The sequence below is a fragment of the Apus apus genome, chromosome 2 (genome assembly GCF_020740795.1).
Source record: "Apus apus isolate bApuApu2 chromosome 2, bApuApu2.pri.cur, whole genome shotgun sequence".
Taxonomy (NCBI): Eukaryota; Metazoa; Chordata; class Aves; order Apodiformes; family Apodidae; genus Apus; species Apus apus.
Window position 1 is genome coordinate 66475904 of NC_067283.1, and position 144179 is coordinate 66620082.

Sequence of the window (144179 nt, forward strand, 5' to 3'; positions counted from 1 at the left end):
ACATATCTGCTGTCTTGTCATTCTTATTTTTCAAGATACTGCTTCTGTCTCTTGACCTTGATGTCTTCAAAACACCTAGAAAAGAGACACATGTGGATAGCCTGATTTATCAGGTTGGATTTTCTGTTAAATTAGTGTATTTAGAATTAATCCTTAGAACATAAGCACATCATAAATTGCTAGTCAAGTAAATACTGAAAATGGGTATGAAGTAAATCCGTGGCATCCCTAAATGGTTAGTAAAATCAGGACTTCAGGGCATGTGGAACAGCAATTTCTTACCTACTGCTTCCTTCTAAAACTCAGAGAAATGATAATACATGTGATAGCATTAAAACTTTTGGAGACAGTTTTACTTTGCTGCAAACCTGTTTGATCCAGTCATCTTCTTCTTGTGCTGGACTAATATGCTCCAATTAGCATCATTCTAGTTTACTGGTAAGTGTGTCTACTTTAAAGAAGGTAAAACTGATGCAAAGTTTTGAGTCTATTAACTACAAACCTTCACCTGATTCTACTAGCAAAAGTTTCAGGCTCTCAAAGCATATGTAATGCAGCAATGGTTTTGATTTTGTTTTTTTTTTTAACTCTGGCTGGTTCAGGCAATTTCATGTTTGTTATAAATGAAATTATGTTCACATCACTACATGTTTATAAAAAGAACATACAAATGCACAGTGAGATTTTACACAGTGGTTGCACGTAAGACAGGCACAAATTTGAAGTCCAAGGCTGTGGAGTGCCAAGTACCCTGAACTCAGTCATTAAGTTCAGTGTGAGTTGAGAGTGCTTTGTGGTTGTGGGGCTCAGGCCCACAGTGAGGTTCTGCACAGTAAGGAATTAAGCCAACACGTCTGAGCCCAGAGTAATTTCTACTTTCTAGTACATACACTCCTGGTTGCTGAATTAGTACAATTGGCTGATAATCACAGTAATAGAAATGATTTTCTGGTACTGAAGTGCTCCTTCTGAAAGCTAATAAAGCTCACTCAACATCGCCTACAGTTTTATAACACACTGTAATGGGATAATGTAATAAGTACAATATAAGTATAGTACAAAAGCCAATGCAAAGTTAAAAATGGATCTAGGGTAGTGCTGTTCTTCGAGTATGAGCAGTACAAAGTATGAATTACTTCTTTGAGTTGGGTACAGGAGTCAATCTGTGAACAACATGCCATTCAGGTTCACTCCTGATTTTTTTTTCCAGTTTTGCTTCTCCCCTTTTTCTTCCATTTGTTTTATATGTGCTCATCCTTGTTATTTCCATAAAGGCGATCATGCTTTTAATTTACATCTTCCAGTTCTGTACTGGAATTTGGTTGTTGAAATGGTTTTATAAACTTATAAAACAATGTGATAGAAGGACACAGCCAACTCTAATTAAAAATCAGCATGAATCGCTGGTCAGTTTGAACTTTCAGGAATGTGTAGCCCTGTACCATTTGAGACTTGTCTCCTGCAGTAGTTGAACACCTTAAAAGGTATTGGTAACTTTAAATTCTTTTAACTATGTGCAAACAGAATTTTATTAAATTTCATTGTTCTGGGATCCATGCATGTCTTGTATGCCCATAATGACGTGTTTGTTGATTTAAGGGCACATCCATTGTATGCTAAGACCTCTGCTCCCTTCTTTTCCTCCTGGATGAATTAGGCAAAGCCATATTTAGGGAGAAACTGGCTTTGTCTACCTGTAAATGAAGATCACCTGAAATGCAGTCTCATAAGAAGTTGATGGTAATTGGTAATGCAAAGTCCTCATTTGCAGCAGTGGCATTTTTACCAACTGTATGGTGGATTTTGCAATTAAGAAGACACAAAGAATTATTCCTTTCTTGCGTAACAACATTTTAATGTCAATAAAAAGTGGTTTTATAGTTCCAAGATTACAAATAAAAAAATATTTCATCTTGACCCTTTTGCTACTTTCCCTCCAGGAAGTCTTCAAATGTTAGTTAGGAAGTGTTAAAAACACAAGGTGGATGGATGCTCGCTCTACAAAAAAAAAGCTGAAGGACTCCCTCCCCACTTTGCCACCAGTGGATGTTTTGAAATGAAAGGTTTTGCTACATGTGAGCCTGAAGAGCAACTCTTCTCACTCGTGGCTGGTGAAACTAAAGGGGGCATACACCACCACCACCGGATCCTTTCAAGCTGAACGCAGCCGAAGGGTACTAAAAAGAACGAGTCAAGCGCCTCTCCAGCTACCAGGGCTGCATCAAGAAGGCACAACATAAGCAATGGTAAAGTCAGTAAACAAAATTTTACTGTAATATTTCATAACACAGATACTGTATTTCTCTTTTAAGTGTAAAGCTACCGTCTTACACAAGAAAGATGGACAGACCCTTTTCCAAGACTAATATGGATACAATAAATATGGAGTTTTACATACTAGATCTGTACACAGAAACTTTGTCCCACAGCCATAAAAATTTACATTTAACAGTGCAACATATAATTTAATCCTTTATTTATCTGACATAGGATGTTTACTTACTAAACACAAGCAACTACCTGGTTTTAATATACATATTTTATATATATATATATATTTTATATATATATATTCAACAATCTGTACAGGTTTCTAAACATAAAACTCCAAAAAGGCACAATCGTCTATACAACATGTACAAAAATGGCTGGAGCTGACAAGAAACAACAATTATTGGTCAAGAGTTCATGATTGCACGAAGATTAGTAATGGGTTTGTGTCAGAAAAATGTGCTTTAAGGAAAGGAAGGTTTGCAAAGAAACCTGTAAGTGTTGTAAAAACAAAACAAAACAAAAAACAACCCCAAAAAAAGAAAACAACCCCCAAAATAAAAACACAATGAAAAAAACCCAAAAACTAGGTTGCTATGACAAGTCTGTCCTCATCGTCACTGCTGCCATCGCTAAACTGCACCGTGTTTTGCCGCCGGGGCAAGGCGGCTGGCCTGTGTACCTGTCTGTCCAGGGAGACAGTCTGGTGGAGCGGGGACTTGGCTAAGGCGTCGGGACTCGCCCCGGAGCGGGGCTCTGCCGGGGCAGCCCTCTTCACCTGCAGGGAAGGGATGTCGCGCTTTGGCTTGGCGGGGTTGGCGGGGCCAGTGGTTTCGGGCTCTGCTTTCAGACCTGGACCGTTGGGTCGCTCATAGTCGCTCAGCGGGGAGAGGTCAGGTTGGCTCTTCCCGCCGTACCGCTGGCCACCAGAAGCTGCTGGAGGAGATGAGACCTTGCTGGCCTGGCCAGCCTCGGCTGCGGGGAAGCCAGCAGGAGCTGGCTCCGGCGGGGCTTCGCAGGCTTTGCTGCCTGAGGTGGCCAAAGCCTCCGAGGAGGCTCCTTGCCCCTCGGTGCTGGCGGGGCTGACAGAGGGGATGAGGGTCGGCAGGGCGATGTTCAGTATCTGCAGGCCGGGAATGTGAGCCTGAGGGCTGGGATTGCCCGGCGGGGCTGCGCCAGCGGTCAAAACCTGGAGGCCCACGGCGTTGAGGGTAATTCCCGACGGGCGCATCTGTGGTGTGATGTTGGTGTTTGCCAGGCCCAAGATGTTCACGGTCTCCATGCCCAGCGGCGGCAGAGGCTGCAGGCTGGGCGTGCCGAACCCTTGGATGCCCGGCACGCTCACCTGGCCGATGGGAATGCAGGGCATGACACTGTTCACCTCAGCGACTCCCATGGGATTCGTGGCACCGGTGGCCACGCTGCCCGTCTCACCCAGGGCGCTGGTAGTTCTGTGAATCACACCAACGGCAGGGATAGTGAGCTGCACTGGCCCCGCCTGGATGGGTACGAAGGTGGAGTAGGTGGCCAAGCCAGCAGGGACCACCTGAATCCCCCCGACGGGCACTGTGCCGTAGGGTGCCTTGGCTTGCCGCTGTGAGTGCAGGGGGAGGTGGCTGAAGAGGTGAGTCTGGGGGGCCCTCAGCTCAGCAGCGTGCTGCAGGGACAGCTTCTCCTCCGGGATTTCGGCGTAGGGTGCTGGTGCTGTTGTCTGCATGCTGTGGTCCACCGGCGAGGAGGGAGAGCTGGTGGAAGGCGTGCTCTGGAAGGGAACAACACAGGCATGTTCATCTGGCAGACACTGCTACCCATCCTCAAATGAAATGAAAATGCAAGGGAGCTGGGAGTGCTTCCCACACTCCCTTTTAAGAAAAAACAAACAGTACCTATTGACCAGCCTGAAGAGTGAACCTAATTTCCTTCCTTTCTTTTTCCAGCTCCTTCATTGCCCACTAATTTAATTTTTCTCTCCTAATTACCCTGGCTAATTTCTTTTGAATACTAGTACTTGAAAACATTGCTCACTATTCTTTGTACAGATTTTTCAAGGAGGGAGAAGGATTTGGAGAACTGGTTTCTGTGGAAATCGCCTGAGGCAAGAATGTTAAATAAGCACAAGCTGACATTTTTTATGCCCCAGGTTCCTCTCCTGGAGGCACTGCAGCCTCCAGCAGGCAGAAGCAGCATCATGGCACATCTGTCTATAGGTGCCTGTAATCTCGAAGATGGGTGATAAGCAGTGTCAAGAGATGGATGACAACTACAACGCCTGCAGAGGCGGAGGTGATGAGCAGATCCTGGAGTGAGATGTGGAACCCACATCCCACTGCTGCCTCAGCTTGCGGTGATTTGGTGCTTAAATCTGGACTGATAATCATACTTATATACTCCTTCTTATATAGCCTGTGCTACCAATCAAGGCTGGCAACTCCTTTCCTAAAAAGACCCAAAACAAGAAGTCTTAAGCTGCAATTGCAATCTTAAAGTATTTTTTCGTTGTAGGCATATTGATTGATAACACATGTGCAGCCTTATTTAGTTTATATAGTCCTAAACTTTAATTCTGTGGCTTTGACCAAACTCTTAAGAAATCTTACTTTTGGAAGCTGCTGGTAGGAATTGTATTGATTAAAAGAGAACATGATTTACTGACTATGCAATACCAACCAGTCTAAATGGGAAGATGAAGGAAGCCAGGATCTTTCTCAGAAATAAGTCCTGTCTGACACCTCACAAGAAATCCTGATAAACCGGCACAGATGCTTTCGAAGGAACATACAACAGCCTTTCTGAGATGTCTCAAACCCTTGTCCTGATTGCAAGAACCATTCACAATAGGACCAGGCTGTATATTAACCATCAGACACATAGCTGCCACTTCTTTTGGTCTGGGAAAGGATGAAGTAGTCTGGAAAGGAATTACTGCCTTGTATTACATAGATGCCTTTTAAAAAAAAATAAGAATATATATATACTAACATAGCTAATTATTAGAGCTATATTAATGAAGACCTTTAACATTTTTAACTGTGTGCATATTTTCTTGAGGCTTCAATGGTTGTGTTCAATGGGGGAGTAAACTCAGTCAAATGTCCTTCTGGTATCTATTGGCAACAGCTGAAAAGCAAAATCCAGATATTAAGAGCCCACCCCATTTTGTGGCACGTATAAACAGTCATCGGAGACCACTAGCTTTTATTCTCTGTCATTCTACAAAATCGCTCCAATTTACATTGGCCACATGGACTCACAGCTCACACAAGCAGGAATGAATCTGTGTCAAAGGATGAAATGCAGAAGTAGTTTTTACTGTTTCTCCTTGTCAGCAGTTCACTATCTTAACATGTGTAAAAAATACATCCAGTAGTACAGATTTTCAAAGAAAAAAAACAAGCCAGTAAGTACTTAAATTAGAATGACGTTTTTACTTACTGTTTATGCTTTTCAAAATTTCCTGCTGCTTATTCTTCTATAACTTCATTCCTGTACTACTTGTAAATTTTGCATTAGTAGCAGAGAAGGCAGTACTTACTCCATTATTTAAACTTTTTGCATCACATCTTTCTGTGCAGTGTCCTGGAAAGCTCTAATGCCTTCAAGGTCTGCAGCAAGAATTGAAGACTTTCCAGAGATATCCTTAGGGTCAGTCATGTATGTGACTTGTACCATCGTCCCCATTGCAATCTGTTAAGATACTGCTGAATTGTAAAATGCTTAACACATGCCGGTTCCCCTCTGTGACTTCCTCTGCAGAGTTTTAAAGACAACAGTTACCCAAATTACAGGATGCTCCTTGCAGCCTTGCACACACAGACTGACCTCATCTTTCTGCATGCTCTGTACATGTTCCGTGCATCTTGAGGAGGCATAGACAAAACCAATCCTTTTCCTATTAAAATGTTTTAACAGCTTGAAGAAAAACTGAGAGCACTGGGAACTCAGGTCTCAGTCTGTGCTTGTCTCCTGTTGCTGTGCAAGGGCAATCTCCTACTTTCCTTGAACATCTGGTGCTCTTTCTGATTCTACTACTGAGTGTATTTGAAGGAAAGATAAGCAATTGCACAATTTTTTTATAGCGATAAGGCAAAAACCTTTGGGACTAGATTGATTTCCCTTGGGGATTACCAACGATTCCATATTGCATTTCAGAGTGAAATGACTTATGAATCCTATAACTTTCCTCTGAAAACTTCATCACCACCACCATATGTTCACTCTACGTATCTTTTACATCCCTTCTTACTTGAAGTACAATCTACCAGCTCCAAACTTCAGCTGAAATGACCATATTATAATCATTTCTAGGAGAATACAATCAAAGCTGAGAATTTGAAAAGCAGTCCTCCTACAACATCATTGTTTCTGGAGTCACTGTCAGCTCTCTTAGAAGACTCACCAGCCAAAAACTCTAAGAATGAAGAGAAGGGCAAACATTTTGGTCTTGGAAATCTCTCCAAAAAGATCTTTAAAAGGAGGATTCAAAATCCCATACTCTCCCCTGGAATCAGACACTCCTACCTTTGTAAGAGATGCAGTTGATATTAAGGAGTGGTCCAATGCTGCTTCTGGATCGGGGTAATCCACAGACATCTGGCGACCTGGAGATGCAGGAGCGACGTCCACCAGTGCTGCACTAGCACTGTGGTGACCCGCTCTTCTGTCCTGGGCTTTATCCTCATGTGCTTCCTGATGGGTGAAATCTACTGGTGACCTGGAGGTCCTGCTAACTGACTGTGCTGCACTGAGGACGGTCATCTTTGTCAGCAGTGCTTTTGGCAGACCATCCATAGAGTCCGTGTGAACGCCAGGAAAACAGTCTGGAAGTCTGATGTCTTCATCAGTGCTGGCTGTGTCCTGCAGGCCGTGCCGAGAGGGGTGGTGCTGGGGGCTGGCTGTCACTGAAGGGGTTGTGGATAGGACTGACTCAGCCTGGCTGTCTTCATCATCATCTTCGTTGTCGTTTTCATCTTCATCTGCACCATCAGACTCCTCCACATCATATCCTGACCGGTCGTAGCCGAATCTTTGCTTCTCACCTGCAAAAGTGGGAATTAGAAGGTAAGCCAGTTGAAGGTCCTAGGCTGATTGGGAAGAAGATGGAAGGGAGTAATTAGAAACACCAAAAAAATCACATGGCATGTGCATTTTTCAGTCACATCCCATTGCATCAAAGGAATGGGGAAGATTTTTGTTTTTGTTTTTATTTTCTAGGGTACATATTTAATTATACAGCTATACATAATTTTTCAACTTCTGCTTCTATGTAGTTTTTAACCTTCTAGATTTGGCTGCTTTCAGGCATTTATAACCATGTGCTCTAAGTCACCCTTCACTCTTTAGTTTGGGGAGACGTGAGCAGATTCCTGGTTCATTAAATTCCAAGTGATCATGTGAAGCTGGTCTGCCAACCTCAGTGGTGGGATATTCTCTAGCGGGTTCTGACTCACAGGTGGGTGTCCTTGTACCTAATATGAATCACTACAGCAAAGGTTTTTGAGGGATGGAAACAGAAAGACTGGAGGCTGTTAGTCAGGTATCTGTCTCGTTAACAGGCAAAAGAGACCAAAATTAGACCTTACCAGATTTTTTTTCCTTTGTTAATGTTTATTAACAAATCCCCCAAGATATCCTGGAGGCAAGAAAGTCCAAATCCTGTCAAAACTTACCTAGGCAAGAAACTTGGCTCACATGAAGAAGCCCTCCTGACTTCAAGTCTTAAAGCCAAACTGCTGTCTAGTGTTAAATTTCTATGCAAAATACAGCTCTACTGCAGCTTTTCACCTTTTATATTGTAAATTGGAAGGAAACGATCATCTTCAGTAAAGAGATAGAAAACCTCCTCTGCTGTGTCTGATTCCAAGCCAGACTGTCAAGGATCATATTTTATAAAAAACACTCAATTCAATATTCAATTAAAGGTCTCTCTGCCGAGCTCTCAAAAAAAACAACCAAAAAAAAAAAAAAAAAAAAAAAGCATAAAAATAATTTGGTTTTGCAAATCCAATGATGGCTGGTGAGTTAAAATCTCAGAGATCGTGTTCCAAGGAAATCTACACAGCAACTTACCATTGAAGTAAATGAGTCTGAACAAAAAAACAGACCCTTAAAATAATTTGAATGTACTATCAGTGCTTTAGGCTGTTGTATTACCAAAGCCAAAATAAGCATTTTGAACTCCAGGTAAAAAGAAATGGGTTTAATTGAGCTACCACTCAATGACTTACTCACTTACGGGGGTGAAGTTATGGTTTCAAATGAGCAGTGCAATTAGGAACAAGACTAACAGCTTCTTTGAAAAAATCCCTCTGTAATGACTTTGCCCCTCTTAGCCAGCACAGTAATTTGTACAATAACTAAATATGGAAATGATAGATTTTCTAAATTTACTACAGCAGGCATGAAAATGAAATGTTATTAGAAACAACCCAAATCCTCCAGGTCACTGGAATGATGCTACAAAAATAATTTTTAGAATTTTAAATGGTATTCATTTCTACAGACAAAGACGTTCCAAAAAGAAAATACATTTGAGTGGAAAAATTAATTCGGTAAGGTCCATTAAAATTATGGCAAGTAGGATTATTAAAAATATTATTAACAAAATCACATGGACTTAAGCAACTTTTTTTTATATATATACTTCTGTCATTTCTTCACACAGTGTTTCTTCATCACTGCTAGAATGTTAGAACCTCTACATAGGTTTGATTTCTGAATGGAAAGAACTTCTCTCAGTGGCTCTGTAACAGATCTCAAAGACTTCTTCATGCGTAACAACTAAAGGGGGACCAGTGCATTTCCTGCAACTCTTTATATAATGCACGGGACATTGCAAAACCTTGGGTTTCGGCCTAGACTCTTACTTAATTTTAGTGTACTTACCAACATCATATAACTATTCTCTGTGAAATCCTACTGTGTTGTGTTTTTTTTTCTCCCTCTCTCCACATGAATCACATTTGGTATGAAAGCTGATGTCAGTCATGAAGTACTGTCTCCACTGGCAAGAGAAACTACCTGAAGTGATTAGACTGACTTGTCACATTTGTAAAGCAAGGAAAACATATGCTCAAACAATGCCCTGATTTATAATAAGAAACTGTCTTTTTTTTTCAAATCAACATTTAAAAATGCTACACGATTTACTAACAACTGCTGCTTATGTAGAAATTTTCTGCGTAGGTCTCACCTTTCTAGAATAAAACCATGGAAAGGGAAAGGGGAACCGTGTGGGGGACACAGATTCCTTACATGCAGGACTGTGTGGGATATCATTTCCCTCTATTGTTTCCCTGTTTACCTCCACCCTTTGTGAGTTTGCCAGCTTCTATTTAAGTGTGGTTACCTGGAGCCAGAGCCTGCAGTGTAGGCGAAGTGACAGCAATGAATGCGGTTCCCTTACTCCCACACCACTTTGAAACGTCAGGTGGAAAAAAAAAACAAACAACCAACACATTCCTGACTTGCTTGCTCTGGCAATGCACAGAGGAACTCTCTGCTCGGGCATTTATACCTGTGTGCATGTTTGCTGAAACAGGAGGTACCCGAGCTTTCGTAATTAGGGCTCCCATTAGGCATCGTCATAAATCAGCAGAGTTGCGAGAGGACCAGATGCTGGAGTTTTAAGCAGTGGAAGACCCAGGCAAGTTATGGGTCTTCTCCAAATGAGGCATCAAGTTGAGGCTGTGACCACTCCTTGTGGTGAAAGACTCATTTCCAAGCACTGTCTTGTTAACCAAGCAGTGTTGGCCCCGATCCACTTTAGTAATGGTACGCTGCCTACTGAAGTTCCCTTGCAGCTTTAATTGGGGAAAAAATAATTCTTCACTTCCTATCTTGAACTGTGCACAATTACAACCATATGCTTATATAGCTTATATATATAACTGGAACTGACTCAATTACCAAGGGGAACTAAATGACTTCTGTGTTTAACTTTGTATGAGGTTGTAAAGCAGTATGGGATATTTTAGAATGAAGGATGTGTCATGAATTTAAAGGCCACTGCATATGGGGAAATGGCTTTTGGCATGAAAGTTCACAGGTTTTTTGTTTTTGTTTTTGGTTGTGTTTTTTTTTTAAATAACACAGGAAAAAAGTTTCACACTATTAAGTGAAGGCAGTTCTGCTTTATGAAAGCTACTTCTCTTTCCAATTTGTAACTCTCCCCATTTTAACAGAAAGGCTGCTCAAGACTGCCTCAATGTTTGGTAAAGAGTGTTTTTGGAAGTGGAGGGCATGTGTCTCATCCTCTGTCAACTGCTGCAATCATTTTTAAACCCTTAGCAAGACTCTGTCTTCTTCCTGGACTTCACAGGAGAACATGGAACTTTTGGCTACAGACATGAACTCTGCAAAAAGCAGAAACAGCCTCCAAGTGTGAGGTGCTGCACCTTGGTAGGGGCAGTTCTCATTATCAGTCCAGCCTGGGGGATGATGTGATAGAGAACAGCCCTGTGGAAAGGGATGAGGGGGTACTAGTGGACCAAAAAATTGGACATGAACACACAATGTGCACCCATAGCCCAGAGGGCCAATAACATCCTGGGCTGCATCAAAAGAAGATCAAGAGAGGTGATTCTCCACCTCTACTCTGCTTGGGTGAGACCTCACTGGGAGTACTGTGTGCAGCTCTGGAGCCCAAGGAGGGGATGGAGAAGGACATGGAGCTGTTGGAGCAGGCCTAGAAGAGGGCCACAAAAAACATCAGAGGGCTGGAGCACCTCTCCTACGAAGAGAGAGCACCTCTCTTATGAAGACAGACTGGGAGAGCTGGGGTTTTTCAGCCTTGAAAAGACTCTGGGAGACCTCATAGTGGCCTTCCAATATCTGAAGGGGACCTACAGGAAAGCTGGGGAGGGACTTTTTAAAAGGGCATGTAGCAATAGGATGAGAGGCAATGGTTTTAAACTAGAGCAGGGTAGATTCAGATTGCATATTAGGAGGAATTTCTTTACTATGAGGGTGGTGAAACACTGGAACAGGTTACTTGGAGAAGTAGTGGAGGCCCCATCCCTGGAGACATTCAAGTTTAGGCTTGAAGGGGCACTGAGCAACCTGATCTAGTTAAAAAGGTCCCTATGCACACAAGGGGGGCTGGACTAGATGACCTTTAAGGTCTCTACCAATCCCACACATTCTATGATTCTACAAAACAAAGGTATAATAGAAACTTGGACACAACTTTTGATAGGGGATTTTGCTTGCATGCCAGCTATAATTGTATTTAATAAAATTAAGGTTTTCATCTTGTGTATTGAAGTTTATATGAATCATACACTAAATCTTAGTCCTTCATTTATTTTGTTGTCAATCCTCAGCTAGTTAGTCAGCTCTGTTGTGTTGGAGGTATTGATGAGCATGTTGGCTAAGGCTCTGTTATACTGACATTTTACCCCAAAGCAGGGAAAGAAAAAGCTTCAAGTCCTTTAGCACAATAGCTGGACTTAACAGCATCCTAATATGTCCATTAGTGAAGTGCCTGGGGCTGGTAAGTCCATGAACTGCTTTTTCCACTTCTGATGTTATGAATTAAGTAACTGAAATAGGTCTGCCTGTGTACTTTAAAGTTCTTTGTCCTAAAAGGTTTTTTTCCTACAGGAATCCTTATTGAAGGTGGTTTTAACAATGGTTATCTACTTCTTGTCATACTACAAAGTAGCAAAAGAAAGGTTCTTCACAATCTCAATTTACAGCTTTTAATTGTGATATTATCACCAATTAGTCCAGCACATGACCTGATTTATCAGGGTCCTTCTACAGACCTAGCAATTTCTCCACCACATCCAGTGATCAAGTTCAGCAGCTTGTAACTTCATCATATTTGCTTACAACTGAATCATATTTAGGTAGGTTTTAACATAAAAAGCAAAATGTTAATTTTCATTCTTTTACTGGCAGGAAGACAAAGACCTGAAAATAGAAGCCCAGACTGCTGAAGTTTTACATGTTCCTAAGGAAACAGATAGGTAAGTATGGGTATCACTATTAGCTCTATTTCTACAGACTGAAGACATATCTTACCAAGTATCTGTTAGTCTGTTCACTATTCCCATCTAAATTTAAGTTTACCTAATTTATTTAGCACCTGAGTGCTAAATTCAAATTCAAAGCAGTGCTTATCACCTGAAGTTGTGGAAGCATCTTCAGTTATTTTTTAGTATGTCATCATATTATCATAAACTTGAAACTAATCAAGTCACAAACGCACTCCCTGTTGCTTCTCTAAGCATGTTCGTAGGCTTCACTTGACTGCTTTTAGTCTTGCTTCAGCTACTGTCCACTGCTCGTCATCATCAAACAGGACTCACAGTGACATCTACTGGGTTAAATTCAGACTGGTATAGCCAGTGCTCCTCGGAATAGAGAAGAAAAAAATGTGGGCTTTTGACTTTCATTCCTAAGTGTATGAAACATAACAATATAAAACTAACCAAAGAACCAAGAGTAACCTCTGTTTATCTTTAGAGATATTATTTACACCTAAGCCTTCCTGGGTAATCAGTACGTTGTAAATCACCCCAAGTGTCAGCTACTATATTCCTAGGCTGTAAGTGAAGGACTCCAGCACACTTACTGTACATCTAGTTGAAGATAAGACACTGATATAAAAAACCATCATATTTCACTTAGGTGATACAGAACCAGCCTTCCATTCTATTTACAAAAGGAAGATATTGCAAGGATTTTAATTTATTTTTAATCCTTAAACACAGGTGCAGTGAAAACACAGACTGAGACAGGATTAAGCTAATGAGGAGCTATGGAAACTCAATATCTACTATAAGTAATATAAAGCTATTCATCTTAGAACCATTGTATCTTTAGAAAGGTTTATTTCATACTGCAGAAAATGAAAGGTTTTTTATATGTATGTGTATGTATATATATATATATATAAAATACATATCTGAAACTTACAAGTTGAAGTAATTAATATTTTGGGATAAAATTTCTCCTCAGAGACCAATTAAATAAGTTCTGCCCATCTACTGATTTAATTATTAAACAACTTTCTCATGCAAGTTTACTCAAGCACACCATACCATTCACACATTAGCTTACATATGAAGTATTATGGGTTTAAAGTTTGTAACTGTTTTAATTTTAAGACAAATTATTGTGGTTTGTAAGACAATGTTGGGTCAACATGGCCGAAGAGGCTATCCCCAGTTGCAGTCTGTCACACTAAACAGTTCACCTCGTCTGACAATTTAATTCAGATACTAACATTCCTTACATTGTAACCCTGTATTTTGGTGACAAGAACATTCCACAGAGCAGAAGATGAAAGATAAATGGGTGAGGGAATAGTTTGAATACAAAAAAGCCAAGCCAGAAAGTATTTACTAATACCCAAACGATGACAAGTCCAAACACAAAGAATGCTATGTTAAAAGCTCTCATCACATACAGTCTCAGACAGCTAGGGAGCATCTCTTTCTTTTTTTCCCTAGATGCTACAGCACAACAAAATTTCAGCTGCTCATATTACTGAAGAAACAGGCTCTGGGTGTCTGCCTGTGTGTGCCTGTGCCTGTGATCAGGATTGTGTAAAATTTTGCACTCCTTATCCAATCTGCATGTACTATTCATCTGTACTGCTATCAGGTCACAGCTGACTTGTCCTATGAATTGAAAAAAAATTTGATATATTTGAATAATTGTGATTGCCTGTGTGCTTAAAAAGACATGAAAATAGAACCAGCAAAATCTTCAGTAAATAAAAAGTTGGTGGGTTTCTTAAAATTTCTGGCTAATTCTCTGACTCAAAGTCTGATGAAAGACATACAGCTTTGTGATTTCAAGCAAAGGTGCAGATGTTTTTCATGCCCTAAGAATAATCAGTATTCCAAGTGTTTGAACAGCAAATTAGACTGAGACAGACAAGACATTTTTTGGGTCAAGAAACAGGCCAATCTCACACAGCCTATGGCAAGAATAAATTATATTTTTTAGTTCAAAATTATTTCTTATCAGATTTTCATCACCTTGCTCTTTATATCTCACATTTCTTTCCAATTGAGGAAAGAGATAGGACTGGGACAGACCACTGGCTCCAAGAGAGATACCATTTTTAACACATCATTTTTAAAGCACCAAAATGATACATGACACAAACCTGCCACCACCACACACCAGAGGGAGGGGTGCAAGGGTCAAAGACATAATGCCGTTTTTAAAGTATACATTTACTCACTGATAATTGTAAATGCACTGTGTTCTGAAGCAACTGGTTTGGCTGGACTGGTTTGGCACTTGCTGTGTTTATCACCAGCTGAATTAGCCCGCTCCTTGGATTGGACTTTTGTGCTGAGCTTTGTGATGCACAGCTAGTTTTTCTATGGGTACCTGAGCCAGATCCTTTAGAGAAAACAGGGATTTTACCACCAAGTTGTTCTTTTGTTTTGGGGTTCTTAGATAAAGGAAGAAGCGTTACCTGCTCTATTTAAAAAAAAGACAACAAACCAAACCCAATCCACAACAAAACAAACATTGCAGTCTTAAAATTAAATTTCTGCAAGGATTTAATGAATTACATGGCAAATCCCACTGAACGTTTTGTCTTGCTTGTTTTCCAAAATAGAATATTTAGTTTGTTAAGTAATTACTGTGCAGAAACAAATTGTGTATTTCAGGCAATATGTAATTGTTTATACAATGGTTATACACACCTGTACAGGATATGGAAAAAGAGAGAGTCTCTATCTCTCAATTAAATAGTCTTAGAGCCAAAAAAAAGCTATCTTTCAACAAACATGTAAAATGGCTTACTTCTACAGGGTGTTACTGATAATTCTGTTAACATGTGAAACATTTCCCATTACATTACATCCACAGATGCAGGTTTTAATGTATGCAATTGGGAATATCCATTTATCAATCAAGCAAATGTTTTCTGTCCCTAGTAAATAGAAATACCTATTCAGCTCTCATTTACAAAACTAAATAAAATGTCGAAAGCTACAGAACGTTGCTTAAAAAAGCTGTGATTTTTCTGTCATGTGAAGGCTGAAAATGTTAATGAAAACTGTCCCTCTGTGAGAAAAGGACATTTTTTTTTTTTTTAATTGCTGCTTATCTTCTTCGTTACTTGTTTGGTACCTCAGTTGCAAAGGGGATATGTTTCTTATTAAAAAAAAAAAAAAAAGGAATGTACCGAAGAATGCCAAGAAAGAGAAAATGCAGGTTTCTTTGTACCTAGTACATTACTGAATCATCCCAGCTGAGTCACATTCCCAATATTATTTAGAATTAGATTCAAGCTGATGCTGCTAGCGGTTGTCATATGGGAGCAAGTGCATTCATCTTTCTTGCCCTTTACTGTTTAAATAAAGATCCCCACTGCTTGCTTTTCTCAAAACCTCATCCGCAATCTAATAAACTATAGCACTGAATGAAGAAAAATACTAGGCAAGGCAACAGGATTCATCTCCCTGCTGAGAAAGGGGGGGGAGGAGAAAATGCCACCACTGCACTGAGAGATGCTGAGACTGGACACATCCTAACCCACAATCCTGTTCTCCATCTCACTGCGGCTGATGCAGCTACATCTTTCTTATGCTGAGCAAACACACACAGTGTGAACCCAGTTTGGCCCTCTTTGACTGTCCTCAACCTCCTCTCCTCTTCAGCAGAGACAGGAAGTGAAAAATTCCAATTATTAGCAAATACATTCATTTTGGTAACACTCATCACTGATGGAGAAGTTGAACAGGTCAAGATGAATAATGTTCGTAATTTCTAAATCATTTCTGTCTGCTGATTTATGCCCAACTCTACACTGGAAGATGATTAGCTTCCTTGCAAAGCACTCAGCAACATATTTGTGATTCAGGTGGCATACATTAGTGATACAATTGTTATGAAATGTGCATCTCAAAACTTCGACAATTTAATGCACTACCTTACCAGAAATACTACCTTTGACTATACTTTTTCTAGGCAAACAGCTGTTTTTCTGGTATTTTCAGTCTTGTCATATTTATCTGTGAAATTGGTAAAGTGCGTAACACTTTGTGAGGAATTCAGTGGTATTTTATCTTTAGTCTAATTGTTGTAATTTCTTTTAGGGGAAGTTTTTCCAGTATTTTTCACTCCCTTGGACTAGCTTCTAAGATTCTTATCTCTGTATCTTTTCCCAGTACAGAGACTTAAAAGCTTTGGAAAAGAAAGGGTAAGAAAATGAGATGACAAAATAAATAGAAAAATGCAGTAAAGGAGTAAGATTTGAATTTCTTACCAAATTCTTCTTCTCCATCCTGGTCATCTATTAAGCCTACTGAGACTCCCAAATCCATGCATTTCTTACTGTGTGCCTTTGACTTCATATGTTTTGTTAGATTTCCTTAAGAAAAAATGAAACAAAATAAGTGTTCTGTGACTATAAAATATACACTCAACATGTTTATATTTTATTCAGCTACATTTATAACCACTTGTATAATCTGACTTCTCACTTGACAGAGCCTTGCTCCCCAGTGCAAGCTGTTAAGGGCTGCAGCAGATTTACCATCCTGAATGCTACTAGCACTCTGGCTACATTTCATGAAGTTCTTTATAGAGATAAAATAAAATAGGATGAAAATCCTAGATGATGATATATTTTGCATTGGTGTAAAAGACCTGTCATGTTTTTATAGCAAAGTATAAAAAAGGTTGATTCAGTCTTCAAAGTCACGTTGACACAAAACTACCGTGTGAAAATACAATTCGTATCTTGCAGCTCTTTTAGTATTTGATGGATTCTATTTTTAGTGTAATCATTTTCACTGCCAACCTAAACAAACAGATTAATTTTATCCAAAATCAGAGTATGAACATATTTGATCTGAATTTCAAAAGTTAATGTCTTAACTGCTGAGAGAGGCCCCACGGGCTGTTCTCCCCTTCTCCTTTGAAAAGAAAAATGGCAACTATCATCAAGAAAAGGTTAAGAGTCTATCAGAGATCTGCAAATGATGCCATTTGTGAAATGTGTATTACTACAAGTAACTGCTCGCTTTAAATTTAAGCTTCCTGTTGTCTCTCAAAAATACAGTTTCTTTGAGGTATATCAGTGAGAGAAATTATGGTGGGTGATATGGTGATTCTTCCCTGGTTATGGAACTTTTTATTCCTGCTTTGAAAGGAAGGTAGTAATTCAGCCTAAATTTTGAAACAGTTGTTATGAAGCTGTGTGACTGTATTGACTCACAAATAGCAAGTTTCCCTGCTTTACATACTGCATGAAGTTACTGGCCACACTGTTCTCTCATGAAGGGTGGTTTACTAAACATCAAGCACCCAACTGCATGACTGACTCTGCCAGTGGTAATGGCAACAGCCCCGCATAGCAACTACAGAAGAGGAAGCAAATACAAGTATCTGCTACAACTGAAACCAGGGGGAATTTTAAATGGGCAGAATTTAATTACTTAAACTTGGCCAGCACGCCTGCTCTGCAAAAACCATCATCAGAATTTACTGGGTTCACACTCTGGCATTTCATCTCAAAGGCAGCAAGATGACCCAGTGTGTCAGGATGCAGTGATAGGTTTTGACACACCTAAAGACTATCCACCCCACTTTCTACAGCACTGCATTATTTCTTGGAAGTCTTCCACCCGACTGCTGAACAGTCTCAAATCCACTAAAAATACAAATGTTTCTGAGGTTACTGCTGGGGAGGATTATTGCTAAATGATGTTCAAAGCCAAGAAAAATTTTACTGCTTAGGATTTTTTTGCTGAAAGTATTTTGGCTGTGAACTTCTCCTGTCTGTTTCACTTATTTTGAATCCTGGATGTAGCACTGTTTAATATACTGCCTGCTTAAACCAAGATGCATTTAAGTATCTAGCGTAAACAGGCTTTAAATGCAGGGGTCCATCTTTGGGTCTTAGGAGGTCCAAGTAGAGAGTGAACCTTGTCCTTCAAGAGTATAAAAACCATTTTATATAGTAATTTAATAAAGGTTGATTTCTTTCCCAGAGCAATGAGTTGAGTAAAAAACATGCTGGGGACTTAAAATTCTGCATTCCCATCCCTACTTTGGATAAGCAGCTAACAAGCTTACTCATCTCTATCTATCTTTCATCATACTCCCCTATGATTTCCTTTTCCACTCCAACATCTCTCTTACTGTGGCATGCCACACAGTTCACTCATATTTATATGTGATGATCTGAGTAAACACACAGAAGACAAAGGAAAAGAAGGAACTCCAAAATGACAAATACTTGAAGTATTAGACAATAAAACTCCACCGATAGAAAACTTCTTCAGCTTATGAATAGACAAATATGAGAAGAATTATACTTTAAAGGAGAAATTTAAAAAAAAAGGGAAAAAATGTACACTGAAAAGTACTCCTACCTTTAGTTTTGAAGGAGAAGTTGCAGTAATTGCAGTGGTAAGGACGGACATCTGTATGTGTGCGAATGTGCTTCTTCAGCATGCTGGGTTTCTTGCAACGTATTCCACATTCTTCACAGATATACTTCCCTCTCCCTCTCCCCCGAACATACACATAGTCTTCATTTGACTTGTACCTAGTAACAGTACCAAAAGAGCGTGGCAATTAGTTGTAATGAGAAAGTTTTTAAAATTTCCCAGCAATGTGCTCTGGACTCAGCCTACTGGGACTGTCTCTAGATGGAAAAAGTAATTCAGATTCAATTACATCCTTCATTTCTCCAGCTTAAGGATGCCGAAGGATGTGCCTAAGTTTTGTGACCTGGTCCCTGCAGTGTTTGGATCTGAGCAGAGACACGTAGCAATGTTTTACCTGGGCAGGTGGTAGTGGCTTAAATGCTGGCCTAGACTGGATTCAAACTGGGAACCAGTAAATGAAAAGCCCTAGAGCCCACTGTCAATTATAAGAATAATAAAATATGCACCATTTGTACTCTAAATTTTTAGAAGTGTCACTGGCACTTTTCTACCACGAAAATCTAGTTTATAAGATGTTGTATATGGCACAGTACTGTGGCTAAAGCAACTGTTATTCGTATCAGACAACTGATTTAAAGTCTTGCAGGGCAAGGACAAAGGCTCTCAGTAAATATTTCCATGGCATTTTTCAAATCAGGAGCTCTCCAGCCTGTGCACGGATTGCCAAACTGTACCGCAGTCTGCTGCTTAGCCCCTGGACGATATCCTCTCCAGCTACAGTTACACAACCTTATTGCAGAGCAGGTATTATTTACCATGTAAGAGAAACAGAAGAAAAGAATTTACATCTATGGCTGTATGTAGCTGCCTTTACTGCTGATTAATGTTTGTCCTTTAGAAAAAAAAAAATATAAAAATGAATCGCACTGCCCACCGTTCTTTATTTCATTATCCCCCTCGTAACTCATGGCTCCATGTTTCTGATGACTTTCCATTTTTATTGGAAACATAAACCAACATCCACAGACCACAGTATGGGAACTGTTATTTAAAATAAATCAAACGGGAGGCAACATCTCTGCAAAGTCTAGAATTCAGGAAAAATTATCTTCGCAATGATATCTGATATACAAAGTACAATACTTGCCCTCCATCGAATATTTTAACTCTTCTGGGTTCAGTTTTGACAAAGGAATTTTCTTTATCGTGCTCAGTGCTTGATTCAGAGTTCTCCTTATTGCTGAATTCAGTTGCAGCCATTTTTTTTCTATTTAATGCTCGCTGAAAGAAAATTAGATATGCATATCATTAAAATTAGGTCTATTTAGTATGCCATTCAAACCTGTAAATTATTAATAAAAGCATCATAAAAGCTGCAGTTATAATAACTGATTTTTTAAAAGAAATGTAAAAGATATATGAAAGAAAAAATGTATTTTGCTAAACTACTGCTCTCTTATGCACTGAGTATTTTTAGAATGTTAAATCTATATAGAGATGATGGTACTGTAGGGAACCAGGAATGTTTTGATTCTGCAGCAGGAGATGCCTCTTTCTTCTTCTGGGAAGGTGAAGGTGATGTTTTTTAGCTCACAGATAGCTTTCTGCAGGGAAAAGATCCTTACACTCAAACCCAATTGCTTCCTGAACAGGTACAACTTCACTTCTCTACCCTCGACATGACAACTAGGACCATACAGATGGGGCTCTGCAGCTGCGTGATCCGCTGCCCCCAACAATTTGACAAAAAGGGGGAAACTTCAGTGTACAATCAGTTGTCTGTGCTTTTTCCCCAGGGCTCCAGTCCCGATGTTTCAGTAGCACGTCCTCAGCTCTCTCTGCCCAGTGTCTACCACAGCAGGGCACAGGCAGGAGGGAAGAGCTTCCCTGAGAGCTCTCCTTCCTGCAGTTGCAGGTCCTGGATATCACCCACTGACCCACCACCCAGCAGCACCTCATGGCTGGCAGGAGCTGCTTTTCCACAGCACAGCAAAGAGGGGAAGGGTGGGAAAGAGGGGAGTACCAAGGGAAGAAACTAACAGGTAACATTTCTGATTGCTAATACTTAAAAAATATACATATATATGGCTGTTTTGGTGTGGAAATTGACTGTTCCAAATTTGGTGAGGTTATTAACAGGGGCTCCGAAACCCTTCCAAAGCAAGACTCCACACTTCATTCCCACTGCTAGACCAAATTACAAGAAAAAGCATGCCAGCTGTCCAGCAGAACAAAATACATTTCTACTTTTCCCTTGTTTATTAATTAAGAAACTTTTTTTTTTTTTTAAAGGAGGACGAGTTCCCCCAACATTTGCCAATTAAAATCTACTCCTTCCAAGTCTAGGATATTTATGAAATGGGCAACAATGAAGGAATGATCCAATTAGCCAGCAATTATTATTGCTGTATTTATAAACTGTTCTACCCACGTAGCTGGCACGCTTAATCACATTGCTCATATTGATAAGTGAATAAAATGATGAGAGAGAAAAAAAAAATAATTCTGGCCTTATGTTTTCTACTCATTATAAAATGTAATGCTGTACACTTGAATTCTTGGCAAGAAGAATGACTTCACTTATTGACTTAAAATGACTGATGAATTACACTAGTCATTACATATATTGAAGGGTGACATCATCCTGGCACCAGGTCCTTGCCCATAGTCCTTCATGAAGTCTCAGCCACCACCTTTACTTCCCACCTGATAAGGAATGTGGCAGATGAGGGATTAACAGAGGTCAACAGAAAAGCAACCTCCTGTTCAATTCAAAGCCCTAGGAATCTGCACAGACTGCAAGTACTACTCCAACCCATATGCCTTGATGCAGCCTTCTGATTGATTTGGGCTGGGTTTTCAAGTATCTGAGCAGTTCTACCAAAGCATACATGACAACTCTGCCTGTGTGTAGGAAGAAAGAAATTTCACCCTGCATGTTTTAACAGCATTCATACAAGGTGAAAGGAGATGATGTTCTAGTTGAGAAATATCAGAAGTGGAGCCTGCTCCAGTAATTGCAACTCAGCCATGTCATAGTTCCTATGCACTGCCTGGCACGTGAATTGCTTTTGTTTCCACTTCAGACAAAAAGTAGCAAGGTGACACCTGTAATTTAACAAGAAAGTACCAGTGGAAAATACAGAACACATGCAATAAAGCAAATAGTACATAAAAACTTCCAGCAGCTGGAACAGTACAATCTTTAAGTGCCTTATCTTTCAGTCCTAAATACTAAGTATTCTTTCCAGATTTAATTTTCAAGAATGAAGACAAAGTGAAAAGAAAGATTCCAGAAGTATATGGCACATGTATTTATCCCAAGTGTGGTGAAATAGCAATGTAATAAATTGTATATTCACAAAAGCACCTACAGTACAAAAAAATTAACAGAAGGCCAAATACCTGTTTCAGTGTCAAATAGCTGTTTCAGTGTCTTGAACATGCAAAATGCTGCTATCACAGAAATGCTCTAACAGAAACAATAGGTTTCTGTCACAGAAATCTACAGAACTGCTCACTGACAACAAAAAAAAGCAGTCTTGAGTTTTTCTGAAAAATTCCAAATTGATGCTGAAGATACACTGGGTCGTCTGTGAATTTTAAAGGGCAGCCAGTCTCCAGGAAGCATGGGTTTGTGTTCCTCACCTAAAATCCCCCCAAATCCCACACATACTGATGGAAAGGCTAGAAAAATGGCATAACTGTAAAATGTTCCTCTCCACGATTACTTATGCCTTCCACTTCTAACAGTCTTCTCTTTCTTCTCCCATAGAGACAAGGACCATGATTCATTTCTACTTTACTCATTTTGCTCCAATTTAACTCCACTGTCTTCAATTACCGGCATAAAACTGGAAACAACCCTGCTCTTAGGGCTGCCTGGAGACCAGGGTTCAACAGATACTTTTGGTACTTTACAACATCCCTTGGAAAAAAACCATGTTCACAGCCTAAATCATCAAAGTTGTAAATTTCCAATTAGAATATTCATTAAACATTTCTCCCACTGGCATAAAGCCACTTGAGGAAAATATTTTTAATATCTTTAAACTTTTACTAGTTTACACATAAAAATATTCTGCATTTAACTACTTTCCAGTGGTGATCTGGACTGTTGTGGCACATCATCCAAGAAAGGAAAGCATTCCAGTTAGGTGAAACTTTCCATTCTTCAGCCTGTTCTTGCCTGAAAATCTTCACCCTGGAATACTGCACACATTACTGATTCTCACACATTACAGCACACAGTACTGATCAGCTTCAGAGCAGGGAGCCAAGATCAATGTGGGGGCTTGAGAAAGGGCTCCTGATACAGCACCAATGACTTCAAGTGAGGAAAACTGGTGAAAAATAATACTAACTAGAACAATGAAATAAAAAGAGCAGGGAGGAAAAAACACGCCTTTTCCATGCAGGTAGCGCTCCTGTTGCATTTTAACGTGCTGTACTTGTTCCAGGAGCTTCTTTCAAAATAACATTTTGTGGTTTGTTCTCTGAGTCACTGGAACGTGGCAACTTCACCTATTGCCTCTGAGCAGTGAATTGTGAAGAGCAAACAAAGTCCTGGGGTTCCTTATTGTTCGCAGTTTGTTCACAAGTCTCTTCATTTCCTGTGGCATCTATTGTTGAAAGAATTGCCTTTTTTGTGACAATGATTAGTAGCAGTTATGCTGCAGGATGAGATCTCTGTAAACACGACTTAGCTCTGGGGGCAAACCCAGGAAGAGTTCAGGAAGTCGCTTTATCTTGGTGAGAAGATGAGCAGTTAAAAGTCCCACGAGCAGAATAAGCCAAATCACTCTGGAAAGGGCTACGACTGTGAGAGAGGAGGTGAGGCGTAACAGTGGTGCATTTTTGTTATTATTTATTAATTTGATTATAGTAGCACTTACAAGCTCTCTGTCAGGTCAGGGTTAAAACATGCAAACCACTTGAGCAAACACAACCCCCAGAGACTTGCAATCTGACCTGTGGTTCCTGAAGGAACTTAGGACACCACCAAGCTTTTAAGCAGGAAATCAATCACATTTTTTTGATAAATATTTGCTAATCTGTTTGTTGGCTTGGTCGTTGTTGCTTTTTCAATGGAATAATAATTTCCAAAAAGACCTCCAATATTCTCCATTCTCAGAACCAGAAAAAAGGGTAGGAGAATTACTGGGTATGAACCGAATGAGGACTTGCAGTTTTTTCTTTCTTTATGCAAGGCTTCTGTGAGAAAGTTTCCGCGTTGATTACCAGGTCTAACTGGAGACTGGTAATACAGAGGTATATTGTAATAGCATCAGCATCGTCCTGGAAAGCAGCTGAAATCCCACTGCCTGAGTCATTAAAAGGAAAAGCAGACCAACTCTGGAGGTATTAGATCCTATCAGGTCTTTGAAATTTGTAATTTCTGCTGTACAATCTGAGATACCAGTTAAACTTTAATTGCTGCTTTCTCGCTGCCCTTTCTTCCCTCATAATGGCTCTGAGTAAAATCTACAAATCAGTCACAGGCAGAGCTTAAGAACTCTTTATTTTCACCATGCTCATGTGCTTCATTCAAAACATCACCAAGAAAGACTGATGGAAGATTATTAACTGTGGTTCTTTTGTGGCAGGAGCACTGTAAATGTACCTGACAGCTGCCTATTAAAGAATTTCAGAACTCCTGGAGTGTTTAAAAGGGTGCTGTCAACATATTTTTTCAAAATACTATTATCCATTATTTATATACTAAACAGAACTTGTTTATTGACAAAATTTGCTCTTCAAGAGGCATGCAGCAGCTTTGTTATCAGAGAATTTCTTCTGATACACTGTTCTTTAAAAAATAAAACAAGCATGACTCAATGACAGAACTGGTGTGAGACTTGCCTTAGAATCACTCAATTATATACAATGAAAAAAGCTAAATCTTCAAATATTTGTTTCTTTTTTTAAATGTAGCACTACTTAAGGTGCAACATCTCATGAAGAGTATGAGGGAGCAGACTGAAAAAGGTCATACAAGTTTAAACAAAGGCTGCTCGCTATTATGGAAGCAAAGATTCAATTCAGTTTCAGCACTAACCCAAAGCTCGCAGCCTGTATGTATTTTCTGCACAAAACATTACAGATTGAGTTTTCACCTCCCAATATAAAAATCAGTCTCCCACTGGTTTTAGTAGGACCAGGTTTAACTTCCCTTTAGGCCTGACGGGTTTCAGCGGATCTTCTTAACTCCCCCTGTAATTCTGAAACTATTTCTTCCTCTTACACAGTTTCTCATCCTCCTGCTTTTTTCCCCACTGACAACTCTGTATCTGAGCAAAACGTTTCACAAACACAGAAACATCCCAGGTGACCTCTGACAGCAACAGTATCTGTCACTCAGCATCCACAGAAATACCCATCTTTTCCCAAGGATATGCTATGCCTCTTCTAGAGCCACTGCTGGCCCTACAGATCCCAATCTAGGCCTGATGCCTGGAAAGACTTGCTGATGGCAGACTGCAGGGTTAAGACAAGTTACGGCTGTGTTTAACCTCCCCAGAAAAATGTTTCTATGTCCTAGACAGCTGAAGTACTCTGGAGAAAGGGAGGCCCATGGCTAACGCCCCATTTTTGCTAGCTCCAAAGAGAAGTTTGGCATCAAACACACAATGTACAAGAGCTAAGAGGAAAGAAGAGCGTGAAACTGTGCTGTACACCAAAGCTGTCTTCAGAAAGCTTTACAACTTCACTACATGGGACAGTAAAACTAATACTGGATCCATTAAATAGGCATGGCTATCTCTTGTCACACTACATAGGGTACTGAGCCACGTTTACCCATTCACAGAGGCGGTTCAGGTCCTAAGGAAAGCCAAAGACAGTGCAAACATGCACAGCTTTGGTCCTGTATGTATCAGAACTGTTAGCAAGTGACACCCTGATCACATGTGTCCCCTGCCACAGCTCAGGAAAGACCAAGTGCCTTCTTGGCTCTGTCACATCTGACTCTGGAACAATGCAGTATTTTACCTGAGTCACAAACACTGCCCTGAGGTTGTTGCCCTGTGCAAGATTCAATGTCATCTTTGGAGCAATATCACTCCAAGAAGTTGTTGGCGTTTTTAGGGCAGCCGTGGTTTTGTTTTAAATTTTGCTATTTTTGTCATTATTACGCAACACCAATTAACCTAGGTGGGAGAAAGGGAAACACCACACTGCTCTTCTCACCGTTAGATGATCAGCAATAGTGAAAAATATTTTCATGGCGTATCCATGGACACCTGTTCCGGCCGAGCCCTCTTTTATAAGAGAAAATACCAGCTGACTTTTAAGGCAAAACATACAATTATGATCTTAAATTAACCTGTTTTAAGTTAAAAGTGTTTAACAAATATTTATGTCAGAAGTATTTTTCTTCTACCCTTTGCATTTATAAAATAGCCAAAAGCATTCCTGCCACATTGAATACAGATCTAAATCCAGGCACTAATTTCCATGAAAAGTGATAAATCCTTATGAATAGGTTTCTTAATGGAATTACTTAAGATCTTTTTAGCAGTTGGATCCAGCATAACTAAAATAAATAAGCACATAGATTCTACATGTCAGGCATATTACCTTCTCTAAAATAAAAAAAACCCAAACATGATTTCCAAAGCAAATCCTCTGTAAATGATTAGTATACATCAAGCATAGCTGAAGTACCTTGGTTAAGCTGTTCTTCCACTTGCTTGAATAGACCAAGACATCAGATCTGGGATGAGTAGTTCTTGCTTGCGTGTACAGAGATTTTTCAACTTTCTGTTTTGAGTTGAGGAGGGAGAGAGCTACCTTTGTCGACAAACCAAGTGGATTGGGATTGTTGGGACTAATGGTCCAGGTAGAATAGGCTGAGATTTTCTGATCATTTTGCAGCAGATGCAATGGTTTTCTCTTCAGGAGGTAACACCAGGTAAAACTTGTTGAGGTCTTGAGGCTTGGAAATGACAACCTCTGTATTTCTCCTGTGTTCATTGCAGCCACAGTAGTTACAGGCTTTGCTTGGCCCTGGCTATTGATTTGCTTGTTCTCGTTACTGCTACTTGGGGACCTTCTTTCTTGACTGCTACTTACAGCCTTGAAGAGAGAACTCTGATTATTCACTGGAGACAATTCAGATGGTTTTCTAACTACAAATGCTGGCGATGCTGAAGACTTACGGTCTTCAGATTCTGGTGACTCCTTCAGGGTTTCTGAAACCCCCGTGTCAGAGGAATGACAGTCAGGCAACAGGAGGTCTGAAGTATCAGCTTTGCTGCTTTTTTCGTGCTGTGCAACACCCTCAGGATCTAAGAGGTGATTTTCAAGAGGCTCTGTGGTGCAAACCTGTCTTACCAAAACTGGTTTCTTCTGCTTACTAGAAGGGTCATTAGATCTAACGTTCAGTGCATGCAGTGGTCTATTATCTGTCATGCAAGCAGCTCCACTCTCATCTTTAACACGTTTTTGCTGTTTCTCCATGGCAATATCTAAACTGTTGGCTGGGGAAAGCATTCTTTTACTTGAAGCTGTAGCTTCTTGCTGAGGGAAGAGTCCGCTAACTGGCACTTTTTGAATAATATTCAAAGAGCTTGATAAAGGTGAATTTCTGGTTCCACTTTCTGGTAGTGAATTTTCAAATTCAAATGAATTTGGCAAAGTCCTCTGCTGATCTTTGTGAGATTTTGGCAGCTGAGTTTTGCCTTCAAGCATTGGCACTGGTGCAACGGTTGTTTTGCAAACAGATTGATTTACCTGATCCTGGGTCACTAAAATGTGAGGCAGGGGTGTAACTGTTGCAAAGCCATAGGAGGGCATACTGCTGTGAATACGGACAGGAACCACGAAGGGAGGAATCTGATGTATTTGACTGCTGCAGTTATTAGGGACAATTTGCTTTAGAGGAGGCACAGAGTATGGATTAGACATGTCAGACAGTTTAGTCTGCATTTCAAAGGAGGATGCATTCTGATCCACCCCAACTTGACTCGGAACCGTCTGAGTTGATAAAGTATTTTTTAGCAATTTAGAAGAGTATGGCTGACCTATATGTAATGTTTTAACTTGAAGCTGATACTTTGGAGCAAAACAATCCTTTTTTTCATCCGGATGACAAGGAAGCGCATATATGCCCACTTGTTCCCCCTGGGCTGATGTTTTAGTAGATGTCTGGGAAGGCTGATGCATTGAGGGTGGCTGCCCCTCATTATTCAACACATGATCTAGAGGCTGCTGCACTGAAGACAGGCTAACAGGGTTACAACTTTGAGTTGCTGGGTGAGGCTTGGAGTGAGCCTGTGAATGCTGAGTACTTGAAGGAAACTCTACTGAAGATTTCGCAGAGGTCTGCAGCTTCTGCAATGGCACTGTGGGCACATCTGCAGCGTGACCTGTCTGAAACGAGGCAGTCGATTTAACTTGAGGCTGATGACTTTCTGGAGCAATATTTAAAGATATCTGTCTTACAAATGGCCCCCTCCTCCTTTCCAGCAGAGGCACATGTCCAGTAATTCCATTTGCAGACGACACTTTTGGAGCAGCTATCTCTACCAGCGAGGCAGGTTTTGATGGAGACATACTTCCACAGTCAAAAGACTTACTCCTGTAGTCCACAACCTCCATTGAAGGCTGCGTGCAGCTGATTTGCTCCGAGGCAGCACGTCTCATTTCCCTGTAATGAGGGCCAGGCACAGCCAGTGCATGTGAGCCAGCAGGAACCATGAGGAATTCTGACGACTTACTGATAGGCTCTGCTTTGGGAGGGTTCTCAGCCTTCAAAGGTTCATCTTTGTCAAGTGAGGCTGAGAAACTGGAGGCATGAGACAAACTACTCTCCCGACTTAGGCTTCTGGAAAGCGTGGAGTCAACGCTCGATTCAGCAGACGAATGCTCCATTTCAGCCAAGCGAATTCTTTTCTTCTTCGGTGGAAGCTTTTCTGTCGGCAATTTTGACAGCGTTTCACTGCGCTGTGGCCAATTAAACCTTTCTGTCTTTTCCTGATCGCTGCATTGGTTTTCTGGGTCCCTGTCTGGTTCTTCTGTGACCAGTATTTCAGGAACCTGGATGTTAGGCTGGCGAACAAGTCTGGACGGCTGAAGCGGTGTGCTTCTCTCATTGGAAACTATTTGGCTTCCCTGAATTTCCCCTCTAGGTGCTTCTGAGGACAGGGGTGGATGATGCTGGGGAGTATTCAGACGGGAGTGTCTATCCTCTTGGATTACAACTGTATTCAAAGAGTGGTGCTTTGCAACCTTGTTGGGCTCTTGAGAAGAAACTGGTGATACTCTTTCAAACGACTCTGATTTCTCAAATGAGCTATTTCTGCTCAGCGAGTTGGTGTGCTGTATTACTGAAATGCCAGTCCCCTGTCTTTTCAACTCTGCCTTTTCTTGCACAGCTGAACTTGCCTGCTTTTCCATGAGTGGAGCCACCTTTGGCTCGGTAGTCTGATCTGTGCCTCGAGCCACAAGCTGAATTTGGGAACTCTGAAGTAGAAGGTTGTTTGGCTGTTGTGATCCTACCACTGTTGTCGCACTATGTTTTGAGAGACTGGAAGAATTTGCTGGCTTGTTTTGACCTTCTGCATTCTTTGATGGTATGCTCGTATCATTTTGCTGTGGGTCATCATCATCGCCAACACTTTTCATTTTCCTTCTTTTCCTTATCTGGGGTGTCTGCTCCCAGACACCAGTTGAAGTAGTTACTCTGTAGTGTAGAATTTGAGGCTGTGTACTATTTGGAACAGTTTTATGCTCAGGCTCTCGAATAGCTGCTTTAGTTTTAGGTCCATGCAACTCTGAACAATAGAATTTCTTGTGGTTTTCAAAATTTTCCAGTTTTCTATACCTGTTTCTGCAGGTTTCACACTCAAACATTGTTCCTCGCACCTGAGGGGACTTCTTTGTTTTTTCTAAAGTTGACCCCTGTGCCAGGGACTTACTCCTTTGCAATAAAGATTCATTTGATAAATTACACCCTAAATAACTTTCTTCTACAGATCGCACCGGTCCAAGAACTTGGCTTTCACCAGTAGAAGAATCTTCTATTGCTGCCTGTCTAACAAGGGGCCGAGGATGTCCGCCTTGGTTCAGTGGAGTAGCAGGTCCTGATACAAAAACATCGTCGTATAAAGAGCCAATTTTATCATCAAATGACTGACTTCCTCGAAGGGGATGAGGGGGAGGTACTACGTTTGGAGGTACTGCTGAGTAACTGGTAGTAGGCATGGAATTACTTCGTGTTATAGGTAAACAGTCAAGGGATGGTACAGAAAGAAGGAAAACTTGCTTTGATTTCTCAGTGGGTGTGAAAGGAGACTTTGGTATATCAGAGCTTGAGCTAGTTCTTCTTCCCATGGGCTTTAAATCAAACTGGAAAGAATCCTTAAATATGTAGGATTTTGGTGAATCTATGCTTCCTCTTCTCGAAAGAGATGTTCTTCTTGGTTTCACGCTATCCAACTGTTTGTCATCCACAACAGCTTCATTATCAGAAATTAACTTTGAGATACGCTCCTCAAGGGTTTTTGTTGCCATGGGGGGTCTCATTTGGCCAGAGAGAATCAGATTTTTTTCAGCACAAACAGTTTGCACCATTGATGCTACCACACCACTTGCTCGAGGCACAGAGGGCAGGTTTTTATTTGGATCTTTCTCAGAGGTCAACAGTCCTCTTACAAAAGGAGCTGGTGGGCTCATTGTTTGATCGGCACTTTCAGAACGAGAGAAGTAACCAGAATCAGTACTACCCAAACTTCTGGGGCTCAAAAGACATTTTCCTTGCTGATCTTGGGAACCATCAGTTGCCTGCTGTCTCTGGAGCTGGGCATGGACTGCTCCTACTGCAGATCCCAGCTGTTCCTCTAGGAGGCCCGTTTCTACTTTCTGATGTTGCTTTATGTCGTTCTCCTTGAATGAGGATGTATGTGTTGAATTTGACTGAAGAGCTGTCACTTTAATATCCCCTTTTCTCTGTGCTGCAGCAAGCTCAGGTGCTGGTTCTGTTACTTTTGGGCTATCGGCCCTTAATGGAGAAACATTTACAGGATGAACTACGACTTTTGGTAAAGCTGCCCTTAATTGAGGTTCTGTATCATGTAACGAAGAGTCACCTGGTACACAGTCTGGGTTGCTTAATGGAATAGGGCTTCCTTTCCGTAACGTTTCTGCACTTGAAATTACTTTCACTATTTGTGCAGGTTCCAGTTCTTGATCATCTTGTCTTTCATCTGCAGTGCCTTCATCTTCACTTTCACCACTTTCTTCCACATCTGAATGAATGCTAAGTGCTTTGTCGGAGTCACTGGATAAGAAGAGGCCACCTGAATCTGGTTGTAGGACAAGTCCAAGTTTGATAGCATGTGCATGAGATTTTTTGTGCTTGTACAGATTGCTTTTGGTTTTAAATGAAAACCCACATGTCACACAAGGATACGGTCGCTCTCCCGTATGGGATCGGATGTGCTTCTGGAGAACGCTGGGCTTGGCACAGGCCCGGTTGCAATACTCACAGACATATTTCCCTAGCTTCTTAGGCTTCTGGTCTTTCAAGAGGTTACAGATTTGTTCCACACCATGATTTACAACTGATGCGATCTGGGCTGAATTGTACATGGGACCTACAGACAAGTGTGTCGAACTTGACGTGCTAATTGACAAAGGTGAAGAGGAACTAGCTACTAACTGGTTTTGAGGAAAAACCTGAGTTACAGTGGAAGATGAGGTGTGAACCACAGACGAAGTTACTGCTATGCTGTAAATCTGCTGGAGCTTGGGGTTTTCTTGACTCTGCTGTGGCACCAGCGATCTAGTGAAACTTGGACACATAACAACCTGATGATTTTGTTGACTGGTTTTAGTAATAAGGTCTTGTGAATGAGAAACTAGTTGGCCTTGTGCTTGTCCAGTCTTGGCTGTTGCTGCTACATGCACATTGTTTGACGTACACGGGTAATAGTGAGGTCCAGCTGCAAACTCATGCTGTGACAAAGCAGACTGGTTTTGGACGCTCACTGTGTTGGATGTGAGACTAGAAGAGGTGCTTACAGTTTTATTTGGTCTCAGTTTCTCTACCTGCATCCCATAAGGGGGGCACTCTTGTGCTAAGGTGTTCAGTTCAGGCTCCATAGCTTTTAATAAGACATCGAATGCAGTACGTGTACATGGGGATGATGTACTGCGATCAACAACATTAATACATTCATTACTGTCAGTCTTTGTTTTGCTTGATGAGGAATTTGAGAGAGACTTCTTCCCTGGTGAGTTCAGTTGGTTTGCATCAGTATCCTCCACAGCCTGTTTACCCAAATCTAAGGACTGATGCACCAACGAAAGCTTTGTACGCACTGATGTCTCAGATTTGGTTGTTTCAACGCTTATCTCACTACTAAGCAATCCCCCGTTTTGTTTGGTACATTGATTTCCATTTTGCACAGGTAGGTGATCCTGTGCTGTGGCATGTTCAGAGGCATCCAGAAGAGCTTTTAGCGGTGAAGGGTCTACATTTTGCTTAATCTTGGCTTCAGCGGGGCTTCTTAAAGGCGATTTTGGTATTTTTTTTAGATGGTTTTCAGTCACAATCTTTTTTCTTTTCACACCCTTAACTGTATCTTGGGTTCCTCTAGTACCAGCATCGGTGATTTCTGTTAAAACACAAAGAGGAAAAAAAAGAATATTAGAACTCAATAAAGCCATATATTTTTATTTATACCATTTTTTCATCTCGAAGTTTCAACAGTAAGCCCTGTGGCAACAGGACTGTCGGTTTCTCCAGCCTTCAATATTGTTTTAAACAGTAAATATATCTTAGCGAAGATCTATTTTGTTTTCATCTACAAAGAGCAATGCTTTCTAACTGATGCTGCAAGACATTACAAAAGTATTTCACTATAGGAAAAGCTTCAAAGGAAATGTAAGAAAAGAAAAGCTACTGAAAGAATATTTTAGCATTTATAGCAACTCTTTTTCAGATAACATAGAAAAGAAACCTCTCTCTTGCACTTGTTTAAAAATTCCAATCATTATAGCAGGAAAATGAAGAACCAAGACACAAATCCGTTTTCATGTCATGTTTGTCACTTTTTCCATCTATATGTTGCAGCAGTCGAAGAATGAAGACAGATCCCTCATGGTTATATTTGTAAGTTGATTTCTCATGGAAATGGCACAAGCACCCACGCCATCTGTCCAATACTGTTTTTCAGAGCTCCAATTACTGAACTTCAATAGCATTTCAGATGAGCAACTACTGTGGATTAATAAAATCAGTCACACTTAAATGATTTTCTATTTGTGCATCATGAAACCAAATAAACTAATGTTTAATTACTTCATTACTAGCTACACTGGTTGCCAACTTTAAGCAGGTATGCACATGGAGTTTCGGAAGTGTGGAGAAGAGCAAATGAATTGGAACACTATTCAGCAGAATAATTCTGTATCATGTACTTCTAGCTGTACAGAGTCCAATTTCCTCAATAACAAAAAAATACTACAGATTGAGTCTCAGTGTTGCTACTTACAATTTTATTTATTTATTTTTAATAGATACCCAATGTTGCACACCTTTGTTTAACTCAACAGTGTGATATTTAATCTGTTAGTTAATTATTTTTTTTTTTTTTTACTTCCTTCCTAACAGCTGCTTAGCTACCATCACTGGTAGGGCAGAAGAAGCCAAATATGAAATGGATGCAAATCCTTTTTTCCTTAAGCTTTTACAACTTATTAATTAGGTCGATTGTCAATATCCATAGCAAAGGAAGAATCTGATGTGACTAGAGGGCTGATGCCTCTGAAAAGGTTCAGCTGCATACACATTTTGGGAAGCAGTACTGTGCAACTCCATGTAGCCTGCTTACCTGCACAGAGTTACTCCTGAACAGAGACTTATGTGCACTTCTGTGTACAGAAACACCTTAGGACAACGTACAAAAGCACCAAATTCTCACAGCGAACTTCACAAAAGGCTAAGAGGAGAAAGCTCAGACTTCCCTGTACCCATCAACCCTACGGCTCTCTCTGAGTGGCATGAGGACTATCCTCTTGCAGGAACACCAGCTGGCCTCCATACAGCAGTGGGAGGAAAGCCAACGCATAGTGTGCATCTGACAAGGGATACTGGAGCTGATGAATCCAGCGTGAAATTCCTGCTCTACGTAAAGGAAACCCAGGCAATGCGTGAAGCTTGTCTAGCAGAACAGAATGCAGAGAGACCAGCAGGAAAAGAAAGGCAAAAAGATGTTATGTTTTCGCCGTGCCAGAGTATAACCCAGCTGGGATGTGTGCTAATGCCAGACACTTGGAAGTTCAAAACCCGTTTCCAACTTGATGCCAACTTAATGTACACACATTCATTTACAGTGACTGGATATTCAGGAGATTTCCTTGCAAATTGAAAGATTAAAGACTACACACCACACATAATGTATTACAATTGTGGAAGTTCTGCAGAACCTGACCTATTCCTCTCACAACCCAACCAGAGGAAATTTAACTGTGAAGACTAAGAGACTGTGTGATCACACGCTGCAGTCCCATAAAAGATAATCCCTCACCAGAACTACTGGCTCTGAATCATGGATATGGGGACTTTGCACTCCTCTTGATCATCCAGAAAGAAATGTCTGCAGTAATAGCTCACTTAAACTTTAAATGAACTTGGCACTTATTGCTTTATCACCAAAACCTATTCGTATTAGACTGAATTTAACATATTCAAAGCTGAGCCATCTTCCATTGCGATGTTTTGTCCTTTCCATTGCTTCACAATCAAACAAGTGGCTTACACTAATAAGTTAGCATCAATATTATTAATGGTGATTTCTTTAAAATTCATAGTCTACTGCAACTGTTTTTTTCTTCAATAACAAGAAGATTGTTTTAGACAATCAAAGAGAAAATAACAAGGCAATTATATAAAAGGGTGCAATTAGTTGTGGTTTGGTGATCTCTCTGAAGCATGGTCACATTAATTGAGTGTAAGTAATAGGGTTTCTTTTATGCAGATGCTGCAGCTTTTATCCAGGCACAATCACACCTCCACACTGATCATACTGCCTGTGTTTGCACCAGAGCACTAGGGGAAGAGCTGGGCAGATGACACATAGCTAGGAAGGTGAAAGTGCCAGGAACTGAGAATATCCAAGCACATGAACATGCACAAAAAAGAATGAGGTGTTTAATACTGCAGTAATTGAACAATCAAACTCTGTGTTTTCTCCTGATGCCTCAGAATATTAAATAACTGTGAATCCTGGCTTGCAACCATCTAGTGCAGAGAAACAAGCATACTCAGCCTGCACCATGCAAGTGAACTGGAAACCAACACAACTGAAAGATGAAATGTGGCTAAAGAAAGCTTTCAAGAAAGTAAAAACGTATCTCTAACCTAGCAATCAAATAATTAAATGTATGAATTAATTACAAATACAAGATCAGAATCTCCCATAATCTAAAAAGTGGTGTTCAGCACATGCCAAACCATAAAAAATGTTTTACAAATTGAAAAGGAAAGACAAAAGAATAAACAAAGGCAAGTTATGCATTACATTCCATACAGAAATAGTAATTTTCTTTAATCTTCACAACCACTAATTGTGCTGCTTCTATACTAATAAAATTCCAGTCTAAAGAAATAATGAGAACTAGTTTCTTACTCATATTTTGGATTCTACACCTTTTGTGATTCGAGAGATAGGGACGAGTGCTTCAGTGTACCTCCCTATAAAAATCCTGTAAAATGTACTTTCACAACAGTGGCTCCACAAGGATTAAGAATAGTTTAAGTCCTGTGCTCTACTTTACTCCTTGATAATTTAGAAATCCTTATTATTAACCGAAATATTCACCTCATTCACCTAACAACCAAATTTCTAGCCTATTAGGGGAAAAAAGGGATCCTCGATAACTTCGTTTCACTTATTTTTAGCTTTTCATTCCATCTGTATATAAGCCTTCTTTTTGTATTCCTGGTTTATGCAGAAGGTATTCCATTCCACATTTGTTAATCTACAGCTACAAGCCTGCACAAAGATCAACTGTGTCAATATTCCCAGAGGCAACAACAAAACTGGCAGAAAGTGCTAAACGCTCCTCTGCCTGTCAGAGCAACAGATTTTCAGGAGCATGATAACTTGCCAGGACCGTGTACCCACATCAACAAGCTGGACTGAACAAAGAAAATGGAAAAACACCTTCATGTGGGGAAGAAAACAAACAAACAAAAAAAAGAAGTTGATCCACTCTTCTTTTCGCTCCTGGCCACTCCACATACTCTGCTCAACTCCCTCTGCAGCCACAAAGCCCTTATCGTTCGGTGATAATTCCCCTTTTTCTCAGGTGGTGAAGTGGCATTGTTGAGAAATGCTGTCACCTCAATCTGATGTCTGAAAAGCATATTTTTCATAAGGCTCAAACAGGATTAAGTTATCCAGCCCAAGAGAAGAGGTAACATTGTGCTCAACGCCTCAGTTTTCACATCCCTGGGACACTGGAGCATCTCTTCCACTCTCTGCCTGCTTGGCTTTGTTCTGCTTTGCTACCAAGACTCTCAGTTTCTTTTCCTTCAGTATGAATTCTGCATTCAAAACATGACAAGGAAATCTGATGTTTCTAAACCTGACTTTGTTCACCTCTGACTTCTCTGCTGCACTTCGCTCTGTGCACAGGAAATAGAGCAAAAGAACACAGGTGTGATGGTGTAGATAGCAATCTGGCAGCATAACTCAGGCAGCAAATAAAGGAAAAGTATAAGCGATCTGATTTGTTCCTCCCAAGCATTCACTGGTGAACTAGACAATGTCTTGACAAAACGATCTCAATGGTTTTGTTTAAATAACTTCCAGAACTGCCTGTCTCAAAGCCTACATGTTATTATAACACCCACTCTCTTTCTCTCCTTTCTAATAGAGTTACGTGCTTGTACTTAAGAAAAAGGAAGAGAAAAAAAAGGGAACCAAAGTGAGGCACCAAACTCTCTTCTCTCTCAGTGCTACCCTGTGGAACAAGGAGCAAAAAACCACTACCTGCCCCTCCAGCAAATGAAAGGCACAATTTTCATCTCATGTGATTAGTTCATGTTGCAAAATTTTAAAAAAGTCATTGTGGGCTTAAATACAGAGACCAGATTTTCAAATCCAAGTGCCTAAACTTCAGCTCCTAAATCTGTGCTTTGGCTCCCAGGGCACTGCAAGTAAGATCAAGCCTCTTCTGAAAGTGATAAAATATTATTTGATGTCTTAAACACACAGCTCAAAGGTTATTCTGACACCTAACAATGGCAGTGATCCAAAGGTGGAAGGCTTTTCAAAAGAGAAAGACCATTACGATGGACCTTACTCTGATTAGAGCCAAGCTTTCCCATGTCTTTAGATATTCAAAATACCCTTATTCTTAACATCTGATACTTATTTTATTTTTATTTAACCAAAACTATCAAAAGCACTCATGAATCACCCCACTGGGTCTGTTTCCATGAATAAGTGAAGATTATGATAATGAGATAGAGAATTAAGTCTTGCTGGCAAATGTAAGGCCACCAGAACTTCAATTAAATGCAGCAGGGATTAATTAAACTTTTGCTTTTTACTGTCTCCTTAGTTTCATACTGCCTTCTTCATGTTAAGTACAGCTGTAAATATTTTTCCTAAATTAATGAGGTTTTTTCTCATTGCAATTTCCACCATCAAACAAATCACATTAGCAAATTCTGTGCACACTTCACCCCACAGATGGCAAAGCTAGCAGGCACCTCAACGAAGGCAATGCAATCTAAAAAGGTTTGGTTTGTTCTACCACATGCTTTAGCATGACTACAGATGTACCTGGCATTGCTTTATATGTAAGTCTATTTGTATGCATTATTTCTAAGTCTATTTATATGCAATATATAGGTTTTCAACTAAATACATTCCTAGAAATAGCCACATTGCTGGCTACCAAAAATAAGCAATAATTAACAACAGCTAAATATTTTTTAATAACGTTTAGTACAAATGGTAAAGTATAGTTTACTATACAATCTACTGTTTACACTAATTCTATATTAACAGGGGTGAATTGTCACTTTGATGGTAAGACTAGGGAAAGGAAGAAGTATTTCTTGCCTTTGAGTAACATGTTCCTGAAAGAACAGGCCTGCCTGTATTTCAGATCAGCCTGAGAGACAAGATACGGTGTGGGAGTGAGCAAGAGGTCCTGAGCCCCAGTCTGAGCACCTCTCTCACCAGTGCTGGAATTGCAAAGACACACTAAGGGAAGAGTAACGGTCTGGACTGACTGAAGCTGGGATAAAGAGACACAGAAATGATCCACTTGTTTAATTCAAAACACAGAAGTTTCTTGCCCGAGAACCTAGTAAGTGAAATAATGCAAATGACAGGTTTAAAGGCAGAGCGACAGAGGAAGGTGCACTCTGGGCTCTCCTCACACCCTAGCTGAAATACCTTTAAAAATTGGGCAATAATGTTTTAGCATAAGGTAAGTGAGACACCTTCGCCCCGAGGCACACAGTCTGGACTTATCAGGAAGCTCCCTGGTGACACAGCTTCATCCCAGAGGTGAGAGCCTGCCAACTCTTGTCTGGCCTTGGGACAGGTAAAGGTAAATGACAAGTTGCAGTCTGGGGCTGGCTTTCTGGCTGGCTGGCTTTTCAAGTCATGGCTACTCACATCAAGACAACCGTGATGGAAAGACTTCTGAGGGGCTGTAAGAACAGCCTACACTAGTGAGGCCAAGAAAGATCTTCTTAGGAAGAGCTTGGCCTCCTTTCGAGCATTTAGCTTCTTGGCTTGAGTGAAGAAAGTAACAAGCAACAGAGCTTTAGCTGTAAGAAGGGTGTGCCTAATGAGGGAGACCATGAAGATCAAACAGCAATAAACATTTGACCACTGAGCCTCAGCTGAGAAATGCCAACATCCAGATGTGAACAGCTATCAAATGCAACATTTCAGCACATCTGAAAATCTCTGGCCAAACTGAAATGGCTAATTTTTTTTCCCCAAAAAGCGCTAATTTCCTGCCCAGTAGGAAACATAAAAAAAGGAAACATGGCACTTGATACTGATAGAGACTTCCCACCATTATGTATTATAAGAAACCAGTAGAGGCTAAACCACTGTAAAGTTTCACAGAACTTGAGCATTTCATTGAAAGATAGGAAAGGCACCACAAGAATGACGAACATGGACCACACCACCTATGGTTAATGGGTAACTAATCACACAAAATGTCAATAAAACAACATTCAGCAAAGTCATACAGTAGTTTTAAAATGTGCTCAAAAATTAAAAAAGTATTTACTACATTAGGTAGCTCTATTGAGTTTAACTACTAGCTCTGCATTACAGCTCTTTAACAATTTTATACACCTAATCTAAACACAAGCCTTAATCCTAAAATAAGAAGAGTAATCACTGCTTAAGTGCTGCTAAAGTAAAGTACATTGACTATGAGCAGGTGGAGAGACAACGTTATGATAGCTATCAACACCAGCAATCCCAGTCTGAGAAGTAGTTCCTCTTCACCAGGCACTCCAAAGACATGAAAAAAGAGAGGATGCCTCCCCAAAGGCAAATTAACAAGCTCCTAAAGCCTCATCAAAAATCAGTTCCATGCAGTTACTCATGTAAGAATGAAGATGTTTAAATATAACCAGTTAGAGAAAATATATTGCCAAAAACTAACTGAAATACATCAGGGACATCTGGAAATCTTAAAACGTTAGGCAAAGTTGTGAACAGTTTCATGATTAAATTATCTGCTTGCAATTTAAGGATTATCAGTTGTTACTGGGAAGTTAGGATTTGGTTAATAAACCATTAGAACAACTGCTACCCCTAACACACAGAAGCAGAAAGGCCATTAAAACAGAATTACAGAATGGCTCATGAAACAGCAACAAGTTCAAGGTTTATCAGCAATGAGCAACTGCTATCTGGTCAGATGAGATATGGAACATAAAATCTCCAAACTGAGTAGAAAAAAAACAGAAATGGAAGGAACGAGATGGGACCTGAACTCTCTTTGCACATAACAATGTTCAAACAGAACAAGCTCCTCTGTTGTATTCTCTGCATTTCTTTAACATATCTTCCGTTTGAAAAGCAGGGATCAAATGGAGCAATTTCCATACTGCCTGTAGCAACTGAAGAGAAAGGGAGAGCAGCAAAGAGCTCAGACCTAACAACCATACTGTTTTAAAGCAGAGACAGGATAAGGAGCTCTGGCAAAGCGACCAGGAAAAGTCACCACAGCAGGTCTTTCCTTTAGGACTAAATGGTGCTGTGAACATGACAAAAGTGGGAGAAGTTGATTTGATGGAAATCTAGACAACTGGAATGTCCTAATCATGGAAGCTTGGTCTGACAGTGCTAGAGGTGTGATGTATGATCTCCCCAGGGCAGGTTTGCTTCGGCATCAATTGAGGGTCCTCAACACCCTCTGAGCTACTCAGAGCTCTCTCCTCTCTCCAGCCTAACCTGTCCTGTTCCACAGACAGCCACAGTCTCTGTTTTCACCCTCTCACACACACACACGTGCACCTTTTTAGGAGATTCCTATAAAACACTCCATCCAGGTCAGCCAGTAGCATGTAACTACCAGAAAGTGGTACACTGCATCTAACCCACCATCCCTTTATATATGACATTTTCCCTTCAGAAGGAAGCCAGAAGAAATTAACAACTCCTTGAGCTAAAGAAGTATGTGGAAAGTACGAAAAAAGCACTCACTACTCATAACCAAGGCAGACTACAAGGGAGCTAGCTTGTGAAAAATCTTGCATTTCCACAACTGGCTTGCTCCCAGCTCACATCAGCTAAAATTAGCAACCTATTGCATTTACTACACACGTGTAGATATGCCTCTTGAATGAGCTAGTTCGTTAGCTCAGCATCCTTCTACCACAAAAATGAGCTTGTTCAGGCCTCAGATTTTAGAAACTTGCAAGAAATCCTTCTATTCACTCAAGCAGGGTAAAGCTCAAAATGTTACTGCATCTGAAAACATAGACACTGATTTAACAATGTACTGTAATTTGAAATAGCCACTTCCCATTTACTATCAGGAAGATGCTTTTTCTGCAGTTGTTTTGTAATGTCAATTTGTATAACGTCCCTTTGAAAATGACACTCCAACACAGGTTGGAATATCTTTTGCTGAACTGTCACTCAGAAAACTTACTATACTTGTCAGGAAATGTCAAAATACTATTGCTTTAACATTCCATTAATGTTTTAACCAAGTTCTCATAATAGCTCCAAAGGATGAAATGTTCAATTTAAAACCGTAAATCTGTTTGTCTGCCTGTCAAAACAATACCAGTTCTTGCTGTGTCTAGCACCAGCAGTGGATTTACTGAGCAGATTTGAGCTGCTAGTAGTCTAAACTAAATGTACTAACCAAAGAAAATGAAAGTAGAAATAACAGATACAGATACTAACTCACAATCCAGCAGGTTTACAGAAGCCAGAAAACTTCCCTGGGTTAAGCACATATTCTAATCTTGCTTCTCAGAGCAAAGAACATGTAAACATTTCCATTTTTATCAGTTTGCCCCAAAATGAGGTTAAACTCTATCAGAAACTATGCCAGCTCCAACAGAAGTCAGCAGTTTTCTCACTGTCCTGTGTAGGCACAAACCCCTGTATTTGAATGTGCCTGAAGACAGAAGGGACCTTTCAAGTCACCTTTGCTGTTCCTAGCAGCATGCAATGCTCCCTCAATGTGAAAACACCAGAGATTTTAAGAGTAGAGGGGACTTCACAAAAATGTGAGATCTTAAATGACATGAGCTACAAACACAAACAGTTCCTGCATTAAGCCAATCATGGCTGTCTGAGCTGCTGTAAATATTTCAGGAGGATAATTCTCTCTTGATTTAAAGCCTTATAGTTTGACATACACAGAACAATTTAAATAAATTACCTCTCAGACACATGCATTGACTTATTTTAATGTAGGTAAAAACACTTTATGAAATCAGACATCAGGAAAATGCACAACTGTTTTGCATGAAATACCATTGCTAGCTTGTAGTTTGCAGAATCTGGAAAGTAAAAGGTAGGTAGATCTGGTGTATGTGAACAGAAAAATAGAAAGGCAAGTTAATCCTCTCACCAGCATTAAACAGCACACAGGACATTACCGTAACTTGCAACTTTTGAAGATTATAGACTTCCATTTACAGCAACTGCATTTCTAGCCCATATGGTTGCTGAAGATAAGCACAGAAAGATGAAAATAATAAAATTAAATTTTGGATCTTAGTTACATGTCTTGCCCAAAAAGTAAGGCGCATTTGTTTACAAATACAAAACAGAAAGAAAATATTTTGGAGTAATGATAGACCATGGGTACCACAGCAGCAAAGAGCCCAGAAAGCTCAGATGCTTGAAAGCCTACAGGAAAAATTCAGGGAAACATCTGTGGAGGATGAGGTCACTCTAAGCCAGTAAATCAAAATGCTTAAATAATTTAGTATTACCTTTCCAGATTTTTGTTTGATCTCTCTCATTCTCATTCAATTTCTTATTACCCTTGAACATAAGAATATAGCATTGACCCGAGCTGATGACCTAGGGAGCAGGGTACATCACCAGGACATAGTGCTCCCATCTGCTTTCTGCCAGGGAGAGGTGCAGTGGTGGGAAGCAAGAGGGGGATGACCTGTAGGGAGGGAAGAGAAGGGAAGGAACACGACTGCTCCTTTGAGGCCAGACAGTGAGCCAATGAGAATCAGCTGTAAGCTGGGACAAAGCAACATAAAAAGGGCATCAGTAAGTAAGGTAAGACACATGCAACGTTTTGTTAATCTAGGGAGAATGCTGGTATATTTATAATAATATATTTGAAACTCCCTCTATGCTTTTGTCAATAATGTGCATTCATTTAACCAGAGGGATGATAAGGTAGGGAGGGTTGGGAAAGACTCCGATGATACAAAGCATGTTTACCATAAATCTGCAGCAGAACTTACATTTCTGAACTAAAGTTTCATGCTTCCATTTATAATGACAAACTTCCTCACCTAAATCTCAGTGCTGTTCAGTTTACTAGAAAAATAATATTCCGGTTAAAAAAAAAAGCAGATGGGCAAACAAGGTAAAGGACATTTAATTTCAGTTGCCTCTCCTCCATGCCAACACACTACTTTGAAAGGACTGCAAGTGTGGGAGGGGAACATATGTGCTTGTAGATTGTGCATCTCAGAGAATATCTGCTGCTGGAATGTAACGTCTCCTTTCTTTACTCTTTTTTTCCCACAATAGCTCAGATGAACATTCATTCAATGGGTGGTTCAACACAGTTACGCCTGGACATGAGACAGTGAACAGAGACTCAGTCCTGCATGCAAATGGTGACTACAGAGCCACTCCTCCAAATGCTGTGTCAAAACTTAAGGCTTCAGAGACAGATTAGCACCCGCTGAAAGTGCAGACCGAGGATTTACGTAGCCCCATGACAGATAATGGAAATCAAGGTGTTTTTCGACAGCACACCAGAAGTTGCCTGGACCTTACTTGAGTCCAAACCAAGGCTTTGAATGGTTTTGTCTTGGTGGTTTCTCAGGAAACACTGACAGATCCTGTTGCTATTTAAGCAACTACTAATCAAGGCTTGGACCTGCCAACAATGTTTCTATATCTACAGATGTAAATGAAGAAGGCACTACTAATATTGAAGCATAAAATTCTGTAAAGCTAATTGAGCTGGGTGAAATGCAGATACTGCCTTAGGGAGAAACTTGTGATACCTCTGGAAGAGAACTCCATCATCAAGATAGATCTGTTACAACAGCTTGGACTTCTGGAAGAGGTGAAATCTACCTTCACAGACCAAGAAGTAAACAGCTATGCTGATGACCTGAAACAGAAGATGCAGGAGAATACGAAGTATAGTCTTCAAATTTCACATGCAGCATCTCCAGCAGTAGGCAATAAACTTAAAATGCTCTTTAAGAAATGTGAAAATGTTGGGAGTGAGAAAATATAGCAACTTGGTTTATGGGCAGATGGTGTACATAATAGGTGCTAAATAGACCTTAACATCATTTAAGGACAGACCTGACCCTTTCAGCTCAAGTGGGTACTCAAAAATGAGTACTCACTATCAGAATTGATGAAATTGAGGGGACCAACATAACACATAACACATAACACTCCTTTCTGCTATTTACAACACTGTCTTTTCTTGCGGTAAGGTCAGGAGAGCCACTGGAACGTGGATCCTAGTCCATGCTACAGAGCATAGATCTTGAAGGAATGGTAGTGTACAACAGGTAAATATTCCCATGCTTTGAGTAAAGTCATCTATAATGGCTGAGGCAGCAGGATAATACAAAGCCTCTGACCCCTAACAAAACAGGTTGAAAAAAGGCTTCTCCTTGAAACCAGACAGAGAGATATCTGCTGGTCCCAGGAAGGGATCAGGAGAGAAGACTGGCAGATGCCTGTGTGCCATTAGGGGGGACTGGAAGTCTGAGTGCAGTATGGATTTCTTATCCTGCATATAGGTTGTAGTAGCAACCAGTAAACTGTTTTAAATTTTACCTATTGAAGAAACAGATACAAAACTATTGAAGAAAACTACCCATTGCTACCTCTCCTGCATGTGCTGGTTTTGGCTGGGTTAGAGTTGATTCTCTTCATAGTAGCTAGTATGCGGTTCTGTTCTGGATTTGTGCTGGAAACAGCATTGATAACACAAGGACATTTTAGTTACTGCTGAGCAGTATTTACATTTGTCAAGGCCTTTTTCTGCTCCTCACACCACCTCAACGGCAACCAGGCTGGGGGGTGCACAAGAAGTTTTGAGGGGACACAGCTGGTTCCCTTGAGGATCTGCCATCCACTTTATGGCAAATCTTGGTGTTGCTGGAGTTTATCACCAACTTTAGTTCCCTGAACAGTTTCAGAAGCTGAGACAGAGATTTAAGCAGCAGTCTTAGCATCACTGGTGCAAAATATGGTGATAACCAAGTTAGTTCCACCAGACCTAAAGAATGCAATGAAAGTGTTGGTGGAGCTGATGTACCTAGGACCCAGGCTGCTCTGACAGGCAGAAAACTGCTGCAAATTACAAAGAAGAAAACAAATGCTTACAGTGCTTCATATTGGCCTTCAGTGGCTGAACTGGTTCTGGGGATGAGCAAATCAGAAGCCTCTGTGGTAATCACAAGGATCTGAGAGGACTTGACTTTACCAGTCTGGAAGGGAGAAGACAGAGAGACTTTCTTGGGATGGCTTTCTTAGAAGGATAGCCAGAGGTAGGTCAAAGACAAAGCAGTCAGATTTGGCTGACTGCCTTCCAGCCCATGACACATGTTGGATCCCACATCAGAGAAAGCTTTCACTACCTTCCCAAGGAGGAATTTTCAAAGTTCAAGCTCATAACTCCTTCCAGGATTTAAAGAACACTACGTGGAGCACTCGCTGGGAGCAAGATCTTCACTGTCACACTAATGAAACCTTCTATGTGTATGAGAAGATGCAATTCAACTCCAAAGCAGGGATGCACCTGGGTATAAAACAGCCTTGGGAGATACCATCAAAGTTAAAAGAGAAGCACAGCTTCTCTTCCTGAAAATTCATAGCAGCAATTGGGCACTTGAGAGCAAATTAAATGACAGAAGATTCACTGAGTGAGTGGGGAGGGAAGCATAGACCCTAATGGACATGTCTCTGGTCTCTAGTGGCAAGCCATGTGAATATCCATAATCTGAATGTAGCTGTGGACAATTACTCAAAAAAATAAAAAGTAGGTCTTCCAGTTGCAACTTTATACTAAATAAAGTCTGCAAACTTGAAAACTATGTCTGCTCATTTACTGTCTTCTCTGTGCTTAATAGTGATCTATTCCGTTCTGCATTTAATTGGATTACTATAGCTAATGGCACAAATGAAGTGTTAAATACACATTTTTTTAGTCAATTAACTTTAACTTAAATCCCACACATCTAAAGTTACAGTTGAACAGTGCACAACACTAGTCAGCAGAAACCCGGCATGTTTAAACTTATGAAAAATTCTTCCTGCAAATAAGCTGTGCCACTAATGCTACTGACAGAGCAGCACTTACCTTGTGATAAACCCCACAGAAAATACATTCCCTATTCATTTCAGATAGGAAGTAAATGAATCTAAAGTGATCTAGATCAACTAAAAAACCAAAAAAAATTAACAGAGAGGAAAACTAGATAACCATACTTCACATGAATCTGTATACACTGGATTGTGATTTAAAATAACTTGTGTGAATACATGCACATTCTTGCTTACTTGTTTAGCTCAAAACATATATATATATATATTAGTAGCATTCAGATTCTAAAGCTCCAAATAAATAAATTTATTTACTTCATATCACCAAGAAATCTATTTATTCAGACATTTAAGAAACTACAAAAGAAATGAGAGACAACATTTTTCATTTGAAAAAAGTAGCCTCATTATCTCAGTTATTTCTAGAACAATATTCTATGCAAAAAAAAATATTCAATTGGCAGCCATATTAATTCAGATTAGGAGTAAAAAACTAAGCAATGGTCTCTCTGACTTTTGAGATGCTGAGAGCTGAGTTCTACCATCAGGTAAATCTTGGCAACCTCGTCCTTTTCAGAGTATATCCTAAAGTTCACACTAGAGAAGCTGCCTTCCTTTGTGCAAAGGTGTTACTGGGCCATGTGTGAGAACCAATGCTTGAAAGCAGAGGTTAGTTTGACTGTAGCTCCAACATGTCCATCACGAAAAAATAATCCAGTGCAGTACTACCTCTGCAAGACCGACAGCAGCAAGAGCACACAGCAATACTTTACCACCAAGTTTTTTATGCTTGTGTGACAATACTACTTATCTACAATCCACTACACCAAAAGAAGATTTAGTAGAAAGTCTATTTTGTTGAAAAGTCTCTGTACTGAAAAAGCGTGCTTTTACCATCTAGCCACCTTTGGGTTTTTTCTCCACTGCCTCCTTCAAAAAATATGTAGGTGCAACCTCAACCTCCCAGTCCTGCTGTCCATACAAGACAATGTCCATCAAACCTTCCCTTGGAAAACTAAACCAGTCATGAGTCTGGAGCAATGAAAGCTGAGTGGGACATGGGCAAGGTTTACAAAATCATTAAGACAGTGGATAAAGTGACTGTAGAAGTGCTCTTTAACAAACTGCACAATGCCTGAACTGAGGTTCATCAAATGCTTGTTGAAATGAGTAAAAAATTGAGAAAAAAGATACAAAACTGCACTTTTTTAATGTGATTGGTAGTCAACATCTGTAGTTTGCTGACAGGCTGCACTGGATGCAGACAGCATTTAATCAAAAGGATTCATGGATAACAGCTCCATAAATGTCTAGGTACTACAGGGACAAGGCAGACATCCCTAATCCAATGGCTATGGACAGTGTGAGGGGAGTGGATGACATAAAGTGGCTTATGTGCTGTCCTTAAGCAGTATGTGCTATTGCCTCTGTTGGAGGCTGAATACTGGGCCAGATGGGCCCTGCTGAGATCTGCTTAGATATTTGTTGTGTTCTCTCATCTTCCAAAAGGTTTTGAAGTTCATTGTTTCAAAAGATAATAAACTTTGATTCCAGGATAGAGCATCAACAATTTACAATGCTGTTCACAGATGGGTCACAGGCCAGAAGGACAGTTAACTACCATGAGGGATGAATGCCTATCTTGAACAAGACAAATCACTGACACCTCGTACTATTAAAGGAAAGTATTTCATGCCAAATCCAGCAGCCTGAGAGAGGAGAGGCTGCTGCTGCTCCATGAACACAGGTACAACCAGTAGTGAGGTTGAACACAGTTTTTCAACAGGCACATGCACACAAAGCATATATATACACACCACATATATACATATATATACATATATATGGCTGGATACACAGATCCCCAGCAGCCACTCTCAGACCCAGAGGTGGTCTTCAGAGACCCCCAAACCCATCCTGACCCCCAGCTCTTTTCACTTCCTCACTGGCTCATCTGGCATGATCATTGTTAGGAATCACACCCACACTCCAGTTGCTGCACTACAGACCACCCCATACACACAGAGAGTAAAGAGCCACTCACTCTGCTAGCATGCAAACAGACCCTGTTATTTTGTTCTCCCTCTACTTCCCACATTTGTTCCTTCCCATATCACCTAAATCCCTCCCTTTTCGACCTTTGATTCTTGTCCTACACATCTCACGGTGTGAGATGCCCTGTGCAGTCACCAAAAGCTTTCCCCTGCATCCCCCAACAGGTCCCACACCCTCAGCTAGCACTGCCCTTAGTCCAAAAAGTGACCTGGAGAGCTCCTCCCTATGGCTGGCTCATGGTGATGGGTTTCACACCTGGACTCTGGGGCTGAGGCTCTGCTGGGACAGCCCTGGGAAGGGACTGGACAAGGTTTCGCTTCCTCTGAGTCCTTAATTTGGGTTCCTGCCTGCCCCTGTGCCCTTCTTGCCTTGTGGAGATGGACCTTTCACAGCTCTCTGTGATGGGCCTGGGAGCAGCCCAGCAAAGTGCTGTTTGGGCTCCCTCCCACCAGTGTCTCTCTGGACTTCTCTGCAGGTGTGTAGATGAGCTTTATCACACCACGGAACAGGTACCACTGCAGTCAGCCAGCCTTGAAATGCAACGGCTCTCCACCAGCTTTCCAAGCTCTAACACACAGATTCAATCTGTCACAGGTCATCTGTTTCTTAAAATAACCTGTGATGATCAATCCCCCTTCAGCATGTTAGAAATCCTCACATATTGCTCGCCATAAACCTAACATGGTTATTAACGTTAGGTAAATCATATCATGAGCCAAATGGTTAGCACAGGCTGCAGTCAATAACCTAGGCTCATCCCTAATGCTACAGCTCCAGCAACCTCATCAAGGTCAAGGCAGCTACTCAAGTGGTTAAAACAAAGTCTTTGTGTCTCAGCAAAATTGAGGTGTTACAGATCACAGCCCCTGATCTGCAGACAGACATTGCCTGGGGCCTCATCCGGCACCCAGCCCAATAAGATCTTTTCACTGATGCCTGAAAGCTTTGGATAAGCCTCAAGAATTGCAATGCAGTTCTTTCAATTTTTATCTTTTGGGTTTGTTTATTACCTCTCTGTTGGTCTTCTGTTCCATTGAGTTGTTTTTGTGCTTCTTCAATTTTATCTGCAAGAAAGAAAGTCATTATTAAAATACCTGTATTAAAGAATTTAGAATTTTAGAAAGTCATTTACTGAAATCTGTCTTGAGCTATCTGCTTATACTTAGGAGCAATACCATTCACCCATAAATATGCAGTACATTATGAGTAATACTGCCATAAAAAATTTTATCATCTTTTACCAGCAAGGCTATTGACATGTTAAATTACTCGGAACTGCAGAAAGAAAAGCACTGGCACTGGATCTGCTGTCAACAGCTAATCCCGATGTAGTTTTGTACCATCTATAATAATTTATGAAGTCAGGGGACTCTTCAGAATAGGCATTATAGTGCATTACAGAGTATTTTAATATGTTTTTCAAAAATGCTCTTAGAACAAGACAATGTGGCATTAAACACGGTGACACAAATGAGCAAACAGGATTTGGTAGGTGAAGCGGCAGAGCCAATACTGTCACACGGGAGCAGCAGGGGGTGAGCAGTGGCCCTGTGCTTATTCTAGTGAAACTACCCAAAATTCACATACACGCAGCAGGAACAAAAACAGGTCTTGAGTCTTTATGCTCACCCTGCCCATAGAGGTTCACCTGCTGCCCCCCAAACACATCGGTACCAGGAAGGGAATCACGTTTCTGCTGCTGTTGCACAGAGGATCCTGTGGGAAGGAGGTTCACCTTCTCCGTGTGTATGTGTGTTTGCAAGAAGCAAGAAAAGGGGCAACTGGTATGAATAAAAACCTGAGATCCATTTCTTTTTGGTAGCAAGCAGTCCTCTGAGTAGCTTCAGGCTAAGAGGTAAAAAGCAGCAGCACTGGGAGAGGCTGAGCTTTACATCAAACTACAGCCTGACCGATCAAGATCTGATCTGGGAACATACCTTTCAGATGTTATTGATAATTATCCAAAATTCTGAAAGCTGGGGTTTATTTTTTTTTGTTTGTTTTGGTTTTTTGTGGTGAGGATGGTTTTTACAAAATTAAATTGAAAGAATGTAAAGGTCCCTTCCAACCCAAACCATTCTATGAGTCTAGAACTGGATTAATCCTAAACCTCTCCGACTTTACTGGTACAACTCAAGAAACACCAGACTTCATGACTGCTACACATAGAAGGACAAGGACAGCTCTGCAGAGTCCTCCTTTCTTTCCCCCTTTATTGATGAGTGGGGAGGCTGTTATTTGGTCTTATACTCACTGTTTCTGTACAAAGCAAGGTTTCCAGAAAACTGACCTTTCTTTAACTGAATTTTAAATCAGTTGTTTAAAGTGACTTCCTTAATATTTATGAGCTGAACCACTCATGTACACTGGAACCATCTGTTTTCCAATTATTTTCTCAGTAGAACTGAAAAATTGTGACTGAAACAAACCCTTCTCACAGGTTTTAAGACTGAGTTTTGTTCAGCCTGCTGGAGTTCTGCATTTCTACCTTTCAAAACTAGTACCGGGTTCCCTACCTCACTAAAGCTCCATAATTTCTCTCCTGTATGTTGTCCCAGGGAATGCATCAAAACATCTCACAAGGATGTTCACTGAGCAGACTCCCCAAGCCACAGAGAATTAAACTGTTAACAAGAAAGATCACCACTGCTATTTTAAAAGCCAAACCCTATCCTTCTTCCTTTGAGATTAGCCAGACTAACATAAAAAGGGAAGTTACAATTAAATATATTAAAGGCACCTTTTACACACAGTTTCTTTTGTACTGGCTTATTGGCTGCTGAAGACAAGCAACTCAGAAAGAGAAAAACCACCTTTCACTATCTCTTTACCAACCCAGTTAAGCAGGCTTACTTTAAACAATGAAGACTTCATACTTAACAACTTCCTGGATTTCAGCTACAGCTGAAATATTGTATGTACATATCAGCTTTTGTATAGAATGTAAATAACAAATCCTAACAACAAAAAAAAATAACAGGAAACATAAACAAAGGATCTTTTATATATGTGTGCCACTAATGCTATTGCAGAAAACCATATCTAATGATCTTAGGCTGTTTTCCCACAGATTATTGCTTTACAGAAAGGTGATGGAATAACCAGCTTACAAAGTTGCATGACAGCTGATGAACTTACATGAACATGCAGGAAAAAAAAGTAAACACCAATAAATTAACCCTGTAAATAGAGTTGTAAGATTTACGAGAAAGCAAGCAGCAATCAAACCACAGACAGGCTATCAAACTCATTCCTCCTTTGCTTAAAGACACATTTAACGGATCAGATACAGTATTTATCTCTTGAAAGGATGTAAAAGATTTGTCACCAGCATTTATGGTTAAGTACACAGACAACTGCAGTTCCATTATTAAGAGAATTATCTGCATATTTCACATAAGTGCTACAATAAATGGATGCATATAATTTCACGATCATCCTGTTCTATAGAGAAAAATTACTTAAGTATTTTGGAAGCATGCTACATTAGATTGCCAGAAAAATTAAATGCTTTGATCTCCTTAGCTGAAGTCTCTCTTATTTAATAAAAAATAAAATTAAAAAAATAGAAGTTCCTATCAGAAATTCCCAACGACTTCTTTGTCAAACTGTAATCCCAAACAAAGAAACACAGATGACAGAAATAATAATTAAGCATATGGTTGGTGCACAGCCAGCAGGTCTCCTACACTTCCTTCATCTCTCGATATGTTTTCCCCAATGAGTTATATTTATTGTAGGTATGTTTTCCTACCTATGGAGGTATCTCTGTGCAGAAGAGTTTTGAGCATCATGAACAGTGAAAAGATTTAGTGTTTACTCTGGAACCTGACACCAATTTTGACCGTAAATGTGGCATGGGTATTAACACTGCTACACATTTCATTGAGGACCACATCCTCATAATGGGCCATATCACACAGCTCCCTGCCTTTCTTATTGCACAGAGGAACCCTAAACACCGCCGTGTAAAAATCTGTGGCAGCTGCTTCCCACTCTGCAGGGAATTTTTAAACGATATTTTAAAAATTCAATTATTATAAATTGTATAATGATTTTTAAGAATTATTATAAAACTAAAATATATTCTACATTACAACTGAAATCACACTGATTTTTTAATTAAAATTTACAAATTTTATAATAGCAGATCCTATATTGGTGACTACCTGACAAACCACGTTTTAGGCTGGAAGGAAGAGCTGAGTTATCCTGAACTGCCACGCAGCTGTGGGAGGAACAGGCTTTGAACCACTCCTCCCTGCAACACCCACCACAGCCTCCCTGGCTGTCCCTTGACTATTTCCATATACACCAACAATAACTTGCATACTAACATCAAATTTATATTATCCAGTCATTTCCTTCTCTTGTGTCTCATTAAATTAGCCATATGTGAAACATTTCACAGCAAACTATTTCAGATAGTGAACCATATTCTTTCACAATTATAGTCTAGATTCTCTAACAGTGCATACCTTTGAAAACTTCTATAAGCAAAAAAAATCACATAAAAATCCTCTGCAAGACCCAGGAGGAATTTAAAACTGCAAAGTCCACTATTAATATTAATACATATACTAATACTGATCAAGTATACAATATTAACCTATCAAATACTCACTTGATTTAGCATTACTTCAGATTGAAACTTGTGACTCAGAAGGTACTGTCTAATCTGAAAATTTTACAAAGGAAACATTTATCACTGGAATATTACTTACTTTTACTAGGACAAGAGTAAATCATTTAACTAATGGAATTTTATAATGCTTAGCAGGCACAGCATCCTCATTGTTCCCCATAACATGTCAAAAATAGTACATATCTTGACTACTTCACTGTAAGATCTATCCCAATGTCCCCAACCTTCAGCAAACAGCCTTCCGGAGTAGCACACATTAGAAGCAAATGATGAGAGTGACAGACACACTATCCTCTAAGGTGGGACACTTCTCACTGAGTGCTTACTAGAGGGGAAAAAGCAGAGCAGCAATAAAAGAGGAAATCATCATATGGGCTGCTGTATAGAGAGGAGATTCTAGCTGATAGCCACAGAGTCAGCTCTTGGTTATCCCAGGCAGATGTGCACCACAAAAAAGCAAAGGAGAGATAACATAATGTAATTTTTTATATATATAAAAATTGTTTTATAGTTGTATGTGTACATGTAAAAAAATATTAATATATATCTATGTGCCTATGTGTAAAATAAAATGAAACAACACGGCTGCAACGGCTTTTCTTACTTCAGTATTAGACCTTTTCACATTATTGTCCAACACAGTTCTCCCAGCAGGTATTTGCTGTGTGGAAATTCCTTGGGGTTTTAAATATATAATGTAACAGTGCTTTTTAGGAAGGCAAGGAAGAAGATTGGCATGCAGTAAAATATGCTTCTTGCTTTACACGTTTCCTGCTGTGATAGATCATTAAATGGATACCAACAGTCTAAGTTAAACACGGTGGTGCTGTGGTGGGTTTTTTAATGAAAAAACAAACTGGATTTTTTACCAGCTTTGCATTGTCTATTTTTGATCTTTACTGGAAGATATAATCTTACAGGTTTTAATTACAGCACAAATAAAATGTAGTTTATAAAGACCTTTACTGTTTTAAAAAAGACATCAGCATATCAGCATACAAACTCGGACATGTTTATTTGTATTAGAAATGCACTAGGAATTTTCAAGAAAAACTTTAAAGGCCTTATTTATACAGTCAGTTAAGGAAAAAAAAAAAAAAAAAGGTGTAGGAATTTCAGCAAGGAAAGCAGAAATACTGAGAAATATAAGGTTTGCAAAATATGAAACCAGTAACTTCCGACAGCAATTTAAGATGAAGCAAAAGAAATCTACTTGTGGGTTTGTTTGTGGCTTTTGTTTTGTTGGGTTTTTTTAAGCTCTTTGTTGCTCATGAAAGAGAGACTCCACACCTGAGGTAAATATCACTTTGATCTGCTGAACAAGTTGCCCTGTAGAGTGACAAAACACAGTGGAATGGAGCAGCAGCCACAGGGAAGGACTACTTTTAGGCCACCAGAAAAGCTTACATGGGGGTGATGGGTGGGAAATATTAATTACCCTTAAGCAAAATGCATAAACACAAATACATTCATTGCATGTATTTTCAAGTGTCTATAAAGAAAGCTTTTGATTATTATTTTTTTTTCTTCTTCTTGATGAAGACTCAAAACTTCTGCTCTGACATAAAAACAAGGATTTTGTTGTGTTGTTGGAAAATCAGCAGGTTTTCACCATACTGGATGCTAAGACTAGGCTACTTTAGCACAACTTCAAAAAAAAAAAAATTAGTAACCTGCCTGGAAGGGTAGGTTTTTATGTTCAAGTATTTAACCAAAACAACTGGAAGGAAAATGTCAGCATTTTTTCCCCTTCCGCTAAAGGCAAGAACAGCTTTCAGGGCTTACGCTGAGTCATCCTAAAAAAACCTCCAGCAAAACAGATGGCAACAGTTTTTCTTGTTTTCTCAAAAAACACGCTCTCTCTTACCTTACTGCATCAGAAGACATTTGAAAAGTAGTTTTTTAAAATCACTTTGCATATTTTTCAATGGACACAAAGAAAGAAGTTGATTGCATTATTTTTTCTTGCATTGAACATCTAGATCACTAGCAGAGAACTGCAGTAAGAAAATATTCTCCAGGTGAAATGCTTTTACTCAACCAGTTCACAGGCACTGGGCAGTTTTACTGAAAACTGAACTGTAGGTGGGTTTTCTTTTTTTGAGGGGGGGGGATGCACAGCTTGAGAAAACTCCTGATGAAAGGCCAAAATGCTGCATTTTCATCACTAATTAAATTGAGAGCACAAGCTGAAAAGAGGCTGAGAGACCCCGTATGGAAGTCTCCATCATCTGACTATTGAAACCCACCAGGCTTCACAGCTCACTGGATGGGAAGTGCTTCTGAAAGCTTAAGAGGACCACCAGGTCTCAAGAGAAAGGCAGATGATGCCCTGGCGCGAGGAGGAGGAACAACCGCTCCTCAGAACCCGCAAGAAAGCCGCAGTCCTGCTGTGTGTTTTGGTTAACCAAGATGAATCCCCGAACTTCACTTAGCCAGCTAATTAAAAAAGAGGGAAAAAAATATTAAGTAAAGCCAGAGTCTTGTCTGTACAAGGAGCCCATGAGGTTAATTGAGAGCACGGTGCAGTTGGTGGGATGCTGCCTCTTGCCCGTCCTCGGGCAGAGCGGAAGCTCGGCAGGCCCCTGCACGGATGAGGCACTCTTCTCACTCAAATTCAAATCTCCTTTTAATTAGAAACTACTCTTCTGTCCCCACGTATTTCCCTTTTCTACTTTAATGAGGAACGCTCAAGATTTAAAGAGATCGGTTGAGGCAAAAAGCAGTCCCTACATATTCTCTGTGATTTCACAGCGTGGGAACTTGACACCTTTTGGCGCAGGGTTTGTTTCGTGGTTTTTCTCCTCTCCAGTTTGGGGCTTAAGAGAATCACAGCAGCACGGCTTAGTGGGATGCCAAGCACTGAGCCTGATGACTGATAGCATGGATGTCCCCAGCCTACCACAAACGCAAGGTAAAACAGATTAAACCTCAGTTTGTCAGATCCTACTGGGTTTGAAGATTGCTCATTCTGTTGTAAGAGGGAGGAGAAAAGAAAAAAAAACAACAACAAACTATTAAAAGTTAGGAAATGGGAATTGATAACTTAGCAATTAGTAGGATGATGCAGGAGCAGTTGTCATTTTAAAAACTATCGACCACTTTTTTAAACATCTGAAATGAAATTTAAAACATCTTAAAATGTTCTACTAGTCATTATAACCTTGACTAATGACCTGTTTGATCAGTTTTTCAGGAAAATGTTATGCATTTTCATTTTAATGTCAACTTTGAATGCTCATCATAGTCCTTGCCATATATAATTATTTGCATTTAAAAATGAAGAACCCATGACAGAGACTTTACATAACCCCTTTGAAAACAGAAGATAAAACTCTTCCTACTACTCTTCATCTCAAGAAAAAAAAAGAGGCTTGCATATTTGAAAATACAATCTGTAATCTGAAGATTAAATTAGTATCAATCACGAACAGCTACGCTGCGTATAGAATAAAAACAATCAATGGAGAGGTTGTATATAAATTGTATACATATATTAGCTTTATCCTTGCCATTATGTGTACTTAAGCGTGGCAAGGGCTCCTGATGATGCTGACAAGGTATAATGTGCACAAATTACAGAAGCACTCTTAATATGGACAAAAACTCAGTCCCTGTGTCAACAGTTTACGATTGGGGAGCTTTCAACTTTTTTTTTCTCCTTTTGGCATGATCTGAATTTTTATGACGAGGCCTTTAAACTCATTTAAAAAAGCAGAGCACGCGAAGGTGGGAAGAGTCTTTTTGGACAGCTGCCGCCCTGCAGCACCAGTGGCAGAAGGACACGGGGAACAGTGCGGCGTCTCTGGGGACAGGCACAGCACAGCAGCTGCCAGGCCCGCAAACTCTGAAGAGCAGGTGAAGAACCTTCAGAAATCTGCCGGGCACATTTTCCCTCTGTGTAAACCACTGTGCAAGGCTGTCACTTGCCATGGCTAGCCCCTTTTCCACCTGCCCCACAAAGCCAGTGGATCCTAGGTGTGCTCCTGAGAGCCAGGAGCTGTGCCACCAGAGGCAACTCCGTGACACCTTGTCTCGCTCCTCTAACAAAGCACAAACACGAGTGCTGATTACGGTGTCATTTGCATAGCTCCTAATCAGCCACCTAGCACAATAATTACACCATTGCTATGCTGATGGCTAGAGCATTGTTCTGCCCTGACTGACAAATTCGAGCTGCATACCTAGGACAGGGTGATTATTATCACTAAAACCTGCCTAATAATTACTTTACAGCCTCTAAGGCATTCACTGTTCCAGGCCTGGATTCGACTGTTGTGTTTTTGTTTTTGTTTTTTTTCTATGCCTATATCCAATACCGGGGTTAAAAGTAAAAAAAAAAAATAAATATTTTTGTTATTTATCCACCTTCTCCAAGCTGCTGCTATGAGTACCTTCCTACTTTCTGCATTGAGACAGGTTCACTCCTCCTGATAGGTTTAGTGGCCTTTGATCTGATGTCCCCCAACTGGAAAGAAGTGGGGTTTTTTTTGGTTTTGTTGCGTTTTTTTCCCTCTAGCCTGACACAGAAATTTAAAAAATGCCCGTGAAATACCTGCAAGCATTTTTAAAACAAAACCACAAAATCCCTCACCTCTTCCACTCACCAGAAACGTATGTGGGACCCAAAAGATTTCCTTAATTTGTGTATTTTCTCAAATACAGATACTATACCAAAGCACAGCAAGCAGTCAAGCCAGCCACTCCCCAGACAAACGGGAAAAACTTTCCATCCATCTTTCCTGTACTCCGAAAGCGCTGCTGAGGGAGGGCATGCCCAACACTGTAAGTCAAAAAACTGGTTCAACAGGTAGGACAACATCAAGAGCTGGTGTTTCATCACTTGAGACAACAGCTTCAAGTTCTCCGAGGGGTCAAACTGCTCTGTAATTGCTTATTATTCTTTCTGGAGTTCCTCAAACGCTACTGAGTTTGCAAGGTATAAAAGTAGATAAATTCAGCACTGAGGAACCTAAAGTACCAACAACCCTGCTCAAAGACAGCTTAATTACCTTAAGCTTAATACACCTTAAAAAATAGCTCTCTATTGAGATCCTGAAATTGTGACGAAAACGGTTTAAGTAATTAGACCTTTGGATATGGAAGTTCTTATAATTACCTGATATTAAGATGGACAATAAGTAGTACTGGTGGCTAAGAAAAAAAAAGGTTTTTTGATGACATATAACAAAAAATGAAGCAAAGCAAAATACACAAGTCAGGCCAAAAGTCCAGCCTAGACTCCAGCAGTAGCCTAGAACTGAAGTCGAGGGAAAAGCAGAACAGGACATGCAGGAAGTCCTGGATTCTAAAATGACACAGCTCTGAAGCAAGCCTCAGAAGCTGCCCTCACACCTCACAGGTCCCACCAGGTACTCTGACAGAAGTTTCTTCAAGTGTGCTTTGAATCCATGTGAGCTTTTCACATCTCTCTTCTTCAAACTGCAGGGCCTCATCTATGAATACAAAAAATATTCCTTACACAAAGGCTGTTCAATAGACTTATGACCTCTGCAGATTTTTCAGGTACTAATCCTCTTTAGAGGTGAAAGCCAGGAAGGGAAAGAGAGTTAAAAGGAACATGTCAGAATAGATCCCAGTGTTCATGATGAAGGCACATCACGACACATGCTATGACAGATACATTTTTCTCTTCTACTGCCATAAACATTCCTAATGTTTTATTTGCTTTTTGACAGCTAGTAAGCATACAGTTGACTTCTTCATACAAATATATGACCCCAAAATCTCATGCCTGAATGTTAACAAGCAACTCAATCTAAATGAAAAGTCAGAATATTTTTCCTGTGGACATCACTTTGCATTTGTCTGCACTGAATTTCATTCGTCATTTTACAATATGGTTGCACAGCAACCTAATGTCATTTTGAAATCCTTTGCATTTTCATTTGCATCTTCATCTTCACCTCCCTGGGTATCTCCATCAATTCAGCAACACTGCCACTTCAGTCAGTATGTGTTCTCTTTCCCCTATCACTCAGAAGAACAGGAATGGACAGAGAGACACTTTTATTAACTGAAAAACACCCAGTGGTGTTTGTCTGCTAAGGAACAAGCATTGACTGCAAAATGTGTAAATATCAGCCTCTCAATAAATTTACACACGAGAGATTTTTCTTTCTGGGGTGTATTGAGGGAGTTCACTCAATACCCTCTCTTCTTTAAAACCCTGTCCTTAACTGCAGTCTGTCTTTAAAACTCAGCCTCTGCAAACTCCATCGTCCTTCACCACCTAACTCAAAGAACATGTTTCTGACTCATCACCTCCAGCCACTGTGCCCACTCCTTCCTCACCAGCTCCTGTCAATGCTGGAGCATTTTCATGTATCTTCCTTATAACTAATTGGACCAACTGTAACGCAGCTTAGGACTTCTTCCAGACCAATGGTCCAGCTGCCTCTGCTCCACCCTTTTCCTCCTATCTTTCTGAGCCCAACATAACAGTACCTATTTCTCCAAAAAGTATCTCTACTTGAAATTTTTTATGCTATTTGGTAAATTCCCTTTGAACAGGATTGCAAAATCACCTTCAAATTAAAAATTCTTCTTTAGGTTAACTCCACATTAAATGCAAACTGAAAGCTTTTCATTAATTTAACTACCTTATCTCCTTTTTTGCTTGCTGTTTTTTCCAAGAACTTAATAGGTCTCATTGTTGCAAGCTATTATGCTAAACCTTGTTCTGTGGACTTTTCAAGTTTATTTCTCCACAGCAATCTCCTATTTTAGCCCTCATTTTTTATATGCCAAATGAAATGTTACTAGCTACAGCTTTAAAATGAAACACAGTAACAGAAATTTGATCAATTTAAAAGAAAAAGTCCGAAAAACTAATCAATACAAGCAGATGTAGGACTAGGCATACCTGAAACACAAAACTTAAGCAAAGGCACAAAGAGATGGTATTTTCTCATTAGCTGCCTGCTCCAGCCATGAACAGGGACTCAGCCATTCTTAAGAGGCTTCCAAGAAAAACAGCCCTAGGCAGTTCATGTTCCCTTCTCAAGGCAAACACAAATTGGGGGTGGAAAATATACATATTAAGCCAATACCTCACTTTAGAGACTTATTTTACTGTTCTCCTCTACCTGCTCCCATCCTCCCCCAAGATCTGAGATGAAAACTAGGTTTTGAGTATCCCAATGAGCACTTTGTGTTCTCCAGCCATGAGCTGTTCCCATCAAAGATGGTGAGAGCAAGGACAAACCATGTCTCCAGAAACCATGCACACCCTACACAGGGTTAGGAGGACCTTAAACAAAAAAAGTTCTGGGCTGATTACCTTAAAAAACCCAAACTTTCCAGATACTTCCCAAGCTAGTACTTTGGGAAGGAAGAAGCCATTCAGTAGACACACTTAAAGAGAAAATCAGACAGAAGGGAGATGTTCTGTATCAACAGGAAATAAAAATTACAGAATCACAAAATCACAGAGTGTTAGGGGTTGGAAGGGACCTTGAAAGATCATCTAGTCTAAGCCCCCTGCCAGAGCAGGGTCACCTAGATTAGCTCACACAGGAACATGTCAAGGAGGGTTTTGAATGTCTCCAGAGGAGACTCCACAACCTCTCTGGGCCTCCTGTTGCAGTGCTCTGTCACTCTCACAGTGAAAAAGGTTTTCCTCATGTTTACGTGGAACTACCTTGCATGGCTTGCACCTGTTGCCCCTTGTCCTATCATTTGACATCAGCGAGAAGAGCCTGGCTCCATCCTTCTGACACTCACCCATTACATATTTGTAAACATTGATGAGGTCACCCCTCAGTCTCCTTTTCTCCAAGCTAAAGAGACCCAGCTCCCTCAGCCTTTCCTCATCAGGGAGATGTTCCACTCCCTTAATCATCTTTGGGGCTCTGCGCTGGACTCTTTCAAGCAGTTCCCTGTCCTTCTTGAACTGAAGAGCCCAGAACTGGACACAATATTCCAGATGCGGCCTCACCAAGGCAGAATAGAGGGGGAGGAGAACCTCTCTTGGCCTAATAACAACACCACTGGAACACATATTCACCAATATATTCCCAGCATGGGATGAGTGGAAATGAAAAGCAATGCTGCAGCTTTGTTATTTTACTACTTTTAAAGAACTATTAGACGTGAGTCACCAAGTTCCTAACCATTAATTGAAGTAGAAATTACAAGCTGACGGCTGACCTTGCAGAGCACCCCAGAGCACACAGCAGCAGATCCTACACCACAACCCTCTGGCACCATAAAAGCCTGTGTCCCCCACTACTTCAGTTGTTTATTCAAGAGCTGAATGGCAGGTAAGTCTTACAAGACAAGACTGTACAAAACCAACACTTAAATAAATAAATAAATAAATAAATAAATAATGAGTGAGAGGGTATGGAGAGCAGGAAAACATTCTGGGGGCCAGATTCAGCCTGTGTCCTGCCAGCCAGTAACCTTCCATTCAAACAGGTACCCATTTCCTCAGGAAAAATAGAGAACCTATAGTCTTCCATCACAGCAAGCCAAGCGACAAACACCCACATTTTTATAAAGTGATTATTTTCTGGTCACAGCCACGCACCAGCCTGCTCAGGCTGTGCTCAGCTCTAAGCAGCTACTTGGCTACCTGCAACCCGCATGAGCCATTTTCAAGCTTCCCTGTCCCTGCTCCCCAAGCCCCATAAATCACAGGATTTCTGCTTGGAGCAGGGCTGTGCTGATCACAGGGCACTTGTCAAAACCTGTCTCCAGTGCAGCCAGCTAACTTCTTGTCTCTCTCTTCTGCCATGCCTGCCTTGGCTGGCCCCAGGAGCCCCAGGGGACACCTCTGCTGCTGCTGGCTCCCTGCCGTTGGTCTCACCTGCAGGGACCCTACCCACCTCGGCTCACCTGTAAGGGACAGCACTGCCCTGTACCTGACCACCGGAAAGAGTCAGAACTGCTCAGGTCATACACATATGGTAAAAGGCAGTAGGGGCGAAGAACCCAGCATGATTTATAAGCACCACTGAGGAGTGAAAATGTGCTGCAGTGGAGCCCCAGGTGGTCTTTTCTGGGGCTGAATATAGAGAAGGGAAACAAAACAGTGAAATCTTTAATGACACCCCCAACATACAGTCCTGACCCAAATCTTTTTCTTTTTCTTTCTTTGTTGGGGTGGCGGTTGTTAAAATATTTGCTTTCCTGCCCTGGGTGGCAATCGGCATTAAATGTGAAGAAAAACATTTCAATGATCTCACTTTCTCTCCCCCACTCTAAGAAACAGGATAAATTTCTCCCCAAGAAATGAAAGAAAGCAAGCTGAAGCATCTTACTGACATTCCTTTTTTGACTATCTCTAAGATACACTTGGACAACAAATAAAGTCTTGAAAAAAACATCCTGGAATGTTGACACTGTAAATTTAGTTCATTAACTTCTATTAAAAAAAACACCCTAGTTACTACAAGAAGCTGAGAAGATTTTTGTTTGGTAAATAAAGGAGAGGAAACAAAAAATTATAGTATACAGTTAAGTGTTTTAACAATATGCTATACAGTGTTTTGAAATATGAAGTAAAAAAATAAAAGATCCACTCGTATTCTCCTCATTGTAAAAGAAGTACAGTTCCTGTTGCTGTAGAACAGCAAACTATTATGATTTCTTAAAAAAACCCCACAAACCAACAGGTAAAATCTAAACCAAACCATAAACCTAGCCCTCTTCCCCCCTTTTTCTAGGTTCACTGGTGAAATTTTCTTTATCTCCTTGCAAGCTTAGGAACATAATTAGCTAGCTGCTTCTCACACACCTACGAAATGATGGCACTCTACAATCTGAACATCACCCGGGTGTTTTTTCCTTTTTTATTTAGAATTCACGCTCAATTTTGCGTTGTCTGATTGAAGATGAGGGGGCGGCGAGGAACGTGTGGGAGAAAGGCACAGCAAGCTGCTGCACACACCATCCCATCCTGCATTGGGAAGTGAACAGTTCAGCCTGGAACTCGCTCGCTTCAATAGTGATGTGCCAAAGTGAGCATCCAGGGACTCCCAAGTCCTCAAAAAAAAATGTTTATTCTGGCCTTTCACAAAAAGATCTTGCACAAATCCACCCTGTGCCACAACAGAGGAGCAGAAATACTTGCACCCAACTTTATTAATTGCAGTAAGATTTTTTGTTTTGTTGGAACAGTCACTTCTGCAAAATATTGTCAGTGGGAGAAGAAATTATTAGAATGTATGACTTGACTAAAACAATAAAAATGCAAGTCCAGTGTAAGGACCTGAAACTGCTTTTCGGGTTTGTTTTTTAACACGCCTCTTTGGAATTTTTTCTTAGTAGCACTAAAATGAATTACTTGAGAAAGAGCCCCGTATTTCCCAAACTATTAAGATTTTAAATTGTGTTTTCCCTCATACATATCCTGATCTGTTTATTTCAGTTTTAAATGTGTCTTACCTATTCACAGAAGTATTTTTCTCAATTTTCTTTTCAACAGCTCAGCTAAAATAAATTTCTGCTCAAAGTTTCCGTATTTCCAGCCAGAATAAGGGTAATTGAGACCAAAATTTTGCATGGTTAATAGGAAGAAAAATAACATTGGAAACTTTGCAGAGACAAAGAAGGGAAGGAGGAGAGAGCGAAGCCAACTGGACAACCTCTCTCACTCTTTAATTTCTCTTCTCTGAGGAGGTTCATAGGGGTTATCAGACCACTGAGCCGCCCTGACCTAAGCACCTGGAGTTGCGTTGAAGGAACAGGCTTCGCCAACTTCTCATTAAAGCTTATGAGAATCCTACTAAACATCTCAGCCAAGCCTGATGTTTACTGCAGGGGCAGTACATGAGGAAAGTGAAAATCTGTTGGGAGAGAGGGGAAAAAAAAAGAGTCCAGAGCTGTCAAATATTTTCTCCTGATGAAAACCTGTGATGGAAGACAGAGGTGTTTTGCTTTTCACTCATGCACAGGGCTGAGCCAGACCTGCCAGTGATGTACCGGGGCACCCACCTGGGGAGAAGGGAGGCAGCTGGTGGCAGATCACACAGTGGACACCTTCTGCCTCTTGGGTGGTCTTTCCTCGGACTTTCTTGACAAATCATTAGTGATCACCTGCCAAGGTGCTGCTTCCCTAATATTTATTTCTTCTCTAAATATTCATTCTTCCCCTCATGCTTACATCTTCTCTAATTTCACCTTGTTCATTGTTAAAAACTATTATGCAAAAGTGCTGGCATGGCTAGATTCACAGAAAAACCAGGAGCAAGGCTGGCCTTGGTGCTCCTCAGTCTCTCTCAGGTTTCCCCTTTTGCCAACCCCTTCTATGCCAAGAATCACATGAGCAAGACCTTCGTGCTACCCTCTACACCAGAGTCACCCATGGCTGATACTGAAGGCCTGGTAAGTGGTAGGACAAGGTGGTCATCTACCAAATGCCCATACCTGGTATTCCCTGCACGAACCACAGTAGGTCAAAGGCTTCTGATGCCTGCAACTTGGGGAAGACCTTGGGTTGTGCACAGAACTCAGACAGAATTTCTCTTTCTTCATGGTTCTCAAAAACACAGGCAAATGTTTTGCTACCCACTGAAATGCGTAAGGGAGAAGAAAAGGAGATGGGAGAACAAAAGCAGGATAAAACATAGTAAGACGAAAAAAATAAGAAAATACATAGTGTCTATGCTGTAGAAATGAGGCACCAAAATTATTGTCTATTTTTTCTTTCTCCTTCCCCAAAATATGATAGATCCTACCTTGAGAACTCTGCTTAGGAAAAATCTCAGCAAGTAGGAAAATACTAAACACATGATTTCCCATCTCTTTTCCTGTGTAAATAAACACTGGATAATATTTTATTGGTGACTGAATTTAATTAAAATACACACGTATACAGCAGATGACCTGATGATTTCATATCTTTGGCAGTCTTTCTGTCCAGCTTCTCATTTTCTGTAGTTACAATTCATAATTACAATCCAAATAATCTCAGGCTAACCCTGAGGCAGGATTAACCAATTTCTCTACAGGTAGTCAGGCATTTGGTTTTTGCCTTCACACTTCAGAATAAATTTTAAGCCTGTAAGACAAAAAAACCAAAACAAACCCCTAAAGCTACCTCACCCCAAAAGGCAACAACATCCCCTATTCATGTCAAGTTTATGATATGGGTCTTTAAATATCTTAGCACTTATTTATTTTATACTATTTAGTAATTACTTCCAACTATATTAAACAGTGATGATTTTATATTTAAGAATTTTCAGAAATTAAGTTTTATTCAAATTGAATACGCAAAAAGTATTAATTAACAACTCAAGCCAGGATTCAAGAACAGATTCTGACCTTAATCACCCATTACCAACTGAATAAAATTTACACTTTCACGGTTCTAGTAGGTAATTTTGAAGATTTTGGAGGTTGCCATTTCATTACTTCACATGCTGAAGTAAACTCAAGATTTAGAAATTGTTGCTTTAAACTTAGCACAAAAGCAGAGATAACCCCAATGGCACTCATTAGAAAACCCCTGCGAAGCTGGGACTGAAATGTGGAAAACCAGACGCCCTTTGCAAATTATTACCACGATATAGTTCTGAGCATGCAAATAGTTTAAGTTCCTGGCCTGATTCACAATCTAACTAGAGTCTGTTACAAGACATCTTAGGATTCACCTCCTCATAGGGCAGCAAGAGCAACGCAACCCAACTAGTACTTTAGCAGCCTAAATTGTAGACTATGGAAAAGTGTTTTTACCTGGAAGGCTGTGATACAACAAGCATGCTAAGACAAAAAGTGGTGATCAAAGCACTGAAATACAGAAATAAATAAATAGGTCAAATTCCTGTATGTGTTTAAACTACCCATATATTCAATTTATGACCTCTTGGTGTGCAGCACTGAGGAACTGACCTGCAGGTCATGGCGATTCTCTGAAAATAACCACACAGTGCACAAGATTCATTCCTGGGCACTTTGCCGATTTATTTCTTATTTAATCCTTTGTAGGAGGAGGCCGTATTTGCAGATAAAATGATGTGTTGCTTCAGGAAAAATATACACAACAATAACGCAACTAATTCAGACACAGAAAAAGTGCAAAGGGCAATAAAAATAATTAGGAGCCTGCAGAAGAATCCATATGCAAAAAGTGTAAAAGATTGCAGCAGTTTAACTTCCAGAGGGCTCAAAAATACTTGACACAATGCAAGTATATAAAATAACAAATGTTGCAGGGAAGGGTCAAGCTGAGCACTGCTGGAAAAAAAGACCAACCCGAAAACTCATAACTCTTATTTCTAATATCAAGATATAGGGCTTAGGAGCTAAACTTCTCATAATTTCTGTTTTACCGATTTATCTCAGCTCTCATTTCCTCCCTGCTTTCGGGCAGATATTGAAAATAAATGTGTTTTGAGATTTAGCTTTCCCACTGCAAATGAATTCATTGATCAATCCTGTTTGAAAACATTACAGAGAACCCCTTTTAAACACAATCAGATATTAGCTCTTCGGCTTTTGTCATGAAACACTGAAGCTGTGTATCAGGGAATCTCAACTCTCATATTATTAACACCACCACACCCTGGTAAGGGCAAATGTTCTTGATGGAGATCAAATGTGCTTTTCAGAACACCACCCAGCTACTAACTGCACTGCATGAAAGGTTTAAAAAGTCCACAAAAGAAAACCCCATGGTCCACATGAGCTCTTGGAAAATTGCACCCTGAACCACTTGTTATTCTCCCTCTGAAACACTTTGCAGGGGTCACTTCAAGACAGGATACTGATGAATCACTCTGACTTTCCTAAGAAATTAGGAAAGAGTTAAAAATAATTCTGGTTGCTTTAGAAACTGACATCCTTTGTTTTGGTTGAGATGAAAAACCTTTACATGCATGCAATACCCTTTAAAGTTGCCACGATTCCAACAATAACTAAAGCTATTCTAAGAAACTACCACCCAAAAAGAGATCAGCACAGATTTACAGTAAGTTTGCTGTCGCAGAGTTGGAGTATACTTGAGATATTAACAAAAACACTCAGCTGAGCAGAGTTCAGAGTGACCTGACCATCACCACCAACACATGACAGTAACTTGCTGCCCACTGACTCCAGCAAAAAAACACAGCCACCAAAAGAGCAACAGGGGCTTTTCTATTTCAACAGCAACTTGAAGCCAAATGTATTTTCAGCAAATGTGATACTCAACCTAAATAATTTCTAATACAAGAACATTAAAATACTGCTAAAATTTAATGATGAAGCTAAAACTATGTGGTTTTATCATGCATTTTAGATTTACTGTTGCATTTCACTCGAGTTGCAACCTTTTACACAGCTGAGCTCAGAGTCTCCTGTTTCCTGACACAGGCACTTCAGTCCTACTTACCAGCGCACCCGACCACTGACCCTTCAGTCCTTCTTTTAAATAACACAGACTTTTAAACTTGTAGGCTGTTTGCTCTGGAGTTGACACCACTCCATCTAAACCCACCTCAATTATTAGAATTCAAGCACAGAAAAGGATTTTTGGTTTGCAGTATTTTAGCTTCCACAAACCTGTTTCCATGCCCATCCATGCTGAGCCATCTCTTAATAAATTTGGGGTGTGATTAGCTTTTAGTGACAAAAGGCTTTGAACAATCAGCACTTTTAAACAGAGTCTTTAGGTACCTCAGAATTGTCTCCTGGGGAATACTCCTGCACCCTCCTCACTACCTGCCCAGAGCCCCAAGAGTCGCCCAGGAGGTCGCAAGAACACAAACCTTCAGTTTTGACATCCATCCCTGGTCCAGATAAACTGCAAAGGACCACCTTGAACCAGCCCAGCAATAGCTCTTAAAGCAGTATATTGGAATATACCAATGTTCCAGTAATAGCCACTTACATACAGTATAATATATGTGACCATAGATATGACCTGACTTGTAACTCTCTTGATCCGAGCCTGTCAATATTTTGGAGATTGCTCTGACTCAAACTATAATGTAAAACATTGATAGGCAAAACAAAGCTCAATAGTTTGCAAACTAAACTGCTGTCTCTCCCTCTACATATGTGTATGAATGTACACAGTTTTAAGGATGCATAATTAACTGTAAGAAAATAGTTCTCAGAAACCAGAAAGCTAAAGTCTTTATACCAAAAGCTGAATCTTTCTCAATCTATCTGCACAAATACACTCACTGAAGTTGCCAGCTCTGTCAAAGTGAACAAGGATTATGTTCTAAACATAAATCCATTTAAGCAGTCAGAAACCTGACTTGGGCTGGGCAAAAAATTATTTTCAAATGCAAATCAACATTGCTATCACATGCAACACAGTTTCTATTAGGGCTCTTTAAAATAAAAGTATGGTACTTCTATATAGTATTGCAAGGGTAGTTTGGGGAGCATTGGGGTGTGGAGGGGGGTTGGGAGGGGGTTACTGATCTTCCAACTGCAATATTGTTTAAAATTCAAGGTATCCAGGCTGGTCATACAGCTTTGGGTTGTTTAGGGTTTTTTCTTGGTTGGTGTTTTGTTTCGTTGGCTTGTTTTTTGGTGTTTTTTTTTTTGTTTTGCTTTTTGCTTCCAAATTTTGCTATGTATTTATAACCATAAAAGCCAGCAAAGTGACTTGATTTGCAAGAGGCACTACAATCAGACAGACCCAAGATAAAAATAAAACTCATTATCTGTATGGCTGCTCTCGAAAGTCAACTAACACACTGGCATCATAAGAAATTAATTCTTCAGTATATTTTTGACAAGCACAGTGTTTTTCTCTGAAAGGTCATTCTTCTAAATTAAGCAAAGTATTAAATCTCTTTGCTGTTCTGCTGCACATCCCAAACTCAACTCATGAAATGTTTTCACAGTAAAATCAAATTATATTTGAAAGAAATACAAGAAATAAAGTTTCTCGTGCATTTATATTTGGCATTTGTACCACAAGGAATGTAAGCAAACAGTAAGGCCTGTTCATAAACTATGTTAGCTGAAAATGTGCATACTCAGTAAATGCAGTATAGTCTAGTTTTGTCCAGAAGGCTTCCTTCTTTTAAAACTCTCCCAAAAATGCACACTTGCAAGCCTGAGAGGTAGATCTGGACATCATTGTCCAGCATTTAGGATTTGTGGGGGTCTTTCTTACTGAACTGGGCAACCCAGACTGACGCCCTACACACCACGCTCTGCTGTGTGCTGCCTCTCCATCCCTCCACGTCCTTCCTCTCCCTCATCAAACAGCTCTGGGATAGAAGCCACCAGAGCTGCTGCCCAGCTCTTTGCTCTGACAACCACCCTGCGTCCACCAGGAGCTCACCAGGCCTGTCTCAACCGGCAGTGGCAAAGCCTTAGGATGGACTTCGGAAAACACCCACCTGTCCCTTGCCACGTCAGAAAAAACTTCTACCCGCAACACCGACAAGAAAAAGCAGCTCCACAGGATAAAAACTGGGGCTCCTCTGGTGCCAGACAGGCATTCCAAAGACAACTTCTTGTTATGAATAAATACAGCACAAAGGATAAAGCTTCTTCCCTCTCGCACCTACTGGAGCTCTTCTGCAGCGCGTGGATTTCCAGCAGCGCCTGCCTTCTTGGCAGGGTTACAGGAGCGTCCTCCTCCCTTATGTAACTTCATTTCTTGAGTACACAATTACCCAACACACCCAAGGCACTCCAAGGCTTTGGCTTCCTCCCCCCCCCCTGCTTTTTTTTTATATTAAAGAAAAACTAAGTTTCTTTCCAGCTGGAACATTTTTTATTTTTCTCCCCAAGCTTAGGTCTGTGAGCAAAGCCACAGAAGTGCTCTGAATGTGGTGCACCCAGACCTTCAGCATCCCAATAAAGTAGACATTAATTTCTTGGCAGTACCTCTCTCTCTCTTTCAGTAGGGGAACGTAGGCTGAGCTCCAGGCTTGCAAGATACCTCGACATTCACAAGAACCTCCTCCATTTTCACCCCTGCACCTTCTTCCTCCTACAGCAGGTCGTCAAGTATCTACTGAACATTCCTCCCAAAGCCATACAAGACAGATACCTACAGCAGCAAGCCCCATCACCAGAAACAAATGCCATTTCACAGCAGGTAATATTTGACAGTATTCTTCCTAAACAGAACACTTGGAACTCATTTTACAAGAGAAAGGCCATGGCAAAGAGCAGGATACAAACAATTAAGGGACTATTTGCCCATGAAAAGGCAATGGGACATCGTCTGGGGGGAGATACTTGCAATCAAGGCACCCTCAACTACAGTAAGATCTAGAAAATCAAAGTCTGTATTTGAATAGTCATCAGTCAAGACAAATACATACCTGTCAGGTAGCACATACAGCACATACCACAAGGGCCTTACTATGAAGATTTCTACTTGCCCCAGTTTCATTAAAGACCTTCTACCTCCTGAACAAACAGGTCTTCAGCTCAAGGTCATTCCAAAACCATGGAAACCCTCCCTCTGGGCACACATTCAGGAGGAGACACAGCAGGAAGATGCTGTGAAGGTACCAGTCAAAGCCATCAACAGTAGATCGGTGCCTGGCAAACTGTGGCAGCGATCTCTGACCCCTTTTAAGTAGAAACCGGCCTATTTGCCTGGCAGCCCCGGTCATCACAATGTTGAGGCAGCATTATAATAGTGAAGGCCTGAAGGTGACACTGGTGTCAATATCACAGTCTGGTAGTGAAGAATCAGGACCATCTCTACCAAGCAGTGTGACAGACACATATAAAAAGGGGGGAAAATGTCCTTCTCCCAGGAAGTTTAACTTAAATACACTATTAAAAAAACACTGATTCTGTTTATGAAGTGTTACAGATTCCAGAAATCCGTATCTCTGGTTGAGGTCCTAAACATCCTGACAAAATCATTGTGGCTGTTAAGGTGCAATTCATTTTCACTCAAAACCGTTTTTCATCATTTTATCCCTTTGCTGCAGGAAGGGGCAAAAACGCTTTTCCAGACCTCCAAGAAGCAGTGAAACCATCAGTTTGAAGGGATGTTGACAAATATTTGCCCTTGTCATTATTTCAAGTGGAAGAAGAAGGTTAAGTTGTCTGATGAAGACTGATGGTTTTAATAGGATGAAGAACATAGATGAAGTTCCCAGGTTGTAAAAACACAACCTTCATTAAACTGTTCATGTTTTGATCTATTCAACCAAGAAAGATACATTAAAAATAACCATGCTACACTCCACTTGAATGCTGTTGACAGAAGAACTATGAGAGAGAAAATAAGAAGTAAATAACCAATCAGACTCTTGTTAAACTGTTTGTTGATTGCTGAAGATTTGCAGTGGGAAATGATACATCCCCTCTCATACAATAAACCAAAGTCTTGTTTTTTTTGTGTTTCGTCTCTAGTTCAGATTTGACATGGCTGGTCATATTAATTTACAAATTTTTTCTTTATAAATATATAACTTAAGAAGTAAAACCTGAAGCCAAACAGTGTAACAGTAAGGCTTCCTTTAATCATAATGAAAAAAACCAAAACAACAACAAAAAAACACAAAAAACCCACAAAAAAACAAACAGAGGGCTGCAGTAAACTGCAAAAGTAAATATATTTTGGGATACCTTGTACAGGCCATTAAGAACTTCTGTGCTGGATTATCAAAGGGGCTTTAAGCTTTATACTGCAAATCCAATGTAACAAGAAGTGGATGAAGCATATAAAACCATATACTGTCCTTTAAAAATCCCCATATAAAAACTAGGTTTTAAGGAATCAGTTCAACATTATATCTCAGTAATGGATAATAAAATGCATTAAATGATGCATTATCCTTACAATTATCCCCTAAACAAGTAATGAATATCCATAAAATCAGAGAAAAATAAATTCAAACACATTACGGTTGGGAAATGCAGAGTTAAGATACATGGAGCCTTATTAACATCTGTCAATGCTGGGACTCTCATTAAGATATTCTAGTGTTTTGAAACACTAAATTAAATTTTATTTAAAGATCTACCAGCCATTTATCACATTACAATACTACCAAAGGGCACAGCTAGCTTTGGCTGTAGTAGTTGAGTTATTTTCTATAGCTTAAATGGCCTAGCTTCCCCAAGGAACCTGTAGGCTCCGATGCTGATGACAAGAGGATGCTGACAGGAGGGATCTGCCAAAATTTTTTTTTTAAAAAAAAAGGTCAGAAAATTCATTACCAAAAATCTAAGGCATTTGTGGAAAGATGGGTTTCAGCAAGTATTACATTACAAAATATTTTCTAGAATGATCAGTTTCATCTTTTCTCAAAAAAATACTATATCCAAAGCTTTGTTTCAGTTTTTGCTACTAATTCCAACAACAACAAAAAAAGCAGACTTTGAAAAGTCAAATTAAAACAAAAGTATTTAAAATGCATAACAATGGAACTCTTAATACACATTTTAATTTCAGAAAAATTACCAAAATATGTCGAGTTTTGAATTTTCTGACATTTTTGTTGCTTTTTCACATTATACACAAGTGATAAAGGCAAACAAAGGCACACTTCTAAAAATAACTTCAACAATGACCTATGAATTTAACTGCAATGAGCTTTAATTGCAGGTCTTCAAACAGAGTACAAATCTACTCCGAAGATCACCTGACATCCCTGCAAGACATGGCTTGGCACACACTTACTAAGTGTGGATTTAATACTTATTGTTCACTCAAATCTATGAACGAATTTGATAGCATTCAGAAGAGTAATTCTGAAAATACTTCTGTTTTAGGTAATTTCCATAGGTATAGGAATTGCTATTTGCACAAACAACATTGTATCAATTGTAAAGCTACAGACTTCATCACAGACATCTTTTATATACATATATATATATATATACACACACACACACCTGTCTTGACAATGGTACACAGACACACAGAGAGAAGTATCTCTCTGTCGCATGGAATTAATTGGATGAAGCTGAAATGCCTTCCCCAACCCCACCAATGCTCCTAACTTAGGTGAACATCAGACTCCCCCAATAAACTACCAACAGAGAACACTGGATAAAGAGCCCTACCCAGGAATTTAAGTATCTCCAGATAAGTGAAAAGCCTGAATATCAAAAAATGGTTAACCGAGAAAACCCCCTACTTAATCGAAATTCAGATTGTGCTCAGGCTGACTAAAAAGCTCCCAAGGATTTTAAGAGAAGCAGAATTTAATCTTACAATTTTCTGAGGAAACCAAAACTTCCTGGCACAACCCCACAACATCCACCTATCTGTGGGAACTCCCTTGTTATGGCTTCCACTCCCCTGTGGTAAATGACTGCAAACCAGCCAAATCTCACACAAAGGTTTGCTTCTTCGTTGCTCCGCTCCTCTGGAATCCCAGAGTGTAGATGAAAGAAAGGACTGGCTTCTGTGGAAAGCCTCCAGGCACAAAGCCATAAAAAAACCAGGTAGCAAGATGCCTACCAGGAGCACAAAATTTCCTCTTCTGAGGCAAGTGGGAAAAGGGAATCATAGATACACAGACTGGTTTGGGTTGGAAGGGACCTTAAAGATCACATAGTTCCAAGCCCCCTGCCACAGGCAGGGACACCTCCCAGTAGACCAGATCTGTCAAAACCCCATCCAACCTGGTCTTGAACACTTCCAAGGAAGTGTCAACCACAGCTTTCCTGAGCAACCTGTTCCAGTGTTTCACCATCCTCACAGGAAAGAATTTCTTCCTAATGTCTAACCTACATCTCTGCTCTTCCAGCTAAAAGCCATTACCCTCTTGTCCTATCGTTATAGTCCCTGATAAAAAGCCCCTCCCCAGCTTTCCTGTAGGCCCTTCAGTACTGGAAGGCTGCTTTAAGGTCTCCCCTGGAGCCTTCTCTTCTCCAGGCTGAACAACCCCAACTATCTCAGCCTGTCTTGACAGGAGACGAGCACCAGCCCTCTTATAAACCTTGTGGCCCTTGTTTTTGACCACACAGCTCAGCGGTGGGAAGGCAGAAGAGAATATGTGGGATGATGCTGTAGGGGGGGCGGGGGGGGGTGTGAAATGCCACAGGAAATTACTTCTGGGGGGGTAGAAGCTGGTTAAGGAACTTGTGGTGAGATATACAAGTTCAGTGCCTACCATACCCTTCCTGTGTGCCTTAGCTCCAGTCCACAAAACATTTCCACGCTCCAAAGATTTACTGAAAAGATAATTTATATTCTTAAGGAATACAGTTGCTGCACACATGAAGTCTTGGAGATATTTGAATAGCTCATTACCAACTACCTACATAGAATATACTCTTGAATTAACCACTTCAATGCTCTCCTGAGCTTATCTTCTCAGTTACTGTCTTTTACAATGGCACAAAAAAATTTAAAGTAAGCTTGTTTTGTTGCTATTTCATCACATATTAATGACTGCATCCAAGGTGGGGGCACAAACTCCTCCTGCCCTTACACATTCTGACAGGTTATACTAAATACTGAGACTAACAACTTCAAAGGCAGCCAATGAGACAAAGTGCCCAACTGCAGTTCTTGCACCACCCTGGTTTTCACCAAGGGACTTCCTGAAAACCAGACCCAGTGGGATCACACAAAGCTATTTGCCTAAAATCCTTCTGCGAAAACACACTTGACTTCTGGTATGTGTCTCCTGAATACACTGTAATCTAATTATTGTATGGACAATACAAAACAAGGGAAGTTAGAAAGTAGCTACTTCTTCCAACTTGTAGCAATTTATTTCAAAGTCAAAAATCTTCAAGATAAACTTGAGAATGTTGGTGACGGGTTTTAACTAATTTTCCCACAGAAGCTGATGAGAAACTCCTGCTAATTAAAAGAGTATTCATCTAATTCAACTTCCAAGTGCTCCTGACAATAGCATTCATAACTCCTAGGTGAGGTAACACCTCATTTCAATCTTTTGGAAAATGATCTTTAAAGATAAAACTTTTTATTAAGTAATAAAAACCTGATATTTATCTTGCAATGACAGTAAAGACCTGCAATACAGCACAGATGTTCAACGAGAATAAAATCCTACTGTGCTCAACACAAACTGGTTTGTGACCATACTCTTTATAACTTGGAAAATCCAACAGTAAAGACCAAAACACTATGGTATAGCAGTACACTGTCTCCAATGGACACTTAGAACACACCAAAAGAAATCCATACATTACTTTCAAACCAGCTCAACCTCCCACCTGACATTTCCCCTTTGGCTGGGCTAGAAGACTGATCTGCATTAAGATCCAAAAGCCTTATCCATACTTCTCCATCTCCCTCTACTACCTACTTCCTAGATGAAAGACAACTTGCAAAGGTTTAGGATCAGTTCTTGGTAAAATATGCTGCATGAACTTACACAGTCCGATTTAACACCACAACAATATTTCAAAATGTACTAACGGGAAGGTGTGCACTTGGGTTTTCTTCTGGAGTCTCCCTCTAAATAAATTCCACAGTTGAGTTGTAGGTGCTTCCTCAGTGTCTTTTCACAAGACAAGCCAGGACTGCATGAACCAATATTAATAACTGACCCTCTGCTACATTCTGTGTCCTGTCATCTCTCATCTCCAGGGCCATCAGCACTGCTGGGATTTATAATCAAATAATGGTACATAACAGATAAATGAGTAAAATTCTTCTTAATTTAAAATGTCATTAATTCCATTATAATTATATTGACCGTACTAAAGGTCTGCAATTTTTAAATGGTGCACAAACACTTAATTCCCTGTGACAAGCATACATACACCGAAACAGAGATACAGAGATAAGCTGACACTAGTTCCATGGCAGGGAAGTGAAAATATCTGAAATCCATATCCACACAACATTGATTAAAACTACTCAGCAACCCAGTGAGCTGCAGAAAGGCCGCAAAAGCAAAGCGGACAATGGGGCATGTCTCACTTCCTTCAAGGAGGAAGCATTTACTGAAACCCTATGCTGTCAAAGATAGCTGCCAAAACAGCAGCAATTAATGCTTTCAGCTGCGTATGTCCAGCCTCTCCAAAATTATTTTAAGGTCAAGCTTCATCTATCTTCATTTGTTTTTAATTTTGCCAAGGTAACTGTGATTAACTGGTCAAGTTTCAGGCTGAACTACTTTGGGGTCAGGGGAGATGGGAAGGAAAGAAAGGTTAACACAGTGTCATGTGTTTGCCTTGCAAGCCTAAATAAACAGCTGCTGGTGATAGCTGAAACAACAAAAAACTTCAGTTACTTTATCTCTTGGAAAGTAGTTGTAATATTAATGAACATCAGACATATGAAAAGGATAGCTGAATTACACACAAAAAAACCCCCTTTGCTAAACTCTTCTCTTATAGAAATGCAGCAGAAGCAATATTTCCAGTTCCCAAGAAGAACAGCTGTAAGCTAGTCTGGGGGCAACAGAGGATGTCTAAATGCAAGCAGAGTTCTCATATCCAAACACTTCAAGTTCTCTAAGCAAACAACAGCTGCCCATATCCAAAGAGGCCAGCACCAGTTCTGCAGCCTGCCTCAACAGGTACCAGGCCTGCTTTGCTAAATCAACACTCCAACAACAAAAGTATCTATACAGTCAATTCCTGACGGGAAGCTTGAAAACCAGAAACCCCCAGAAACAGCTGCAAGTGCATCTGCCACCCTACAGTGACAGGCAGGGCTCTCCCGCTTCCTGGCCAGGCCACTCACACCCTCAGAAACTGCTCCTCAGCTTCTTCCTGCACAGCCTGGAGGGTGCTGAGCTACTGCATAACCCCACCACCATAAATCCCATCCTCTGGCTCCCTGCACTTGCATGCTATGGTCCAGCTGTGTTATTCAGCTTTATGCATTGCCAGCTCAGACTTCTGCATACGTGGCTTCTGGAAAACTGATTTGGTTGTGATGTTGCTTGGTTCCTCCCCCCAACCCCAATACAACTTTGAGATAAAGAACGTCACAGCTGTAAAACCCAATGCTGAAGCTACACTACAGCCTGTGGTTAGGCTTTGCCAATTTATTCAACAGCATCCATTACTTTAATGCTCTGAAGTTCTGATAGCCGATTTCAGGGTTTTTTCATACAAATAGTATTTGCAGAAGTGAAATGTTTTTGTTCAGTATACCAAACAGTGCCTTTTCCACCAGTAATAACAGGAAGCTAATAACTATTTTTGAGCAATTCCAGTATAATGAAATGCTGTTATTGGCTGTTTATGTAACAGTGAATTAACCCCCACCGATACCTTTCAGGAACTCATAACCATAGTGCACAAAATGTGCTTTTCAAGAGCTTGTTAACACGGTAAGTGCAAAAGCAGTCTTGATTCAGAAGACTGTCTTTCAAAGCAAACATGCTTAACCTGCAGTTTCAGCTGTGGAAGAAATTACTCAATTAACTGCAGACAACAAAAACAACAGGGCTATAACTAATGTACAGTAAATGCTCTGTGGGTGTAATGCAAGATCATTTCCCAGTAGTGTACTCTCTTACATCCCAACACATTTCTCACTCCACTGCTGTAAAACAGCTTATGTTAAATTTACTTAGATTTTTTTTCCTCCCCACACACACATTTGTTTTCTGGCAATGAATATTATTATTAACCCAGGCAGAGTTTGTTCTCTTCAGAAAAAACATTTACAATATAGTATTTTGCAGCACAGTATTTTCCATACTTTCTTCTAGACAATCCATCACCTTTTCCAAAGACAAAACTAAACATCAGAATTGACAAAGTTTTTGCCTGCACTAATGATATCCTTGCAGTGCAAAAAAAAAAAAAAGAGACCAGTAAATTGCCACCTGCTTCCAGGAATTCAAGCAGGCAAAGGGTAGCAAAGTGCTCCAAAGCGCAAAAAGACCCTGACGCTAAGCAAGAGACGAAGCAGAACACTAACAATTAATAATAACCGAAGGAAAACTCACCCAAGCGGACACTGATGTCTTCTTCCGTCATTCCTTCCATTCACATTAAAGACACCTCAGTGACCTGATCTAGGCTGCCCTACTAAGATACCAGGCAAAGGGCTAACATTTAGACTCCTTGCTTATGGGCTTGCAGGTTGCGTTTGTATGCTTACGATTAAAATGATGAGAACTGCGATATGGAAAGATTGAAAGACACCCCCCCCCCCAATTCTAGCACACGACAGCCACCTCCCCTCGAATACAGCCACGGGCACAGGTTTGCCTCAGCCTCCCCTGTCCAGCCGAACCAGCCCTGCGGGGCGAACCCACCCCCTACCCCCCCCCCCGCCTCAGTTTTCCTGAAGGCAGCCCCCACGCATACACATGTCATCACCACCTCATCCCGGGAGCCGCCGTCTCCCCCTTCCCCACAGCTTTATTTTATTCACAACGATGCCTGCAAGAGTCGGGGGGCTGCCGGCTGGCTCCCCTTCCCCGGCGGGGTCCCCCCCAACTCCCGGGACACCTGCCCGGCCCGCAGCCACCTCCTGCGAGGCGCAGCGGAGTGCCGGCTTTAGACGTAATCGCTCTCCCCCCTCCTCTCTCTCTCTCTCTCTCTCCCGGCTCACGGATCCCAGGAATCCTCCCCCGCTACCTCGCCATGGCAACGGCAGCCAGGGGGAAGACGGGGCCGCCTCTTACGCAAGAGGAGCGCGCCCGGCCCTGGCAGCAGGAAGGCTGGGGGGCTGGCTGGGGGGGCTGCTTGGGGGGCTTGGCTGGGTGGCGTTTGGCTTTTTGGGTTGGGTTGCGTTTGGGTCTTCTTGGGGTCGTTTGTTTGTTGGTTGGTGCTTTTTGTTTTTTGGGTGGGGGATATTTTGCTTTGCCTTTTCTTGTTGTTTTCTTGTGCCTTTTTTTTTTTTTCCCCCTCTAGTTTGGGGTGTTGTTGTTTGTTTGTGTTGTTTGGTTTTTTCCCCTTCTTTTCCTCTTTTTTTTTTTTTTTTCCCCTCCCTTTTTTTCAGACCAGGCGACTGGTCCAGGTTGAAACCCACCGCATCCCACCCCCCACCCCCTCCCCATCTCCCGCCACGGAAAAACCCGGCTGGCAAGCCCGCCCTTCCCGCTCCTGCTTTCCTCTCCCCCCGGGGTTCACGGGGGCAAGCAGGAAAACGGCACTCCTTTCCAGCTGATGAAAGGCCGGGAGAGCCGGCCGATGAACAGGGTCCTGCAGGCCGTGCCGAGCACGGCGGAAGAAGGGTCAGCCCAGGCTGATCGGATTGCGGCAAAGGCAGCTCTGGAAAAGCCAAGCCGAAGGGAGGTGGGAAAATCCAGGCACCCCAGGTCTCTTGCCAAGAGATGAAAGTCTGCCCCTGGGATTTACGATCAAGGTAAACGAAGCCGTAACGCAACACTTGCCAGGATGCTTGGGTCTTCCTTCCAGGAAAACACTGGAGCCTGTGCTTAAAGCCATGACTGTGTCGGGGTTTGCTGAAGGTTAAAGCGTAACGTCCTTACACGGGAGCCCTTAAGCTGATGAAGGTTTCTGGGGGTTTATTTTCCCTTCTAAATCTGAGCCACGGTGAACCAACAAAATGAATTCCCTCATTATATTTTAATACCGCCTCTTGTCTGCTTTCAAAATTAAACCAGAGAACAAGCCTGATTTTTACAGTAAGAGGGGAAAAAAAACCCCAACCTTACATCCTGTTGTTGTTTTCGTTTTTTTTTCCTTTTCTAAAATCAACAAGCTGTACAACACCATGCATCCCTACAAATGAGCACCTTTCAAAGGGAAGAAAGCACGGACAGGTAAAAATGGTTGCTCTGCTACTCCTAGAACTCTGGCATTCCCTTGATGTGCTGTTAGAAGGCAGAAAGGAGCAATGCCTTATCCACTGATCTCTTTTGAAGCAGACCTTAAAACGCTGTAAGTGGCAAACCTACTCAGCTAGGAAAGGCCATGGGTAAGACAGCTATTTATCAGTTCAGGCAAGGTCACTGTGACATCCACAGGCAGAGGGCTTTGCCTGTGGCACAAATGACACTGCCACCCTTAATGCCCCGAGAAACTTGACAAGCTAAGCATACACAACAAGCCACAAACCTTACATATAAATGTTACAGTTCGTTAATGTTCAGCAGGGAGGCTTCATGTCTGCAACCACTTCAGTTTTTGTTTCACAGCATACCACCCCCCCTCAGAGCTCTCTGCTGGTGATTTCTTACAAGAAACTTGTATGCCCTGTTGGAGGAAGAAACGTAACTGACTAGTGAATCAGCAGTTGTGGTGCTTTTCTGAAAGTCTTTCTCCTTGCTATCATTTAGGAATGTTCTGCCCCACATACTGGACTAGTGGTTAATTTATTTTCTTTATACAGACAAAAAAAATAGACCTTCAGATATGGTTTATGCCAGTTTTAGTCTTCTACTGCAGCTACAATCAGGGTCTTAATTTAATTCCTTAACATGCAATTGAATGAAAACATTGTCAAGTAACCCCTCTGTTCCCCTTTTTGGGAGTCAGCCTTGATAGGAGAGCTTGTGAGAGGCAGACAAAATCTCCTATTGCAGGTCTTGAGACAGACGGCAAAGTACTAGGGCAGGTTATGTTAAGATGAAGGTGCTTCCCATTCTTACTAGCCATGTCTAAATGCTATGGGTAGGCAGGAACATCTTTATTCACCTCCATGAAACTTTACTTCTTCCACTTGCAGTTATTTGCCCTGATAAATCCTGAGCTAAAGGCACCATCATCTTGCTGCAAACCTTGTTGTTAATAAATGGTAAGGACAAAGAAATAAGGAACAATCTCAGATGCCTGTCCCTAAATGAACAATTTACCTTTCAGGAAATAATGGTCTCACCATGCTCCTATACTTTGGCATGGCAGCTGGACAAAAGAGATGAAGTTTGAAATCCCAGTTCTACAACTGTCCTGATGTATCCCACTCAGCTCTTCAAATAGAGAAGCAAACCCAAGAAGCAGGTTAATAGTAATCTTGCATTAAAAAAACATTAAAATGTTCATAAAAAACAATGAAGGCCATGACCGTGCTACCCCAAAAAAAAATGCATTTAGCTGTCCATGGGTAGTAAAGTTACCTGTGAACTTTCTAAAGTGTCTCGTGGGGTGAACGCTACAGGACTTCTATTTAATCACAAGAAGAAGAATGCTGCAAAAAGGGATAGAAATTAGATGTTGAAAGTGTCTCCCACTATTCTCACAGCTTAAATACCCATGGGCACTAAACCAAGATAAGTAACAGGAAGAAATTAATAAGTAAATAGCTACAATCATCTGCTGAGCAGAGAAGCTTGAAACCAAAGAAAAATATTAGTATGACTGTTCCTAACAATAAATTTGTACCATTTTCTTTCTCACAGAAGCAGGACCTGCAAGACACTCCTGCTGCCACCTGATTCACAGCAATGATCTGGCAGCATGCAATTACCATGCAAGCTTCTCTCTCCTCCCCTAAAAAAGGGGCACACAATGAAGGATGCCAACTATTTTCAGACGTTAGTGACGGGAGATCACAGCACCTGCATGTCCCTGCACTTTGTTCCTGGAGGAGTGTTTAAACTGTCCATGAAAAAAATTGACTAGTAGTGAAACAAAAATAGATTACAAACTGACATCTCCATTTTCTAAAGCTGAAAACCCAATCTCTTCCACTGGAGTGAAAGTCCAAGTGTCAAAATCAACCTTGAACTGTGTCCTAGCATTGCTCTACTCATCATTTTTGGAAACAAAAGAGCACCTTGTCCCAGACCCCGCAGTTTAGCAACTTCACCTGTATACGTGGTCCTGATGCCAGATGTCAGCAAGAGGGAGCAGAAGGCCTCCAGCCAGCCAGTGTCCAAACGAGAGCGTTCCCCCTGATCAGTGTCACTGACCGGCATCGCGCCTGTAACCGTGAGGGATGCCAGGGCAGTTACGGTCATATCACCGTGACCCAAATCCAGGCACACCACTCCACGCCCAACCCAGCAGTCTTCAAATGTGGGTCTCATGATCAGCAACCAGTCATCTAGATACAAGATGGGGGGATATACAAAAAGGAGGAGCTATTTACCACCAACGCATTCAGCAGAACTCAGCCTGTATTGTCCTGTTAAGCTCTCCTTGTCCCCAAGAGCGAGTGAGCTGGAGATGACAAAGAGCAGCTTTGAATGGGAACTCAATGGCAGAGGGAAGGCAGGTCATAAGGGACACAGTCTCCTCACCTCCCAAATCCCCCAAAGGAAAATTGGGTACATTGTGAATGTGTATTGGCTCCCTCTAATTTCAGCCACTTTAACTGTTCCTAAACACTAAACTCCATTAAAAATATATATTTAAAAAGGAAAAAAAAAATAATCTGTGTATTCCTGATGTGTGATATAAAACACTGTAGATACAGGAAATGAGAATTATTTAACTTAGTATATTTTCCATTTTTATCCAAGGTAATTCCAAGTGATAAACAGGGGAAAGAAGAGTTCACTATGTGATTTAGGGCTCATCCTAAGTCAGATTGTTAAAAATACACAGATTGTTAAAAATACATATGTAAGTCAGATATGTTAAAAAAAAAAAAAAAAAAGAGCAATTCCTTGGAACTGCTTTAAATATGATTGAATAAAAAATTCCTACCTGGGTTTGAAGTAGTCTTAAATAGTCTTTCCAATGGTTTTGTCCTGTTACACTAGGATTTAAATCAGGCATAGTGCAATTTTTAATCATCTTCAAACAAGGTACCTCAACCAATTTAAACTATATTTAGACTGCAGTATTTTTACTACTAAAGAAACCTAACAGAGGAACATGCTTGGAACATCTGTCTCAGTGACTGAAAGAAGTCTACGACAGGAATAGCAAACACTTATTTTCTTTTCCGAGACGCTGTCAATCTGCTGAAGCACAGTGAAGTAGATTGTTTCTAAGAGGTACCTCACTCTGGCCTGCCTTCTCCAAAGCAAAGATTATTAAAATATCCCCTTGTTGCATAAGCTTGTCTATTTGCTTATTATTACCTGCTATCTCTGTTTTGGAGGGAAAAAAGCTGTCAAAACTAGTAAGCATGTTACAGTGTTACATAAAAAATACTCATTTGCCTAAGTCTAAAAACCTCCTCCTAATGACATTCAAATTTTAAAGTGTGTCAATTAGTATTTACATTTAAATAATCAACTGCATGACTCAACACAATCCCTAAGCTACAGACCCCAAAGCAAGGCTGTCTGTCACACAGTGTATTCTGCAGAGACAATCAAAGCCACAAGTATTTATGGCACAACATCCCAGTTACTTCATGGAAGACGACAACAGAATAGCTGCTCACCCTATTCTAATGGTGGCTCTCCAGGATGGGTTTCTAATGCTGCTTGTTCCTTAGATGTTTCAAACCAAGGAGCTGTTCAAGTTTCTTTCCTACAACAAGTGTTCTGCCTGCCCAGACCACACAGAGGTGTCTTTCACATGAAGGTAAAGCAGGGAGGAGTCCCTGGGACTGTCTGGGCTCCCTCTGAGCACAAATTAGAAGAAACCGATATGTCAAGAAGTAATGGCATGATTCATAGGGTTCATTACAAGTTGGTGTATCACTGTTATGGGTCCAATTATGGGCAACCAGCAAACAACACCCCTTATCACTTTCACCAGGCTGAGGTTTCAACCCCACAGCCCAGCGGCAGCCATACACACATTGCTCTGCTGAGCCTGGATCTGCCATGGCCCTTAAGTCAGGCACGTAAATATGTAAACAAGAGTGGCCTGGTACTCCACATCACCCCTGTCTGACTGACAGCATCAGCATGCAGCTAAGGTGGGCATGACTCTCGAGCTCTGGTGGAATAAGCCTGGAGGCTCAGCTGGTAGAAGATAATCCGGTCAGTTGTCAACAAGAGAGAATGCCTTTAATAGCCAAGAACAGTATTGCATGACATGAGACAACACAGCCTGTGAAGGGCCAGAGGCAGCTGCGGTTGCACAGCCTGGGTGGTGCCCTTCTGCTTGGCACTAAACTGGGTTCAGGAGAGGTGACCATCACCATTAGTGATGTTCTCGGACCAGCCTGCGGAAGAGCCTCTCACCAAGTCACAGCACTGCCACAGGCCTGCCGGCTACAGCACTGGGGTTCTCAACCACAACTGAGGGTACCACTGGTTTTCTACCCAAAAAAACCCCAAGATGTGAAACAGTTTAGGAAATGTTGTGATAGAAATTAAGATGGCGATTTCAAGAAAGCTGTAATAGATTTCTGAGAAAAACAGCTAAGACAGAACCAAGTATCAACAGTCGAGGACTGAAATTATTGTGAGAAGGGACCAAAATGCCACAGCCTTGAAGTTCTCTCCCAATTATTTGGAGGGGGAGGAAAAAACTAAATCAAACAAGGACAGGGATACTTACATATTCAACTAAACAGTTTAAAATCCTATTTCCTTTTCATACATAAGTATTCATGTCAACATATATTGTGCTAAAATAATTCATAAGATATTTATATATAAAATACACACTGCTTTTAAGCAGAATTTATCCCACTGTCTAATGTTTTTCTGTAGATACAGGGCTCTTTACTTCAAAAGGGACTGCTACACAAATCAATCATTGTTAACATCCAACTTCTGCATCAAAAGCATTTAGCGTACGAATCAAAAAAAGCTGACAATTCAGCCACGATTGGGAGCTCACGTTGGGGTCTTTGGCAAGCAATGTGTGAAAAGATAGGGGCTGTGCAACTCATCAGGGTGACTCCAACACCCACCTTATGGCACCCCACTCCACCCACAGTTCAAACTTTTATTAAAACCTATGGATACAGATCCCACCTTCCTGTGAGCAAAGACTTGATTTCTCCTCACAACCACTTGTCCTTTTGGAGTGGTCTCCTTTGAGCTTTCCAGGGGCACCACAGTTCTTTGTTCCTGCTCTTTTAATCCCTCCTTAAATTTCAACGGAGGGACTTGAGCAAAAACTATCATTTTAAACATCTTATGGAGAGACCTGGATCTACATTTCCAAAGTGATAAACAGGACAAAATTTCCTCTGTCGGAAGCAGACAGGCAGAGCTCCTTTTAGACTAATTACTTTAATGCTGCTGTGGTTTTGTTGTAATATTAATTATGCAGCAGGGCACCCACAGCTTTGTATAAGCGTCTTTTTGAATTATTTAAAACAAAATAAAAGGGAAACAGCGGTTACTCAGCATTTCTGCAAACTGTGCAACTCAAATTTTAGCAGCAATCACAGAACAAATAATAATACACAACAAATAATGTAGTCACAAGGCCCTGACAGACAAAGCACAGGTCAATTCTACAGCTGACTGTCCCTTCACAGCAGCACACGAGCTCCAGGGCAGAAGTATTGTAGGGTTACCAAGGGTACTACTTTGAAGATTCAGATGGTTAATTTCTTAAACAAACAAACAAACCCACCCAAAAAAAACGTAACAGAACAGGTTGAAAAATGAAACAGATTATTTCTATTCAATTTTTGAAGTTTGGGGTTCAAATAGTTTAAAGTGAAAGACCATAGGAGAAATAAAGCTCACAAAGTCCTGTATGATTTCAACCCAGTCCTTGGCTGATTCAGTAATAGCTGGGTCAGATATTATAAACTAATACAGCCATTATTTGACTACATGGTTTACCAGCCCTTCCCTCCTGCTTCTCAGTCCACCCCTGCCAGACCAGACCTGGCACAGCTCTGTTGAACTGTCCCCTTTCAGGCTGAAGATGGAAGCAGCAGGTTCAAGAGAGTTCCCTTAAGGCTAATAAGGAAACTTTGAAAAGCATCAGGGTGCAGTCATAGCTGTGTGACTCTCCAAAGGAAAGCATTTAGGAACAGACCCATAAACAAGGAGATTGTGGCTGTTAGCAGGGGCTTAAGGCCCATAATTGGGACCAAACAACGCAACATGAACCTCGGCAATCGCCACAGCAGTTACCACACATCTGTCCTTTTTCCAGCTACTTCTGCTGACTCAGGAGTACAAACTGCTGACACCCCTCCAAGGAGTGCTCGTGCACACAGCGCGCTCCTTGACACGCATGTAAAATCAACAATGTGAACACGGAAAATGAGTTTGAAACAAGTATATGTCAAAGAAGCTTAAAAAAAACCCCAAAAAGTTCCATGCTTTAACCATCTCTCTTTTTTTTCAAATACTCACATTAAGTGCTACACTTGAATAAAAGCAGCTGAACAAACAATCTTGGGATTACTGAAAAAAATACAGTGGTGAAATTTTGCAGGATTTTAGCCCACTACAAAGACACACATTTTTTTATCCAATCTAGAAGACAAATTGTTTTAATGAGTGAGGATTTCTACCTCTTCTCAAATGAAAAAAATCACTCTGCATGTGTGACACACCCTAAATAGCCAAAAGCATCATAAGAATTGTTCTGCATAGGTACCTACCCCAGACACTGAATGGTTTATCTTGCTATTCCAAATGTGGAATAACAAGACTATGGAAAATTTTAAAGTACCACTTCTTTAAACTTACAAAAATAGTTACAAGAAAATACATACCAATAAAACCAACTGAATTTATCGAAGGCTTTATACAAAAACCAATTGAACTGAAATTTGTTAGGAAGTATGAAGAAGTCACACAGAAAAGCAACCTGAGCTGTGAAGTGACAGGTTTCAGCATTCATCAGTGCAAGCAAGCAAATGTTAGCATTAATAATACTAGTACAAATACTACTATCTTGTATATACAGGAAAAAGACATTCCTTTGGCTATCTCCTAACCTCATTCAGGTTATAACCTTGACACTCAAACTAAAGCCTCAGCACATTTATTGCCAAAACCCTTTTGGCATCAGATTTAGTAACTATGGAAAAAACATTCCAAGTTTTGTCTTTTTTTTTTTTTTTTCCTACAGATAAATATTTCTGAAGTTTCTTCAGTCTAGCAGTTTTCCTCTAAGTAATTTTATCCCTTCTTCTATTTCATTTTCCCATGCTAGCCTCACAACCAATTTTCCATAATTCACCTATGACCCAACTTGCACTCTTGCAGGAGTTCTGTGGAAGAGAGCTAGAGGTTACAGCACACAATAAGCTAGATGTGCCTCAACAATATTGCATCTTGCAAAAGAGCAAACATTGTGCTGGAACAGACAGTGACGGAGATCCGTGAGGAAAGCCTTCTGCTGTACTCACCATTACTGGGATGTCAGCAGGAGCATTTGGGTCAAGTTTCACTGCTGTATTCCATGCATGAAACATGCACAAGTCGAAAGATACTCAGAGAAGAGTAGAAAAAGGATGGATTACTTCTCTAATCTAAACAAAAGGAAGCTGAAGGGAGACAAACAAGCAGTCTTCAATTGTTCAGAAGGATGATGAAAAGAGGAAGGAACTGCTTTTCCTTATCCATGGCAAACAGAGTAACTAATTAAACGAAAATAAAGCCTTTTCCAAGACAGTGAGAAAAGCTTTCTGACAGAAAGAAAAGCACCTGAACAGAATATATATATTATATATATTTTTTTTTAGATAGATAGATAGCTTGATAGATTTAGTAGGATGAAGAGTGTATGTCTGTAAATGAAGATGCTACTTGCTGTCATAAATGACCAAGGCTTTGCCAACCCTGTCTTCATGTAAGCGGGTTAGATAGTTTCTTGGGGACCCAATGCAGCCCTGAGTCTACATGCAGGCAAATCACCTCACCCTTTTCCCAGCACCCGGCATTGACTGAGGCCTAAGAGAGGAGCAGTCCCTTTATTTTGAAATCCAGAAAGAAGAACTGGATCTCTTGCTGTCCCTGGCAATCCTGGACAGAGGTCAGGTACAGCCTGCCCTCAACAGCAAGGCTAAGGCAGAACAATAAAAGATGATGTAGCCATGTGGATCACTGCAAGTCATTTAAACTGCACAAAACAATCAAAGTCCATGCAATCAACTACAGAGAAAATAAATGCAGGGGTTTGCAGTTACATGCTAAGAGTTCTACAAATAAGAAAGGGCAAAAATCTGCCAGAAGACCACCTTTGACTTTTATATACTGTACCAGCAGATGATGCATATCATTTGTGCACATCAACTTCCCTGCATCCTGCTTCTAAAAAAGGACATAGCCACAGGGTGGACAGCAGTGGAACAAGCACATCAAGCTCCAGTAAAGGGACACTACTGGTGCCCTCCTCCTCCAAACATTAAAAAGCAAGTTCTCCAAGCTTAGCTGATCCATCACCCATTGAAGTCCAGACTAATACTGAGACACTGAGGGCAACACCATATTTTGCCCTCAAATCAAGGTTGAATACATCAATAAGTATTTCACATACAGAGGATGAAAAAAAGCCTGAAGAACTGACTGAACATGCGGGGAGGTACACAATTCAGGCTAGTCTTGTGGGTAACACAGAAGCACCCATGGAAGTATTACAGTTGCAGTCACCCTATAGTAGCAAGGATGTAAAAAATTACTGTGATTATTATCCCAATGAACTTCAGTCCTTGGGCTGGGAAAAACAAGGGAGTAAATGAAAACAAAACCAAAACCTCACAAAATTCTTTAAGAGCTAAGGTGTCACGGTAATGTCTTATCATGAGGAGACAGGAACTACTGTGCCTCTGTGGGACACAGCACAGGTCGAACAACACAGGTGGCTTCAAAAACATTTTGTGTTCTTCTCCTTCTGGACTGCTTTCACAGCTGGAATGGCCCCAACATGATCTGGATACCTGCAGCTTGTCTGGATTACACTGACCATTGCGTACAAACTACTGTGTCCTAAATGCTGGACTCTCCAACTCACTCCTCCTGACTTCCACCACATGGCTTGCAAGAGGAGTCCAGGGCTGAAGCACGTTCTCCAAGACAGGGAGAAGTCAATGCCCCTGTTAAAGCTGCTCTAGACTTTTTTGTGAAAATGGACAGGACTGCAGTCCTGGGGAAGCTCTTGGCCACCATACAGACATGTTACTTTGGCTTTTCCTTTTACTGGCAACACGGAAAGTGGCAATATTTCAAGAACTGATGCTCTCCAGTAAAGTAACTCAGACAGAGCAGAACACCTCGGTGATAAAACGACTAACGTACGCTTTCCTTAGCAAAGCCTCATCCACAGCACATGCATAACTAAGTTTCAGCAGCTTGTTTTGGTATCCCATCTCGTGCAAAGCAACCACTGAGTTTAACTACAGCAGCTTTTGACACACAATTTATCAAAACCATTACTGGGCAGTTTTTTACTGCAGAGCCTGGACCAAGGGTGCCTTAACTGAAAAAGCTTACTTCCCTTTTTTGTTCCATGCAGGTGCATTAGGATTATTGTAATACTGGGGGTTGTTTGATGGAAAGTTCCTGTATGTGTGTGTATATATATATATATATATATATATATATATATATATATATATATATATATATATATATCACAGAATCACGGAATCCTAGGGGTTGGAAGGGACCTCAAAAGATCATCTAGTCTAACCCCCCTGCCAGAGCAGGGTCACCTAGAATACATCACACAGGAATGCATCCAGGTGGGTCTTGAATGTCTCCAGTGAAGGAGACTCCACAACCTCTCTGGGCAGCCTGTTCCAGTGCTCTGTCACTCTCACAGTAAAAAATTTTTTCCTGATATTCACATTGAACCTCCTATGCTCCAGTTTGCATCCATTACCCCTTGTCCTATCACTGGACATCACTGAAAAAAGCTTAACTCCATCTTCCTGACACTCACCCTTTACATATTTGTAAACACTGATGAGGTCACCCCTCAGTCTCCTTTTCTCCAAGCTAAAGAGACCCAGCTCCCTCAGCCTTTCCTCATAAGGGAGATGTTCCACTCCCTTAATCATCTTTGTGGCTCTGCGCTGGACTCTTTCAAGCAGTTCCCTGTCCTTCTTGAACTGAGGGGCCCAGAACTGGACACAATACTCCAGATGCAGCCTCACCAAGGCAGAATAGAGGGGGAGGAGAACCTCTCTTGACCTACTAACCACACCCTTTCTAATGCACCCCAGGATGCCATTGGCCTTCTCAGCCACAAGGGCACATTGCTGGCTCATGGTCATCCTCTTGTCCACCAGGACCCCCAGGTCCCTTTCCCCTACACTGCTCTCCAGCAGGTCAGCCCCCAACCTGTACTGGTACATCATGTTTTTCTTCCCCAAATGCAAAACTCTACACTTGCCCTTGTTGAACTTCATCAGGTTTCTCCCTGCCCAACTCTCCAGCCTGTCCAGGTCTCGCTGAATGGCAGCACAGCCTTCTGGTCTGTCAGCCACTCCTCCCAGTTTAGTGTCATCAGCAAACTTGCTGAGGGCACATTCTGTACCCTCATCCAGGTCGTTGATGAAGATATTGAACAACACCGGTCCCAGTACTGACCCCTGAGGGACTCCACGAGTCACAGACCATGCACATATGTTCCAGATTCCAAGGAAAATAAACCGAAAGTTAAGCTGTGGTCATACTTCTATTTATACCAGTCACAGCATTCCTCATTTTCTCCAAAGTAGCCAAAATTATAAAAGTGCATGGCAGATATTGCCTTTGGCTTCACGAGACATACCTGACAAGGTAACAACAGCTGGACTGAGAGAGGTTTGGAAGGGTAAGCCATGTGGAATGTCATGTTGTACTCAGCTGGAAAGTACCTACCAGCTGTGCCTCAACTCATTTTGAAATGAGGATGGTCACTTCTTCCTGGTTTGTATAAAGGTTACCAGAAAACCACAGAAAGTTCCCACAGCAGTAACTAATATTCTTAGGGGAATAAAAACAAAACAACAAAAAAATTAAATTCACATGCATGTACAAAGTTGTTTTCTTAAAGACAAAACAGAGAACTTAATGGGCTGAATGCTGGTGGAAGGGTGGATACTCTGCAAAGCTGCTTTACCAAAATCAGGCAGCTAATATGGAAACTACCTGTCATGTCCTAAATACGGAGTGCAGAATTATCAACCAACTATTGATAAACTAATGACCAAAATTAAAGAAAAAAAAACCAACACAACACAAAGGTGCAGTTCAGATTAGAAGTTCTACCCATCTAACAACCTCAACTGATTTTACAAGTACTAAGCATACTTACATAAGTATCTAAAAGTTAATCTGAAAAAAACAGACTTTAAATTCTGTTTCTGAAGATGCAAGCCAGAGCGCTTCGCTTAACAACACGCTTCAGCTGAGTTCCTCCTTCTAATCAGAGCATTAGGGAGTTCTAAGAGGTGTTACTAAGTCTTTAACTACATCATAAACCTTGGCAGTTTTTGATAATTTCTTAAGGGATTTGATAGAGGAAGCAAAAGTTTACAGAAATCTCAGGTTTTCTTCTCAGGTTCCTTACCCTCACAGTGGTGCAATCATGTGGAAGACACAAATGTGAAAGTACTAGACGAAAGAAGGCAAGTTCCTTTCATTTCAAGTTCCTTTTTAATTTTAAGAAAAAAAAATCCAATAATTTAAGCCAACTTCAGGGAGCTCTGGCTCAAAACCAAGCAACCAAGCTAAAGAGCACTACTAGGCATTAGTGTTTGCAACCACACCTCTAATTCTATGCTGTGTTCAAGCTAGTGGTTACTTGCTGAATTAGCTCCTGAATTCAGTGCTACTCACGGGGCGCAGCGAGGGCTGCATGCACCCATGGCAATCTGCTGCTGAAGACCAGGGGGAAATTTGCTCAATCCCAACACACTCCTTCCCAGCCAGGGTTCGCTCCCCACCTGTCCCCAAGAACACACATCAGATGGGAGTGATCCACTCCTGGTAAGGCCGGGCTTTTCTCCAGATGCTGCAGTCCTTTCCTGGGTTGCTCAAGCATCACATCTTGTTGCTTGCACACAACGCATATTGTAGAGGTATTGAAAATTACGCATGGCCCATATCATTTTAGGAACAACAGAGATACTGCTGCCTATAGAATGACTTCTGACCAGTGTCGCTTTAGGGGGACGCTACTGACATTACTTCCTCAGGATGTAACTATGAAGAATCAAACTGTTGTTAGTCTAATGACAGTAACTACCTGGTCCTGCCCTACCAAGGAAAACATAAATATGTACCAAAGAACCAAATTCTGTTCTCAGAGTTCCAGTAACTTAAATCCAACAGGAAGAAGCCTGCTCAAGAAAAAACTCAGAAGGGGCTTTCTCCTTCGCTTTTCTCATATATGAAATATATGCATGTATAGCAATAATTGTGTTTTAGTAGCTCTGGTATTTGTTTTCCATTAGGCATTATAAAAATTACTTTAGCAAATATGTTTTGTGGGTTGTAATCCATAGCTTGTTAACCACTATATTCACTTAGGGACTACACATATGCTTTTTCAAATATAGACATAAGGGGAAGTAAAAATCATGCCAGAGAGCATTGGTTAGTTCCCAGGAAAGATGGCATCTAGAATTTGGCAGCCTTCACACATGAGAAGAATACAAACATCATCAGACTCAAAATTTTAAGTAGTTTGTGTGAGCCACTTCTTTTATCTTGGTGATTCCAAATTCTACAGTTATTTGTAGCTTAAACTATCCTTATTTTTTAACACAAAACACAAAGCACCGTTTCCTCTAGCTGTAGCATTATTGTAGTAGAAAACAAGGTTTGCAAAACACCTTCCCACAACTCCGAGTGCTTCCAGAAACTTATTTTCACTTGACATTTGATTACAATGCACCACATAGCTACCAAACCTCTTACAGAAGGACAGTACACTTGGTAAACAGAAAATAATAAATGAGTTATCATTTGGTTTCCAGTACGGTAGAGGGAAAAGAGGTAACACCTAATCACCAAAGCAGATGGAGACCCAGTCTCTGCCACCCAACAGAAAACATGCAGATATCCCTGAGGTCATGTTGAAATTATTTTTATTACCTCCACACACCAGTGGCACAGAGATCTCAGATCCTCCCAAAAGCCACTGCTGGCAAGGCCTTTGGCACTTCGTGAACCCCGTCCCCCTCCTCAGGCAGGCATGGGCTTCCCAATGGGGCAGCCCAGCTCATTAGCCAGGGAAACCTCCATTCTCCAGCACCAGCATTCTCAGGTGACAGCTGCCATGACTGAGCAAGGAATCTGCATCTCACATTCATGTCTGGCAAATAATAAACTCTACAAAGCCGTCATGATAGTCATGAGGCTTCCTAACTGGGGAAAACACACCTGCTCCAAGGTAGCTGCCTGGCTTACTGGTTTTCTGTTTGGTTTTGTTATAGCCAAGATGAAAGAATGGCAGCTTAAGCTTACAGCATTTTTTAAAACAAAAATGTACTGTTGGTTCTGTGAAAAAAAAAAAACAACAACCAAAAACAAAACCCACAAAACAAAACCCCAAACAAACAAAAAACACCAACCCAAACCCCCAGACCCCGTCCATCAGCAGGAGTATCTAGGTGCAGGTAACAAGAGGAAGCTCACATCAAACATCCCCTGCATTCCTTCCCTCCAGAGGGCTGCTTCCACCCTGTGACAAGGTCCAGCCAGTCCTAGGAGCTGTCTGGTTCTCTTCCTCACCAGCGCTTCCCTCTCCTGGTTTGAAGAACATGAGCTCCCCACAAGGAAGTATGGTATTAGGGATGAGCAGACCCACACTGAAGAACATTGTGGGGCTGGGGAGCCAAGCACCAGAACGAGCAACCTCCCCTCTCCACAACTTCTCCTACACTGCTTTTCCTCGCAAAACTGCTCCACCTCTTGCCATGCAGAAGGGGTGGCCATAACTTGGTGGTCAACCACACGCTGTCCTCTCTTTGTTGCTCAGGGAATGGCCCCATGCTCCATTTTGCTCGTTTTTCCATCCAGTTGATAAAAGACAGTGTTTAAAGAAAAGTATGGGTGCTGGAACATAAGACAGTTGAGGGCACGGGTTTAGTAGCCATCAAAGATAAATTTATTCTCTTGATGATGCATCAGTCTCTTACTACCTGAGTTCTATATGGCCTCTAAGCAATGAACTCTAAATAGTAACAAAACTTCTGCACACTCGGTTGCAGTCTTAACAGTTATGAATAGAAAGAACATATTCTTATCACCATTTAATAAGATCAATGTATTTACACTGATGTGACAATAACTCTTTGGGGAAAAAAAAAAAAAAGGCCTTCAAGTATGTTTAATTTTTTAAAATCAAAAGTTTATTCTGCAGACTGTGCACTGTAAAAACGAAATAAAAACATTCAGTGTGCTTCCTTGAGGTTTAACAGAGTAATTAAATACTGTACCATTTATAATATTTAATTTGCCTCAGCTTCTGGAAAATAATTAGACACATAGGGGTGGTACATATTCAAAATTTTCATCTAGTCTACAGAAAAACTAGTTAAAGAAAATATTAACTGATATATAGGCTGTTGAATCCCTCTGCCAATACTTGCTGATTATCCCAGCAGTTTTCCCTCCTATTGCTGTATGAATGAAACAGCCAACTAATTCATTAACCAGGAGGTGTTGATTACATACATATTATTATCAAAAGCACAAACTACACTTTTCCCCCTTCTCTCAGTTACCGTAATTTTAGGTGCTTGCAAAACAAGCAGAATGAAAATATCCAGCCTGAAATCTGATACTTAAATACTACTTAGGTAATGCCTCCATAGGAATCTAAATAAAACACACAGAAATTTCATACACTCAAAGCCTAGCTATGCACAGCTAGTAGCTATTCTTGATTAAGTATTCTATTTAAAAAATGGGAAAAGCTGAACAGACACAGAGCACTTTTTTTGGTCCCAGAGTATGTCTGAAGAGCTGGAACATTCCCTGAATTTTACATTTATATCTCCTTTAAATTCAAATTAGTTTCCAAATGCAAAGAACTTCCCATTTTCTTTTTTGCATGGCCTAACTATAGAAGGCTCAGATTATATGTATAAGGAATGAATAAGCTGATTCAACTGTGTATTTTTTATTTTACTGCCAGCTGAAAGGAGCCCCAAAACCATGAAAAATGACCTAGCATTTTTATCAGCACTTCCCACCCTTATATATTTATGAATACCAAATTCCATCGTTACAATGGATTCTCAAATTCACCACTGTGACGGCCAGAGTCCCAAAAGTGTCTAACTGTAGAACAGGCTGGTAGTTGAAGACAATTTAGAAATACCACTCCCCAAGGCCAAGTCTGTCTTCGGTTTAATTCGTCAGGTTTTGTCACTAACTAAAACTAACAGTGTGTGTTAATGTCACACATAATCGCAATAAAGTGTTCTAGCTCTAGAAGATAAAGTGCTACATGATTCAATAAAACTCTTCTAGTACACGATGTAACTGACTTATTAAGAGGTAAAGTACAGGAATTTTAAAGTTCCTCCTCATCAGCAAGATTTGCTCTTGGGTAAGCTTAAAGAATGTGAGACAACCAGCATCTTGGTTGTACAAGAGAACAGAAAAAAGGAGCTTCAAAACACTCTGACACATTATCTGAAATTTTCTTCCCTTAATTCCAGGAACAGGCTCCCCCTTAGAAAGGTAGCACCAGAAAGGCAAAGAGCACCTATGCAGAGGTGGATCCTCAGATTTTTGTGTCTGTAAGACACCTTGGACAAAATCCCAGAGAAACAGGTTGAACACACTATATGACAAAAGCCTCCTAGTCTATACTTTGTTGTCAGGCTTTACATTTTTCGTTTGTGCTAACTTAGTAATCAGAAACTTAACCCACCACCTGGCTGAAATACAACCACTTTGCTTTAAGTTTCTCCAGCCTCTCTAGTTGCTTTGCAAGGTCACACTGAGGACTACAACATGAAATGCCAAGAAAAAGCAAGATGTTTTCCCAAGCAGGCAATATATAGTGCCCTGCAGACAAAACAAAGGCAAAGGCAACCCATGACTCTGGGAAATGCCTCCTTTCAATTCTTTCTTTATTTTTAAGGTCCTCCAAAATAAAATGCAAGACCCATGACTTTAACTGAAGAAAGTTTTATACAGTATTTTAGTTCTTTGTCAGACAACAGCCAGGATGGCACAGCAATATTTTCAGTATCACCAGCTTCTGATATATGTCAGCTGTTCTTTTGTCTTCCATTGTAAGCAAAAACTTTCTACTTAATAATACTTTGCATAATCTTGAGCAGAATGTTAATGTAAAAAGGCAGGATGATTTACTTTCAGAAAACAAATACCTAATGGCAGAGCTCAATGACAAGAATCTAATCCGCTTTATAGTTCCTATGGCCCTAATAAAACATCACTGTCAAACCATGAGGTGGGTGAGTCAAGTAGCATTTTCAGAAAAATCTTTCTCTTAGCAGTCCATTCTGTATAAGTCACAAAACACCCAAGCTGGCATTAGGTTTGTAAAGGGTAAAACTGAGTATTTCTGTGCAAGCAGGACATTTATGGTAGTTGCCCATTACCGCTTCTAGCAGTTGCTATATGATGTCACTAAGGGAACGGGTCGTAATACTTCAGCTTGCATTTGCAGGCCTATTCCAGCAACTGACTGCAATAAGGTATCTTTTTTCCCTTCTCAACGTCTAGTACAACAGAGAAGATTCCATGCCCAATATTATTCTGTACAATGTCCTGAGTTATACCACAAATGGCTTAGGCAACACAGCTAAAACAAACTCCTCTGCAGCAATGAATGGGGACTCTGTTGTTGAAGCCTTTGCCAACTGCATGCATCACTCTTGGTTCCGCCAAGCAGGGACAAAGGCTATATTCTGTCCTTTATGGGAGCACAGCACAGTGATGATGCTGTAAATTAAAGAAAGCACAACACGCTGACAACAGACTCATTACTAGTTTCTTACTCTCGATTCCAATACATAAATGTAGCATATAGTTCCTCACATTGTGCCGAAAATAATGGGAAACAGGGATAAACATGGGAGAGCCTTTCCATAGCTCAGGAACGCAGGTCCCACTTCCCCCATCTGGATCCAATTTTCTTGGGCTTTTTTTTTTTTTTTTTTTTTTTTGCATCAACTCTCTATCCTTGTTCTTGCCTTTTCTTCTACAGTTTTTCAGAGCTGGATTTCCAGTTTATCAAGAATTTAAAAAAAATAATCTCCAGAACAGAATATTCTATACTTCTGTGAGAATCTGCTCCACAGTCTCTGGTAATGTCATCTCTCTCTCCTATATCTTTATTTCAGGCAAATACAAAAAATCAAGTTTGGGGAAAGATCTAAAAAAGTTTCATTTATAACTAGATGTAGACATTTCCCATACAGGTAAGTAAATTATACAGCCCTGATTCATCCACCACCCCTTGGTCTGCCCCTTTTCCCTGTCTGTCTCTCCTTTTCCCCACAAATTTTTGACCCGCGCTGTCTGGCTGCTACATGTGACCTCAATATCATCATGATATTGAAGATAACTTAAGTGGAGACTTCAGAAAGCACACATCTAATAATAAAGCTGTTTGCAGAAAACTGTGGGAATTCCAGAGGATATTACAAGCTTAAAAGGATAAGTATGCGTACAGAAATAACATAAACCAGACTTGATTCTGATGTCCCAAGAGAAAACACTTCTGTATCAATGCTATGCTTGTCTTAGGAACAACTGAATGCCTATTGGCATCCTTATTACCTTTAGAACAAAATCTAAACCTAGTATGCACAATCATCTGACTAATTTCATTACGTTTTATCAAGATTAAACAGAATAGTATTAACTACCAGAATGATCAAAGGCTGAAGGGTACCAGACCATCTTCAACATTGCCACAAATGCAGCTGGCTGAACAGTCTCACGCATGCCCAGCCTAGATGAGCCATTGGTTAAAAAAACAACTCCAAAAACCCCAGAAGTGTCTCTTGCGAATGGCAACCCCCATTTCATGGAGACAATTATGTTACTGATCCCATAATTTTTAGAAAGTACATTAAAACAACAGAGACAGTGAATTCAATTCTGCTGCCAGGAATGAAAAAAAAAAAAACCTCAAGAGTTCTCAGGTTAACACAACTCTGAAACAAATCCCTCTCTGTAAATTTGGGATATGTTCTCATGCAAGCAGAAATACCAATTAGAGCAGTCACTAACAGGAAAAATGTTTTCCTTTTTCTGTGTTTGCAAAGGAAGCAGAGAATTTGGTGCAAACACCACCCTTTTCTTGGAAGTGGATTTCTACAGAAGTTGAGGTGAGCAAAAAGTTCCTGTGTGGAAGTTTCACAACACAGAAGAAATATGCAGCCCATTCCGAGTCTAGGAAAGAAGTTAAATACTGCCACCAAAAAACATCTAGAAGTAAGCTTAGAAAGAGTTCAAGCATTAATTACAGCTTAGACTGTAAATATAAACTGGAAAACATGGCTACTTATGGGCACACGTGGGGTATAATAGCTGCTGGTGTAAGTAGTGCCCAATGATAGGTTTAAACTGGAGTAGTCAGTCGGGACACATCAGACCTGAGTGGACTCTGAGCCATTGGTTACTTGAGTGCCAATGGACAGTGCTGATGGGTCTGCAAGGGTCAGTCACTTAGAGGGGTAGTCTCAACTGTGTCAAAAACAGAGACAAAAACTACGCAACTCCACAAGGACCACGGAGCTCCCCTGTGCTGCTGAGAATTACATACTGTACCGGAAACCATTCGATATAAAGAAAGGTACTAGTAAAACCCATCAAGTGACGGCATCACTCATAAATTTCTTTGCCAGCCAAGTGAGTAAATGATCTGGGTGAGTGAAAAGAAACTTGTAGCTGGTGGACATGACTGTGCCCAACAGGTCCCCTATGCCTCTCACCTGCTGCTGCAGGGATGTAATTTGGAGAGAGCATTCGTTGACATGAAACTCCACAATCTCTGGACTAGGATTTTTCCCAAGGAAAGTACAGTACAGCAGCAGCAAGAAAAAGGAAGGGGTTTTATGCTGCATAAACATGCCTATATGGCTACTGGATATGAGTACTGAGAAACACCTGAACTCATAAGCTTACCAACTGTCATGCTGAACTTTGTATTTCAAATTAGCAGCCACTCAAATTTCTGTTGAAAACACTCCTAAAATGAAGCACTTCAGGTTCCCTTCCCTTATACAAGATTTTTCTACTATTGTGGCAGAATTATTACTTGCCCTCTAAAGTTCCCTTTGATTTTTCCTTTTTGAATTTCCCTTTTTTTTTTTTTTTTACTGAGAATGTTTTGAGGTGTTTATTTATTGAAATTCTCCACTGGCAAAGGACAGCATTGATACAAAATTACTTCTTTAAATCAAGTCACACATTTCAATAGCACATAATTCACAGCTTGCCTTCAAAAGATGTCTGACAACTTTTGTTTACATGCCTTAAGTTGCTCATTTGCATTCTGCAACATATTTTGAAGTAATTAACTGGAAGTTACTGTATCCTCTATGGTACACAAAATAAACCATTCTGCAGCCACAGTCATTTTGTGTCATTAATCTGCTGTGTAAGAGTGTATGACCAATAATAAAACTTTATATACATATAAACTATCTCAGCTTGGACTCCTGCATTCATTTGGGAATTTGTCAGCAGAAGCTCTCTCCTTGGTTGCAGCTACATTACTCAACACACAGTGCACAGGAATTGTTTCTGGAAAGATTGCATATTTTTAGGCCTGGCCCCTTCATGGGAATTCCATACAAACAAAAAAAAAAGGTATCATTTATACACTCAAACCCCTCATTGTGTCCTCTGCTATGAATTTATATACAGGGGGTAGAGGGTGAATTGCTATAAGCTGGAATTTACAAATGTGTTTAAGCACCTGCTGAAAAGAACAGGGAATTATGCTCTTGACATGAGGACACGCTTCTCTTTCTGCAAAGCAAAAGCCTCAGCTCAATAGAGGACAGGAGTATATAAAAAATGAATCAATATTGAATGAAAAGCCACAAATACACTCTTCTAATTTCCAGTTCTTGTCTTAGTTGCATGAAGATATTATTTGAACTCAGTTTTTGAAGGCAAGATGCTCAATATATCATTTATATAATGGGGTGGGGTTTTTCTGGGGGAAGGGAAGAAAAGCAAACAAAATAACCTCTGAGAAAAAAAGCCAAACAACTTCCATGGGCACTAAGCAGAAGTGAAAAGAGAAAATCAGGAAAAAGCAAAGACAACTCAGCCAGAACTTTTACCCCCTCTGTTCCTCTCAGCTGCATTCCAGTTACAGGCAGGTATGGACAAAGTTTTCCTTCGGGAGTATATTTATCCACTTAACTGCAAACTAATACTTTTTTGGGGACTGTATGGAGGAATTTGTACACATCAAGCTTGGTAGCACTGCTGCTACTTCCTCACCACTACAGGAGCACAGCTATTAGGAAGGGGATGAAGCAACCACCGTGACTTGGAAGAGCACTTCTGTAGCAATTCCGGAGCTCCAGTTTCTGCAGAGAGAACGGGTGGGCAGATTGGATTCGTCTCTGGAAAAAAAACTCAGATTTTTTTCCAATGCACTGTCTGCATTGTTATTATAACAATTATTTAGAATAGCTTGTAGGAGCACCAAAATAAGGAAAACATGTTCGATCCAGGCACAGTTTTGCCAGGTGAGCAAAGGAGAAAAATGCCAGGAGAGGGACAAGCCCCTTCCCTCCACTTGTTTGCAGACTCCTGGATGATTTGCACATACCTTGTCACTGATAGGACACAAAAAGCTACAGCTACAGTGCTGCATCATTAGCCTTCTACAACTTTAAAACGCTCAGCAAGTGTATATGCAGTTCCCACGTTGGGATTTACATGTGGAGCAGAAGGAACAAACCAGGCATTTTAAAATTTGTTTACCAAACACACTTTTCTCATGCGGGCATGCATAAAGGATAAACTCACTCAACCACAAAGCTTCATACCAAGTTCCTCATCACTTCTGGGTACAGAGATGGCAACAGTGATGGAGAAGAACTTTTCCAACATTTAGACAGCCAGGAGTCTATTCCCTTTATCTTGCCACGAGGCTCTAATCCCTCTGATTCATGTTCTATGGTTCCTAGGCTAGTGCAGTTCCCCAGGCATGAAGTCAGCTGCTTCAGGGAGGCTGCAGCCAGATCAGAGATCCACAGCCTGTACATAACTGGGGCCAGGCTCCCCTGAACCTGCCAGGCTAGTGCTTCAGAAATTAACACTCTGAGCCCTAATCCACTGCAGGGGCTCACCATACCCACAGAACTGCATGTTCAGGGCAGGTCTGCCTTGTTCACTGCAACAGCCCAGCTGAACTGAAGACACACAAATGTAGTTGCAGGGACACAGAGGAGGACTTGGCCTCTACCAAAAGGAATTAATTCTCAGTGGTGAGACATCCAGCTGTTAATTACTCCTCCGGATGAAGGAAAGTCTAACTGTATCTTTAGGCACTTTATTTCAATAATTCATTCACCACAGAGAGCTTCCCTCAGATGAGACTTGTCAAAGGGAAGAGCAGACTGGGCAGCTCCTGGAACTGGTGATGCTGCTTGGAATTGTGTCCTGCTGGCACAGCAAGGCATGGGCCCCTGGACGCACACATCAACATCTCATTAATCCACATCCCACAGAGCAAAGCACAAAAACATGATGGCGGGGGCTGGGGGAGTCTTGTGAAGAGAGTCACACAGCTCAAAAACTTCAGGAAGGGGTTATGATGGAAAACACTGGGCCAGCAGTGACCACTGCCACTCGGAACAGCCAGGAAAGACATGGCTTCATAGAATCATAGAATGTGGGGGAAGTGATCTTAAAGGCCATCTAGTCCAACCAGCAGGGTTGCTCTCTATCACCTCATCCCCCCAACCTGTATTGATCATGAGGATTCCTTATACCCAGGTGCAGAACCTTGCACTTGCCCCATTGAACCTCATCAAGTTCACATGTGCCCACTTATCTAGATTGTCCAAGTCCCTCTGGATAACATCACATCCTTCTGGCATGTCAACTGCACCAGTCAGTTCATTCAGGGGCCTGATCCAGCAGGGGCTTTGGGTGCAACAGCTCCTCAGGCTTCAGTGGAGAGTAGGTACCTACAACCCCTTGGTTAAGCTATTTCTTAATCCTCCTGTGCCTCCACTTCTTGACTTTGTGGTAGTTGTAACAGCAATACCTTATTTTGAAAGGTCTGTTTAAAGAATTGCAACAAAAAATACAGAAGCCCCAAGGACAGCTGGTGAAAAATGTTACTATTGAATTGTTTTGATTTTGGACAACTTAAAGGAGGACAGAGAAATATGACAGGATGAATGCCTAAGGCAGTTCCAGCTATTTTCTTCATTTTTCTTCTAGCAAACACAAAAGAAACCTGGCTGCATGAATGGTACTCCAACACCAATGCAAGAGGCAAAACACAGAGACTGAGTAGTCTGGGTATTGCCTATGCAGAAAAATAAACAATTGTGAATTACTTGGGGTTGGTACTGCTTATGTGTGCCAGTTCAAAAACATTTGAGGAAAGATGAGAGAGAGGGGGAAAAAAAAAAAAAAGCACAACAAAATGAGCTGGCAAGGTCAGTGATAGACTTGCTTGCTGTGAGAGAAGGGTGATTGTTCTCTTTGTTGCTCGCTTGTGTTGACTTTCTATCCCTTCACAGTTCTCCAAACCTCTGCCAGTCCAACAACACCAGAATCCTGTCTGTGTAAACAGAAGTCTTTGCTCTACAAGCCCAGGTAGAAGACTAAGACAAAACCTTGCAGAGGCCATCAAAACTAATGCAACAAAAAAATGCACCACGTGGAGACGGAAAAAGGTTCGTGTCATCAAAGGGCACAGAAAGAGTATCGAGTTTCATTTGGAAGAAAGGGAGTCAAATTATCCTGCACAGGAATTCCCTCCCCAGGGCATGAGCGCTGTAAGTTATGGCTCCTTTTGGACAGTCAGATTAAGTGGAAAAAAGCATCCCACCTTCCTGATGTTATCTCCATGAGAATATTCCCCTTCAAAGTTTAATGGTTCTGCCTAAAAATTCTTTGAGGAACTGTTCAATCCTCATGCAAAATGTTGATTTTTAAAGAGGAGTCATGTAAAAGGCAAAAGGTGAGAAGGAAACAATGTAAAAACAGAGTCACCGGAAAGCAAAGAAGGGAGGAAGGGAAGAAAAGGATTCTGTTTTGCCTCTCTTCAAAAATTGTTTTGATACAGTATCCCCATTGCATGAATTTTCCATCTGCCTGTGTCAGATCCACTACTTTAAGCCACAAAGCTGTCAGATGCTTGTGTGGTTATTTTTTTTATGGTGTGCTTACGTGGCAGGCCAACCTTTCTGTTGAATCAGTCAGTTTTTCACAAAGCCAGGATCTGCAACCCAGAAAGATGTACATGCTCTTGTGGCCAGAAGTCTCAACTTTGCAAAAGACATGAGTTGGCAAAGCAAATCACTCTATGCTGGTACCTAACAACTATCACCAGAATCAGTGTTTTCAAAGGAAAAAAAAAACAGCAAACCAGCAACTTTATGAACAACTTCAGAAACAGCTACTAGTCTGCACACATAAATGAAGTAAATATCACAATGGAAATACAGGTTTAAATGATCAGAGGCTATCATAAATTAGCAACTCCTAAAATAATCCCAAAAAATCTCACACACTTTTGTACATGCTAAACTTTAACAAAATGAGGAGATATGTAGTTCACAAACAAAAGCCTTAGTACTTCAGTTAACACTGAAGTCTGTTGTAGATTAAGTAGACTTTGTAAAAAAACTCAAAATAAAATAAAACCAATCCCCCCCACACACTTTTTCCTTTGCCTGTACCTGATTAACAAACTCCATAATCCTACATCTAAATGAAAATATCAGTCACTTAGGTACAACCTTACGAGGCTGAAGGAGATGGGCATATTTGCATGTTTTTACTTCACATCTCCCACCTTTAGCATCTGAAAGATCATCTCTGTTCTCCATGCCTCAAATTTTGCTGAAGTAAAGTTGCATATTTAAATGCAGCATACATGCTAATCAGGGTGTAAACATAAATAACTGAATGCAGATCCGTTAATCAAACCTGATTACCAGCTTTCTTTTCATTTACTGGGGGTTCTTCTGAAAAATATAATCTTAGTTACTGTTGCCAAAACTGTGTTTTTAAAGCCTCCTGGAGAAAAGGCTGATTAGTTATAGCATTGGCTCAAGAGACACGTTCTACGCCAGTGTTTACCAGAAATGTGAGATTGAAATTAACTTGCAGGTAACCAATACATAATTCTGCAACTACGTTAACCCTTTCTCTTAAAAACAGGCTTTGTCTTCTCTGCCCCTTTTCCTCACATTTGTAGATTTTAAAGCATTTCAAATTCCTGAATTCCCCTACAGAAATACGTGGTTAACCAGAAACTTTGAGCTCTGAAATATGCTGACCACTACATCCTTTTCAGGCCATTATTTTCCACCAATGAGACATTAACATTCAGATTCCTCCCTATTTCTAAGTATTTTTATTGTAGCTTTTTATTAATACATACGACTACAGAAGGCAAACATCAGTGAGTTAGAACTGTCACCAGCCACACTGTGCAAATTTTGATTTCCCAACTAAATTGAAAATCAGAAAATTCTCTTTGACAGTCCAAGGTGGAAAAAAACCAGAGACCTACTGTGCAAATCTGGTCAGCATGTTACTAAAGCATGGAGGTTGAGCATTCAAAGGAAATGCTCCTAGAATGTAAATCTCCTCCAGAATGGGGAAGTCTAGAACTCATATCCTCCCCCAAAAAAAAGAATAAAAGAAAGTACAAAAATTACTGTGAAAGCTGAGAAAATATTTCAATATCAACTTTTTTTTTGCAATTTCAAACAGTCCTAGATGTGTCTATAAAGAATTATGAGAAATGAAACCATGAACAAACTCACTCTTCCATCTTGGAGACACTGTTTGTAGAAATACTGCCTAAAATAACGGGGTCAGTTTTCAGATATACTAAAAATCCATTATTTGGCATTGCTTCCTGAGATATTACAGACAGATATCACATTCTTCAAATCTCTAAACCTTGATTCTTAATACATCATGCTTCTCCATAGCCAATTTCTTGTTCTGCTATCTCAAAGTACCGTAGAGAAGTTATTCCTGAAGAACATACTTTGTTACCTATATTTTTTAAGGCTTCATCATGTAAACTACAGGTATCTTCAGTAGGAATGTCTTTATACCTGCAACTTTGTTCAGGGATAAAATCAATGCATGGAAGATGTTAGCAATGTCACAGGTTTGTGAAGTCTAAGAACAGGAGAAAAAAAAACAACAGGGAGAAATAAGATTAAACTGAATTTACCTGTTTCCCAGATGCTTACTAGACTGTTGGTTATACTTGCATTAGCAGACAGAATGGTTAGAGAAGCAGTATCCATAGATCGTGAGAACTGGAAGTCACTCTGAGAAAGAACAGAGAAGAAAAACACCCCAGAGGAAGAAAAAAAAAAAATAGAGAAACACCACTTGGGAAAAAAAAAAAAGTTGTGACACAAAAAAGTTAAAATTATAGACTTAAAGAGGAATACACCATTGATTTTTTTAAAAGGCATGACAGAAGCCAGCCATAAGATACTGGAAAAACATTAGTAACTAATATTCATTTTGTGCTGGGGCCGTATGCTGCCTGGATGCCTGTGAAAACTTCCCACGAGCTCTGAGACGTGTCCTGATCTGCCTACAGTACTCACTCACCCTCAGATATGGGATCCCTCCAGCAAATGCCCCAAGCAGGAGGTCCCAGCCTGCTCCATCAGGGGATTTCAGAGTTTGCCCTGGCAATACTCTTGCATATGCAAACGACACACCAAGACAACTGAAAGCTGCAAAAAAACATAAGACTGCAGGGCTGCTGAGCAAGCCTAATGACTAGCCTAATTAATAAGCCTAAGAGAAGGAAGACTGACCACTTCAACAGGGAAGCACATCTGCATTTAGCAGCCAAACAACAAAAACTGGCTTTCTTTCTACCACTGCGGCAATGGATTTCATCTACGTGAAGAGGGACGGCAGCCAGGTTCTACAGCAATCCTGGTACCAAACCTTGCTGAGGAGATACTGAAGATAAACTGCATTTCACAAGTCTGACAACAGTAAAATCATCCTGTACCAGAACAGCAATTCCTCTGGTACCTCCAGATGTTACATCGTTGTTGCAGGTTACGTTCTAGAATTCCAAGAAAAGAAGGGAAAAAAAATAATCACATAAAACCCCCATTATTTTGAAACATACTAACGGACACATATAACTGGACACAACATCATACACAGTGTTCTAAGTTAACTGTAAGATTTCACTGGCACAGAAACACACTTCGCTTAAAAGAAAAACAAAACAAAACCAACAACAAAAACAAACACCAGGGGAAAATAATTATACACCCCATACATTGTTATTTTGAAGAAGGGTACTATCTCACCTCCCTTAACAATTGCATGCAATACTCGAGACAAATTCACCAAGTCCTCTGTGTGCACTACAAAAAGATTTTTTTGAAAATTTCTAAATCATCCCTGTAACAAATTTTTGTATTTTCACAGTTCCTACTTGCCTCTTAGCCGCAAAAGCATTGCACTTACACTAAAGAAGGTAATTCTCTTCTATGGCTTGAGGTATTAAACTATTACAATGTACATACTTAGCTCTGCCTGTTGACAACTGAGAATTACAGGAACATTTTGGCATATTAGGTATTTTGCTTATAAAAATTACAGAGTGAAATATTTTAAACACAGGTAAAATATACACCATTGTGTTTACTTCCTAGATTTGGGGCAGAAATACTTCTTTCTGTAAGAAATCCTGAAGCAGGGAGAAAGGTAAAATCCATACATCTACTGTGTAAGAAAAAAGCACTCCTCTTCAAAAAGCACAGCAGCTAAAGATTCCTTCCAAGTAATGGAACAGCAAAACCACCACAGCAATTACACTGTAACTGCCATTTGTAAACACTTTCTTTTTCCTGGCTCCATACTGTGTCTGCATTGCAACCTTTAGGGTTAAGAACAAGCATGCAATCTCCCATCTGACTCAAAGAGAGCTCCACAGTTAAAAACAATGTCATTCACATTAACTAATTCTACTTCCCACCCCCCAAAATCAGGCCAAAAATCAAAGGAAATCATGCAGTGTGCTCTGGATATTCCATGACTACTACTGCTGGCAGGGTGTAAGCCACATATTTCACAGGTAACCAGGAACACACACAGTTGTTTTGTAGCGACGCCACACCACAGGCTCCAGCAGAACCACTGCTCTTCCTCCCCTAGCCCATTCCAAAACTATCATGATTTCAGCCCACAAGGTCTGCCCCAGGATTTACGAGGGAGACCTGGAGCGAACTTATCTTTGAAACACACAGGAATCCAGGAGGAAAAAAGCCTACAGATTATTTGACACATGAACAGGCATTCTCTACTTGCTGCTTCTGCTTCTTTAATCCACTTTACTTCATTAAACATATCCAAATATAGGAGTATCAACAAAGTGTTAAGTCAAAGATGACATTTTCAAGTACACAGACTTTTCCAACTTGGCCTTAACAAAAATCTTCCTTCCGCTGTTCACAACCTGTGGATCATTAGAAAGACATTTCTTCCTCAATCTGCCACTAAAGGTCACATCAGAATTGCTAAATCAGCAATTCAGGGAGACACTTTAAGGGCATTTAATATCCTTTTGTATAAAGCCAAACAGTTTTTACACCAAAAATCTCACCTATTGAACTACAGGTTCCCCACCTCCCCCACACATGCATCACTGAAGGCTCCAAACATCTGCCAGAGGTCTCCCCACCACCATCCTTCTTAATGTAAATATTCTGAGTTATGATACATTTAAACAAGTAGAGGGAAAGATTGCACTTCACCCAGCTCCTCTAATTTGGAAAGTTAAAGTCCAGTTTATTCATCTGTGTTAACATAGCAAGGAAAATTTTACTTTTCCAACTGAGTAAGAGCCTGAGTTTCTCTCTCCATAATCTCATAAGCCATTATTGAACTAAAATGCTTACTAGAGAAGTTCAACATAACAAAGAATAAGCAAGTCTAGGAATTACATATTGGTATAAAACAAGCTCTTCTCCTATAGCTACGTGTTTTCAGTCTCCTTTATGTTTTCCAGCATACATACTTACAGCAGTTTGCAAGCAAACTGTATGAGCATATGAAGAAATTCAAAATACATGCCATGAATGGAAATAATTTCAGGATTAAAAAACAAACCAGAACAACCCCCAAAACAGCCTTTTTCTAAGCTTCCTGAGTACATCAGTGTGGGCTACCGGGTGACTGTTTTGGTGATAACAGTTGACTGTGGTTAGAAAAACACATTTTTGCAAAATGTTAGATCAAACAGAGACTAGCCCCTAACATGCAGACAACCAGTGTGTCATTACTAAGCATCCTGAGCAAGGTCCTGCATGGCAGTCCACCAGGCTTTCTTCCCACAGCCCAAGAATCCTCACCTGGAGCAGCAGGTAAGTATTTATCACACAAACTCTTCCAAGCATCCTAACACAGGCACAATCCAATCTGAAGGAAACAGTACTATGCTGCAAATCCCTTTGGTACCTTTTCTACTGAAGAGAATTCCTTGCAAAGATATATTTTTAAATGGTAACAATGCTCTTGGAATGTTTATTGGCCTACACAGTAATACAGCCCACAGCTGCAGAGTCTAGTGGACTTCACAGTTTACAAATGCTGACAGGAGTGTCAACAGAGAAACTCACATAGTTTTAAAGCAGTAAAAAAAAAATATCAATTAAGAAAATGGTGACAGCATAAGCTTTCACCTTCTTCATAAGAGCCACTGGAGATGCAGATGACCATTAACCTTGTAAGAAAGATGGACTCTTACAAAATGTTATTGTTCCCAGGCTCAAAAGATTGGACTCAGTTTCATCGCAGAGCAAACTGCCTGCTTTAATAGAAATGTTTGAAAGAACAACTGTTGAAATATTACTTTTTGTTTCTTTTCTCACAGCTATGATTTTTTTCATGACCTTCCTAAAACACTGGAGTTCATGCTTCAGCAAATGCCAAATTCTGTAGCATTTCTTACTCCACGCTCAATTAACAATAAAAAAGACACAGGATGTAAAGGTGACGCAGAAATACAGATCTGCACCTGTTTCCACTTCACTGTATTCTGAAAGAAATGGAACTGGCTTACATACACAGCTCTCAAGCCCTGGCTCATTGCTGCTTTTTTTATTTCTGTATGAATTCAATTTCTTTTAACCTTACTCTTAACCAATTTATTTCAGCTCAAGCCTGATTCTAACTGCAATTATAAGGATTTCATATTCCACAAAAAATACAATTTATTTGTTTTCTCAAGTCAAGAGAACACAACTAATCTCCTTCCTCCATTATTTTTCTTTCTTCAACATTCTTACAGGTATTGCTTTGCAATCCTGTTAGCTGGAATATCATTCTTTTACCCCTCTTCTTCAGCAGTTATTTTAACTCCTTCTGAAAACACCCATTTTTGTCACTCTCCTTGCACCATTCCCATTTGCCTTTTCCTAATATTTAGCGCGCATATGCAGGAACCTATAAATACATATTCAAAGCTGTCAGTGCCAGCTACAATCAAGTGTGGTTTTCTGGACCTCTTTTTAATTTCTTAAATGTTAGCCAAATCTTGTTCATTCAGAATGAAAGTTCTACGCCAAATTTTAGAGGGAGTGTTTTATTTTATTTTTAATTAAGGTGTCAACTGAGACGAGTTCAGTTTCCTGCTGGTTTACCAGTACACTAAAATTCTTAAGAGTCATCCATTAAGAATCTCCATTGCTTCCCAGTTTTGAAATTTGTCAGTAGAAAGGGGGTTCTGGAAGGAAAAGCAAAGAAACTATGCAGGGAAGAAGCATCTGAGGTGGGGGGAGGCAGGACTGCTTCACTTCCTCCTCCTCCAGCAGCAACGGCTTAAACCAGTCTTAAAACCAACTGGGAAATGACGACATTAAAGATGTTCGTCTCTAGAGACTTTTCCCACACTACGTATTCCCTCCTGGCTGCAGGGGCTTTCTCAGCAACAGCTCAAAATTCTGCAACATGATGATGAAAACCCTGATGGGAACGGATTCCTTCTCCACCCTCCAGTGCCTGGTCCACACCAGGAACACCAGAATGCTGCACAGCTCATGCAGCAAAAGCCAGTATTGAAGTTTGAGGTCCCACCACATTGATGACTCATACAAGAAGCACTGCGGTTCAATACGGTGGAATTTCTTGGGTTTTTTGTTTGTTATTTTACAAGCTAGGAAGTAACCTTTAAGGATACCTTTTAAATGTTAAGATTGTGAAGTGGAGCAGCAAGAAGTTGAAGTATGCCAGAAGTAAGGGCGTTTACGCAAACTAAGCCAGTGTACAACGTGGGCCGTGCTCACTGCTTGGCTCTGTTTACTACCAGCTTCTTCATCATCTTTTCCGTTACTTAACCATCAAGTGTCTGCTTCACAACACTAACAGCTTTATCTTCTGAGCCCTTAGAAGCTGATGTGGTGCTGGTATCTCCAATGTACAGGCCCGAAACAGAGGCATAGAAGAGATTAAAAGACTTGCCAAAAGTGTTGGCTATTCTTGGATCTTCAGCATAAGTCATGTAGACATTGACGTTTTCATTAATTTTTTTTTAAAGGTACTTAGCAATTTTGCACCATTTTGCATCCAAACTGTAGCCACAGTGGACTGACTGCAGTTGCAAAAACTCAGAATTTGTGCCCAGGCATTTCAGCTCAGGCAAAACTCAGCACACACAATTAGTGCCTGGCTGCAAAGGTGCGGTGTAAGAGAACCGCTCAGTCTCACACAAGGAACTCAGTGGTATAGGGAGAAATTAAATGCAGTTGCCCCAAGGCAACACTGAGCAGTATTATCCACCCTGCTATTCCTTCCCCTCTTGCAATCCACTCTCAACAGGCTTTTGTGCACCACTTGTGGCCACTGACATAAAGCCCAACCATCCTGTGCAGCGAATAGGACTACACCCTGTTGAAAACACATGATCAAATTCAGAAACACCGAACGACAAGACAGGAACAAGACAGGTTATGGGGAAAGGGTGGCAAATTACAGCTTTAAATCCACTTTCTTATGCCGGAAAGTGTTTTAGACAGTTTTCCAGATGTAAATATAGACATTCACCTTACAATAAAACGTGAGGGCTGCAGCCAACATGATAAGTAATATGCAAGATGTTGGACCATATATACCACAAGTAGCAGCCTAAAGATCTTACATTTTCAACAACAAAAACAAAGAGAAACATTATCAGTCCACATCCCAAGTGAGAAATTCAAGGCACAGAGAGAGTACTTACATGGTCTACACAAGATCAGGTCTATTCATTGCATGGTAGCTGGATCTGCTGCTACTCCAGCTTATGATACACTAGCAGAGCTATGCATTCTCTTTACCTTCATGAGGGAGGTTGTGGGTTCAAATTTGGTTTGTAGAAGAAATTACACAAAACAATCTGATATACAGAAACAAGACCTGCTGCCAAATGAAAGGAGATTTCTATAAAAAAATCAGTCAAAACTTTGACTTCTTGTTCCTTGTGTCCACACATGCTTCAGAAATTTAAGCAAGACACATATGCAGCATCTTTACAAATGTCCACGAGCACACCACAGAGCACAGAACAGTAGCACATCTAATGTACCAATATAGCATCAACAGCCCTTCAGAAATACTCTAAAACAGAGCATCATTATTGACTGAGAAACCATATCAAGTCCCAAAAGCCAAATGTGCTTGCACATTTATTTTGAACCATGCAAGCACAGGTTACAGAAGTAAGCCTTGAGAAAACTCAGCTTTTTTTTTTTTTTTTTTAAGTGATTTGATGCAAATCATGAACTAAAGCACAGCACACCAATCGATTCTCAAGCTTTACAGACTACACAACCAAACACTAATAAGAAATATGAACTTGTCAGCTTTCAGTGTAGACAGGCCTGTTGCAGTACTGAGAGCACATTACAATTTTAAACCAAATCAAGCATGTTACAATTTTAAACCAACTCAAAGAGCCCTTGCTAAATCACACTGAAGTCACAGCAGATGCCTAGCTCTTCTTGACATTGTACGGCCCAGGACGTATCCAGCTTTCCAGCAAACCAAAGCATGCTTTTCAGATTACTGCAAAGCTATCAAGCTATTGAGCAAAGCTATTCATATTATACTTGCATTTCCTTATCAAATGCAAAGTGTTAAAAGATTTGCAGGCAGCTGTTGAACTTTACAGACCCATCCGTCATTTGTTTCAATTAGAAATATTTGATTGAGAAGGAAAAACGGAACCAGCAACAAGCTGTCATCTTAAAAATAACAGAAAGCTTATCTAGAATGAGACAAAGTTCAAAATACTTCAGCTACAGTTTTTTATTGGTGAAACAGAGCACTGAGCTAAACACTGTACACATAATAAACAAGTTTTAAATGAAGACTCTGCAACTGGGTACTTCTAAGTAAACAAAAACATGAGTTGTTGAGTTGTTCTTCCTTCTATGCCCTCACAACCACCTGACAACAAACCAAGCCTACTCGGCCCTGCTAAAGGCATGATTCTCTAATGTCACTGTACTTCTAGGAATGCATTACAGCTTCTATGAAATGTTTTGTTACACCTGGGTATCAATTGGCTATGTAAACATACGGTATAACTGCACACAAAGCAGTCCTTTCATTAGTATTAGTGAGCCAAAATTTCATATGACAAATAAAGTATATTAAGAGAAGATGACCTCTGGATGTCAGAGCAAGACAGATACTTTCCTCTTTAGCAGTACACTTATTTTCCGGAGGGCGAGTGATGATGCTTTTGATTAGCAACATGATACAGATCTTTAATATTTAAGAGACTAAGACAGGAACATCAGGAACACTTGCTTATAAACTCAGTTCCAGCCACACAGCTGACAGTAACCCATGCTAGGCTTTTCCTGGGCATGGCCTTGGCCTCTGCCTTTGAAACTATGAACCATTTGCCAGAACTTACATGCATCCAATCTGTATCCTTTTGAGACATGAAAAGCTGTAATTTTTCTCAAACTTTAGCCACTCATCCCTACTGCTGGGGATGAACAAGACTGTTCAGTTAGTCAGGAGACCAACCCTGATACTGTGCACAACTCCTCTTACCAAAGCCGTTCACTGGTGATGGTGACATTTTTCAGATAAGGACATATTTGCCATGAGAAGCAGGGAAGGCTGATGTGAGAAAACAACATAAAATGGGCAGCAACAGAACAGATTCCTTATTGGTATCCTTCAGAAACAGCATGCTCATCCAGCCATGGTCAGGCATTAAAACCATGTCACTAGCACATAGTCATGAAAACAAATGGACAACTGATTATATATATTTTTTTTTTTTAAACTTGCAAAATGCTTCCCATATCCTGTCCTCTTTGTACAGGTGTTTTTCTTTTCCTGCTGTAAAATCAGGTTAGTATAGCACTATATTGACTCACATATAAACAGACAGTGGAAGCCAAGCAGAAGGGAAAGGACCTCAGCATAAAAAATAAATTTGATCTTCAACCAATCCTGATACTTCAGGGCCACAGATCTCCCAGAAGTATACAAAATCAGTAAAATCGAGGCATGTCACAAAAAGAGCCAAAAGGTTTCCTGCCAAAATCTTAAATTTAGCTCTCTATATTAAACAATGCTACTTCATTTTCCCAGACAATGAAGTTGCTTACAGTAAACACAGGCAATATTAAAACCATCAAAACTTACCCCTGTGCTGCAGCAAACCTCAAATTAACTAACAGCAGTGTGTGGGGGTTGTTTATGGTGGGTTTTTTTGGCAGGGGAGGGAAAGAGAGACTGTCCTGGGTTTTTTGTTGGTTTTTTTTTTTTACAGGAAAATACTTTAGGTTCTTGGACTTGGTTGTTTATTCTCTAGGCTGACTTGGACTGCAAGTGCAATCCAAGTAACTCATCCGACGCACGACAGGATAGAGAGTGTCAAGGGTTGTTCAACAGCAATCTCTCAAAAAAAGTTAAACATTGATGGGCCCTGGACAAGTCCAGTTAAGCTGTTGGTGATTTGATTGCTACGGGGCAACAAGAGGAGTTGAAAACAGGCAGGGAGAAGCCAGGTAAGGCCATGGAGTGTTCTTTGTACATAGTACCAAAGGTGACAATCAGGTTTAGACAAGTTAAAAATACCCTTTAACTTAAAAATACAGGCTACTTAACCTTACATGAACATCTTCCAAAAGTTGCAAGAGCTTGCTGAGTTACACCTGCAATCACAGACTTAGATTCTTTTTGCAGATTTAGTTATCATTGGCACCAATTGCCAGAGATTAAACCAGTGTTAAAACCAAGATTTTCTAAAGTTTTAGTGGTTAAGAATGTCAGCTTAAGATGGGTCTAACTTTGCATACATAAAAATAAATTGTCAAAAAACAGACCTTTGAAATCTTTCAGCCTCCTCAAGTTCCAGCAAAAACTGAGGGTTTAAGCAAATATTTTCTGCAATATTCTGAGACTGATAAAATTACTAAAGAAACTGAAATCCAGTTTTCCTCATTATCTAGACTGAAAATGGAAATAGGGCATAACTAATGAAAAGTAAACTGATTATTCAAATCACTTCACCTCTAATAACCCATGATAGTAGCAATATATGCTCACAACGTGTTGAAGTTTGCAGCACCTGTGTAGTTTTAACAATCATTTAACTGTTCCAACATAATTTCAAATTATGGGCTCACTGTGTACCTCTATTTCCCTTCTCAACATTTAAGCTGTCTTAATTCATTCAAGACATCCCACTACTTGTGGCAAAATAGGAACTGATGAAAACTGCTATTGCAGAAGGCGATAAAAGCTAAATGACTGGGGAGTTTACACAAGGAGAAATAATAAAAAAAAAGCAATTATTTTGTTACACAATTAAGAGGTTAACTAGACGGTTTTGTTTAAATGTATTTATTGAAGTTAATAGAAAGCTTTACAATAGACTTAAGTCCTATTAAGTTTCAAGCAATACCAGAGTAGATACAAAGTAGTGAAATTAGATGCCTCTCATATTTGATCAGAAAACAAAAGCTCAGCTATGTCAGCAACTTGGTAAGCAGCCTTACTGAAAACTGGGCTCTAATTTATCGCTTCACTTTCAGTAAGAAGGGGAAACGGCATCACCTAAACATGGAATTCCTCATCTGTGATGAAGGTTTACCCATCACGCCGAACAATGCTCCTCAGCGCTTCCTGATTAAAGACACTGCAAAAATGTCTTCTCCAGCAGAGACTGTTAGTGGCAGCAGTGATAACAGTCCGTAAACATGAGGTGGTGGATACAGCTGTACGCACCAGCACTTGTTAGCCTCTCAGCTGTAAACTAACTGAAACACATACGGATGTTTGCTGGGTTTTGGCACAAAAAGTTAAAACTGGAATCAATTGCTGCTCCTGCCCCTAGAACTTTATGTTGACGTTTGTGGTTTTGTAATGGCTTTTATTCTCCAAAGGGATGCTTTTGTAAACCGTAAAATCCACATTAAAAAAGCTGATGACAGCTACACATGAGGGTGCAGGTGGAAGGAAGTTCTCCCAAAAGCTGAGTCTGAGGGTGGGGATGGAAGCGCATTCTCCCTCGACATACGCGTCTGCTTGTCAGCTGACCTGTATTTTTCCCCTCATTTAATTCCTCCATGGTCACTTCTACCAAGACAGTAACAACCATAGGATCAGATTCCTCACATTCATCTGCCCGTCCTGGGCTCAGTTAAGTGAAATGGATCTTATTCAAGGAAATGCCTGGACATGCAAGCTTGCCAGTTTGTGGAGCTGGTAGCTTCCCTGCTCGCTCCTTTTCCATAGCAAACGAGCCACCATTTGCCTGACAGCGAGGAGGCCAAGGTCAAACCTAGCAATGCCCGAGGTAGCGTGGGTGACAGATGATGATAGATAGTGAGGAGGCATGCATGGGAGGAGAGCATGATCCCCTCAATAGCAAGCCAAACTGATGGCTGTTACAAAGAACAACTACCAGCTGTCAGATCTCATGCTACCGCTACGTTACATGCATTTCCCACCTCCCTGTATATTTCAACTGTAAATGCTCTGGTAAGGAAACTACACCCTCCTTTGCATTTTCAAAGTTCATGCTGGTTATTGCTGTAAGCTGGAGGATATCAAGAATGCTATCAAGCACACAGACTTAAGGAATAAGAACAGATTCCACTGTTTTCTCTCAAAATTAGAGCTGTCATGCAGACAACTCCTAAAACTCGCTTGCAACCTGTATCCAGATGAAAACAGACCTCTTAGATACATATTCCTGCAACCTTGCAATTGAAACTGCAATTGAGTTCTCCAGGAGCTTTTCTTTCACAGCTGAGAGCTACATACCTCTCAGATTTCTGGGATGTATCTGCTTTGTCCGAGGCATTTTTCCTCTAATCACATACACCACTTTCTCCTCTCAGAAGTGGAAAGTACAGCAAGCAGAGAGATGGCAGCTCCATAAACTTGTCAAAGGGGTCAGTTAATCCGTATGCTAAAAAAAGAGAAAGAGAAGTTATGAGATGCATGCATTAATAAAGAAAACAAAGATACCTATACTGCTTCTTTTCACACACCAGAGAAATGAGCAATGAGCAAGAGACATTTCTGCACCTATCCTCTTACAGAGTGAAATGTTCCAATATCTTAAGAAAACTACACGAGGGTAAAACTCCTTTTGGGATTACTCAGGAAGCATGAGAAAACCAAGACACTTTTCCACATTTGTCAGCTGTTTTCTAGCCAGAAAATGTCTTCCAACAATTTGTGTCCTGTGCAAATAAATCCAGAAAACTAAACAAAATTTGACATCAGGCTTAAAGATACAGATCTTCATCTCAGGGTGGGGGAAGAGCAGAGCAGAGGGCAAATACACACTGCATCAGCAATAACCCACCCTATTTGTAACATCAGTGACCTTCAGGTTCCTTACATGGATCATGCAAGTCTGGAAGAGCTCTCCATGGGATACTTCCGCTGAAATTATCAGTGTACAGCAGAGAATCACACTGGCTCTTAACACCTGCAATCTGTTGCACAGCAAGTTTTCACCTTGGTCGTACATGGCTGCAGCAGTCTCTGCAGCAGTATTTCAAGGAGGCTGCAGCCAGCAAAGCCCTGGTACAGATATACCCCATTCCCGCAGGGAATTCTTTTAATAGCCTGACACAGAGATATGCTGCTAAACTGGCACAAATCTACAACTGTATCCCCACATCTACATCTTTTTCAAGATGTACAAAACTTTCTTACTTTTCAAATATTCTGATGATTTGCTTCCAGCTTAAGAAGCATCTTATTTAGTTTCTGAAATCCTACAGGACGTGAAGTTTCACACAGAACTAGAGCGAACTACTTACGCACAAGAACTTCAAAAAGAAACTTACTGGTGTATTCCACTCTTCAATCTAAACAAAAATTAAAAATTAACCACCGTTCACCTTTTTTTAAAATAGTAGTACTACCTCAGATACTTTTGTCTTTTAGTAAACGCTAGGAAGAAAAAGTAAAAATTTCTATAAACTTCAGAATGGCCCCTAATATGGACAAGCTGATTAACTATGGCTACTTGAAGGAGGGAGTATATAGAATATTAAGCATTTGCTAGAGTATTAATTTAGGGTGTTGTTTATTTGGGTTTTTTTGAGATAACCATGTCTTTGCAAAAGTGGAATTCAAACCCACTTAAAATAGGCTACTTGCAACCACCCCTTCAGCCTACAGACTGTTGAGGAATATAATCATTAATTTTTAATGTTTCTTTTGTCTGTTGCTGCAAAAAAGGACCCAAACAGGAGAAGAAACTGCCTGCAACTGACACAAAGGAAGGCTGGAAAATGTTCTTCTGACTAATGGTTCTTCACTTAGGGTATTACTGCATGTGAAAGGAAAAATCAGGAAAAATGCAAAACAGAGCACACAGCCTGTCAAGTCGCTCACTTTATCTGCAAGGATAACAGAGAGATTTAGAAATTAAATAAAGCCTTAATGCTAACGGGTCCATTTTCCCGGTCTTGGACACAAGCTAGAAATGCAGAGAAGCAGCTGGGTGGCTTGAAGCAACAAGCACCCCCTGAGCCCCTTTTTGCTCCGGGTTTTTAAAGGCGGCAATAAACACCGTCACTTCTTTATGCGAGTTATTTGCAGCAGGAGTTTGAAATCCCTCCTCGGGTATCGGTAAATCGCAAGCACCTCTCGCTGCTCCCCTGCAGCACAAATGACATCTTATTTACGCTTTAAAACCACCAATTTCCCCCGCTCACCAGCAGGACTCCTTCTTTCTCGGGGCGGGGGACGGGGACGGGGGGGGGGGAAGAGATGGCCGTGTGAAAGCCACGGCGGAAACACCGCGCAGGACACGCGGAGGAAAAGTCATTCCCTCCTTAATTTCAGCAAAAAAAAAAAAAAAAAGGGGGGGGGGGGGAGAGAGGGAGAAAAACGGGCCTTTGCAAACGCAGTGGTCACATCCCCCCACGCCCCCCTTCCCCCAAAAAAAAAACAAACCCAAGGAAAGAAAACCCCAAACGAAAACCAAAAGCAAAAAACAACCGGCAGACGAGGGAGCGGTGCGGGGAGGGCGGGAGGCAGCCCCGGGGCCCCGAGAGCCGTCGGTATGTGCTCGCAGGGTTGCAAAGGGAAGGGGAAGGGAGAGAGGAGGAAAAGAAAAAAAAAAAAAAAAACCATGAATGAATAAAGAGGGAGGAGCCTGGGAAAACCCCTCTGCAACGCCGCACCGAACAAAGCGCTGCACACACGCCGGGGGGGAAGGGGGGGGGGGGGGGGGGGAAGAGAATGAGGGGTGCGGGGTTGGGGGGGGGCGGCCGCAGCCCGGCACCCAGCGGGGCCAGAAGGAGCCGGGGCTACGCGGCACCCACCCACCCACCTACCCACCCTCCCAGCCCCCCGAACGCCCCCAGCTGCAAAGCGGCTGGGGAAGCACACAGACAAACCCGCGGGGCTGGGGGTGCAGCCGCCACCACCCCCGGGGAGGCCGCGGGCGGCGGGCACAGCCGGGGCGCGGAGCCCCCGCGCGTCCCGGAGGGGCGGCGGTGGAAACGGAGCGCGGGGGGGGGGGGGGGTGGAGCGGGGCCTGCGGACCTTCCCCGTCTTCCCCCCCCCCCCCGCCCCGCACCGCCGCCGCCGGCGGAGGACACATTGTGTTGTGGCTGCCGCAGCTCCGCGCAGAGGGGGGGGGCGGCGGGGAGCGCCCGTCCCGCCCCGTGCCCCCCCTCGCCCCCCCACGGCGCCTCCCGAGCCCCTCTCCCGTCCCGTGTCCCCCCGTCGTCCCCCCCGCCCCAGCACCGGCGGGGCCCGCTGCAAACCTGGTGGAGGGGCCGGCGCGGCGGCGGCTGATGGCGGCGGCGGGGAACGCGGCGACCCCTGCGCGGCGGCGGCGGGAGGAGGAAGAGGAGGGGGGCGGGCTGGGGGGGGGGGGGGAGGCCGGGAGCCTCCTTCACTTGACAACCTCAAACACAAACATGACCCAGCGCCGCTGCCGCGCACACACACACACACGCAGAGCCCGGCACGGGCACCCACCCCTCCTCCATGCACCGTCCCCCCCGGGCCGGCCAAGGCGCCGCCTCCCGGCACCGCACGGCCTCCCCCCCACCCCCCCACCCCGCAGCCCCCCGCTGCTGCCGCCGCCGCGCCGGCCGGCCCCCCGGCCGCGCCCGCCCCCGCCGCAGACCCCTCCTCCGGGGGACCATGTCCCAGACGGGAGCAGACCCACCCCAACCCCCCCCACCTCCGGTTGCGGGGCGATGAAGGGGGGACACACACAATGCGGGGGGACAAGGCGGGGGGGGACGGACACACACACACGGCAGGGAGCCTCCCCTGACAGGCGGGAGGGGCGGGGCGGGCCCGGCGGGGGAGGGCCGGCAGGCTCGGCATCCGCCGGGCTCCCCTCGGGGAGAGACGCGCTGCGCTCCGCTCCCCTCCCCCCGGCGCCCCGGTCACGGGCAGGGGGAGGGGCACCCGTGGGGGGGGGGGGTGGAGGGAAGGGGGGGGGCGGGGGGTGTTTTACCTTCTCTCACTTTCTATTGCAGGAAGCGGGGCCGGAGCAGTGACGTCACCGGGTCTCCCGGCCCCGCCCCCTTCCCCGGCCCGACGGGGGGGGGTGGGGGCGGGGGGTGGGGGAGGGGTCGGGGGAGGGGTCACCGAGGGGGTTTCCTCGCGGCCCGGTGGGGGAGGGACGGCGAGGTACGACAGGCACCGCCTCGCCGCCGGGACCCCGCGGCCCCTCCGCCCCTCACCCCGAGGGGGCGAGGCGGGGAGGGCCCCTCGGTGCCGCGTCCCCCCGGGGACGGGACGGGGCGGGGGGTCGCCTCCCGGGGTCCCTACGCGGCTGGCGGTGGCGGCGCCCGGGTCCGGCCCCAAACAACGTCTTCCCCCCGAGGGCGAAAGTTCCCGCCGCCGCTCGGGGCGCTGCGCCCGGTGCGCGTCGCGCTCCCCCCTGCCGCGGCCCGGGCCCCGGGGCACCGGCACGGCCGGACACACACACACACACACACAGAGAGAGAGAGACAGACGTGGAAAGCCGAGCTTGACGCGGAGATCCCGGAGGTTCCTCCCCGCCGCCCGGGCTTCCCCGCGCCCCCGCCGCTCAGCCCGTCCCGCCGCGCCCCGGCGCCGCCGGGGAAACTCACCGCCCCGCCGCGCATCCTGCCGCGGCTAACTTTTCATCCCGGGCGGCAGCCGGCGGCAGCGAGCCCCCTCCGCCGCTGGAAGTGGGCGGGGGAGGAAATACGAGGAGGAGGCGCGTCGTGCTCTCCGCCGCGGCGCCCCTTTTTTGGCCCGGGCTGCGGGTTTTGCCGGTGGGGGCTGTGCCGCGGCGGCTGGTTTCCTGCATCAGCTGTGCGGGTGTGCGTGTGCACAGCGTGTGCACGTGTGTGTCTGCTCCGTCCGGGGTCACCCTGCCCGGCGAAGGGCTGTCCCCCACCCTTCCCCCCCCGCCTCCGGGGGCATGAGGGCACGGCCACCCCCAGAAGGCGAGGGGGCTGGACTTTTGGCTCTCAGGAGGGAGGACTTTGCTGTTGGTTCTTTGTTGTGTTGTTATTGTTGTGTTTTGGGGTCGTTGTTTGGGTGTTTTGTTGTTTTTTTTTTAATTCAGACTCCCTGACAAAGAGATGTTGGCAATTTTTCATGACTGCTCGGCTTTTCCATCGGGTTTTACGTTTAGGAGCCGGCACGTGATGTCCTTAGCAAATAAACCCAATTAAATATTTCTTGCATCACCTCGCTGTGCTTCCTGCTCCCCTGGCAGCCCTGGTGCTCAGCTGTGAGCTCTTCGGCCGTGCTGCATCCTTCTCTTGGAAGAGCGGGACCTGCCTTAAGGGAACACCACCGCCATTTCCAGAGCCTTCGAGTTTTGCATAGGGCCCTCTTTCAAACTGCACTGAAACATGCCGGGCGTTCAGGAGGCAGGTGTGTACTTTCACCCTCGTCTCACAGGGAAGAAACCAAGGCAGGAAGATGCAGAGCAGCTCATTGCAGAGCTGCGTACAGACGTGAGACCACTTCTGTCTGAGCTTTTGGCCACAGGCAAAACACCCACAGGCGCTGTCCTGGGGTATTTTTCCTCTTGAGTGCACTTAGATTCTACCTCAAAAAACACATTTTTATGGCTTACAACGCCGGCAGGTTCTCTGTTACGGGTGCCCAGAAACAGCAGAAGTATTTGCTGCAGAGAAGGCACTAGGAAGTGTATGGGCTGCTATCACACTGCCTGGTGGTTAGGGTGGGAGATGGAATCCATCACAGTATTAGAGACTGCTGGAAAAGTCAGACCCTTAATGTGTATCTTCAAGGAGAAACTGTATTGTACTACTCTCCGATTAGACAAGAAAGTGATGATTTTTTTTGTTAGAGGCTGTGTTTGTTTTCCCCCTCTGGTTTTTAGACTCAGGGTTCTGACTTGTTAAGGAACAGAATTGCCATCAGCTTGAACACATCAATATGAATATGATCCTACTGGTGCCACAAGCTTAAACTGGTGTACCATTGATGATTCACAAACTTGAGATCAAGTGATTTCTGAAACTAGGTCTGCACCTCTACTTGTCCTGTTCAGTTGTCCCTCAAAATTTGTCCTGCTAGCCTTTGCAAGTAAAGGGCATCTGACTCCATCTTCTGCTACGCGTCGTCTGAAGACTTTGGGTTATTGTGACCAGGGAGGAAGCATCAGATGTTGGCCCTTCCCTACAAGATGCCTCAGAAAAAAAAAAAAGAACTCACGACAGATGCTGCCGAAGGAAGTCCTAGGTCACCCGTATCTTTGCAAGGACATGAGTAAGTTCCAAGTAGGTGCTTCAACATGCAAGTTGGAATGAAGGACACCAGTAAACTCCCTGGAGCCAGGAGGAAACAGTTCTGCTACTAAATTCTTTTTAACTGCATCCCACACGGCAGCATGGAAATCCAGCCCTCTCACCGCATGGATATGCACAGGAATGTAATAGGTGCCCTTCCTCTGCAAACAAGCACAAGTGTCTTTACAAGAATGACTCAACGAGGTGCCAGAGAGGAGACAGGTCCCCAGAGAGGCATGGGGCATGTCAGATGGTGCCAGCTGATCCACCCTTCAACATAAAACCAGTCATCTCAAAGTCAGAGGGCAAAACACGGAACTGAAAGTCTGACCCTGTGAGGTTATTCCCATGGCCATCTAAAAAAGCAGCTAAAGAGGCTGCTGTGAGCTGGTGCTCACCTCAAATGACCAGAGGCAAGGGGCCAAAGAGCTGTCTTCAGCCCAGCTCAGCGTTGCTCCAGCAGGCTCCCCTACCTGCTCCAGCAAGTAGAAAACACAGTCCTGAGGGCAGCCTGGGGAAAGTTTGGAAGAGACAGCAATACCAGGCTATTTATCCTGAGCAGACCGCTTCATTTTTTTTTCTGTCTGGTTTTCCATCAGCAGAAAGGAAGCACATACTCACTCAGTAAAGTACTTTGGGAAAAGTACTATGGATGATTGCTAGTAGGAAGAACATAGTAATCTTCTCAAATGGGCAAATGAGGGAAATTCTTTAAAAGTTGTCAGTGAGATCTAAAATGCCATATCAATATGCACATTAAAAAAAATAATCCTTCATGGCAGAATTCAGACACTTTTAAAATCTCACCTAAATGGAGCCCTATGGGATACAGACTCCCTTTAAATGACTGTGTGTATATCTGAATGGGGAAGATTATCAAGGCTTTTTTCTTTCTAAAACTTCACTGCATTTTTAGGAGGACACCTATTTTTAAACATCCTCTAGATTTACGCTCAAACCCCCTGCACTCAAACTGGTATTCTGTAATGGCTCACAGGCATTTAATGTATAAATATACACACATTAGGCTCTCAAGAAACTGTGCTACATTAGGTACTTCTAAATAATTCATTGTTAAGCACCCCATGATAAACCTCTAGCTGAACAGTATGTGATTTTGCTAGAATTCTTGGTATATATTGAATGTGAAGCACTGTGGTAAATTTAACTATGCTGAGCATCAAATGTGAGCATTTTATATTGCACATTACATCCTGACACGCAATTGAGAATCTTTATTATTAAGGCTTCGGGGAATTTTTAAGGGAACTTCTGAAAAAAAAAAAAAAGCAAACAAGACCAAGTGCTATTTCTCTATGGAAGATGAGATTTTCTCTGAGAAGGGAAATTCCCTCAGTAGCCTGTATTGAATTAACAGAAAGGTTTCACTAAAAGAACTGCTGTCTATTAGCTTGTGCTCTGAGGCTCCTCATTCAGCACATTCAGGTGACAGTCAGAAGATCTTGGTTTACCTGGTACAAGCCAGTCTTCAGAGAGTTTCCAGGGCTTGCTGCTCCTGCAGCAGGGCCAGGGAGATAGGGCAGCAACTGCTGCTGCAAGGAGAGGTCATTTCCCCCCTTTTCTCCAGCAGTAGCTGTCACCTCAGATACTCACAACTCAGCCTTGTCAGTAACAGCCAGACCTCTGCTTTCCTGGAGGCAGGCAAAGATTATAACAGGGACCTGGCCATGCGCTGCTCCAAGGAAGGAGCTGGTCCTGGTTGGGACATTTGGCTTGGCAACACCCTGTATCTCCCCTTGCAGGGTGTCCGAAAAGGGACTTGCTTTTATGTTGTCCCATAAGTTGAATCATGATTTGGTCAAACTGGCATTGTGCAATGGAAAAATGTTCCATCGAAGAATTTTGGCCCAATCTTCCTTTTTACTTGATAGGTATCTACATATGTAGATACGTATGTACACTGCAGCTGTGTGTGCTGGTCACTGGTGTGGACCCTGCAGCCAAAGAAAGGTGCAAATCTGTCCAGCTTGGGGTTAATCAAGCTTTATAGGCCACAATTCACTGACAGACCTTCACCTTTTTTCCAGGTACTGTTAACCAGTCATTTCAATGAACTTCATGATCACTGATGACATATCTAATTATTTTCACCATGTTCATCTTAATGATATCAGACTGTCTCAGACATGAATGTGTTTAAGACACTAACAAAATGTTCTGGTGACTGTTTGTCCTTACCCCTCCTTGGAAGAGCCTCAACAGCTGTGCTGCTCTCCCAGGGGTAATCACAGGAGAGCTTTCCCAGAAACAGCTCCTTCAGGCAAGGGAAGCACTCCTCACTCCACCTAAACCACCACTGCAGCCTGATATCAGCCTTCTTTCCTCCTGGCATATGAGGCCTCATATGTCTGGTCACAGGAAAAGAGATCAGACAAGAGATGGGCCACAGGGTGAAGCACCCACTAAGGAGTTTTTTTTCTAGCAGAGTCTGTCTGAAGTCTCCTTCAGTGCTGGAAGCTCTGGCAAGACTAGGAGACTTCTCCTTGCTGAGAAACACAGTGAGGCCGAGAGCAAGAGACTCACCCTCAGCAACTTTCAGGCCGGCCACACTCCCTGCCCAGCCAGACCCTCCATGATGACATGCCAAAGTCTAAGGAGAAAGAAGAAACTAAAACCAGACTGCCTTTTTCTCCAAAAGGCAGCCCTGGTGACTGACATGTACTGTGCCTGTGCTCTTGCTGACCTGCACGGAGCAGGATGAGGAGCAGGTTGGGCCACTGCCATGAGATGAACACCACGTACTCAGCACACCACACATCTAGCAATGGCTTTGTGGGATGTGACACTAATCCCTTCTGGGAGGGAGATAATTACCACACAGAATAATGAAATCAGGGATGGAGGATTTGGGAGAAGGCAAAGGCTCATCTGCAGCACAGGGTGTGATACCATTGGGGTTCCATGAAAGGGCTGAGCCAGCTCAGACTCCCTTCTTCCTCCCCGAGATGGAGTTCACCCAAGGGCCTGAGCAGAGACTTGTGTCCAAACACAAGGCAAGCCTGAGCTTGGGCTGGTGCTCTGAAGTTTGTGTAGATGTAGCAATGAAAAGCAATTGCCAGAGCTTTTTTTTTCGCACTGAAAATTGCTTGTCTTTCCAGAAAGAGCTCTGTAGATCAGCAGGCTCTGTACTTGTACAGCCCTTTTACTTCCTTGCACCTGTGTATTTTTACTCCTAACTGATCTAGACAGGTTTCTTGCCATCTCTAAACTTTTTTCATGAAGTTGCTCATATTTTCCACTGCATCTCCCCTTCACCTCAGCTCACCAGTTCACTCTGATCTTTCTTTCTCAGTAGCTCTAGGTTCTCAAATGTTCATTTAAATATGCTGTGGTTTGCCAGCATTTTTTTGCTGAGCCTTTTATTTTATCTGTTAAAGAAACAGAAGACACATATGCACTTAACACAAGTGCACCTTGCCAGGATGCTTTCAGTGGTATGTTTTTCTTTAAATTCAATCATAAATATTTTAACGTATCAGAATGACCAAAAAGCATTTAATCCCATGCCTTCTTCCCCAAGTATTTTTGCCATTCAATGTCACTCTAGTATTATGCTTGCCACAGACCTGTATGGAAGAGTTCCTTTAAATATAGCATTCTGAGTGTATTAAGTGAACTTAACAGCTCAGAGGTTGCAGTGTTAATTACGTTTTACTTCCTTTTATTTTCTCTGGACACATTTTCCCTTTCCTCCTTCCCAGTGCAGATGTGAATATAAGAAATCCACAAAGAGGGGAAAAAAAAACAAATTGCCATTCTATTGAAAAAATCTCAAACAAGTTAAAATGTCTTGATTACTGGGATGTTTACTTTGCCAGGCATATTGCAGATCATTAAGCACAGATCAACAACAAAGCTTCAAGTTCCTTTAGCCTTGTTCCCCCAACTATGAAGTGGCATTCAAATAACAGAGAGTATTTGCAATGGTGCAGCACAAGCCAGACATAGAGCACCTTCTGTAAGCTGTGCTATTTCTATCATTTGAAGTCATTCCATCCTCCTTAAATCCAGATGGCTACAGCAATAATTAACTGTATGGTTTTGCTTTGAATGATCTTGGTGTCTTTCTGTTAATAACCCTGCTATGCAATTTCCTGGTTTGTGGGGTCTCCTGAAAAATCATTTCTTCCAGCTGTGGCCAGTGATTCTGTTCAATCTTTTTAAACTAAGGCTAAAATGTGTCAGGCTCTAATGCTGAGGAGCACAGGAATTTTTCAAGGCATGCTTTAGCAAACAAACACAAGTTGAAAACACAGCACTCGCAGTTTTGCAGCTGTCCCAAGATTTCACAAGGCCAACACTGTCAAAACCATGGATCTTATTTTCCAAAACCCTGTCACAGCAGCATGACTGTATCCTGTCCCCTTTTACACACATCAATAAACAATTACCTACCTAGCGTACAAGAGATAGGAAAACTAGACATAGGAGAGCAATTGTGATATGAATAAGAAACCTGTTTCAAGGTTGGCTTCTCACTGCAGTAAGGAGAGAAGTATTTTGGGTTTGTTTTTCACAGGCTGGCTGAAGGCTGCTAGGTGGCCCAAAATGCTGACATCCAGCCTGGTTCCCCTCCTGGCTGGGGTGCTTCCCTGGGTTGGCTTGGCAGTCCCTCCTTTTTCTGTTCCAGCTGCACACTGCACCTCTTCCAGAAAGTTGTGCCATGGGCTTGTCCTATCCCAGTTGAAGCCGATTTACACCAATAAGGACCAAGACATTTCACAATTCTATCTAAACACTGTAGCATCTTGAAAGGCAACATCAAAACATGCTTTAGCGTGTAATAGGAGGCCTCAGAGCTGTTGGTTGGCTTAAGAAGAGGTACAAAACAAAAAAAAAACACACTCTGTTTCCTTCAGAGGTAAATCATTCCCCAGCCCATTCTTTACAAACAAGCTTTAGGGCCTTTTCTATGTCACAAAAATATAAAACACCTTATTTTGATTGTGGAACAATCAAAATAGCGATGAACTAAATGTGCGTGTATTTGTGGAGACGAGAAACTGGCAGTGATGCACAATTAAACTTGGAGCTGAGCTTATGGCAACACAAGCAAAAGCACAAGACAAGACATCAAATCTTCCACTGGCTTAAATTGGCATGGTTCCTCTGAGATACGTAAATTATATTCTTGCCATAGAAATCCCACAGGAGGAGTGGATGGCCAGCCTGTAAAATCTCAAACGTGGCATGCACTCACTTTTTAAAAATACTGAGTTCATCAGAGGTGACAAAAGCCCAGGTCAATACCTGACCAGAAGAAATCCAGCATGAAGGCCAGGCTTGCTGAGATAAAGAGACCCAGCCATGTGAGGCAGATGCTGAGCATAAATAGGAGAGGAGCTTGCAAAGAGCAGCTCAGCTTCTCAAAGGCTTCTGGCACCAGAGTACAGAGAGGGGGAAGAGTACATAGCACAGCTGTGAATCCCTCTCTAGAGAGGGATTTCCCTTGTGGAGTAATTTTTCCTCTGCCTATCTTCTGGAAAGAATTTGCATGTCTGTTAAGTCCCACTAGTGCGCTCTCAGAAAGCCAGAGCACATGATTAAATGCTTCTTGTATCAAGTTTTACAGGCATCATTTGAGCATGTGAGTTACCCTCTTCGCTTAGTGGGACCACTCATACCTAGAGACCCTGATGATCTATCTTACTGTAGCCTCAGCAGTAAACTTTAAACAGAAAAGAAAGTGAATGTTACTGCATCAAAAAAGCTCATAGAGAACTGAAACATAACTGAACCTCTCCTCCCCCCCAGCTAGGGCTCCATTTCATATCTCTTATCCTGTGAACAGCTTGCACAACAAAGCACCAAGATCAGTGGGGCTAAGAAACCACGGGTTGTGCTCTTTGTTGAGTCAGAGGTATTTTCTGCAAAAATTCAGAGCCAGTTCTGCAGTGCTCCTCCACACATGGTCTTCTTATCAAGACTCTAGCACCATTCTGGGTAATGCTTTAGAGATCCTTCTCTGGTAAAAAACACAACTGTGCATTACTTTTGTTGTCTCTTAAATAGAAATACACAAAGCTGTAAAAATGCTTCTAATTATGTTTAAAAACCAATCACATTAAAACCAAAGCTGATGCCAAGAACATTTTAATCACACAAACCAAGAGATGAACAAACATTTCCCTCCACTGCTATGAACTGTAGAATGAAGCAAGCATGATAATTATAGTCTGGTTTATGAAAGCCAAAGCTGTAGTTTCCACCTTTGCATCTCCCCTGTTTTCCTTCCAGCTGCCTATAAGCTTCTTAAGTTGTTGGGTTTTTTTAATACCTTTTCCACTTACACACTTTTATTACTCCTTCAATCCCTGATCCCATTCCCAGTGCCCATCTAGCTGTTGTGTGTTTTCTCTCTTTATTTAGTTGTTCTCCACACTATTTCTCTCTTTCAATTTCAAAGAACCTTACCTCTACCTGTGTTGCATGAGGAAATGTGTTCCACGTTATTTTCCCCAACCTGGATGCATCTTTTGAGAAGCTGCAGGTTAGGAGAAGAAGGACTGAATCTTCCTTCACTCACTTCTCCATCATCCTGCCCCTTGCCTGACCATGTGGTGTATATATGCCTCTTAAGCAATTCTCAAGGGAAGCACAGAGGACAGGGGGGTGTAAATGACTGCTCCTTGTTTTCAGGTTTGGGACTTGCTGCCCAGTACTGTTACTACCAAGACCAAAAACATTCCTTGATATTGTGGAGTTGACTGGATGCAATAACCAAAAGTAATCCAAAGATGATTCTGGAAGTCTGCTGCAGCAATACCATCAACTGCAGAGTCCCAGTTCCCTTGACCTATAAAAATCCAAGTGAATTGGTCTGACTGATAAGTAACAGTGAGCACAACCTAAACAGCAAGCTCTGGAAACACTTGCATGAGCAACATCAGTGCATACTCCTTACCTAGACAAGCAATGATTGCAATGATTTGCAGGCTCAAATCAGTGAGGCAAAAGCATTTAATACATTATTATCTGCATTTGTGGGCAAAGTTCTCTAGCCAAATCTGAACCACAGATCTACACATCTGAAAATAAAAGCATTATCTAGATTTTCTCCTGCATTGAAGATACTGTAACAGTGTTGCCAGAGTTTTCCGTTCCTTACCTCTGCCTTCTGTTGCTACTTTCCTGCCTCCAGGAGAAGAGGAGCCTGTTAGAGACAGCTCCTTCTTCATTAAGGAAAAAAAGGTGATTTCAGTCATAGTGCTTCTGTGTTGTAGACAGGAGTCACCATCTTCTGTCATTTTGGTAGTGATGGCCACAGTATCTCATCTCTACACACTCATACAGGTACTTGAAGAGTATTAGAGAGCAACAAGAGTAGGTCTTTTTCTCCAAGGGATGGCAAGCCAGAAGCAGAGTTGAAACTAAGAAACCAATCCACACATTGAGCTCCTGAGAAAAGAACTCCACACCCAGGCCTAGGCAGGCTGAGCTGGAGACTAATATGTCTCCAAAAAGCCCACTCAAAGGCTGAGAGTCCCCAGCCGAGCTTAGAAGGGTTTCTGAGCCCCTTTAAGGTGGGTGGATGGAGGTCCCAGGTGAGACTGGTCAGGTCCATTAAGGACTGTTAGCGTTCTCAGGGCTCTGATGGAGAGACTGAGCAAAAGAAATTGAGAAACACATTTGTGTACATATAACATAATAATGTATCTCTATGTGTCTATATATATCACATGTATATGTCACCATGTTAATATTATGTTTCTTAAGCCCCATCTCTTAATTTCCAAGCATATGGCTCATGTTTTTAGGTCCTCTGAGGCTTGAAATAGACCTTAACTCTAGAAGTGTATCTGGTGCCACACAGCAAGCAAACGATTGAAAAGTTAAAGAAAGCCACAGCTGCAATAAAGGGATTGCAAGTATTTTAAACAAGAACTCCAAGCTGCAAATAATATGGCCTGCATTCAGATTTACATCCAGGCTACTTTAAAATCTCTTCAGGGACTTCTTAATTTGCTTGGCTGCAAATCATCATAAATCTGGAAAGAATTTTTCTGCGCTCCCTACGTGCTTTCTTTTTATTTGTGTTACTGCATTCTACTCCCATTACTACCTGTTATTTTCACTTTTTAGACTACTTCCCCCAAACTGATGCCACCTTCAATCTTTCAATTCTACAAGAGTAACCTTTCCAAGCTGCTGTATAATATTTTTGCTCTTCAGTGGCACCTGTAGTCTTTCCTAAGTTTAAATCAACTGAAAAACTAATTCACGTGCTGCTTGCCTTCTCTTCGCTCTCAGTAGTGATTATCTGACACCAGGTTCAACCCCACACCTAATTCTGAAATAGCTTGAATTTTGAGAAAAAAATTCAATTCCCCAGACACTTGCCATCAGTCAGGTTGTTACAAGCAATGTACAGGCAGACATCCATGCACACACACACACACACAGGATCAGGCTTGCAACTGCTGGGTTTCCTGGGGCACGGTTATATTCTAATTATTCTGCAACGAGACGTTTCAGGGCTGCTGAAAAAAAAAAAAAAGTATATTAAATAGAAAACAATTATTCTTATGAGTAACTTCCTTTACCTCATGTTCTAGCTTAATTTAGTTTTTTTCTGTACTTACAGTCTGGTTTTATGCCATAATTATTTCTGGCCAAATAATCTGAAACAATTTTTAAAACATTTAGTTTTGCAAATGTTCCCGTACAAATGCAAATCCTTTAACAGAGTTCAGATGCTACATGCATTCTTCCCTCTTTGTTGCAAATTTTTGTAATTAGATTTTGATTTAGTTTACATTGGATTATTTTAATATTTTAAACCTGATCCATGCCCTAGCATCACCTCCAATGGTCCAGGCTGAAGTTAGCTGGATTTCAAGGCTGTGGATAAATGTCTTCTACCCGCTCTAGTGTCCCACATGGAGTTTACAGCTCTTCCTTTGGCAGCAAAAGGGGTTGTGTGGACACTCCCTAAGATGCTCCACTGCATGTGGGCTAGTTTGGACCGCCTTCTTTAGTGGTTTAAGTTAATTCAGTTAATTCTGTAAGGAAGCAAATGGTGCATGTAAACATATTTCCACCTGCTGGCAGATCGGTGGGAATGGTGAACTCCGGCACAGGAACAATAAGCGATACCTGAGGCAGCAATATCTTCAACCAGCAGAAATAGTAGCAAGGTAAACACGTGCTTATGACCTGACTCAATTAAAACCTGGAAAGCAAGAATGCTGCAAAAGGGGTGTTAAGCTTTGAAAAGCAAGATGGGGGTGCCAAAGAAGAACGGTGCACGTTGCTGCATGTGAGCACTGTGGGACACCATGAGCCATGCATGGCACAAGGCAGTTCCCTCTAGGTTGTTCTGGAGCAAGTGTACAGCCAACCCTCGCAGATTGCACAGATGACTCAACAGAACTTCAAAATCATCTGTACAGAAGTGTTATTCTAGGGTGATTCATGACCACTGGTAGGAGGGGATTACCCAGGGAGAGGACAAGGGCAGTTTCACTTTCTGAAACAGCTTCAGAGAAACTGAGTCAGATTCCCACTGATCTCCACTAAGAGTGGCCATCATGCTCTGAGCTGTAAAGTCTGGAGGCTCCATAGCCTGTCCTGATGGAGGAGGTTTGAAATATTTTAGAAACTACAGAGCAGCCCATAGCTCTTACACCAACAGTTTCACTAAGGAAGAAGGTCTGGGCAGGGACTGCAGCTGAGCACATTTCTCACATGCTGCATTTCTCCAGCATGTGAGAGTGCTCCTCTTCATAATGGAGGAGTGTGGTCATATTGGTAGAGAAGCCTCCTGTCTGAGAAACTAAAACTGAGGAGAGTGAAAAAAGAAAACTAAGGTTGATGGAAAGAGCACCATACATGCACATTTGTGTCCAGGGAGCTTCTCATACCATTTTCCATCTCCATAGTTATGGAGGGGCTGCCAGGATCCAGCGTTCAATAAAAGGCATCTGTTTCTGAAGTGAAAACCAGCACTTAGTTGCTAACAGCACACAGTAACTCTACACATCAGTGCAGAGCAGGAAATGAAAAACGCCTTTTCTAACTATGTTATAATGGCAATTTTAGGTAGATGGAACATCAGCAGTGGATGCCAAGCTGGAAGCTGGCCACCACGTTAGCTTTTCAACAGCAGCTTTCATCTTTGGAAGCTTTTCACAGGCTGACAATGGTTCAGAAGAGTCTACTTTTGTGTGGGACTACAAAAATCAGTCACACCACTTATACACAATGTGAATGGTTACCACGTGGATAGTCCCTTCAACTGACATTTCTTCCAGGTGATCATCTCCAGCATGCCACAGGGAGGTTTAGGTGTTGGTAAAGTGTCCCAGGCCCTTTTGGTCTTGTAAGCCATTTTAAGGCCTGCACAAGACACCCATGACACTGTAGTGCTGCACCTCATGTTGTCTTTTAAAGTTCCATAACATGGATCTTGAGCTGTAACTACCTGTCAGTCTTTCTTTCAGTGTTTTTCTTTCAGAAAAGCCATACCGGTCGGTGGAAATTACAGTTCTGCCAATGTTAAACCTCCTTTCAGTTGGTAAATCCTTCTCAATCAAAACAGAAGCATTTTATACACGAATATCACTCAAGGAATACTACGCCAGAGGGGCATGTTTCCCAGCTCAGCCCACATATCTGCAATGCAGTTTTGGCATAACAGAGACAACCCAAAATGTCCTGAAAGCCATCTGGCTTCGCTCTGGGGAAGCTGCCTAACTTGCTATCATGAAGTTAGCAGATCACCTTGTATATCCTTATATCTTCTTTAAGGATAGCAGAAGGATTAAGACTGGAATATCCAGTCAATACTTGGTTGCTGCACTCAGCCTATTTGCTTCTCCTTACAACTGTTCTTCGGGCCAACAGCTATTGGGACAAATGAAAGAAGCTTTCAGACTCCAGTTTACATTAGGAAACTGGTTTTGTCCACCACTGGCCTAAGATTCAGAGTAAGAACATGGCTTAATAAACATATTTCCCTTTTCCACTTCACCCTCGCCCCTCCTACCCCTCTTGTATGTGATACAGAGAGTTGGGACACACTACTTAGCAGCTCCATGGTGAATCAGACATGTTGCACAATGATTTGATTAAAGGAAGCATTCCTCTTCAACTGAGACACAGTTATGTCATGGATATGCACAGAAAGCTTTCCAAACTATCGTTCCTCCAACAGTCCAGAGCAGCTGTTAATATTTAAGGAGCACCAGAAGTTACTAAGTGTCTCTAAAATACCTATGGGATTTAAATGTTCCCTGTGAGGTCCACTTGATCGACTCATTGTGATTTTGGCCGTGCCATAGGACTGATTCATCTGCCCCTTGGGCATTTCCTAGTGCATAGCAAAGAAAATGTACCAAAAAATGTACTTTTCTGTGGAAAGTCATACATATACATGACACACATTTATTTTATGTAACACACATTTCAGGTGTACTTATACATAAAAATGTACTCAGAAAGCACAATTCATCTGTCAAGCTCACCTCTCAACAGTTAGGCAAGACCACTAGAAAGGCTGGAGACCTGGAAAAGGGTTGGAGACGTGGAAAATCATTGGAAACCAACATCATGCTCCTTCACGCTAGGTGAAGGCCACCCCGTGTGCTGCATGTTGCTGAGGGTGGGACTCCAGTGGAGCAGGGTCAGACATGTTTTGATCACAGCTCGTCCCAAGCAAGAGTCTACTGCCCTGGCTCTACCACCAGCTGCTCATCATCCCTCCTCTGCCAGGGATATAATCACACTTTCTGATCTGCCAGCACAGCTGCATCTGTAGTAATTTCCTAAGTCAAAATCTGTCAAATTATCTGAGGGGGTGTTTTTTGGGGGGAAGGAAGGTGTATATGCTTTTAAAGGGCAGGCCAAATTGCCCCCACTCAGCCAGATCATTTTTGCAAAAGTGAGGAACAGCGAGATGTGCTGTTCTGCCAGCAGATCTGAGGGGTCAGCAACCCATGAGACAGGATCTGCTGCAGCCAGAACATTGTGTCTGATTGCACCATTAATGAGCTCCTGTTCAATATTTCTTTTTCACCATGTTGCTCAAGGCATGGTACCAAAGCCTTAGTAATGGTGCCATTCAAATCCTATGGTGGAGACAGAATTACTAATATCTATAACTCCCACCACTGTAGTTATTACAAATACCCATTTGTTCATTAATTTTAAATGCACGGTTTGATTTTTTTCAGAAGCTCTAGCATTTTACTTTACAGCACTTTACTTGATTGGGGAACAACTTACACTGACTTTTGTTATAAGCATCAGCATCTGAAGATTAGAATACAGAAGGTAAGAAACAAACTTTCTTAAATAAGCTGTCAAACTGTCAAAACTTGATTAACATCATCTAGGAATTAGAACAGAACCAAGATTTTTATTTTTCCAGGGCAAGATACAGCTCAGACATTCTTCCTGGTTCCTTTGTCTCAGGCAATACACACTTGCCACCTTCTGTATTGAACAAAACGGGACCCTGTAAAGCTTGGATCCATTCCAGGGCAGATCAATCCTGCACCTTCAGCAAAGGAAGGTCCTGAGGGGAAAAAGTATGTATGATCATCCAATTAAAGTGTAAGTATCATGGCTGAGAGAATTTTGCTGCATAGACAGCCTTAATTCTAGCATTGTCCAATGGCTAAGAGCTTGATTTTTTTACACATTAATAAAAGAAAAAAACCCAAACCACAAAATTACATTATTTCCTAGGTTTATAAAAGCACATTGAAAACCTAGAAATGTGCTTTTGTGGTCTCTCAGTACCCGAGGACACAGGAACCTGTTTAATGGTCTTGAAGAGATCTGCCACATGAGCTAAGGGACAATTTCCACCAGTGTTTGACCACGTATATCTGACAGGGCCTGTCTCTGTATGGATGCACAGTTGTGTGACACACACACACTCTTTTTCTCTCTTTGCCAGTCACTTCAGTGCTATTTGCTGACACTGGAAAGGATGAACCAAAGAAACACATGCTACAAGAGGCACATGCAAGCTCTTCTGCTTTTCCTTCTCAGGCTTGAATTGGCTCCATCTGACCCTATTATAATGTTTCTGTTTTGATTCTTCTCTGTCTGTGCACTCCTTAGCCCTATCCATTGCTCCTTGCTAGTCAAATGCTTTCCTTTCTCCCTCCTTTGGGCTGCAAATCCCCACCCCAGGCTTCTTGCCCAAATACATTTTCCCTTCACTGAGTCTCTTCTGCCCCTCAGTCCTTCTCGTTTACCAGCATCCCCTTACTGCAGTCTCGCTGACCCAGATTAATACTCTGCCTTCTCCCTCATTGCTCAGACAGTCCCAGCACTACTCCAGAGCTCTCCTAAAAAGTCTGTTCCTCTGTAGATCCTTTGTCCAGCTCCAGGCTTCTGCCTTGTATTGTTCTAACCATTTGCCCTTGTCCCACTGCTGAACTGATTTTCCAAACAGTCTCACACTGGTGAACTGGTTCTGACTCCCCTCTCCCAGTTCTCATCCTTGTTCTCCTTTTCCCTTAGGCTCCATCTCCGTATCAAGCTTGTCATCTTCCTCTTAGCTTCATCTATCTCACTCATCCCTTAAAACCTGGCTCCCAGTCTCTTCTACCACAGCTTCTCCCTCCAAACTGCTTTACAGTGGATGGATTGCAAAGGATGGAAAGAAGGGTGCTCTGAAGATGTGGGTAATTAGCTCTGTTAAAGAAAGCCTGCAGCTAGAACTACAGAAGCAGTCTGGTTTTGTTCCTTTCACCCTAGGCATGACTGGGAGCTGTTGTTGGCTCTTCCCATGCAGACATCTTCACCTGATCTCAGGCACCTTAAGTACCTTAGCATGTCAGCTGCACAAATAAAATTCTCTTGCTTGCTTACAGCTTGAGATACAGAGTTTGAGCTCTGGTCCCCAGGGAATGGCAGGCCAGACCTTGGGGTCAGAGACCTGGCACTTACACCACTATAAAAATAGCCAGGACTGTCTTTGTTCTTCTAATACCTTACTGTAAAACCTGCAGTGAATATCAGTTATCAGCCTATACTTACATCACCTGTGGAAGAATCTGCTCCAAAGGAGATTGTTAAACCCACAAAAAAACCCCAAAGCAAACCAAACCAAGCCCCCAGAAAAACCCCAACAACAACACAAAACCCAAACATTAATGGAAGGGTTATTGCCTCAGCTTAAGTTACTACTATTGGATATACTTAGTGAATGCTAATAGCTTGCTCTGCAAGGTCATTTGCATAATGCTGTGAAAATCCCCTGAGGTTCCCTCCAGAGCAAAAGCTGAGAACCTGGAAGAACACAATAATGAGCTCCCACACCCTTGTTTAATTTGTGATGGAAAAAATGCCACTCACATCCTCTGCGTTCACCTTCCCTTTCACTATTGCAGCTGAGCAAGGGGACCAATTCCAGCAACTCAGGATAGGACTTCTCTGCCCAGCTAGCAAGGTATGTCCACATTGACAGGGAGGCTCAGCAGGCCACAGAGGCCGAATGAGTAAGTTCTGCTGGGATCTGTGTGCTTGTTCTTGGAGCTGGCAGTAGGAAAAAGCAGTAGGAGCCTGGGGAGCTGAGACACAGGAGAGGAAGTAGCAGCAAAGGCTCTGGCTGATGGAAAGCTGAAAGGGGAACCTCTGAGCAAAAGTGGAAGTTATCCACTGAGGACAAGGGCAAGGAGGGAAAATGCTAAGAGGCTGGCTCTGAAAACATTGGTAATCACTGGCCTAAAGACACTGGCAGCTTGCAGGAATTAATGTATTCCATTACCTCATGGTTTTACGCTTCAGATGTAGATTAATAGCATTCATTCAAAGAAAGAATTACATCATCTGCATAAAATCCTTTCCAGTGTCATACAGTATTCTCTGGCTTTCTGATTATTGCTGGTCTACTGGGTTGGAGATGGTGTTTCAAATTTTGTTTTGTTGTCCAATTAAAAAAAAATATAACTCCTGCAATCCTCCATTCAAGCCTGTTTAGCAAGAATTATTTTAATGCAGAGAGGAACTCTGCATCCACACCTTTCTTCCTGTCATCTCCACCTGCTTTTTACGTCTCCTTGCCGCATTACTCTCATGCATCTATATGGTCCTCCTCAAACTTGCTTTAGCAAAGCCTCCATTGTAGCTAATTGGGGTGCTATTAGCCATGGCAGTGAGGTCAGCTTGCACATTTGCTGTTGAGGTCGTGTACCTTGGGCACAGAGCCTCAACCAGTGTTGTTATATCTTGTAGGTCTCCCTCTCTTTCACTAAAGGCCATGATTTCATTTTTCTCCTAGAGCTTAATGTCTCAAGCAACTCTATGCCCATCCCATTCCCACAGCAAACCTTCTGCAGAAGGCTAGCATGTCTTCAGCCTTCATTCTAGCAAGGGGCAGGTTGCATGATTGTGGGACCTTTTTTTGAGGAAAAAACATCATTAGATTCCTACACACCATTCTGCATAGGTGGCACAATCTAGCCCTGCATATTTTATTTTTTTTTCTTAGTGCAATCACCTTATTAAAGATAAATAATCTCCAAAGATAACAGGGCAAAGGAAATATGGATAGAAAAAGTCTCTCATTTACTCATGTACAGCCCAATATCAACATACTGGTTGAATTTTGGGGAAGCATGATCTTTTCTCAGCTTTTTCACAAAGCTTCCATTCAACACCAGAATATACCCAAGAGTATATATAAAAAGTGAACAAGTGAAACAAAACCTAAAGCCTTGAGTGCTTTATTTGTCTTTACATTTTTCAATCCATTTCTAATCTGAAACATACAATTAAGAACATGTTGTGCTATCTGAAACAATAGGCAGGGTTTACATAAAGCTGTCAATTATCACAGAAGGTGCTGGGAAACATTCTGTGAAGCTCTGTCTACACTATGCAAAAAGGAAATCACAGCTGCAGCTAAGCAAGCAACATAATAATAATTACCCTGAAATCATCTGCTTGAATTTTCAAATGAATTCACCATGAGCAGGCTTAGGCTCAAATAGCATTCCTTTTCTGGCAGCTTTCTATCCGTTCAATAGCACAGGCTTTTGCAGAAAAGATACTTATAGGACCTTAGAGCTGGGAAGATTTTCTGGGTGTCTGATTTTTGCTCCCTGCTGTGGCTGCCAGGCATGCTGTATCTTAAATGAATAAATGATAAAGCTCTGTCCTTAAAAAGAAGGGGGTGAAAAACTCTTTCCCTTAGAAAGATACAGTCCATTTATAGACACCTCGTTTCCAGCTTGAGCTTTTCTTAGCTAACATTGTCCTTCAGTGTCAATGATCTTTCCACTGTTTACCCAGTATTTATACACCACTCCCATAACCTCTTGCAGCCTAGGTTGTGACAAGTTAAACAAGATAAACCCTTCTGGTCTCCTCCCATAAAAGTCTCTAGATGGTCAAATAAACAAAAAAAATAAGAAGAAGCAGAGCTGTATCCAGACCTACATATGGAGGTTTCCATCAAGTGTCTGCCACCATTCAGAAAAACATATAAATCCTTAGTACTGTTCTGTGTTGTTGCAAGAAAACAGATTGCCCCAAAGCTGCAGAGGGAGAGAAAAGACTATGCTTCCTAAGCTCTTGGCTAAACACTAACACAACCTGGTGCACATTAGGCCTATTTTCCAGAAACGTTAAGCATCATCAACCCTCACTGGCTTCAGGTGAAGATGAAGATGCTCAGACAACCTTTTCCCCTCTTCCAGTCACTTCAGTTTGGCATGCTTGTTCTTGGAGAGAATCACAAGTACAGCACTTAGTGGTTTTCTGTGGTCAGAAACTGTCTAAAGGATGTATTTTCTGCCCATTGGAGAATGTTGACTCATCTACACTGAATCCTCTAAAGAAACTCTGATTACAGAAAATGTCCAGTTGTTGATTGCTGTCTGACCTCTTGCTTTCAGAGACCTTTTCCAGGGTTAGTGCATAGGCAATGCATGAAGTGTGCAGATACATGTGTGAAAGAGAGCTGAAGGTCTACCTTAGGTAAGGGGCTAGATGGGTCACTGACCCATCTAGGGTCAAATAACTTTTAGATAGGTTGAGACAGTGTGACAGATGTGCTAAAAAAATAGCGCCAAGTGGGATCACTTTGGTTTTCTGATCCTCATGCTGAAATAAAGAAGGGGTTAGAGCTCAAAAAAGGAAGGAAAACTGCTGCGGTACATGTGGTAGGGTCAGGTCCAGAGAGAAGAGGCTCTGTGCTCCCAAGAGCACAGCCTCTGAAAGCACTCAAGAACGTCCCAGCATGATGAGAAAACGAAGGCATGATATGGCACATAGACATGTTATTGTTTTGCCTAGATCCATATCTCTGTCGTGCTGCCTAAAATAAAGTGTTGAGGGGGTGGCAGGAGCAGGGAGGGATGTGGTTGGAAACCTCCTGCAAAGGCTGCAGTATACACTTCAGCTATCATGTGTCCCCGAGGAGGCACTTTGCCAGACTACCCACAGGGCTAGTGCTCTGGGAAAGGGTTTGATTAAGCCATCAGGGAGTCTCTGAGACCTGACACCAGCCTCAGGATCTGCATCAGTGACAGCAAGATATTACAGGGAGGTCAAGTTAAGCACTGACAAAGATTTCAGTTGGCACCACAGACAAAGCAGCCACAATGTTTTTGCATGTAAACTTGGTGCTCGACTCCAAAACCCCTGCAGAGCTGGGTACTAGGGTCTCAGTTCTCAGAAGGGGTGCTCAGAGAGGGTCTGTGCTGTGGGAATGCACCTAGAAATCCAAAGCCTTGAAGCAAACAGACAGAAGCAGCAGACTGGACTAACCCACACATGGAGGAGTGAGAGCAGGTTGAGGGCTACAGCACCAAGCTCTCCAGAGCTCACCGATGCAGACTGCTGGGGAATGATGAACTGAATCACCAGCTCACTGGTAAAGTGGGAGACCCTGTGGTTTTCAGGTTCACTGGTCCCAGTCCTGCCAGTCATGTAGAAAACCCTGGGATGGGAAACCCAGGGTTTCCAGCACCCTTCCTTCACCAGCAGCCTGCCAGAAATGCAGTGACCCCAAGGGTTTTCCCTTTCATGGAAAATGTTGAAATTTAGGTTTCAGTCCAATTTGGAACGAAACCAGCTTTTGCAATCTCAAAATCCTCTGCAAAACGAAATGACTTGTCACGGCACGGCTTCCCTGAGGGATGCAGAGTGGATGTAAACCGAGAAAAGCCTCCTAAAACGGGTGTTTCAATCAGAATTTCCTGCCCTGTCACTTCCAAGAACCTAACGAACCGCACGGCTGACGCCGGCAGTTTCGCAGGAAGGCAGCGAGAGAGCCGGCGCTGGGCAGAGCATCAGCAGAACGTCACACGCCGCGGTGGGCGCTGCCGCTGACTCGACACTTTCTCCGCGGAGGTCACACTCACAGGCTGCTCCCTCCCTTGTTGCTGCGCCTGCTCTGACAGCGCAGCCGTGGGAGCCCCTTCCCCGCTGCTCCCCAACAAGGTGCGCACGTACCTGGATCCCCTGGCTCCGCCGTTTTTCCCTCTGTGGGCAGTAATACCGGAATAACTCGAGCTTGTTTGCTGGGGCTGAGCTCAGAGCGGCCGGTCGCTTCGTGCTTTGTTTGCAGGAGGTGCGCGACGTGTCCCCTGGTGCCCATCAGCGAGCAGGCAAGGTGGCTGCAAGGCGGCCAGCAGGCTCCTTTCTTGCCCGTGCCTTCCTTTTAGTCCTCGTATTTTCACCCGTAAAAGCGTCTGGTTTAAGGTGGAGGGGACATACAGCCTGAGGATGGAGGAATTCTGTACCTGAGGGAACTTTGCATCAAAAGTTTTTGCACGTTAATTACTTCTGTTTATCACCATTACACACATGCACGTGGCTTCAGTTTTTACAGCAGTTGCCCAACTTACCTGCTGTGTATGGGTGATAAGATACTCAACTGTGAGGAAGGTTCAATTAATTCTACTTTGCAGTTAGTTTGGTCAATTCATTTGATAGTCTGAATGACACAGTGTTATTAATACCTGCAGGCACAGGAGAATGCTGCAGAATAATATTTCTGAAACAGAAAACCTGCAGAGATGATTGAGAGAACACAACTTTTCCCTTGTTGTACAAGATGCTCACTTTAAACTTGCTTCCCTTGAAGTACCAAAAGCTGGAGGTACAAGGAGAGGTTAAAAATATTTATTTTTACTTTTTATTTTACTGAAAGAAGACTAAAACTGAATAAAGATAAACTTTAAATTATGTGTGTCAAAAAATGCAGTTTACAAAAAAAGAGAAACAGGCTTGTTTTGTTTTTGTTTTTGTTTTTTTTCAAAATAATCACCTCTGGAAGAAATCCTGGGAGTAGCTACAAATGTATGTTCTCAGTTTTGCTATAGATGTTGCTAGCTTGCTATGATTTTCCTTATCTGTTTGTATTATTCATTTACCTGCAGCAGAGACAAAAAAGTGGACAGCATTTCCCCAAAAGAGCAGAAATGGGTTCCCCTTGAAGAAATCCCCCATCTAAGGGAACTAGGGCACAATCTGTTCCTCTGAGCTGCTTGTTCACAGGCAGCACAGATTTCCACAGACTTCAATGAAGCAATCCACTACAGTTTAGATTTAGTTAAGATTCTTCTTGAGATGTCAAATGACACAATGTTCAAGATTGTTCAAAATCAGTTAATCTGTAGGTGTTCCTTAGTAGAGCACCCCTCCCTTCTCTGTCCTCCCAAAAATGCTTCTTCTCCTGTCGCAGTTTTACAGCTAGAGCCCCAGCCCTGCAGGCATAGACCTCTCTACCATGTCACCCCACTCACATCCATATGGCCAAGGCAAACAAAAATATGCTTCCAGTGAGGTTTTCTGCAGGCAGAAAAGGGGAAATCTGTATTGAATAATGTAAGAGAGAAAAGGTACTCATTACTTAAAAATCCATATTCTCTAGGAAATTCACCTTATCCTTATGGTATCTAATTACTTGGGAACTTTGATTCACAGTGACATGCACATGTTGGGGGGAAGAAAGCTAATGGGGACTGTTTGTCTTCCTTTATCCCCCAGAAATATCAGGTTTTAAGAGTCATATTTGTTGCATGCATACTCTTTCCTTTGGGAAACATTATATATTTAATACACTCAGTAGCTTGCTACCAAGACAGGAAGTGTTTGGAGCAATACATATCTTTTCATTGGCATCTAGGATCTCAGCTAACCCCTAAATAACCTATTAAAAAAAATAATCAGGAGAGGATTTCTCTTTGGCCAAAGTTGTAAGGCATGCAAAACCCAAGTAAGTGCCTGGCTGCAGTACGCTCCTCCTCTACCCTACCAGCACACACAGCCATAAAAAAAAGAAGCAGTAATTAACAAAGTGAGCTCATTTTAAAAGCATCTGAAAAGTTTCTAGGAATAATTCAATTGACCTGCTCTTTCATACCAGACATCTTTTGTTCCCTTCCTTTTCAGGCTGCAAGCTATCCACAGCTACTTGCATGCAAGTAGTAGTTTACACTGGAACAGTAGCATTTCTCCAGAGATTTCGAGGTATCCACACAGGGGGGAAGGTCTGTGATTTATCCAAAATGCAGTGCTTCCAGGACAGCCCAAACAGCTGCTTCAGTTAGGAGCAGGAAACATAGCTATTTATTCCTTTTCTCTCTTACAGTCTTTTTAATTTTATTCTCTCTTTCTCTCTTTTTTTTTTTCATATTTTATTTTGATTTAAATTTACACCGAGTGCCAAGCAAAATAAACACTTCCCATGCAGTTGCAAGGAATGAGAAAGTGAACTCTGGAACTTTAAAAAAAATCTGTAAATAAAATGACTCTCCCAGGTGTGCTGGTGAAAATGTTGGAGTAACCCAGGTGAAATTTCTTCAGTAATTCCACACAAAGGACTAAGTGTGAATTAGGTTCCTGTGGTGCTGGGAAAGATCAAAGAGGAGGAATGCACAGGCAGGAGTAAGGAGGATGATGAGCAGAGCTCATGTATAGGAGTGTAAGAATAAAATGCAGACAAAGGAATCAGCCACCCTCTCACACAGGGCTGCTGCAGTACTGGAGAGCAGGCCCTCATTATATTATTACTCAGATGAAATGCTCGGCATTGCCTAACGGGGTGTGCATGCCTGCAAAGTTCAAATATTTTATGTGGGACTTATCTAGCCTAGAGGGAAATTCCTGGTGCCCCTATATTTAACTTGTATCACAGCAGGCCAATAAAACTCCCCATGGTTTTAACTCTCACAGTAACGACTGCCCAAAATTAGCTGTCAGCTTTTTTTTTTGCTTTTTTTTTTTTTTTTTAACAGCCTAGAGCTATCTGGAAGAATTTTCCTAGATTAAATAATGTTTATCCTGTGCTAAAGTGGGATGCCTCTAGAGAGGAGCCAGGCCTGTGACTGGGAGGGGGGGTGAAGAGGGCAGCCAGACCCCCTCGACCGACTTCCACCCCTGAAGCAGCAGTGTGGCCAGGAAAGGGCTGATGGTGGTCTGGGAAACGCTGCTGGCTCCATCCCCTTAGGCAGAGCAGGGAAGCTGCCTCACTCCTGGATCTTATTTCTGTTGCAGCACCCTTGGATGCCCCAATTGACCCACCTGAAAGCAAAGGCTTCCCATCAACACATGAGCCAAGAGGCAGTGGTTCCTCGGGGCTGGGTGAAGGGCCAGAGGGGTGCACAGCAGCAGGAAGGTGCCCCCAGTGCTTGCAGAGCAGCACTAGCCCCGGGAGCGAAGCCAAAGACCCCCTGCCATCACCTGTGGGCCAGGGTAAGGTGACAGGGTAGGGGGCTTCCTGGTTACCTCTTCTGCTCCTTCCTTTGGAAGCCAGTGACAACACTCACCCATTCCTCTGCCAATCAGAGCAGCTGTAGGTGACAGTGGAGAAGAGGATGCTTTGCATTCCCAGCTTGTGCTATGCTGCATCCCAGCTACACTAAGGTCACCAAACTGCAAAACTGTTGAGGTGGGCAAGAGCTTCTGGAGATCGTCCAGTCCAACCTCCCTGCTCAAAGCAGGGGCAACTAAACCCAGTTTCCGGGAGCCATGTCCAGTTGCGTTTTGAATGTCTCCAAGGATGGAGACTCCACAGCCTCCTTGGGAACCTGTTCCAGCGGTCAGCCACCCTCAGAGTGCACAAAAACCTTTTACTTTGGCTTAAAAATAATTTTCTGTATTTAAATTTGTGCCCGTTGAACCTTGTGCTGTCACTGGGTGCCACTGAAAAAAGCCTGGCTTTGTAAGCCTTTCCTGCAGGTAATTATAGACATTGAGCCTTCTGTCCTCTAGATGGAACAGCCTCAGCTCCCTCAGGACAGGCTCCAGGTGCAGGGCACAGCCAGATAAACCATACTGATCATTCAACTCTTTACATGCCACCAGCCATTTTTATACCTTTACCTCTCTATTTTTCCACTCTCGTTCCTCCCGAAATAATCCAACCTCCCCTGCACCCCCTCCCCACCTTTCATTCCTCCTCTACACATGCCATAAAAATTCCTGTGTGATCCCAAACTTCTTCTGCCTGTATCTCATAAAATGTCCCATCCCTGGTTAACAAGCCCGTGAGTCTGAAGGGTGACCTGATGCTCCTGATGACTCACAGCGATGGGTTTCATGCATGGGCACTGAGACTGAGATTCTACTGGGACAGCCCTGGGAGTGGCCCAGGCAAAATGATGGTTCCTCAGGAGTCCTCAGTTTGGGTTTCCACCTGCCATTGTGATCTTGTGCTCCTCTGGATTTTGGCAGATGGGCCTTTGATGGGTTGATTGTTCTGGGTGTGACCCAGCAGGATATTACTTAGGCTCTCCTGCTGCCATTGTCTTCCTGAGCTCCTTTGTGGGTGTGCAGGTGATCTTTATCACATAACCTAACACAATAAGACAGTCATTGCAGAAGGCTATCAGGTTGATCAAGCACAGTTTCTCTTTCCAAAG

General features: G+C 41.8%; 1 protein-coding gene across 6 annotated transcripts; it reads right to left on the reverse strand.

Annotated features, from left to right (window-relative positions):
* Positions 1–2247: 2247 nt before the first annotated feature.
* HIVEP1 (HIVEP zinc finger 1) lies at positions 2248–119946 on the reverse strand. Of its 6 annotated transcripts, none has more exons than XM_051610498.1 (9): positions 119665–119946; positions 115361–115508; positions 48727–48780; positions 26310–32263; positions 19792–19925; positions 18627–18802; positions 16514–16618; positions 6790–7307; positions 2248–4033 (listed from the first exon to the last, which is right to left on the reverse strand). In XM_051610498.1, exons 2-9 carry the CDS (start codon positions 115398–115400, stop codon positions 2858–2860), a joined length of 8157 nt encoding a protein of 2718 aa, XP_051466458.1. In that variant the 5' UTR covers positions 115401–115508; positions 119665–119946; the 3' UTR covers positions 2248–2857. The 6 variants fall into 6 exon arrangements, with proteins under 6 accessions (XP_051466458.1, XP_051466462.1, XP_051466459.1 ...); XM_051610502.1 differs by lacking the exon at positions 119665–119946 and adding an exon at positions 119043–119064; XM_051610499.1 differs by lacking the exon at positions 119665–119946 and adding an exon at positions 118336–118444.
* Between the last annotated feature and the right edge of the window lie 24233 nt (positions 119947–144179).

Excerpts from the sequence above, each read along its gene's own strand:
- HIVEP1 (XM_051610498.1), bottom strand. The coding sequence starts at position 115,400 with ATGCCTCGGACAAAGCAGATACATCCCAGAAATCTGAGAG. Across the intron at positions 32,264-48,726 it reads AACAGAAGACCAACAGAGAG|AAATCACCGATGCTGGTACT; the intron begins GTAATAAACAAA and ends GTGTTTTAACAG. Across the intron at positions 7,308-16,513 it reads GGATGGAGAAGAAGAATTTG|GTGAGAAGCAAAGATTCGGC; the intron begins GTAAGAAATTCA and ends CCACTTTTGCAG.